Below are 114,839 nucleotides of genomic sequence, written 5' to 3' on the forward strand. Positions count from 1 at the left end.
ACGAAGAAAGGTTTGGGAAAAGCTTCAACCTTTTCGATAATCTCCTAAAAAAACAGTTTTTAGAGGATAACAGGCCTTCTCGGACAGGTACCAAATTAAAGCCCATTCAAAACCCTACATTTTGGACTACATGGACGACCCTCTACTCCCAATAGAAGCGGAGATATCGACGGATGAAGGCTGGATATCGACGGAGAAATGTTCGAAAACTTTAACCTTCGATATCTCCTAAACGGTTAGAGATACAGGCCTGGTTCTGGCACCAAATTAAAGTGCTCTCAAAACCCTACATTTTGCCGTAAGTGGCGACTCTCTGCTCCCAGTAGAAGCGGAGATATCAAAGGAGAAATCTTGGAAAACTTTAACCTTCGATATCTCCTAAACGGTTAGAGATACAGGCCTGGTTCTGGCACCAAATTAAAGTGCTCTCAAAACCCTACATTTTGCCGTAAGTGGCGACTCTCTACTCCCAGTAGAAGCGGAGATATCAAAGGAGAAAGCTTGGAAAACTTTAACCTTCGATATCTCCTAAACGGTTAGAGATACAGGCCTGGTTCTGGCACCAAATTAAAGTGCTCTCAAAACCCTACATTTTGCCGTAAGTGGCGACTCTCTACTCCCAGTAGAAGCGGAGATATCAAAGGAGAAAGCTTGGAAAACTTTAACCTTCGATATCTCCTAAACGGTTAGAGATACAGGCCTGGTTCTGGCACCAAATTAAAGTGCTCTCAAAACCCTACATTTTGCCGTAAGTGGCGACTCTCTGCTCCCAGTAGAAGCGGAGATATCAAAGGAGAAAGCTTGGAAAACTTTAACCTTCGATATCTCCTAAACGGTTAGAGATACAGGCCTGGTTCTGGCACCAAATTAAAGTGCTCTCAAAACCCTACATTTTGCCGTAAGTGGCGACTCTCTACTCCCAGTAGAAGCGGAGATACCAAAGGAGAAAGCTTGGAAAACTTTAACCTTCGATATCTCCTAAACGGTTAGAGATACAGGCCTGGTTCTGGCACCAAATTAAAGTGCTCTCAAAACCCTACATTTTGCCGTAAGTGGCGACTCTCTACTCCCAGTAGAAGCGGAGATATCAAAGGAGAAAGCTTGGAAAACTTTAACCTTCGATATCTCCTAAACGGTTAGAGATACAGGCCTGGTTCTGGCACCAAATTAAAGTGCTCTCAAAACCCTACATTTTGCCGTAAGTGGCGACTCTCTACTCCCAGTAGAAGCGGAGATATCAAAGGAGAAAGCTTGGAAAACTTTAACCTTCGATATCTCCTAAACGGTTAGAGATACAGGCCTGGTTCTGGCACCAAATTAAAGTCCTCTCAAAACCCTACATTTTGCCGTAAGTGACGACTCTCTACTCCCAGTAGAAGCGGAGATATCAATGCAGAAATCTTGGAAAACTTTAACCTTCGATATCTCCTAAACGGTTAGAGATACAGGCCTGGTTCTGGCACCAAATTAAAGTCCTCTCAAAAGCCTACATTTTGCCGTAAGTGACGACTCTCTACTCCCAGTAGAAGCGGGGATATCAAAGGAGAAAGCTTGGAAAACTTTAACCTTCGATATTTCCTAAACGGTTAGAGATACAGGCCTGGTTCTGGTACCAAATTAAAGTCCTTTCAAAACCCTACATTTTCCGCTACATGGACGACTCTCTACTCCCAGTAGAAGCGGAGATATCAACGGAGAAAGGTTGGAAAACTTTAATCTTCGATATCTCCTAAACGGTTAGAGATACAGGCCTGGTTCTGGTACCAAATTAAAGTCCTCTCAAAACCCTATATTTTCGACTACATGGACGACTCTCTACTCCCAGTAGAAGCGGAGATATCGACGGAGGAAGGCTGGATATCGACGGAGAATGACTGGAAAACTTTAACCTTCGATATCTCCTAAACGGTTAGAGACACAGGGCTGGCTCTGGTACCAAATTAAAGTCCTTTCAAAACCCTACATTTTCCACTACATGGACGACTCTCTACTCCCAGTAGAAGCGGAGATATCGACGGAGGAATGCTGGATATCGACGGAGAATGGCTGGAAAACTTTAACCTTCGATATCTCCTAAACGGTTAGAGATACAGGCCTGGCTCTGGTACCAAATTAAAGCCCTTTCAAAACCCTACATTTTGGACTACAATGACGACCCTCTACTCCCAATAGAAGCGGAGATATCGACGGATGAAGGCTGGATATCGACGGAGAAAGGTTAGAAAACTTTAACCTTCGATATCTCCTAAACGGTTAGAGATACAGGCTTCGGACAGGTACCAAATTAAAGCCCTTTCAAAACCCTACATTTTGGACTACATGTACGACCCTCTACTCCCAATAGAAGCGGAGATATCGACGAATGAAGGCTGGATATCGACGGAGAAAGGTTAGAAAACTTTAACCTTCGATATCTCCTAAACGGTTAGAGATACAGGCTTCGGACAGGTACCAAATTAAAGCCCTTTCAAAACCCTACATTTTGGACTACAATGACGACACTCTACTCCCAATAGAAGCGGAGATATCGACGGATGAAGGCTGGATATCGACGGAGATAGGTTAGAAAACTTTAACCTTCGATATCTCCTAAACGGTTAGAGATACAGGCTTCGGACAGGTACCAAATTAAAGCCCTTTCAAAACCCTACATTTTGGACTACAATGACGACCCTCTACTCCCAATAGAAGCGGAGATATCGACGGATGAAGGCTGGATATCGACGGAGAAATATTAGAAAACTTTAACCTTCGATATCTCCTAAACGGTTAGAGATACAGGCTTCGGACAGGTACCAAATTAAAGCCCTTTCAAAACCCTACATTTTGGACTACATGGACGACCCTCTACTCCCAATAGAAGCGGAGATATCGACGGATGAAGGCTGGATATCGACGGAGAAAGGTTGGAAAACTTTAACCTTCGATATCTCCTAAACGGTTAGAGATACAGGCTTCGGACAGGTACCAAATTAAAGCCCTTTCAAAACCCTACATTTTGGACTACATGGACGACCCTCTACTCCCAGTAGAAGCGGAGATATCGACGGATGAAGGCTGGATATCGACGGAGAAAGGTTGGAAAACTTTAACCTTCGATATCTCCTAAACGGTTAGAGATACAGGCTTCGGACAGGTGCCAAATTAAAGCCCTTTCAAAACCCTACATTTTGGACTACATGGACGACTCTCTACTCCCAGTAGAAGCGGAGATATTGACGGAGAAAGATTGGAAAACTTTAACCTTCGATATCTCCTAAACGGTTAGAGATACAGGCTTCGGACAGGTACCAAATTAAAGCCCTTTCAAAACCCTACATTTTGGACTACATGGACGACCCTCTACTCCCAATAGAAGCGGAGATATCGACGGATGAAGGCTGGATATCGACGGAGAAAGGTTGGAAAACTTTAACCTTCGATATCTCCTAAACGGTTAGAGATACAGGCTTCGGACAGGTACCAAATTAATGCCCTTTCAAAACCCTACATTTTGGACTACACGGACGACTCTCTACTCCCAGTGGAAGCGGAGATATCGACGGAGAAATGTTGGAAAACCTTAACCTTCGATATCTCCTAAACGGTTAGAGATACAGGCTTCGGACAGGTACCAAATTAAAGCCCTTTCAAAACCCTACATTTTGGACTACATGGACGACCCTCTACTCCCAATAGAAGCGGAGATATCGACGGATGAAGGCTGGATATCGACGGAGAAAGGTTGGAAAACTTTAACCTTCGATATCTTCTAAACGGTTAGAGATACAGGCTTCGGACAGGTACCAAATTAAAGCCCTTTCAAAACCCTACATTTTGGACTACATGGACGACCCTCTACTCCCAATAGAAGCGGAGATATCGACGGATGAAGGCTGGATATCGACGGAGAAAGGTTGGAAAACTTTAACCTTCGATATCTCCTAAACGGTTAGAGATACAGGCTTCGGACAGGTACCAAATTAAAGCCCTTTCAAAACCCTACATTTTGGACTACATGGACGACCCTCTACTCCCAGTAGAAGCGGAGATATCGACGGATGAAGGCTGGATATCGACGGAGAAAGGTTGGAAAACTTTAACCTTCGATATCTTCTAAACGGTTAGAGATACAGGCTTCGGACAGGTACCAAATTAAAGCCCTTTCAAAACCCTACATTTTGGACTACATGGACGATTCTCTACTCCCAGTAGAAGCGGAGATATCGACGGAGAAAGGTTGGAAAAGCTTAACCTTCGATATCTCCTAAACAGTTAGAGATACAGGCTTCGGACAGGTACCAAATTAAAGCCCATTCAAAACCCTACATTTTGGACTACATGGACGACCCTCTACTCCCAATAGAAGCGGAGATATCGACGGATGAAGGCTGGATATCGACGGAGAAATGTTCGAAAACTTTAACCTTCGATATCTCCTAAACGGTTAGAGATACAGGCCTGGTTCTGGCACCAAATTAAAGTGCTCTCAAAACCCTACATTTTGCCGTAAGTGGCGACTCTCTGCTCCCAGTAGAAGCGGAGATATCAAAGGAGAAATCTTGGAAAACTTTAACCTTCGATATCTCCTAAACGGTTAGAGATACAGGCCTGGTTCTGGCACCAAATTAAAGTGCTCTCAAAACCCTACATTTTGCCGTAAGTGGCGACTCTCTACTCCCAGTAGAAGCGGAGATATCAAAGGAGAAAGCTTGGAAAACTTTAACCTTCGATATCTCCTAAACGGTTAGAGATACAGGCCTGGTTCTGGCACCAAATTAAAGTGCTCTCAAAACCCTACATTTTGCCGTAAGTGGCGACTCTCTACTCCCAGTAGAAGCGGAGATATCAAAGGAGAAAGCTTGGAAAACTTTAACCTTCGATATCTCCTAAACGGTTAGAGATACAGGCCTGGTTCTGGCACCAAATTAAAGTGCTCTCAAAACCCTACATTTTGCCGTAAGTGGCGACTCTCTGCTCCCAGTAGAAGCGGAGATATCAAAGGAGAAAGCTTGGAAAACTTTAACCTTCGATATCTCCTAAACGGTTAGAGATACAGGCCTGGTTCTGGCACCAAATTAAAGTGCTCTCAAAACCCTACATTTTGCCGTAAGTGGCGACTCTCTACTCCCAGTAGAAGCGGAGATACCAAAGGAGAAAGCTTGGAAAACTTTAACCTTCGATATCTCCTAAACGGTTAGAGATACAGGCCTGGTTCTGGCACCAAATTAAAGTGCTCTCAAAACCCTACATTTTGCCGTAAGTGGCGACTCTCTACTCCCAGTAGAAGCGGAGATATCAAAGGAGAAAGCTTGGAAAACTTTAACCTTCGATATCTCCTAAACGGTTAGAGATACAGGCCTGGTTCTGGCACCAAATTAAAGTGCTCTCAAAACCCTACATTTTGCCGTAAGTGGCGACTCTCTACTCCCAGTAGAAGCGGAGATATCAAAGGAGAAAGCTTGGAAAACTTTAACCTTCGATATCTCCTAAACGGTTAGAGATACAGGCCTGGTTCTGGCACCAAATTAAAGTGCTCTCAAAACCCTACATTTTGCCGTAAGTGGCGACTCTCTACTCCCAGTAGAAGCGGAGATATCAAAGCAGAAATCTTGGAAAACTTTAACCTTCGATATCTCCTAAACGGTTAGAGATACAGGCCTGGTTCTGGCACCAAATTAAAGTGCTCTCAAAAGCCTACATTTTGCCGTAAGTGGCGACTCTCTACTCCCAGTAGAAGCGGGGATATCAAAGGAGAAAGCTTGGAAAACTTTAACCTTCGATATTTCCTAAACGGTTAGAGATACAGGCCTGGTTCTGGTACCAAATTAAAGTCCTTTCAAAACCCTACATTTTCCGCTACATGGACGACTCTCTACTCCCAGTAGAAGCGGAGATATCGACGGAGGAAGGCTGGATATCGGCGGAGAATAGCTGGAAAACTTTAACCTTCGATATCTCCTAAACGGTTAGAGATACAGGCCTGGCTCTGGTTCCAAATTAAAGTCCTTTCAAAACCCTACATTTTGCCGTAAATGGCGACTCTCTACTCCCAGTAGAAGCGGAGATATCAACGGAGAAAGGTTGGAAAACTTTAATCTTCGATATCTCCTAAACGGTTAGAGATACAGGCCTGGTTCTGGTACCAAATTAAAGTCCTCTCAAAACCCTATATTTTCGACTACATGGACGACTCTCTACTCCCAGTAGAAGCGGAGATATCGACGGAGGAAGGCTGGATATCGACGGAGAATGACTGGAAAACTTTAACCTTCGATATCTCCTAAACGGTTAGAGACACAGGGCTGGCTCTGGTACCAAATTAAAGTCCTTTCAAAACCCTACATTTTCCACTACATGGACGACTCTCTACTCCCAGTAGAAGCGGAGATATCGACGGAGGAATGCTGGATATCGACGGAGAATGGCTGGAAAACTTTAACCTTCGATATCTCCTAAACGGTTAGAGATACAGGCGTGGCTCTGGTACCAAATTAAAGTCCTTTCAAAACCCTACATTTTGCCGTAAATGGCGACTCTCTACTCCCAGTAGAAGCGGAGATATCGACGGAGGAAAGTTGGAAATCTTTAATCTTCGATATCTCCTAAACGGTTAGAGATACAGGCCTGGCTCTGGTACCAAATTAAAGTCCTCTCAAAACCCTACATTTTCGACTACATGGTCGACTCTCTACTCCCAGTAGAAGCGGAGATACGCAAATGCAAGGTCAACTTGCGGAGGCATTAAATATGGCTCGCCAAGGTATTTCCAAACGTTTACATGCCATGGGAAAAATTCAAAGGGATGGAAAATGAGTGCCGCATGAGTTGACTGAGAGACAGATGGAAAATCGAAGAGCCACTTCCGAAATTTTGGAAGAGAGAAAGAAAGAGTGAAGGAAAAAGAAACAGTAAGGCCCGGTTCCAGAACTTACTGTAAACGAAGTTTAACTCGTTAACCCTAGTTTAGACGAAAAATTGCGTTCCACAACTGCCTTAAACCATGGTTAGCGTTGATTTCTCACAGTTAAAGTTAAACCCAAAACTTTGGGCGTTTAATGAATTTAAACGAAGTTTAACACTGCAATACCATCAATTTGAGAAAAAAATTTATGACAATCCCGGTTTGGAGTTCAGTTGACAAATATTTTGAACGTTTGAACACCAAAGAGATATGGCTTTAAAATACATATTATCTTCATCTAAAGATGAAGATTTTGAAAACCTAATTTATCGACGGACAAGAAATATAAGAATAAGACGACCATCATATTTGAAAGAATTTAATAATGTCGATTTTCATGCACGATTTAGATTATTAAAAGAATCTGTTATTATAGTTCTAGCAGAAATCGAGCATGAAATTTCTCATAAAACAGAACAGTAAATATATAAATTTAATTTAAAATATTGGGTTTTTTGCTTCGATAGATTATATTCTAAAACAGAGTATAAAACTATATATAAAAGTCAATTATTATATGATAAATGCAATCAAATCAATAATATAAACTAATTGATTATTATTAACACTGGACTTCTACCTTTTAATAAATTAATACTTATATATAAATACAGCAAATGTTAATGTTGGTTAGTGTTTACTTCATACGAAACAGATATATTATTCTCTACTAGATGTCATAGCATCCAACTTATTTCAATTTTTCCTCTTTTCACTATTAGCAACAACCAATCATACTCTATGTTTGAAAAGAAAGAGAAATCTTTGACAGTTTCTTCATACAGACTATAGGTTTAAGTAAACTACAGTTAAAAACATGATGTGGAACGCGATATAAGTTTAACCATGCCGTTAAATGTAACGTCAGTTCAGATAATCACGGTTTAAACTTGATTTTGTGGAACTGGGCCTAAGGGAAAGTGATAGAGTGATGGAGTGAGGGAGGGTGGGAGAGTGATAGAAAGAGAGGAGTGTGGGGAGAGGGGGGTGGAGTTAGGAGGAGAGAGAGGAGAGTCAGCTTCTATATTCAGGATTGTCTTGAATTCATCTTCAAATGCTTTTTAGCCAATAGAACGATGCATATAGCATCTAAAGATGAACTTAAGATGGTCTGGAATAGAAATGTTAAACGTCGAAATTCATTGGTTATATGGTTACGCGTTACTATGCAGAAAATATGTCATAGAATTTCAAACTGTATGCGCCTAATATATCGTATGTTGGAGTCGGATATTATTAAATTTTTATTACACTACAGGGATTATTTTTGTGATTTATAAAATTTATTCTAAGCTTTAATATGAATAAACTAAAATGGCACGCGCGTAGCACGCGCTTATAGTGTTCTAGTATTATATAAACGCATAACAATGTGTGGTACCGTGCTTGTCAAGTACGCTATTATGATTATAACACAGACATAAACCGCCTAAAAGTGGATGTAGCACAGACTGCCACCATATGTAGGTTTTACCGCCGAAACCTGAAAGTGAATGTAGTATCGTAGTTCCCCTTTCAAAATGGATGCAGATGGCGCTTTTTGCCAGTGCGGAAAGTCGGTGTTGTCGAAAACGCCGTGTTGACCGCTCTCACGTTCATCTCTGGTAAAAGCAGGTTATGTTCCATCGATGAATCGATGTTCGATTCCTTTCTTCTTAAAATATCGATTATCTTCTTGATATCTCGAAGTCCTTCTTTGTTAAGCCAGCGGCACACGATGCTTGTTTTCGTGCTGGATTGCTTGCTGGATGAAAATACGACGTTCTGATTGGTGCATTTCCGAAGATGGATGGAAATCAACCAATCAGAGTTCTTCATTTCTGTCCTGAGGAGGGAAATGAAGAAAAATTGGTTTATTCTCTTATGTGTTATGTATTATATGTTATGCAAAAGCCTGTGCTCTTGCCCTTAGTATTTCCACCGACGAGGTAATATCAGAGAGGAACCTGAGAGCAGAGAGAAACCTGAGAGCGGTCAACACGGCATTTTCCGCGACACCGACTTTCTGCATTGGATGAGGACGCCAACTGCATCCATTATGCAGCTAAGAGGGGAACTACGATGTTACATTCACTTTCAGGTCTCGGTGGTAAAATCTGCATGTACTGCAACTACAGCTGCCATCTCTATGCCAGACTATGCCCGAAGTTCTAAAAAGGGCGGGGCGGGAAAAATAAAAGTACGTATTAAATATTAAATCTTCGAATGTTGCTGTATCAAAGTCTCCTGTATAATAAACGATTTGACACATCTGGAGACGCATAATGTATCGTTTCCCGCGTCCCGTTCCCTTCGTCCTGCTTCTCTCAATTCAGCATCCCGTCCGCTCAGGACATTCGCTCTTGGCACTAACAATGGCCATCGGTGGGCACGCTTGTTTGATCCGCTCGGAGGAGCACGCGTTAACGTGACGAGACTCCGGTTATAAATATCTCGCGAGTCGACAAAATATCTGAACTTTAAAAAAAAGCATTAAAGAAAATCACGTTGATGTTGTCATGGGTGAAATCTCACCCTGATATATTTTTTATTTTCGAAATAAAAAAAAGCCAAACGAGTGCAATTAAATGTTATTTATCATCATTGAATATTAGATGAAAAGTAGAAGAGTTATTGTCCGCAGCGGATAACCTAACATTTAATAAGAACATAACTAAATTAGAAATTTAGAAATTTTTGCTTATTCCCGGGAAATAAACTGTTGTGCAAAGCGCGACAATTTCAGTCTTCAAATATGTGGAATTCCGCAGCGAGTACAGACACTATATATTTTTCTCACCTTTACTCGCTATATTCCACATTTTGAATACATCGAAATTTGTATAAACACAATGCTATAAATTAAATGTGAAAAGTTGTGATTAGACTGGTCTCCTGCGTTCCATTAGTCGTCTTCCTCGGGAGCACCTCCTGGTGGCGCCTTCGGACCGCCGGCCCGCTTTGCCAGAATGATTTGATCCACTTTGAGGACCGTGCATGCCGCACCTACTGCATACTTCATCGCCCATTGTTTCGTCAGATACAAATCCAAGATACCCGCTTCGACGGTATCAATCAAGGCTGCTCCAATGCCCTGTGAGAAAAAAAGCATACGATTCCATATCATCTTTGTTGACATTGACATTCTAAAATTTCTCTAAAAATATCGCAAATGAGTTAGTCATTTTTGATTGAGCGAGTTTAGCAAGCGATTAACGAATGATGAGACACGACTAAAAAGACAGGCAAAAGTGCAAGGAGTCAATACATCGATGTTATAACCGCAGTTCTTCTTTCCCTCCTTATGCGCTGCATATAACTTGGACAGAAGCTCGGACGCGTGAGTACCGCTGCTCTCGGCCAACGTCTTAGGGAATATCTCCAGTGCAGTGGCAAAATTCCGCGCAGCGTACTGCTGCAAACCGGACAAAGTATCCGCATAGGACGCAAGTTGCGCGGCCAGCTCGATCTCTGTGGCGCCCGCACCCGGGACAAATCTACCGTCCCTCGTAATGCCCTTGAATGTGTTGATGCCGTCGTCGATCGCGCGTTCGATGTCGTCCATGTAGTTCTCGGTAGAACCACGCACGAGTACTGTGCTGATGCGGCTCTCTTTACCGTCGAGCTTGAATACTACAACTATGGTGTCTCCTAACTCCTCTATATACACCTTATCGGCGTATCCTAATTCTTCCGACGACGGAGGTACCTTCACAGGAAAACATCCATTATCATTATGGTTTAATGATATTAATGTCATGTATAAAGTTAAATGTATGTCGTAAAAATAAAAATTAGGTGCTTGCAGAAGTTCGTAGAATTGCAATTCAAAAAGTAATTTTAGAACAGTGAAATTGAACACTTACCTGAAAGTAATATATAAAAATGGCAGATACTTTGAACATATGTACTATTGATTATTATTAAAAAGAAAAATTAAAAAATCCAATGATATTAGCAAGCCTCTGATATTTGCACGCACTTGATCTCAAAGGAGACGCGCGATTAGGATAAATAAAATTACCAGTTTCGAAAGTGCAGTGGCGCCGACGGTTTTGCACAGTCGTCTGAGGTCGAATTTGCTTGGTATGCGAACAGCCATCAGGTTGTGCTTGTTCATATAGTGTAAAGCCATGTCACCAAACTTTCCACCGGCGACCACCACCGAGGCGCCGCTCTCAGCGATTGACTTGATCTGGTTTTCCAGTAACGATTCTTCGCCGCGCGAGAACTTCATCAATTCGTCCGCAGTCTTTATCAGTACAGTACCCTTGGTCTCAGTCTGTGTGATATCTACAGCACCCGTGTAAACTGCAATCTTGGCGCTGGTCTTAGTCGTGACGTCTCCTTCAACCTGACGCTTGAACACCATGCCTTGCACCACCTGGGAGTTGCTCAAACCACCGCCAAGTATCTTGCAAACTCGCACATTGTCCACATTGAATGTCGTTTTCTCAGGCAAAATGGAAATGCAAGCCTGACTGACGAGAGATGCAAGAAGATCCTCATTTCCATACTGTTTGCTCATGATAGTGGTCCTGATTCCTTTCTTTACTTGTTCTTCATTGCGTACATCCGTCACCTCTTGTACAACCAATGTCTGTAAAATTTCCAGTGCCTTCTCCAGAGCATTTTCATAACCTTCTACTATTTCAGAAGTTGTAATTCCCTGTAATCAAAATTATTACGTGAACCATCTATTCAATTGCATAGATACCCTTCTTGTGTTAGATATTTATTAAGATAAATATAATCTTAAAGCAATTAATTTTCAAGAATAAAAATAAATATTACTTTAGATTAGAAAATAATATACCAAACGAAGCAGCTCTTCTGCATTATGAAGTAATGCTCCAGCGAAGATAATGACAAAATTTGTTCCATCTCCTACTTCTGCTTCTTGCATCTTTGATGCTAGAACTAATAATCTTGCAGCTGGATGTTCTACTTCCAGCTCACTGATAATCGTTGCTGCATCATTGGTCACAAAGAGCTTCTCAATATGATTGATGACCATCTTATTCATACCATTAGGACCATATGCACTTCTCACTGTATCTGCCAATTGTTTGCAGGCTGTGATGTTTCTATAAACAGCTTCCTCAAGACCTGAAAAATACTAAGAATACAAAATAACAAATTATTCATCAAAGGAGATTTTTCTTTACACCACAAATAAGTGTTCAAATTTGGTTCAAATAAAACATAATCCCAAATCTATTTTATTTTATTACATTCCTATCTTATTATTCAATAATTAAATTGAATTTTATTTACAGGCAAGGAATGACCAGGGTGAATGAATACCACACATATCTTATGGTACATTAATAAACTCAATCGAAATCTTTTTAATCAGAAATTTATTAGTACGCTGATATTCTTAAATGCCTATAAAAGGTAAGAACAAGCCGATCCCTCCTTCGTATAGCCTTTGCAGGATCAGGCATCATTAGTCAGCGGAACTGTATGACAATTTATGATTATTGCAACAAAATTGCACTTACGCGGGCTCCTTCCTTGAGCATCTGCGCTACGCCAGGAGCTTTCGGTACGTGCATAGCCATTTTCGTCGGAAATTTCGGAAATTTTCAGTTCTTCACATGAGACACGCGACAACGCGCCTTCGTTTTGTTCTTGAGCGATACGATCGAGATTTTTCTCTTGGAAGACTCCTATCATCTAGGAATATTTGTTCCGTTGAAGAGACTTGCAGGTGTGTTTACAACGACGCTATTTGAAACGCGCTGATAGGCTGTGACGTAATAGGAAATTACCTAGAATCCAATATAGACTTTACGCCCAATCAGCCGTTTTTTACACAAATACTTACACAATACTTATTATTTGCAATATTTTGTTTGCAAAGAAATTTTATTTTACATACTTGTTTCTTTCTCTCTCCTGTTTATTTATCTACCAAAAGTCAGCCGACCTAAACATCGACGATTTAGTTGTAATAAACTACATATGCCGATCATAAAAAAAGAATTATTTATATGAAACAAATGTTATATGTCAGCAATCGTAAGTTTGCAATATTAACTCCGCAATAATGTATCTTAGCGTTTGGGAAAATATAACAGATCGGTTTAGAAAGAAAAATTTTTTAACCTGACATCGCGAATGTTATGTCAAGTGTGAGGACGCCTTAAGGGATTGGCACAGGAAGGAAGGAAAGAAGGATAAAGTGTACCGTGGATAAGAGAATTCGCGAACGAAGCACGTGAAATCGGATTCAGCTGACGAGTCTCGCAGCTTTTACGGGCGGTGGTCCAAACTTCGAACGTCCAGGGTCCAAGGTAGCCTCGATTTTGCGATACAATTATCGGCTGTGCTCTCTTGCTTCTTTACTGCTTACTTCTCCATCATTCTTCTGTTATGTGAACGGAAACTGCAATTGGTGTTATTTTCTAATGTCTGTCGTACACATACACAGCTGTTATGGACATGGTGATCTCGAATTTACAACAGCAGCGTCAAGTGACGGAACAGCTGCGCCGTGAGGCCGCTCTCAAACGGATCACTGTGAGCAAGGCTGTGGAGGATATGATGAAGTACATTACTGAACATGAACAGGAAGACTGCCTGCTCGTAGGCTTCTCATCGCAGAAGTCCAATCCCTTTCGTGAGAAAAGCACGTGCGTTGTCCTTTAAACCCACGTGCTTGCAATGAAAAAGGTCCTGGCTTGACACGCGAGAATGTTTTGAACTTTCATTTCACTTTTAATTGCGTGTCAGTTCTATGTAACGATAAGCGTATTTGCTAATGTATTTCTTTTTTATTAAGTAGGATATAAGTAATTTTCTTATTAAATTATTCTATAATTATGAGCAAAGGACAAAAAAGTAAGGATATTTGTCACTTTCTGCTGGTTTTATGTCCTGAAACTTGCTAACAAGAGGAATGTGCATTTTATGTTTCCTAAATTTACAAAGCTTCTAAAGTCATTATTGGAAGTTATAGAGAATCTTGCATAAGTTATGAAGTTTATACATCTATCTAGCTAATATGATCATATTCAGTCTGGTTAAAACTATTACAATTTTAACATATATTCAAATGGAGTAATGTATTTTTATATACATATATATACATATGAAGGAAGCTACTTTATTTATTTTATATATTCATGTGCCTAATTGTCAAAATAGTGTCTGGTTGCCAAAAATAGACTCCATATCCAAATTAATATTATTATTTATTAAACATGATGAAAAATGGTTTATAATAATAATATGAAATATTTTGATACTAGATTTAAATAAAAATATATGGGACAGGTGAAAAAATCGACACCAGCTCATAATTTCCATGCTTTAAATGAATTTTTATATCATATATTGTAAATTATCCTAATGCCTTGATGAAGTGCCTACATTAAAGTTTAAGACTGATAACAGCAAAGTAATGGTCATATAATGTATCAATATATCTATTTTAAAGAAAAATATATTTAATACAAATAGATATATATTATTTCCTGGACAAAAATACTTCCTGTTAAATAAAATAAAATATATTTAAATATAAATACATCTTGCAATCATTTACCACACAATGTGTATACTTATCTCTTTTTTCACAATACTTAGTATAAAATAGTGCTTGTAAAAATACAACTCAATATTTTTTATTGTTATTAAGATTGTTTTCCCAAACATAATTGTATAATGCAATTGTACAATGTACAAAAACTTGTATGCTATATAAGAGCAATGTACAATGATTGGATCAACCAAAATCAAATTGTGGTTGCTAGTAATTTATCAAATTATAAATTACGTATCGATATCGGCAGTTTTGCTCAGATTGTGTAAATATAATTGCAAAATTATGATGCTTTAGTCTTTCTAGCTCTCTTCGCTTTTGGCGATTCATTGGCTTTGTCCAAGTCAGGATACATGTTTTTAAATTCAGGGATAAATTCTGCCACTTTCTCCTGAGTTTTCAAATCTGGAAACAAAATTACCAGTTGTTGTTACGTAATTATATATACATTTACTTTCGTGACAAAATTATTTTTTTTGGTTTCATCTATTCATCTTTCTCGATTTATTCGTATTCTACTGTGTTTTTCGTAACGTTAAAATTACCCACATGACTGCTTGATGCTGTCGTCCGGCAGAGGACCGGGCTTCTTATCCAGAGCTAATTTTTCCACCATTTGTATCTGACATTCCAATTTATAACATTTGTACATATACGGATCATAGTTCATGCTTAGCCGATCAATAGTTCTTTTCCACAGTTCAGTCTCCCTATTGGTTACTTGATTCTGCGTTTTATAATGATGTAATACTTCACTCTTATCGCCTATACTTCCTGGAGAGTACCATTTATTTTCATCGAATGTGAAATACTTTTATCAAAGATTGTATAAAATAAAGAGATATGCAATCTATACCTTGATAGTAAACAGTTGATAAATAAAAGCCGCCCAACTCTATATTCGGAATCATATAACAAAGAGTAGTTTGAGTGTCCATCCGTAACGTGAACGCGCAAACTATCATCTTGCCCTTATTGGCGCATTTGTCCAACAAAGCGCTGAAGAATAATAGATTATCTGCGAAAAAACGAGACACTTAACATTTTATTGTCACATTAACGATATCACGAACTAGATGTACATGAAATGTACGTATTAAATTTATTTGAGAGTTACGTTATGTTACCTCTACGAGTGCTGTTGTAGTCTGGTCTGACAAAGTACTGTCGTTTCACGTGGTACCGAAAGAGATCGTTTGGTATAGGCTTCACGCCAATTAACTTGATGCTTGGCGGATGTATATGCTTCACATTAGAAATTTCCTTTGGCGTGAACTCCAGCTCTTCACCACCAATTAGCTCTTTGGTTTTCTTGATGACTTCCTCTGGTATCATATAGCTTAACTCATTTTCGTTGTCACTGTCCTCCTATGTAAAAAATAAATAAATTACTGACGTTTTAAGATGATAAATATTTAAAGTCCAAGATATGTGCAATGTGTAGACATAAGGAAAACTTTGATTTTATGTGTTACGCAAGTAAAATGTACCTCATCGTTAGAATCATCACCTTGGAGATACGTCGATCTTAATAAAACCTGACCTGATCTTTTGCTCAGTGACTTTTTTTTCAAACACCTACATTTCCTGAAGAAACGCATTTACAATTTTATTCCACGAAATTATGTAATATGGGATTATATTTGAGAAGAGAGTTAAATATCTCACAACGTTTAATATTTTAAAGTCTTACTTGCCCAGAGTACGCACGACTATATTGATTTCTAAATCATCGCTCATTTTGAAGGATAATCGTGCGATGTTCTTGGATGGTGCTTTAATCTGTTGCACCAAGTCCACCAGAGATGTCATCTTGTAAATACTTCTGTCCGTCTTTCTCGAAAGCATCTCTAAATCTTTGTAGAAATGATCATGCACCCAATTCTTGCCCCAACCGATCACATGCAATTTGATATCCAGATCTTTCAAAGATGCTGCTTTTGATCTAATTTTGTGCTTCTCAGCTTCTTCTAATACAGGATTATGACAAATAATTAAAACTATTCTGCGTATAGTGAGTACAGTTTTTATCTTCAAAAATTTATCCACTGCATACGATAGTACATTAAAAAGTGGATAAGTATTTTCAGGCGGCATACTTTGGTAACCTTTTACGTTACTTTTTGCTGTGAAAAACATTAAGACAATTTTAGAAAATATAGCAGATAAAATAAGTACATAAAATAATTACATATTGTATTTTTGCTATATTTATCATTAATTATGCTTGATTTTAATTTACATAATTTTCTGATACACTGTAGATCATCCAAGGTAACAACTCCTAGTTGTTGCAAAGTTTGAATATGTTCCCAATATGAATCTGCATCCTTCTGATCTGTGCCAAATAATATTACACCCATCCAATCTTGCATACTCCATGCTAGCTTTTGTCGAAGAATTTGCTTGTATAACTGAAAGGACAATGTTAATGACGATTAATTATTCATATACAATTTATTAGCCAGTCTATTATCAATATAAAATAATACTGAAAGAAAGTTTACAAAAACTGTAATATATCTGCATAAAGATGTAACTTGCAACGTTACTAACTTTAAAAAATTTATGGATATAGCTGAGTTTAGTTTCAGGATCTTCCTTAAACATTTGTTGTGTTGCGTCAACTGCAAATAATGTAGCTTCCCTTACTCCGTACCATTGGCTGATTTGAGAATCTTCCTCGTTTATATTGGAATCTTGCATGTTGAATGCTATCTCTACCATCATTACAATTTTTTACTTTAATAAGTATTACATAAATTTTTGGGAAAAGTACATATATCGAGCAAAATAGAGAAAGAGATCTTATATGACTCAGATATAAAATATATAAGAAATAACAAATTTAATATTATCTTGGGTAAGAATTATTTTAGATTACTGTAGTTAAATAAAAAAATGTGATAACGATTAAAGCAACAATGATTCTAAACTGAGATAACAATATAACGATAAGAATTAGATATATAGAAACGGACTTACTTGTATTTACGAAAGCAATTATAAAAGTTTACGAAAAACGCTTGATTTAGGCTGCGTTCCGATATTCACTGTCAGCACTAAAAATCTATAGTATACGTGACGCAAACTATGTATTTTCAGTACTGGCAGTGAATATCGGAACGCAGCCTTAGTCTCGTATCATAGATATAGTATAATAATTCTTAGGGCCGTATTCATAGTCCGGTCTTATATTTAAGATCGTTTTAAGTTCATCTTCAGATACTGTATAGATCATTTCATTGGCTACAGAATATCTGAACTGAATCGTGAACTCAAGACGGGCTTAAATATAAGATCCGACTGAATACGGCCCTTAAACCTATTTTAAGAGACAATAAGGAAGGGAATGACTATAAAGGCTCGTCTACAATAGCTGTAAGAGTAAGGCTGTAAGGCTGTAACGTAAGCTGTCAGCGAATGAAAATATTTCATTTCGTGTCTGCAACCTTACAGCCTTAAGCTAAGACTCCATGCATGCGGTGAGCTGCGGCAAACGGTTGCGGTGACCAATCAGGAGACAGACGCATGCCGGAGCTTGCCGCAACCGGACTTGCGCCTCCCTCCTGATTGGTCACCGCAACCGTTTGCCGCAGTTCACCGCATGCATGGAGTCTTAGCTTTACTCTTACAGCTAATGTAGACGAGCCTTCAGACCCGTTATTTTCCTATATTAGTTTCTGAGTTGTCGCTACGAGTCGCCACCATACACATCGAGAAACTGAGGTAATAGGTAGTACAACTCAATAATGAGGTCAACCGTATAGCTTTATTTTTCAAGCAATCTAATCAAACAGCAAGTCTGAGGACCTTTACGACAAATTCAATGGGCTGTAACTTAGATAAAAATAACGATAGCGAGATAGTACAAAAAGCATTTTGAAGTCTCCACTTTTCGCTTATCAAATTCATAATGTTGCTATTGTTTGTTACTACGATACTTTTAATTAAATAAAAAATGGCGATTATCAAATTTCATTTTCAATTCCATTTTTTGTTTTTATATTCAAAATTTATTTTTATTAAGTACATACTTATGATCAATTTTATGTATAAATGGAATTTAATGCAATTATTTAAATATAACAGAGATAATAGAGATAAAACATAGAGATTACATTTTATTTCTTCAAATATAGTTCACTATTCTGAGGAGAAATAGACAAAAAAAATGAAAAAGAATACAAATCCTATTTTTTATCTTATAACATGAAGTTATCAGGATGTTTATTAAAATTATAATGTTCCATAAAGTAAAAATACATTTTAATATATATAATTAATGTGTATATATATAAGCATTATATGAATGCTTTGATGAGAAGGCTTTGATATTTGAACTTTGATATAGGCATTATTTGAAAAGGAAAAAGAAAATTCAATTTTTAATATAAAGTATGTACATTTCTCTTCAAATTCAGATGCTTGAGAGGAGAAATGTGTGATGCTCAACAATGTTCAAACTTCTATTTCATTATAGTTGTACATTAGTTATAAGAATAAATATAATCACTAATGTATTTTCTAAGCTGTTTCAGGAAAATGATGTGTCTTTATATAATTAACATAAAAATAAATATTGAAATAAATATTGTTTATACTTATATGTATATTTAAATTGTCAAAATGATTAATAACTAATTGTTAAAGTACACTCCATATTTAAACTAGTATTATTACTTGTTAGTTATAATCAAAAGTTTTATAACAATAATAACCCAGCAAACATCAATTGTATAATTGTTAGTTATAATTTCTCTCAACAACGTAACTTTTACATAACATATGTATCGTATTTACATTATTCAATGAGAAATTATAATTAACATTTATATTATTGTTATTTGGTGTTTGCTAAGATCTTGGCAATAGATCAAAATAAAAATATATGGAACATGTGAAGAAATTAGTATTAGCTTGTAATCTAACTTAATTTTTATGCTTTAGAAAAATCTTTGAAATAAGTAGAGATATCACATAATCACACAATCTTATGTGATAAGATTGTATAATTATACTGCATAATACTCAACTTTTGATCAAACTCAGAAAGAGAAAAGAACAATGAAACCAACTTCCACTTAATGTTAATATATGCAATGAAACTTTATGTCAAATTGTCAGCTAGTATCAATTTCTAAAGATAATCATTCCATTTGTTTTTATCTAATGACTATTGCCAAAACAAAAAATAATATTATCCAGATGTTATAACCTTGAGTATTTATGTATATACGATAATATTGCATCTCATAGATAAATAAACATTCAATCCTGCTGCTATAAATATAGTATAGTTTTGTTCAAACTATAAACCAAGATTTATACGTGTATATATATAACACATAATAATAAAATATACTAAATATATCCAATAAAATATATCCTTAACTGGATATATATCACCATAAGTCTAAATAAATTTCTTTTTTTGATCATTTTTAACTTATATATATATAAACTTTTGAAGAAAACTGAGAAGAAAAATATTATTGTTGGCTTTACAGCTCTGTGAGCATAAAGTCATAGCTTCTACAACGTGGGCATTGCTCATGATCATGTAGAAAAACTATCTGTAATATGAAGTAAATAATAATTGTAGTTGTAATATTTAATGATACCACTTGTCAACAAATTAGAAACATTGTCAAAGATTCCAGAGATAATAAACAACATGTTAAAACAAATTTATTATATAGTACCTTAGGATGCTCTGGACAGTAATAACGTACTCTCCCCTTTGTCCAAAAACCACATCCATTACAAATAATATTGGAATGTGGTCTGTAACAAATACATTCTGACGATGCATTTGGATTATTCTTTTGCTTCTTCACATAACTTTTTATAAAATATTCGGAATTCATTTTGCTTGTAGACTGAAATCTGAAAGTACTGTGACAAATGGTTAATGTTAAATGTCAGTTTACATACATAGAACAAAGTCATTCTTCATCCTGTCGATCAAATGACAAGATTGCTACACAAACAAATGAAGCAATTAATTACAACTCTGTATTGTCGACTATATATAAAATTAACGGTATTTTGCCCAGTATAACTATATATATAATATAAGTAACTGAATATTTTATAATTTAGGAGATCTAAATATTGATAAGATAATAGACACGTGTCGATTATATGTAAATCAAATCTAATTTTATCGTTCGACAAACTATCATAACACAGTCCGTAAAAGAAATAATACATTAGCTCACCTGAACACACAAGACGTAATATGACGTGACACGTAATTAATCGTCGAATATATGTATGTGTACTAAAATTTTCAAGCTGTGTCCTCAAAATGATACGGACACGACGAAAACAAACAGCCGAGTGAAGTGTGCTCTGAAACACGACGATGATGATTGTCTTCTGCTAACATCACATTAGACGTTGGACTTTGAAATTATGAAATCTGTCGCGCACTAACGTTCACTTAATAACATATATCGCGAAAGTATAATTAATAATTCCTGCAAGTTTGGTAAAGTTTGAAGAAAATTGACAAGGTGATTGAATTCGCGTTAGTTATCCGTTACATGAAAAATTTCACGCATGTGCGTGAAATTTTTCATGTACACGAAAGAACGCGGAAAGAATAGACTTACGCGTTATATATAATAATTAAACTTTTTTGTAATATTGTAAGATTTTTGCTTGTCAATTGAAACTTTTCGCTACCGTTGTTCAATAAAAGAGTATAATTATTTTATTTCTTCAAAAAACGAAGTAAACTCGATGAATTGTACGTTGTAAGATCTTGTGAATGCGAGTGCGACGTTGTTAATGTATTTTCGCAGAATCAAAATCAAGATTGAAGTCGGTATAATTTGACTAATTTTGATAAATTCAATAAAATCGAATGTAAATAAAAAGATTGACAGAAAATTGTCATCGCGATAAACAATTACATATGTTTGTTACAAATTGAGGCATTTCCTTTTTACGTTATTGAAACGTTATCACGCAAGTTGGGAGAATCATAAAAATCATCATATCTGGATCTAATTAATGTATTGTATTTTTTCGTATATACAAAAACATATACGTGATTGAATAATTACAGTGCTCGGATGTAATTTCTCTTGTCATACTTTCGATCCAACGTTGCATTCTTCTCGATGCGATTTATATGTAAAAATATTGAGAAATGATTTATGTGTAATCGACACTGAAAAATGAGGCAATATTGATCGTCACTTTTCAACTTTTCATTGAATCTTCATCACGTGGCTCGAGCTCTCTAGAAAATTTGTTAGCGAGTCAAAATTAGTACGACATACCAAAGGAATTCCCCATGTCGCAAATATTACGTCTACTCCCACTTAAAATTTTCTCTCTTACGTTCTACGCAACAGACTTACAACACGTACTTATCATTTTCGTCCCAATTTGTTGTCCCTTAAACGGATAAAAGACTATCTAATGTAGATCGGAAGTTTTCTCTTTAACCAGTAAATTTTTCCATTCGTTCTGCTCCAATCAATATTTCCTTGTCGTTTCGCGCTCGCCTCGTAACGCTGCTGATTACGATACGATGGGAAACGATAACTTGAAAATTATACTCGCGTATAATGTGTCGAAGAAAGAGTACATGCGTTTCGACCCTAGTTCGATCGATTGTCGAACGTGAGTCGAGACTTTGTTCTCACACTTAACATCTATAAACAACAGTAAAGATATTTCATAAAAATATATCAGTGCCTGTCTCACTTTCGTGAATACCGGAGCTTTATCCTTACAGAGCTTGTATTACAACGGTGTCCCGTGAAGAAATAAATCAAATTGTAATGCTGCGATAAATCTCCCTCTGTGCCTCGTCGCAACATAGCGCTGTGAGGTATATATCTGAAAATATTTCGCGAAAAAACGTCATTTCCTAGAATTCGACGACGAAAAATTCCTCTTCACAATTGACACTTGAAGTACGTTTTACACATTCAAAGACTGCGTTGAGTATAGAACAAAAAAAAAGTATTCATCGGTAGCACTTGTCGCTACGTTATCGCAAGGCACAGCAGAACCAGAAAGAAATATCACGGCTCTCTGGTACCGGATTCTGCGTCTATTTAAAACTTGCACGGCATGGAAGACAAATCGCAAGATCAGTCGACGTTGAAGGCGAGGAAAAAATAAACGTCTTCTTTTTCAGCTGCCTGCACTCGCTCAGAAATTTGTTGATGCGCCTCGTAAAGTTCCTCGACGCATGCCTCGGCTATTAAATCGCTATTAATCTTCGCATACGGAGACACCGTAGTTTAGGTACATGGAGTATGTAGGAAACTTTGTTTTGAAAAATGTATGTAAGTACGCGATAAAAATAATTTACATTTACATGTGATTTCTCTTTCTTTCTTCTTTCTCTCTCTCTCTCTCTCTCTCTCTTTTTCTCTCGCTTTCTTCCTTCCTTTCTTTCGCGATTATCTTATGTATAAAAGTATTTCGGTATGTGTAATTGGCATTCATTTGTGAGGATCGGACGCGATTTCCATCTCGCGCGTCTCGTAGATTATACTCTCGAATTTCGTTCGAGCTAGTAAAGCGATTTTTACAGCGATGTAATACAAAAGTTAGAGATCTTCACGGAGATGCTCGCGGAAAAACCGTCATGTCAATATATATATTTATAATAATTACGTACGGTGTTGTGAAACGTTACGACGAAGTGTAATGCTGCGTTCACACGATAAATAACACACGATAGTTTCCGAAATCGCTCCGTAGAACAAGTGTTTGTTTGATGTTATTTTGCCCTTCGAAATTCATATTTGCTTTATTTCTTTTTGGTCCTTCTACCGTTCGTGATAATTGTATATATATATACATATATACATATATATATATATATATATATTCGCCAGAGTGTGATCCCTCGACATTCTCAATGTTGTCTCGCGCGCAATTTCGTTCAGTACGTAACAAAACGTTATTCCGCGGATTCACGTTACTGTCAACGAATATCTCCGAAAGTAACTTTTCAATTAAAAATAAAAAAATATCCCTAATACGTATACAAATTAGTCTCTTATTATTATTATTATTCCGGTTGACGATCGTGGCGAATCTCGTTGGAGCGTCGGATAGTTTAACAACAAATTCGCGTTTATGATCGACATGTTCGCTTATTACTAAGGTATTTAGGTCAGAGGAAACTCGCGCGCGAAATGAAGAAGGCAAAATAAAACGAAAAAGTTTTGCCATCTCAGACTACACTCGTGTTGGCTGCGCAAAGCTGTCACTTCGTCCACGATTATGCCGAGAAGTCTTAGTCGCCTAAGTACCACGCGCTCGTTAACTTCGCCGGAGAGAATAGTCTTTGATAATAAATATTTCGCGATATATATATTTATATATATATAATATTTATATATATATAATATATATATATATATATATCACACGATCTCTCCTAGTCAACAAATATATCATCTTTCATCAGGTACACAAGCGATAACAAGTTACAAGCTTGAGTCGAACGGCTGCTGCGAAAACTCGGGATTTGATATAGTACGCTTGGCACGGTTCTGATTCACAGAACGTCTGAGTAATCAGCCGATCATTCGCGGATCGGTTCGCAGAATATAAACGTCATCGCACGTCACAGGCAATATTTTGGACCGCACAGAGAGAACTTCTCTTTTTATCTCGATACGACGTGTATGTATACATATATATATATTAATTCACGTTTGAGACGGAATATTATTCGCGCGTAGCGCCGACTCAGTTGATCTATCGGGTCAACCGATGAACGCTCGGATTATTAAATATATAGTTGACTCCCAGCTAAAACGGCGATTTGTCCACAACGGATTAACCGTCGTGTCGCTCCTGTAAATCGAATTAGCCTAACTCGAACAGCTATCGAAATAGCGACGCTAGAGTCTCTTCTTTTTCTCGTTACTGTTAATGATCTTGTGATTTCTTACGAAAATACGCACCATCACAGTCCAATTTCAAGTACATCGACTATCCAAAAATTCCACGCATTTGTTACAACATCCAAGTCCCTTTTTTATATATCTAGCACCATGTTTCTCACAAGATCGCTCAGTGAAACCGTCTCAACTCGAAAGCACCGAGCTTCGTTTCTGACGCGACTGATGGCTTGACCGATGTTTCGAGAATAAAAATCGAAGATAAAAATTCCCTGATGCGAGAAATGACGATGCGAACGGATCAAACAGCGCAGCATAATAACAGAAGAACGCAAAGCTGCAAATAAAAAGACGTCGCCGCGTCCGGAAAATTCCGAAATGAATGTTGCCGAAACGGAAGCGTCAATGTGGAACGTGGAGATAACTTGAACGTTAAGTATTAAAAATGACTAGTTGACGGAACAGGATACAGAGGCCTCTGGTTTCCATCGGCGAGGCGTAGTCGCACCTGAGGTTCCTCACGAATGGGATTTTGCGACCGGCAAACATTCGTTTCCGAGAAATCAGCTATGAGAGACTCGCGGATCTCTTCCTTCGATCCACCCCAACGATTCACACGCGAACGCCAACACCTTTGTCGCCCTTGATCTCCGTCGACACAACGTCGAACGTGGGAGTGCAGATGTCGGTGGGTGTGGGGATGGCGAGGGGCGCCAATCGCGGGTTCCTTTTGGCCGGCGGGTCCTTCAGGATGTAACTCGTGCAAGGCCTGACCCTCAGCCTGCTGGAATGTACGGACGGTTCCAGCCTGAGAATCGCACAGGATCGCGTCGACGGGTGCCTCACGCGGTGCACCGATTCCGTGGACCGGCTCTGCATCGCTGCCTCGATAACGCACCTCTTCAGGTTTATCGTCGAGACCGAGTTGTACGGCGGGGCGTCCCGCTCAGAGTCTGGTGTGAATTCGGGCGTGAGACCGGGATCGTCGCTCTCCTCGAAGGACGTGAAGATATCGGAGTCGGGCACCGACGGCGCGCTGAAGAAGGACTCGCGCAAGGACGACGTGAGAGCGTCCGGGCACATGAAAGGATCCAAGGACGTGAGGTCGTTGAGGTCGCTGCCGCTGTTGCAGCACGTCTGGAAGTTGTTGACCGAGTAAGACGACGGGAAAGTTGTCTGATGCTCAGTCACGCTCGACAGGACCTCTTGGCTCCTGGACGACTCCGACCACTTGGAGTCTGAAGGTCGTCTCGAGCTGAACCTCGTGGAGTCGTGCTCGGCGAAGATAGGCTCCGGCAGTCTCGCGTCCTTGCATTTGTCCGAGTTCCGCAGCAGCGCCTCGAACAGATCGATCGGCTCCAACGTCGGCGTGGTGCCGGACAACAGATCGTTCCCCGAGCCGTTTCTGCAGTCGTCGTGCCTGTCGTTTACGGACGGCTCGCTGAAGTCCTCGATGTTCAGCAACACGGTTGGAATCACCGGATCTGAGTACCGCACCGGGCTGCTTCGTTTGCTCAACGGTGACTTGTTGCGTTGCGTCACGTCGACGATGGGCATCGAGATCTCGAGGCTTTGCGCTTCCTCGCCCTGAAGTGGTGCCGAGGGCAAAGGATCTATGGGACTCGGCGGTTCCGAGTGTATCGTCGGCACGATCAACGAGTCCATCAGGTTCGATGGCTCCAACAACGTCACGCGCGTCATCGGGTCGATTGTGTTGATCGATTCGGATCGATTCAGTATGTCCAAGTTCCTTCGTGCTTGCGTCAGAGCTCTGGCAGTAAGGTCTACTCGGCTGTGTGCGCTTCTCGATGACGGTGGGTCCAGGTTAATCAGATTCGCCAACTTGTTCGGCGTGATCGTTAGTTGTCCAGGCGACGCACTTCGCCTCGGACTGTTCGCGTAGCTCGGTTTGACGCTGTCGGGCGCCGACGAGGACGGTGTGGGATCACCGCGCAGCCTGAGATTCAAGTTCGGACTGGCGCGCCCGAAGTAGCGGCGGAATCTCCGTCGCGGATGTGGCGAGATTTTGGCTCTACGTTGATCCTCAATCTGCTGGCACAGCATCATCGTGTGTCTAGCTAACGCGCCCTCGTATCTGCTGTGGTTGAGGTCGAGATTCTGCACGGAGTAGCCGTAGCTCTCAGCGTCGTTGCCGCTCACCGGGAAGAGCTTCGAGCTGATTTGAGAGGCGCGTCTCGTGGCCGCCTTGATGTTCGAGTCCGACATGGATGAAAGATGTGCGTTCCACTTGTTACAAGCGTCGTTATTGCGACAGAGTACTTCGTTGAAGTCCTTGGCGTCCATCACGGGACTGTCAGTGTTCAGCATCGGGTCGGAGAGCGCGTTCAGCTGGAGATATTTGCGGCTGCTGTGCGCTCCGTCGGCGCTCTTCAGATTCTGGTAGGATGTGAACTTGGGTTCGCTAATAAGCGGGAAGTTCTTATGACTTATTCGCTTGCGATTCAGCCGTCTGAGATGCCGTATCTTGCTGAAGGTCGGGTCCAACAGGTACTTGAGGTTTTTGATTTTGTCGATGTTGTGATTCGTGTCGATCACGTGGCTTCGGTCGATGATGTACTTCGGGTCGAGCATCTTCGTGAGATCGTGGATGTTCTCCTCGACGATGTCGCCATGCCGGCTGCTGGACGAAGCGGCGAGCTCGATATCATTCTTCTCGGGGGAGATGTTGGTATGCCTGCCCGACACCTCCAAGCATCTCCTGCTGGAGTAGAGCACGCCGTGATGCTTCGCTGCGAAGCAATCCTCCACCGGGTGTCGTCTGCTCTCGTTGCTGTTGTTGATCTCGGCGAGCTCGAGGTTCGTGTTGGTGCCGCGTCTCGTCGGCGAGCAGCCGTAGCGGCTCGGCATCAGGCAGACCAAGGCGATCAGGTCGCCGGCGATCTTGCCCGCAGCCACGCGCATCTCGCCGTGGTGGAACGCATAGATCCAGGGATTCGCGCCGCTATGCGCCAAGATCGGCAGGCCCAGCCACACCACCGCCCAGTCCGACAAGATGTTGGTGCCGCAGAAGATGTCCACCAGCATGCAGGTCTGGAAAAAAAAGACGAGCGTCTGTCGAACGTACATGAGAGGAAAAAGTTCAAGCCTCATATTGGGAAAATATTCGCGGCTGACTAAAGGTGAAAAAAGTTTGTAACAATTTCACCTAAAAGGGCTGAAGTAGCTCTCTCTCTCTCTCTCTCTCTCCTCCAACAAGAGAAGAATTTCTACTTTCATCGGCTTTTATGGTACACAGACCACTGCTCGTTGAAGTACCATCTCTCCGTAAAATTGGTTGAAATGAAGCGGAAGAGACGGCAAGATATGTATTGGGCGAGTGGAAAAGTTTCGACGGATTTCACGACAGAAGAAGGACTGCGTGTGTGGACTAAATAATATTATAAAAACGACTATCAAATTACCGCCATTTTTCTTTTCATTATCTTTGATATATTTTATACATCTACATATTTGTGGGTGTTGCCATGAAAATGGATCAACTACGTTTCTGAGAGACTCATCTAAACTTTTGCACTCGTCCGATATCATGTGATTGCATCGCTACCTGTCATCGTAGCTCTCAATATCTCTGAGGGAGACGACTACCATCATCTTGAAGTTTTTCAATATCCATTGCCATTTGCGTAGCCATTTGCAACTCTAAGTGAGAGAATACAATAAATCTCTGGATATAGGTAGCGATGCTTCTACAGACGAATATCGTTTTACAATAACTCCTTCTATGATGATGATGATGATGATGATGATGATGATGATGGCGACACATCGGACATTGTGCTCAACGATGCGCTCGGGCGACGACATTGTCCAAAAAGATATCGATTGCCGAAGAGACGCTGCGCACAAATGCTGCAAAACCGATATGAGGAGCGCGCCCTTTGAGGTTCCCGCCGTTGGCTCGTCGCGTGTATCGAAAAATTATTTCACGATGCAGCGCTCGCGTGCGTTTTTCCGCACGGACCGCGGGGACAAAGGCGCCGATGAAGTTTGTTTTCCCGGTGCAGCCCGCGAAAAGGCGTTTACTCCGCGAGACGCGACCGAGCTCGAGAAGACGGCTGTGGGGCACTGCACTTTCAATGAAATCGCGCCAATTTGCATTAATAACGTTTCTCTCGTGCCACGAGGGGTCGCGGAAATGTTTGTTCAGTTGTTTCGCCGGCTCTTTTACACCGCGAGGCATTCCGCGGCAAAGAACAAAAGGAACGCGGTCAAAGTGCCACGGGGTAACTGCGCAGTTCTCTCCCTATTCCGTCGCCCGTAACTACCGTTTCCGCCACATCCACGTTCTTGTAATTTCGTAAATTACGACGTCGCCCTTTCTCTCTCTCTCTCTCTCTCTCTCTCTCTCTCTCTCTCTCTCTCTCTCTCTCTCTCTCTCTCTCTCTCTCTCTCTCTCTCTCTCTCTCGCTCGTCGTTCGACGGGCGGACGTACTTCCGCTCGCTAAGGACAAACCAAGATCGAGAGGAGCTCCCTTCTTTTCGTTCCGTTCCAGCTATAATCGATCTCCTTCGACCATGCCACGAATCGACATTCAAGTTTCTTCAAACTACCCTCGTTACGTCCTTACGTTGCGTAATGAATATTTTTCGCTCGAAATACCAGCCGGCGATTCACCAGGTGTATTTCTTCCCGCTCTTTTCCATCCTCCGTAGCGACGAGAGTGTTCACGGGCACGTTCGCGATATCTCGCGCATATTGGCTGACCTTTCGTCTTAATTTAAGTTTTCCATTCTTGATAAAAGCGAGAGAGAAAGAGAGAGAGAGAGAGAGAGGCGACTTCGGCGAGGCGGATATATCGCGGTTCTGCACTATTTCGCGAAGGGAAATTTCGTACTTGCGAAAGAGACGATAAACGCGTTTTACCACCCGCTCATAATGAACGCCCGAGCCTGCAGGCGTCCTCTCGGCCGCCGTGCGCGCCGAGGCTCGACTCAGCCGACGACGATAACGCGGCAGGTAAAAAATACACGTATTATGGTGCGGCGCGGGTCGTGCCGAGGAGTAAACAAGTCATTACCTGCTGTGTCCCGGGGTAATCGTCTGTTAGAACGGGATGAACGTCAGCGACTTCGGCCGGGAAGCGTTGTACAATAAACGGTTTTTAGGTTGACGGGGTTAAGGAGGCGAACGAGATAAGCGAGAGCATAAATTGTGAGCGAACACAGTATCAGAAGGAAAATACATCGTCGTATCTGTTTTCTCCGTCGCGATTCGAATCGACGTGGAAAGCGGCGGAAAGTTTGCCAGACCTCTCCCTCTCCGAAAGTCTCGCGTCACATTCGTCCATCCATTAGGAGAATTTGTTTCCCGGTAATCCCCGGAAGAGAAATTTACCCATCAGATTCTAAAGTTCTAAGGTTCATCGAGGTCCAAGTAATGCGATCTTTATACCGCTGATCGTATCCGCATGTGTCTATAAAGCACGTGTGAGGAGCGTTAGGAGATCGGCCGACGATTAAATTACACGCGAGTTTAATTCGCGCGGCGATTTAATTACACACGAAAAAACTCGCGTCGCGTCTTAATAAACGTTCGCGCGCGTTCTCCGCTCCGCCCTCTCCCTTTTTCTCGCGGCTTTCCCGCCGCGGCGCGATGTTATTGCCTCCACCGTGACAGGTACATCGAATATACAAGCTGCGAGTCGCGCGAGCCCGACCTGGATCCCACCTTATAAGCACTATATCAGACTTAAATCTCATTCCCAGGCACGTAGCGCGCGGCAGCGGCGAAATGAAATTGATGTCATGACGCGCCCGACGCGGTCCAAGTGGCGACAGAGCTTTAGCGGTCAGAGCCGGAGCGCTACGCGCCGCGGAAACGCGCGCGGCTGTTCGGAATAAACGAGCCCGGAGACGGGAGGATTGTAAATCTTTCATGACTACGGGAATTTGTTTACGAGCACATCGCTACTCACTTGGAATGGAAGCCACAGGATGAGAAATGCGCCGACCGTGACAGCCAGCGTCTGCCCGTAACGAGGCAGCGCCAAGGTCTGCGTTTGATGTCTGAACGACAGCTCCACCGTGTAAATCGCCCGTGCGTGTGCACGCGCCACGAGGTAGACGTACATGTAGCAACCGAGCAGCACGAGGGCGCTCGGCGCCCACACCGCCACGACCAGGAACACCCTGACCGGCGGCAGCACCGCCGCGTCGAATCTGCAGTGCGCGCTGCGGCAAGAAATTCTCGTTATTATATTGTCATCAGCGTAATTGCTAAATACGCTGATATTATTAAATACATCGAATAATTATTAAATACATTAAATTATGGGGGAAATTGTACATATTCGTATTTTCATAACTTTAATGAGAGATATCTCGGTTTGCATAAATTATATGTACGTAAGTGTATAAGTACGTAAGTGTATAAGTATAAACAAACATATATAATTTAGCGAAATATGTATCGTTTTTTCTCCGTCTCACTTGCTCTCGTAAGTAAACGACTCTGAGCAGATCGCGAGCGATCAAGTCTCACCCGGCGTATTTGACCGCTCGGGCTGCTTCCGCTTCCTTACAGATGCGTGTCTTTCTGCATCTTCCAGAACACCTCTACAGTTCTGACTCAGCGTGTACTTTCCTACGGACGTGAAGCTCGCACGTGATGGTTGCAGTGTGTAGAGTGAGCGCCAATAAAAATTTATATGTCGTCGGTGCAGTATGTGTGTGTGTGTGTGTGTGTGTGTGTGCCGAATATATAATACACGAGGGCTGGACCGTGCGGCGTATCGCGGACAGGAGATCGATGGCAGCTTTCCCTCCCCTTAGATCGCTCCTTTGATTGCGCGAAGGTATGCGTCACAGGGTAAAGAACCTACTTGTCACCCTTTGTAGTGTACGTTTTAGCGCGTTACTTGATCGGTCGTGTGCAAGCTGCGGCACGAGCTCCGAGCTCACGAGAGACGACGAGCTAGCCTCTCTCTCTCTCTCTCTCTCTCTCTCTCTCTCTCTCTCTCTCTCTCTCTCTCTCTCTCTCTCTCGCCGTGGCGGTGCAGGTAATATACCGCAAAGTTAATACCCGCCGTAAGTCCTGGGGACGTTGTAATTCGACACACTTCGTGCGTTTTTACGGCGCGTCGATTGCGCTGCGCGCAGCGTGACGCAGCCCGGTTGCAAAATTACCCCATATTTACGCCGGCTTAGTGTTGGCTCAGAAAGGCAGTCGCGGTAAATGGCGAGTTAACAGCGAGGAATCAGCCGCGAAGTCGTGGGCTAACGAAGTAATGAGCAACCTTTGAGTAGAGAAATCTGCGCGATAATATCTCGGCCGCCGTCGAATCTCGCGCATATTTCCGAAGTTTATTTCCGAACTTGCCGACGGAGGAGACGGGAATATAACGACGTGATATCTCGCCGTGAGTCACGGATAACGAGAAGTCCGACGTTTTTCTTCGCACGGAAATAATCGACGAGGAGCGGAGCCGAGAGGAGCCGAGGAGAGGAAGAACTTTCGAAGAACGCGCTCTGAAATGAAATGCCAATTAAAAGATATTCTCGCAGGCGTCGTACGATATTAGCTTCGTTCCCCTCTGCGGAGAAAGAACTGCGCGGCGTTACACCGTCGTAATTGAAGCTACGTTACCGTCGCAAGCGAGGCGGCTCTAAGCTCTTTGATGCAGCTCCGCTTTCTTTATATCAGGGCGCCGAGGAAAGCGGGATTTAGATAACGGAGCGTTCGAAAGATATAGCCGAGCCTCGAGTTAAGTTTAAATCGCGTCGTCCGCGACGCGCGTCGCGAGCCCGTAACTTGCGATTCCGCGCTTGCACTTCGCCGCTCGCGAATGCACTTAGCCGGCCTCTCAGTTATTATGTCGTTCGCATGACGCATGACAAACACTCGACTCAGGACGACACATGTCGCGGCATGATGCGCGCGCGATATGCATCTGAATCGCATACAACTTTTCAGATGGAACTTCAATGCAATCTCTCCCTCGTAATTCCGCTCGCGGAACTGCAAAGCCGCGTCGCGGCCGTTGAAACGGCCGTCCGAGCTGACCGCAACCGAGTGAGCAACCGTTACACGAGCCGTCGTCGCTTGGCTAACCGCCTGCCAATTGACGAAACGTTAATTCGACCTGACGTTATTCGCGCGAGTCTCGGCCGATTCGCGTTCGCCGTGATCGGCAGATTTGACCGATTTCGTTTTTTTCTCTTTCTTTTTTTTTATTGTGCGTCAGCGTCGCGGAGTTGGGCAGCGCCTGCGATCGTTCCCACGTGCGCGGTAACAATGTCGCACGTGGCGCTCGTCCTTGCTAATCGTGAGGAGAGTTCTCTCTCTCTCTCTCTCTCTCTCTCACGTTTGTCCTTGCTCCTTCACAGACACGCAAATAAGGGCTGATTCAGCGGCGCGCGTGTCATTTCTTCCCCCGACGCTTGTTTCTCTGGGATATCTTAACACTGCACCTGCGCGCGATTTCTTGGCTTCGTTATTTCCGTTCACTCTCGTTCGCCCGTGATGTTGTAATTGACGTTTGAAAGACGCGTTTCATAGAGAAAGAGGAGGGGGAGAGAGAGGAAGAGACGGCGATAATAAGCGAGTTCAACAGAACACGCGGCTATTTTAACGGCAATTTAAGAAGCGCAGCGTCGTCACTCGACGTTGACATGGTTACCGATGGTGCAGACCGATCGATATGAGGCGAATTGAAAAAGAGAGAAGAAAAGAAAAAGAGAGGTCTAGAATGGAAAAATGAAATACTCGCTCGTGCGTCCCGTTAATGTACTTTTGATTAAGCGGTTCGTACGCGCGCCGCTTGAATCCGGCCGAAATTAACCCCTTCCGTGGCAGAGCAAAATTCAGTAAAATGCACTGAAACCGCCCCAAAGAAATGACGGGGCGGATTTTTTCAATAATTTGTATACTTCAGTTTTTTTTGGTCGCTGAAGCCGAACTTGAGGTCAAAATATAGAAATTCAAAATGGCGGATCGAATATGGCGACTAAAATGTTTAGAAATGCTTAATATTATAAATAAAAGTAATTGGTAATTTCTCAAGTCACTAAATTAACAATTTTTATATAAAATCGCTCTTAACGCTCTTGCTGCTCGCTGCGAACTGACTCGTTCGCTGCTCGCTCTTCGTCGTACATCCTCTGTTTTTTGGTACTACCGAACACTCGGATTCCTCTAGGCGCTGCGGTCAAACGCCGAACGTCGCGCGAAATCCATTGATGACGCCGATCCCTCCATCGGACGCCGCGGTCTCTCCTCAGTTTCTCCCTCTCACCCTTTCTCACTCTCACACATCCCGTGTGTGAGAAAAAAAATTTACAATTTTCCGACATTTTAATTTGATTATAGTTTTTTTTTATTAACAAATTATAAAAAACTAAGTTGAAATTCGTAATCAGCGACCCCAAAAAATACTTGATAAAAATTCTACAACAATAGTTATTACACTTAAAATTCTACAACAATAGTTATTACACTTAAAATTCAATACAACACGAAAATGATCTGGACGCACCGGTACGTCCGTGCCACGGAAGGGATTAAGGATATTTCTATCGGGCTCGGTAATCCCGTTAAAACGACAGTTCCCCGCAAACAGTAGCAGCAGTAACAGCGGTTACTGCCCCCAGTATCCCCCAGTCCCCAGATCTATTATTTAGAGCGATCCTTACGCCCCATGCAGAGAGAAAATTGCTGCTCATTTATTGAACAAATCTCCCTCGACCGGTGCGATCCCCGCGATCCTTCCGATAATCGTTAGAGAGGATCTCCCATGAACCGAGCGGACGGTAAACTGTAAGTGTGCGACGAGGAGACTCGCGCCGCCCTGACAGAGCGCTCTCACCTGTTCGACTGCATCCCGCCGATGATTTGAGCGTAGATGAGGGGCGAGAGGCCGACCGCGATCGCGTATATCCAGAATACCGCGATGTACTTCTCTATGCTGCTGTGGGTGATGATGTTCTTGTAACGTAACGGCTGCGCCAACGACGTCAGCCGGTCGACCGCGATCGCCACGGTCACCAGGACACTCACGCTGCAGAGCGCGATCACAATGCAATACGGCACGATGCAGAGCGTGGTGACGCGGCCGTTCTCCGGCAGACCGGACAGCTCCAGCTGCATCCCGAAGGGCATAAACAAGCCGACCTGCACCGCGGAAGCACCACGATGGAGGGTTAGTGCGAGCGCCGAGCGAGGATTACGCGCGCTGGCTCTCTCGTGAGCCTGTCCACAAACCGAGTCCTGGAAAGGACGCGGAGCGAGCGCGAGATTGATACCGCCAGCCAACGCGCTCCGGGCTGTGATCGTCGAGTTTACGTCTGCGACTTACGGACGCATGAACGTGCGAATTTTGTCGACACGTAGCACGACAAAGCTATCGCGATCCGGACGACGAACGGCGACGAGAGTCTCTTCTCCTTTGGCGTAATTTATGCGTCAATTATTGACTCTGTCTGTTGCTTCTAGTGCGTCTCTGGTATGAGATAGAAGGCGAAGAAGCACTCACCCCGAAGTCGCTGATGGCCAAGGAGACCAGCAGGCAGTTGGAGGCGGTCCTGAGCCTCTTGTATCTGTAAAAGGCGGCCAGGATGATGGAGTTGCCCGTGACCGTGATGGGCGACAGTATGCACACTATGGAGACCGCGAGGAACACCGAGACGGGACTGACGTCCAGCTGCGTGTCGATCCTGGTGACGGTGGGTATGAGTGTGGTCGTCAGTTCCCCGGCAACGGTGGTCGGCAACGTGTCGCTGGCGAGCGCTGACATTGTCGCTCTCGCAACGGCCGCACTTTTCTCGCCTACGCCACCACGGCCTTCCTTAGGTCAAGTTCCGCTCGTAGACGCGTCCTCCACCGCGCGACGACATGACGCGAAGTCTTCCAGGCTGCCACGTCGCGTCGGCGACACACGCCTAGGATTGACGGCGCGAGTCACTCGTGTCTAACGGCGTCCGTGTCGCGCGGACGCTCGACGAGCTTGGCGCCGCCGTTCGACGCTGTAAATAAGCGAGAACGACGTGTGTTGCTCTGTCCTGGGGATACGCTGATAATTGGATTGGTAATTGCGAGCTCGAGAGAGGCCGGATTGAAAGCTGTTGAATCCTGTATTATTATTATTATTATTATTATTATTACTTTGCGCGCGAGCATTTCTTCTCCTCCTTTTTCCTTCTCGCGTATCATGTCGATATTCGCGCGTTGTGCCGATATCACACACAGGGTGAGAGGTGACGACTGCGCGAAATTATATTCTAGGCTCTCATGACCTATAATCGAACGCGAATTGATCAAAGTGCCCGTAAGAGGCGGTTATTAATTATCTCGTCGGCGGTATCTCTCTCTCTCTCTCTCTCTTCGCGCGACTGTTACAAGTCCTTTAATTAGCACGTGAGGCAATATGAGCAATTGCCACTTTACATTTCATTGCATTTCACGAAAACGAGAGTGATCTTCGGCGTCTTCGAAGTTTAGAAACGACGATTTTCTCTCTCTTGCTCTCATATCTCAAGGATATACGAGAGTTCGTAAAAGTTATCGCTGCACTTTGTGATTATTCGGTAATATCCTCAATGTAACATTTCAAGCGTGATTATGTTTCTGAAAACATTCGCTCAGAGAGTAGCGAACTCTTCTAATGATCGTTTAAACAAACTATTATTTTTATATTACGGTATCTTTATGAAAGAGATTATTATTACTCCTCCACGAGAACTTAATTACTTCCTGTAATTTTAGAACGCAGTCCGGCCACGTTCGTTCGTTCGCTCGCTAGTTCGTTTTCGGTGGCTGGTCGGGTTGGCTGATATGGAAAATGCAATTTTTGCTCGTAATAGCACCGCGGCAAGGTTTGGTTCTACTGACCTTCCCTGACGCGGCATATTCCCCGCGGCAACATCGTGGTTTCCCATGTTTGGCAGTCTGAAGTTTTCTCACTTTATTAGCAGCATTTCCTCGAGACTCTTGTGATGGAGGCGCTTGTACTTTATGTCGAAGCGCGCGATCAATTTGTCGAAAAATTGCGCCGGACAACGTCGAGCTCCGTGAGTTCCCTCAGGAAACCGCCGGCAAACGGAAATATCTCGATACGCCACGACGTGTCGTCCTTGACCCTTCTCTCGCGTTTATTCCACTCAACTCTTCATTTCCTCGCCGACTCTGCCGACTTCTTCGTACCCTTTCGCTCCCTGAAATGAAAGTGCGCCTTTAGTTATTCTTTCTTTCATAATGAAAGAGAGAGAGAGAGAGAGAGAGAGAAAGAGAGGAGAGAGAGAGAGGAGAGAGAGAGAGAGAGAGAGAGAGAGAGAGAGAGAGAGAGAGAGAGAGAGAGAGAGAGAGAGAGAGAGAGAGAGAGAGAGAGAGAGAGAGAGAGAGAGAGCGAGAACACAGCTATTGTACAAAATTTTCTTGCAAAGCAACGCGCGCGTAAAACATTGCGCGCGCGAAATATCCCGGCGCTGATTTCAGCGCGTGTGTAGCTAAAAAGGAACTTGAGTAGCGTATTTCTTTTATTAAAAACGACACAAGCACAATATTCCCGCTCTCTCATATCTTCCCGACATGTTCATCACGCGCTTTCGCGGTGTATGGAAAAAAGAAAAAAACAAGAAAAAAAAAAAGAAAAACATTGTATCGCACGTCCAGCCGAGTCTCTCGCGCGCCGACGAATTAGCCGACCGACCGGCCGGGGATGCAAGAAAGCGATCGCTCGTAAAGCGCAATCTGCAGTAGCGATGACTCCTCCTCCAGCGACGCTCTCAAACACTCTCATCAAGCCGCAAACGCGCGAGCGGAGGGAGCAAACGGAGGAGCTAATTCGCATCGGGTAAGACGGGGTTGTCGCCGAGTGGTGCTCACGTTAATAATATAAGAGAGCGGCGCTCTCTCGTGTCCGCGCGAGTGAGGCGCGCGAATCTTGCGTCGATGTGCCTGGACGCGCCGTTGAACCCGCTTAAGCTCGCCTACGGCATCACCCGGCTGCATTTGCAATTCGAATGAAGCGGAACGCAACGTTAATGCCCGCACGGACAGACCGGCGACCAACGACGTCTGGATATCTTCGGGGCGGTGGGTGGGTGGGTCTTAACGCCGCGCCGTCGGAATCAAGCCGGGGCGGCAGTTTGCCGAACGCATTCACGTGACGGATCCCGCGGCGTTGGAACGTTTAATTAATTTCGAGCTGTCAAGACATATCTCACCGCTTTCCTCCGCCTAGCGCGCGGTGAGCGCGCGATTCACGGAAACGGCCGCTCGATCTTCTCGCGCTCCTCGACGCACTTAACCGTCGCGAATCCGAAACGGAGCGGCCGAGCTGCGATTCAGATCGGCGGATTCACTCACGGTCATCTCCCCGTTTCATCCGAAATTACGTCACGCTGCACGTGATAAAACGCGGACCTGCAGCGGTCGGACGGCAACTTGGCGGCCGGTCGTGCTTTTGACGGGCAGTCGAGAACTCCGATGGAAATCAGGCCGTGTCGATGATATTATTACACAGGATAATCAGGTCGTGAATAGACCGTCTCTTTGTCATCCGGTATTCGAACATTATGCCCCACTTCCGAGCCCGTAATAATTATCGATAGGACAGCGTCGCGCGCTGTGCGTTAGGCCGGAGGAATGCAATTCCAGCGGGACGGAGAAAAGGTGACGGATTTCACGACGATATGCAACCCATTGAAGTTAAAGTCCGTTGAACGCGGTGGATATCGAAAATATTCACTTTTTGTTGCTCTCCCACTCTCCCAGCCCGTTTACCAGCGTCGGAATTGTGCGGAATAAAATCGCGTGGGCGTGCCGCGCAGCTTCGCGCCGTGTAGCTTTACGGCTTTGGCGCTAAAGAGACAGATTTGTATTGACGGTAAACACGATGTAAATACGACTCGAGAGACGTCTCGCCCTCCTTCGCTTTATTGTTCTGCCTTCACTCGCAGCGGAGGAAAAAAGCCATCTCCGCGCGACAGAGAGAGGTTGGCAATTTTGCGGAGCGCGCGAGATTATCAAAATTGCGTTATCCGCGCGTTGCATGCGGTGCCGCGTGGGATAAATTAAAATCTTCCCGTCTGACTTGCGCGTGGGAGGAGTGAACGTTTTATAATTTTGCCGGGGATTGCAAAACTTGCGCGCGAGTTCGTGCAGCTAGCAGTCCCGAGCGTTTGATCCTATTCGATAACCGCGCACTGAGAGATAGAGAGAGAGAGAGAGCGCTTCGGTGTTCTTTCTCGGCGATGCGTTACAAGTTTCGTCAAGAAATTCTATAAATGTTAATACTTTCGCCGACCGTGCCGACGACCACGAGAGGCCTATTTAAATATGTACCATCTTAGCACGAGTGATTCCCCCGGAGACTACGACGAGACGCGCGATGCCAAAAAGAGAGAGAGAGAGAGAGAGAGAAACAGAGACACAGACAGAGACAGAGATAGGGACAGAGAGAGAGACAGAGACAGAGACAGAGACAGAGACAGAGACAGAGACAGAGACAGAGACAGAGACAGAGAGAGAGAGAGAGAGAGAGAGAGAGAGAGAGAGAGAGAGAGAGAGAGAGAGAGAGAGAGAGAGAGAGAGAGAGAGCGAGGAAGAAAAGCTCGTAACTTCTTGAACCGATCTCAAGAGAGAAGGGTAAGCTTGTAAACTTGAGTAAGCTAGTGTAATCTTTCGAGTGAAGGCTTGAAGTAGCGGCATGCTGCCACCAAGTTGGCTATTGCTGCAACATTTTCGACTGGTTGCGCGCAGTCGATCCTATTACGCGCACTGATAATCCAGCGATATTCGCAGTTGCTTTTCACCCCGCGATTTCGGCAGTTGTGCCGCGTCGGAGCTCGCGTGTCCGCGTGTAGTAAATCTGGCCGAGCCAATAGAGGGAAATAGGTAAATCCGTCGTAACTGTTGCTAAACGCTCGATCGGTCCCCCAGCATTGCGTCGAGCGGTAAGCAGCGAGGAAGTAACCAAGCCGCGAAAGTTGGTTGACCGGAAAACTGATGACTCGCTTGGATTATGTTACGTCACTCGTAATCGGGATACGTAACATAAAAGCGCGATCTCTGTGGAGGACAGGGAATGCCGTGTGCGAATAGCAGAACAGGGACAGTGTGTCTATTATTACGAGCTAAGAAGTCTTGGGAAAAATAAAAACGACCGGCTCTCTTTATCTTCAGAGAAAGCTCTGCTCCGTCGGCACTATTGCATCTTCCGCCGAGAAATGTATAATCAGCGCTTTATAATTAGCGCCAGCTAATTTCGATATATTTTGTGGAACAGCGCGCGTGACGCAGTCTCTACACGTGATACTTTGGTAAAGTTACAGCTCCCGGCAATTTATAAACAAGACTCTTCGCGGAACATTGTTATGCAGGAGAAGCGAGTGTTTTCGCGACGTTCCGCTCGTAAAATTCATTACAGGAATCGCGATTGGAAATATCGACGACTCGCCAGCGATGCATATTTTCGCCGCCTACTTATCGCTCACCTTCATTACTCGCGACCGCGTTAGACGCGAAGAGTGTCCACCCCCGCATTTCCGCTTTCATTGCCAGCGCGATCGACGCAATCGATTATCCGAACGAGTGAGTCGCGCGAAGGGTGAGTAAATCGCGGGAAAGCAAATTTCCATCTCGGGTGAAACCCCCGCGGATGTTGGGTAATAAAGATAGTGGCGACCGGAGCAGCGCGAGCGCGAGTCCACGGCAAGCAATAAATCTCGGGTTTCGGGTCTTTCTAATTCACCCGTTTTATTTATGCGCCACCGGGGACTCGCAAATATCATTACTTTTGATATTTGTCGTTTTAATTCGCGGTATTAATACGTCGGTATTAATAATCCGGGATATACGCGTGAGAATCGCGAAAACACGCACGAACTAAAAAGTCGCGGAGACTTTCCGTCCCCTTTTTTCTTTCAGACGGCAAGATTCCTTTCTTTCGGTGACTTTCTTCCCTCGAGCCTCAAGGATTTCTATTAAGGAAGTAGGTTGCACAGTGGATGAAAGGAAGCGTTGGCACTTCATCCTTTCTGAAATAGATTTACTTCAAAGGGAAAGAGAGAGAGAGAGAGAGAGAGAGAGAAAATGAGGATAATAATGTTCCAAAATGTTTCCGTCGGAATATAAATGATTAAAACGCGCTACCTGGGAGGCTAAAAAATTCCTGAATCGAGGACGCTTAAAAAAACTGTTCAATGTTATTTTTATTTTAGATATTGTTATCGTACAAAAAAAAGCTGCCACGACAGGCGAGTCGACCGGATATTGGTGCGTATCGAAGGCTGAAACATGTGTTTCACGGACCGTGATATAATCCATCGCTATCAAAAATTAAAAAAAGAAAAAAAAAACATTGCGTTTGAAAGAAAAGTTACGTACATGGCGCATACGGGCGTTCCGACGCAAACGACCCTTTCCCGCCGTTGTTAATCCGGGGAACACGTCGAAACAATGCCGATACGCTTTTCAGCCGGCGCACTCTGCGCACCGAGGCGCAACACGAGGCTGCAGTCAATCGTCGGGATGGAAAACAAATTGTATTACAACGTTTCAACGTATTGATACGGAGATACGTCAGATTTCGGGCCGTCGCACGTGCGGCCGCACCGTTACGTCGCGAGTCGGCCCGTCACGAGTAGGTGTTTCGATTTCCGATAGGAGCTGGCAGTCCTCCGATAATCAACTCAAGAATTGGACGTCCAATTGCGGTCGACGCGACGAAGACTGCGCTTCTTTCGTTTACGTGACAGCCGCCTCTTACGCCGTGATTTAATTGGAGTTTACGGAACGTCGCGCGTCGGAACGAGGAATGCCTCTCCTTCCTGCTCCGTTCTCTTTCTCTCTCTCTCTTTCTCGTCCTTGGCAGCAGACTCGCCTCCGCACTTCTGGGAAATAGTGATCGGCCGAGCCGCTATGCTCGCGGTAAAACATGAGGAAAATCGGCGCGACATGAACGCACGCGGTGCCAGCGTGTCACTTTCCGCGTCGTTTCGGACGCGATGCGACTTCGCCGCAACACGTCTCGCGGTCAGCTTTGGCTGGTTTACGTTAGCCATGCGAAACGCGCACGCGTTCGTGTGCATTCGTACGCTCTCAGATTTTTACACGCCGTACCGTGAGCGATGGGAATTTCGCGATATCCCGTATCGTTCCCGGCGACAAAGGGAGGAGCTCTGCTTGTGCGTCGAAATCTCCGCGAGTCGAAATTCGCAGGTCGCTACTCGTGCTGCACCACTATTGCTGGAAAAAACATGCGAGCGTACTTTTCCTCGCACTCTCTCTCTCTCTCTCTCTCTCTCCTTCTCATTCATTCCCACGCGACGAGCACACGCGCTTGCGACATCATTTGTGATTTTCCCTGATGAGCGATTATCCGCTAAAGTGCGAAGCACGTGAATCTCATTTAATGTATACATGAGTTTTTTAATGGTGATACGACGGTATAAGCGCAAAGGCGCGGGATGTTTATTCCGAGCATAACTCGCCGGTCGCGCAGCTCGCTACTCCGTTCATTGGCGGCATGAATATTCAGATTTAGGTGACTCCCATCGAGTCATGCATTGCTAATCGTCTCGTCCTTGCGATGTAAATATCTCAGTGACAAATCTCCAACAATCCCTCCTCTCTGCCCTCCACGCTCTCGCGAGGGGAGACGAAACCGGGAGACACGCGATGTTTACTGTGACGTGGCAGCCGCGGGGGCACCCGTCACGAGGAGGCGAGACTTCGGTTGCGACGCGTGGGGGGGGGGGGGCAGAATTTCTCGCGCGCGGTACATGGGGAGTTCGAATTGACTCCCCGAAAAATCATAATAATCGGAGCAAAATCAATTAGTGTTAATTAGTGTTAAGAACGTGCAGGTGAGTCGGTCTCGCGTCCCACGATTTTGTGCCCCTGGACCTCCCGAGCCGACCAGCAGGAGGCGCAAGAAGGATGCGGAGAACGTCGCTCATCGACCGGCACGGCACGATCAGGTGATTGCTTTCGATTATCGTCTCTTAAAGGGTGTCCCAAAATTCACGCAAGAAGTAATTTTGATAGAAAACACAGGTTTATAATTAAAAATTGTAAATTTTTTATTGATTTATAAAGTATACAGTATAGGGTTATGTATGTAAAGGTATACAGTATAGGGTTATATGTGGAATAGCATATCGGGTAAATGGCCTCCGCGGCTTTGCTGGCACATATGCACTCTTTTGTTGAAATTTTCCATGACCGTTTTGCATAAATGTGGCTGAATTTCGTTGATACAGCGCTCAATTTCCTCCTTCAAGGCGTGGGTGGTTCAAGGGGTGGTCGTGAGCTTGTTGGCATAAACCTTAGACTTCAAAAAACCCCAAAGAAAAAAAAAGTTCAACGGCGTTAAATCGCATGATCTGATCATCAAAACGGGAAATTACACGACCAGGAAATGACTCATGCAGTAATTGAATTGTTTCTCGGGTTGTATGGCATGTGGCACCGTCTTGTTGAAACCACATGTCGTCCACATCCATATCTTGCAATTTAGGCACAAAAAACTGGATTATCATCGCGATAGCGAGCACCATTAACTGTTATTGCCTGACCAGCCGCATTTTCGAAGAAGAATGGTCCGATGATGCCTCCAGCCGCCAAAATCCGCACCAAACAGTGACACCAAACAGTGAGTTGTGGATGCATTTATTTCTCAACAATCACTCGTGGATTTTCTGAACCCCAAATGCGACAATTTTGTCGATTAACCAAACCATCAAGATGAAAATGAGCCTCATCGCTGAAGATGATTTTGTTCGAAAAATCAGCATCCACTTGTTGTTGTTCCATAATCCATTCAACGAACTCTCTTCGCTGTGCGTGGTCAGTTTAAAAACCCTAAACTGTCGCCTGTCTTTTTTTTCTCGTTGGCAACACTTTACCGCACAAATGGCGCAAAATTCAAATCTTGCGTGAATTTTGGGACACCCTTTATTAGAAAATTATACGTCGTCCCGAAAGAGATTATCGCTGCCGTGTTTGTTGCTAGACAAAGCCTAGACGACGACACGGAAGGAGCGAGGCGTGATACCGTCGACCACGACTACGGCGCGTGGCCTGCTCGCTGAAGAAAAACAACGGCGAGATGGACCAGAAGATAATGCTCGCGGAACAAAGAGGGGGGAGAGAGAGGGGGCAGAGGGGAGGGAGAGGGAGAGAGAGGGGGAGGGAGAGGGAGGGGAGGGCATCGAGGGGCAGAGGGGGAGGGGAGGGGAGGAGAGAGGGGGAGGGAGGGAGGGAGAGGGAGAGGGAGAGAGAGAGAGAGCATACGTTACGCGGATCGACAACAGCGATTCGCGAAAGGATTTCCGAGTTGGACGAAAGGGGAACGGAGAGAGAGAGGAACCCCTTCCGAGAAGACAAGAGAAGAACCAAAATGAAGATTAGATTCCATTTTTGGTGCTCGAAAGAAGCAGATTCGTTTTTCGTCCAGACAGTAGAGACTTTGGGGGTCGCTCTTTAGAAGCGAATCGTTTCGGCGCTCTAACGAGAGGATTTGTCGTTTTCCGCTAGCAAAGGAGACGGCGTATATTATTTTCTTTTCGTGTACCGCCCTCTCGCTCATTAGAAAAGTATCCCAGTGAGTCATCTTCGACGGATTAGTTTGGTGTGTGTACCGGCCGGATCCGACAACCCTGAAAAGCGGATACCACGGAAAGGGAGCGTACCGGCGATCGACGGACCACGAGGAGAGGAGGCGCAGTACCAGCTGCCCCCCCCGCCGCCGACACGCGAAAGGCGAGAGCGACCCGTTCAGCGACCCGCAGGATCACGCCGCCGGGAGGTTCCCGTATTTGTAAAATAAGACCGATCACCTGCTATTATTTTCGGTGTCCCGTTTGCGTGTCTCGTCGGAAAGTGAATTGTGTTGCGCAGAGCGATACCGATCTCGCGAGTACGCGCGTGGGGTAAAATTTGTATCGTCCCGCAGAGACTCGGAGTCTACCGACTCCCGAGAATTAAATAAAGAAAATTATCGCCGGAATCGCGCCGTTCTGTTTCTTTTTGGTCTTCTCGTTTTCCCGAATTCCCGGCCTAACCTATCCCGACTTTAAATCTCACGGAGCTACCGGTCCCGTCGGCATCCCGCGTTGCGCTCGCAGATTTCGCGGTTGGCGTTGGTGAGCGCGGTACGGCTGTTCGCACCTGGCGCCCAACCTTGGCTTTCGTCGTGTCAGAGACCGCGACGGCAATTTGCAGGCGTTAGAAAATAACAGGTCGCAATACAGGGAGGAAACAAAGAGGGGAAGGACGAGTTTTAGTACTTTTTTTAAGAGATTATTTTTATCACACTCGCAACGGTCAACAGCAAGCGGCGTGAAATCCGACGGGTTAATCAGAGCGCACCGACTCTGTGAGCATTTCGAGTTTAATCAACGTTTCGTTTTTCGCTCGCATAGAAAAACTCGTGGGAATTTTCTCGGCCCCTCTGAATTATTTGTCTTGCAAAAACGTGACTGACTCGGCTCTCGTTCGAACCTTTTCCCGCTGATCTCCGATGAGAGGCGCGCGAAACGGTATCGCGCACCTTCCTTCCCAACATCGGTCTCGTTGTTTATGCTTCGGTGAGTAATGGCGAGTCCGTCCTGCAGGATCGCGCTGCTCACGTTCCTGGGACGCACGTTCCGGAGGGGGGGGAGCAAACGGGAAAGAGGATGGAACGTAAAAGCGCCTCACTCCGTGTACGTGTGACGTTCGACAAGACACCGTGCGCGCGGATAATCACGAGGAACGCCGGGAACGCCACGAATTTGGCCGTGACACAGTGCTAAATAACGGCCTTGATATCGCCGCCCATGATGGGGAGAAAGCCGCGAATTGCGGGTACGATAGGGATGCTATCGAAGGTCACGCTAATTGGCATAAGTTACGGCAGCTGGCACGCGGAAAGCTCTCGCAGCATCGAAACGCGCGCCGACATGGGAATCCATTGCGTCGTGCGCATGAAAACGCCAATAAACATAAACCTTCCGGCGCGTGAATGCGCATAAATAACTGGAATTTTCGTCGGAGAGAGAGAGAGAGAGCACCGAGTTGTTCTTTCGTCGCCGGGACAGATTTCCCGCGCTATCAACGCGGGACAAAGGCAATGACGTAACCTTCTTCGCTACGACGTTTGCCTTTTCCTTTGCCACGTTTCCGCAAATGAGCGCGGAAGGATGAATGTCGCGCTCGAAAAATATGGCCGCGCTGTCGCCTGTCTCACTTTCTTTTCTCCCTTTTCGCACGAACGACAAGAATTTGATCACACGCTTCGAGAATTCGAGAAACTCGCGCGTGTTTCCAATTTCTTTCACCGCGATATGTGCATATAATTCCCACCGAGACGTGTAATTTTCTTATCATACAGAGAAACAAATTTATATTTTTAAGAGACTAGAAAAAAAAGAAATGTCCAGATCCAACTCGGCGAAATCCTTCGATGCGCAAATACACACTTCAACGTCACTAAATCGATTTTTACCCCGTCGATCAAAGTAATGAAGAACGCAAATACGCTTGACCTGTTTATTGTTCTATTTGATGCTTCCACCTCGTTTAACTGAACATCCGCGATATCCGGAGTTCGTAGGCGCTTTCGTGATTTCGCGACGTAATTTCTGCGAGTCGCCGTATTGACCGAAAGTCAACTTCCCGTGTTAATATCCGGCCGGAAAGCGAGCGAGTCCAAGTACTACGTGCTGGAACGCCGCGTTCCTTTGCAATGGGAACAGGAAGCCGGGCGCGACTCTCTCCGAGAAGCGATACAGCAGAGTGTGGAATTTAAATAATCAATATCAGCGGCGGGAGAGAGCGGCGAAAAATTTAAGAAAACACGCTCCCACTCGCGGGTCCGTCACGGATCGACGGTTCAGCTGGAGAATGCAGCGAAAAGGAGACGCGCGGCGCGATCGATATCGAGACATAAATAGCGCAATTCATGCATTAATGCTAATGCAACGTCGTTCCGATGAATAATTTCGCATCCAGACGTATGAATATTTTTCGAAAGTTCGAATCGGGAGTCGACTCGCGGAGACAGACTCTTCGACGTCGATTTTCCGCTAAATTAAGGGTCCTCGCAAATTCCAAAGGACCTGGTCTTCCGGGCCAGAAGGACGAGACGCGTCTGGCCGGTTGAAAATCTCAGCTGCAAATCAGCTGCAAGCTGATCCTAATTAGTGACACCGAAATTAAGCTCATTGTTACCGCGGCGCCCGAAATGTGCACCGGGGACGGCTTACGTAATATTCAGCAGCAGCAGAATCCATTAAAGCAGAATCCTAAGTGTCTTACTCTTCCGTATGTATGCTGCTGCTCGGCAAATAACGGCGTTACGTGTTCAGCGAGACAAGCCGTATTCCGCGTATTTACTATCGTTATCGTTAGCCTGGCAATTGTTGGCAACTTCCGCGAATATTCAACGCGCAAATCGAAGTTGCAACAATTTGCGTGGAGCAAGAGTCGTTGCGTAAAATTGCTTTCGTACTTTACACTTTAAACGGCGTCCTGACGGCGCGGCGCGGCGTAACAACCACCGGCGGCTCTTCGTCGTCGCGTACACACGTTACGTGTGAGCGCAGTTTCTTTCACAGCGATACGGTAATACGCGAAATTCGGCCGACACTCGAGCGCTGAATGACGCTGGTGTGTCTCGAAAATTCACATCCGAGAGGAATCGAGACAACACACCGGCGTTATGAGCAGATTTTCGTACTTTCGCGATGATTACTCTTGCCGTTCGGCAAGCGAGCTGGAGAAAGGGATTATTAATGCCGCGGTTGCTGCGTTTCGAGTACAATCTTGCGGTCGACACGCACATCCACGCGTTTGTAAGCTGCCGAGTACGAGTGAGCTGCGCGAAAGCGAGCGAGCGGATAGTCGAGTACACGTGAGAAGCCAAAAGGGCAATTAATAGAACACCGATGAAAAGCGATCGAATCCTTGCGGCGATATACTCACCCGGAGGGCAGGTAGGTATTCGTGATTAAACATTTCCGCACAAACGCCGCGTTGTAGAACGCGATCGTGTTACTCGCTGTTGTGTAACGCCGCCGCGATTCGAAATCGAACGGAACGGAGAGCTGAGGCATTTTTACGCTTCGCGCCGCTATGTCGCTTCATGATGCGAACTATAAATTTTTAACTGCCATTAAAATCCGATAATAATCCCCGCCGCACGCTCTTTCGTCCGAATCATTCGTTTCATCAATATATAATAAAGCCCGGATCGTTCGTTATAACAGTAATAGCAGATCAGGCGGGATGAAATCGAGATGAGCTCATCTCCGCAGCGGCGAACAACGAAGGGTTGATTAAAAAAAAAAAGAGAGAGAAAGAGAGAGAGAGAGGAAACGGATTACCATCCAGTATAATAAAACAGAAACGAAAAATTAATCGCGTCGGTATTTTGCCGTTTGAAAATTGGTTTCACTTGGGAGGAAAATTTATTGGATTAAAATCCAAACAAACACACACACACACACACGTACGTATGTACGCGGCCAAGACAAAAGAGTCGGGATAAATTTAAAATAAATTTTTTGCCGCGTAAAATGCGTTTTTGCCTCGCGTGCCAGCGTGGAGAAAAAAAAGTACATAAATATGCATATCTTTCGCCGGATGACGTTACGCTCCGGCCGCATGCCGAGCATTTCGTACTCGCAAAACGCAACAATACGAAATTGCTGGAGAGCGTGCTTTATCGCGCGTCTCTCTCGAAGAAATTTCAGCTTGCATACCGGACGCTCGCGCTACTCAGCGGGCAAAACGATCGCCTGAAATAACTGTTTGCCCATTAACTGACGCCCACCGCGTCCGCACCGCGTGCTGCTTTTAAAGAAGCGTGCCGTGCCTAAAAAGACGCGGCGGTGGCTTGAAACGGCAGATCGGTAGTTTACCTGTTTCGCAATTTAGCCCGCTCGGTATTTTGAAATCATTATCCCGGCGAGCGAAGGAATATTCTATGCTGTTTCAACTTTTTCTTCGTCGCTCTAGCCCGAAGGCGTGCTGAAGGGAGCTTGCTGCTCTTGTCGCGACTGCGAGCGTGCTGGGGCTCGCAAGGAAAATATTTGCTTGTTCTCCATGACGCGAAAATACGGGAAGATCTTTTATCGCGTCTTTCGCACGTTTACCTGCGAACTCTATCTTTGAACCCGGGGGAGGGGGGGGGGTACGCTTCGAAACGAGACGCGCCAACTGCGAGTCCACATTGTTGTGGGGGGAACAATTGATTACTGCGAGTTGACTGCGAGTTTGCTGCATACAACGCGCGGGACATCAAATCGTCGTGTCTGTCCCGGAGAAACCACCGCAAACGCAACCGAGAGATTTCGTCTTTGCCTCCCGTTTTTCCGCTCGTGTGAGATTTGTAAGCCTTGGAACTTGCGAAGTGAAACGTTACAGTCGCGTCTGCGACTGTTCGAACAGTAACACGACTTCGAACTGTAACATATTTATTCGGGTGCGGAAACTTCGATAAAATGTACGTAACTTGATTACAAAAAGAAAATAAATAAATATAGGATAGCAGAAAATGCATATCAGAGCATGTCACAACCGTGCGACACCGAACTGCGTTGTCTCGAGTTGTCCGCAATTGCGTAAATGCGCTTTGCAACTTTCGTAAGCATCGGGACCTTTATATCGGGTTTTGCACTTTCAGAGACCGAGCCCGAGAATTCAGCCGTAATTACCGTAATTTTGAACTTCTATCCCGAGACACGTCTCGGTAAATCTTCGTCGGCTAGTTACGGGGGGAAAGTTACGTATTTCGCCACGCTCGAGGAAACTTCGATGGACTTCAATTAACTTATGCATACTGCAAGGCTGGTAGCACGGGCTAATAATGCGCTATTAATTCATCTTCGTGCTGACTTTGCGAAAGTCCCGCGAAACCATACAACGTTAGCGGCACGACGCGACACGATGTGACGTGACGGATGGCGTTAAGATGGTTTTCCCGCGAATGATCAAATCGTTAATATCACACCGCCGAGAGAGAGAGCATTCATCATCCTCGGGAAACGGTCAAACGGGAAATGAAAGGCGGAGTGCTTCTACGTTGCTTCGCTTTGCTGATTATATATATAGAGAATGGCAAAAGTGCTGGAAGGAAAAGGGAGAAAGCTAATTTGAAGCACGGAGCGTTCTGAACAGCGCACCGTCGCTACGTTGCTTCTGTGGTAGGTAATTGCTAATTAGTGCCACAACAAAGAGTCCGTACAATCGTCATGCTGAATCTACACAGCGCTGTAAATGCTCGCAATGAAGATAAGGAGATAAAAGCGCACGAAAACTTTGCCTAACGCCAAAGATACGCGAGCACTGACGTTACCATGACGATTCGGTACAATTCGAGCGAAAGCAATTTTTTCGCTCTTTGATGTTATGCGTGATGTCACACCCGGATCCGAGCGAAAACGCTCTTTTTTGCGCTTGTTGCCATCATTCATCATCAACGATTCTCGATCGTTCTCGCTGGATTGCGTACGAAAAATTTCCTAACAAAAATGTGTCGTGTCGTCGTACGTGACGAGGGTAGGGAAATCGAATTACAAGTGATTTATCCTCGATCGCTATCTCGCGTCCGTCGTGCCTGACACATCTATCACGTCAAGGAATGCCGGGCATTCGAGTCTATTAATTCGAAAATACAATTTGCGAGATTAGATCCGGCTTGCGATAGTTGCCGGCTTCGTCATCGTGCTTCGAATCTGCGACAAAGGGGAAAGAGAGAGAGAAAGAGAGAGAGAGAGAGAGAGAGAGGGGGAGAGAGAGAGAGAGAGAGAGAGGGAGGGAGAAAAAGGAAAGAAGTTAAAGGTACTTATCAGGCAAACAATATTTTTCACTAGTCGCTCGCACGCGAGCGTTTAACGTAATTCGCTTCACTTCGCACATCATGGCATACGCCGTACGAAAAGGATGAGAAATGATGTAAAAGTCGTTAAACGACATGCGAGCGCGTCGTGCATCTTGCAAGATACACGGTCGCCCGTGAGAGCCGATCGGCTGGAAAGTCAACGTCACTTTATGAGCGCATCCCGCGCATTAATTAATCCGCCATCGACGCTATCGATCCTATATCCGGAATCTCACGCAGCATTCCCGACTCCTCCGGCCGGTCGTGTGTCTATCGACGTTTCGAATTTGCCACATGTTTGATCACCCCGCGGCGCAAGTATGGCGGGTTCTACTCGGGGGAGATTAATTGGACTGCGCAGCGTATTTCCCAAGCGTACCCTCGTCGAGATTATCGCTTATAAATCGTGCCGAAGCGAGCCCACGTACCAAATTTCACTTGATACCGTCTAGTTGCCGCTTCGGTATCGCGTTCGCTCGTTATGCGAGTCGACGAGACAAGAATGTCCGTCGATCGCATCTGCGCATCGTTTCGCCACTTGCACTCGCCGAGTCCCACAATTGTCCCTCCAGTGGCCTTTTTCTTCGCGAAACGTTACGAGACCGAAGGCTGCTATTCGTGAAAACCGATCGACTGTGCCTCGAAACTAAATTACATCGCGGAAATTAATTCGTCAGATGGAATAATATTAAATGCTTATGAATACAACATCAAGTACAGAGAGCGAACTCGACGAAGGTATCAGCTCAATTCAGCAACTCGTGTAGAGAGAGAGAGAGAGAGAGAGAGAGAGAGAGAGAGAGAGAGAGGCTGTGGGCGTTAATATTCAGTCAAGTAAAACACGACACGGTGAATGAAGTTTAATTATTACCGCAAGACTTAGCGGCGCTATGGACCGTGCTCTGACCGCACATTTAGCGTTAAATGTAGTCGTCTGAATCTGTGCTTTGCTCGTCTCGCGCGAAGGTCACATGGGATGTCATCCCGACGTGAGCATGTATCAATCGGCGTGAAATGCGCGCGATCGAGATATACACGTGTGTCGAAAAATCGATCGAGATCACAATGACGACGACGACGACGACGACGACGAAGGACGACGTGTGCGCCGTCATGCTATGTCGCGTAATGCCGCGCTATGCGCCGCGATGCGATCTGATGTGATGAGATGCACGTGTGCCTGTTTCCCCAAAGGTCCTCTGGTCGGGACAAAAATGGATTGTCAGAAATAACACGGATTAACTGCGGTGGAATTTGAATAATAAATGTATCGCATTTAAAATCACCGCCGCCAGCAAGCGGCGACCTGCTAAAGAAGCTTTTCCGACCATTTCCTCCTCCCCCCCCTCTCTCTCTCTCTCTCTCTCTCTCTCTTCCTCGCGACGATAAAATCCCCGGCACGGCGAAAAATCACGTCGCGACGAGGGCGTGAATCGCTCGGATCTCTCGGCGTGATCTCTGAGCGTCGAGTGTAATAATAAACGACGTGACGAATCCGTAACTTCCCGACAATCGCTCGACTAATTGCCCGATTACAGAGTCTCGATCTGCATTATTCAGCCGCGACTGGGGCGTCACCTCGTAACGGCGCGCGATTCAATCTGCACCGGCACCTATCGCCGTGTGGGCGATAGGTCTCTCCCCCGCCTTTTCAGTCGAACGACATCGCCGAATCATACCGGACGCCATCGCACGACCCTGTGCGAACGTGTCCCCGAACGACATTGTTCACGCGACTCGACGCGTTGGGACACTTGCGTCACCACCATCACGGCGCCGCGCGGAACACCCACACCCTCCGACGTGCATCCGCATCCCTGTCGTCGTGTTGCACCCCTGAGGACACCCGTGCGCGTATACGCATGGCACGGTACAATACAACGCGGCGCGGGAACGACGACAACAGCGGGACTCGCGAATAATCGCCGGTCGAAAATTCATGGCGCAATCAGGACACGCGAGCGTGCTCGCCGCTAAATATAGAACGGCGCAATCGCGCGGTGAATCCTGCAAGCCGACGTCTGTCGCGCCGATAGCATCTTCGGGAGAAGCGGACTCTCGCGCGCGCGCGCGACGACGACTTGTTAGTCACACGTAAAGAATCAAAGGCGACGATTATACCGGCCGACAGATCGATACGCCCGCATAAATCGTATTTTTGTCCGATATAATCGCGTCGTTTCGATCGAACGGACACTCTCGGGGTTTGTACGCATTCTCTCGCGTCTCTTCATATGGATACGGTGGATAATATTATCCGCCCGGGATCTCGCTGTCTTCGTTGTACGCTGAAGTGATTTAACGCGTGTCCGCGTGTGTAAACTTTAAATCGTGACCGTGTGACGATTTCTTCTTCTGTCTCTTCGTTTCCTCGACGATTAACACGATGTCTCTGAAATCGTCACGCTTCGATCTCCTGTGTAAAACTGCTGCGTCGAGTTCTCGCGAAAGATTAATCGTCGTCCTATTGGAAGAACCTCTCTCTTTCATGCCGAGCTCGAGATTCGGCGAATCTGCTCTGTTATCTCAGCGCGATAACCGGAAAAAGACACGAAGCGATATCTTAAGAAAATATCGTAATGCGCGGTGCGATGTAGAAGAGTAATTTCCAGAGGCGCAATTATAGAGAGCAATTCCGAGGCGAATGTTGTGCCGTTATGAATGTCACTGTGGCGTCGTTGCTTGCGGCGCCGTTAATATGCGCGATACATGCGACGCGTAATTATTAAATGATTACTAAATAATCAAGAGCGCGTGTTATTGAAACAGCAGACACAACATTATCCGCCGTTATAACTTCATTGTTGCCGCTGGCGTGGCCGATTAATTCGGTAGCTGATGTGCGGATAATACTTGTCAGGCGGCTCCTTTCATCCCCGATATTTCGTTTCGACGTCGAAATTCGCGGTCAAAGTGATGATCTCCCGCGCGATCATCAACGACGACGCGACGTCGTGCTCGACGACGAGACTGAAAGATAAGAAAGAATAAAAAAGAAAAAAGCAGAGAAAAACTAGGGGAAAAAGGGACGAGCGTGAGATCCAAGGGAGATGACGTGATTTTCAATTTCGCAAGTTCAGCTTCCCGACGGAAATGCGGCGCGACGCATACGCGATACGCGATGCGTCGTTAAACGAGAGTTCGAACACCGTCATGCTCGTAAATAGATCGATACAGCGCTAAACGCGACACACTCGCACGACGATGTAATCCTAGTGAGACTGCACTCGTGCGCGCGCCGAAGGGAAGCATCCCTCGCGAGTCATGCTCGGAGACAAAGGCGAGCGAAAACAATTATTCGGGATCAATCAGGCTGCGAGCCATCATCCGTGCCACATTGCTCGTTCGCGCACGTAGTCGTGCGATGCTTCTAGGTCGCCGCGGGCCGCCCGTATCGACGGTACCTTGAGGACGACACCCAAGGACTCGCGGCAAGAACATTGAACCTCGAGCTCGGCCACGCAGGATATCGATTCGCACCGCGTGCGCGCCGTATCTGTCGGGTGACGAGTGAGCGCTGTCCGCCGTTGGAGCCGGTGCTTGCTGACGCGAGAAAGGCGATGGCAGGCAGGCAGGCAGGTGCGCGTGTTTCGATATTTTGCGATCTGATTTCGCTCGGACGTTTAAAGGTCCGTGTCGTGAGGCGGCGGCGTAAGGACGACGCTGCGTCAATTTGCCGGCCACATCGGCGTAATTGCGAATGATAACGAGGCCCGATGCCGCGTCTCACAGGTCGGCGCGCTCGTCGGCGTGCCCATCGCGTTCGCGTGTTGTTATTTAGCTGTTATTTGCTCAAACGCACGCGTCACAATTGACGCAACAATCTGTATGTCGCCGGCGCGCGGCAGCTTGAGCTTTGACACGCTGCGATATACACACACGAACGGTGGTACACACGGCAACTCAGCGGTCGCGTTCGCGGCTGAATTTGCGGTGCGCTCGCTCGTGACTGCGGCGGGACGCACACACGTCGCACATGTGTCGCGTTCAGTTGCGCAAACGAGGTGGGGGAGGGGCGGGCGATCAAAGGGGATCTCTCGGTGGTGAAAAATCGCGGGTTTTGCTCGCGAGTGACCGGGCGAAATTAAAATCGTATATTATTGATATCTCGTTAATGCGCGGCGCTGATAATAATCGTAATTGCACTCATCTCGGCGTTCTGTGCATTCAACTGATAACAGCCGCGCTGTTTTATGAGCGACCGTCTCGAAATAGAGACTGATCGCGCAGAAACGGCACGCGGTTTCGCGGGCTGATTGCCCGCCGCACAAATGCATTAAATTATCGTCGGGCGCGGTATCTTACGGGCAATTTTCGACTTATTTATCCGTTGTTTACGCCCGCGGCGGATAATGCACTCCTTCGACCGTGCGACAATTTGTTTGCGTCCGCGGCGTTGGCGGTGAGCCATTGTAGCGCGTAGGATTGAACACGGCGAACATCCGAGCTTTGACAAATTGACCGGTTTTTCCGCGAAAGAAACTGCGCGCTTTCGCGTGAAAATTGAAGAACAATGCGTCTTTCTCTCTGTCTCTCTCTCTCTCTCTCTCTCTTCCTTACAGAAAAGAACGTACGGTTATTGTTCGTTCAAAGCTTTGTTCAAAGCCCAGTTGAATTTTGTGAAGTCTCCATTTCATCGCCGAGGCATTTATGAAAGACGCGTATTGAACATTGCTGAAAGGAACGCCGGCTCTTTGCGATTTTTCGCAGAAGGAAGATCGCGGCGATGTACGAGAATGTACGAGAAAGTTTATCGCGTTAAAGTTAAAATTGCGAGTACTTTCTCTCTCTCTCTCTCTCTTTCTCTCTCTCTCTCTCTCTCTCTCTCTCTCTCTCTCTCTCTCGGATGTAAAAAGTTATCCAATCGTTGCTCGCGTTGCACGTATCGCCAACTGCAACCAGCCGGAATGAAACTTGCGCGTTATCACACGTGGAGACAGAGTGACGCCCCGCATCGTGTCGCGACGCGTCGCGTCGCGTCGCGTCGCGCCGCGTCTCCGGCCTTGAACCCATAAGCTTTCTCCCTAGCTGCTTCCTATATTTCCCACAAGGCCACGAGGTCGCTAACGCTCTCTTCAACTTCGATCGTCGATTCCGCGAATTCGGAGAAAAGCCGGATTGTTCCTCGCGAGCGGCGGCGCCGTCGCCGTCACGCTCTCGTGGAGCGAGAAAAATAGCGATCCCGTGCGTCCTCGTCTATTTTCCCTTCGTCTCTTTATTGTCGCCGTCGTCGCCGCTGCTCAACTCGAACACGTTGCGCAAGAGCCAACGCAGCGGAGCCGGCGAATCATGTTCCCCGCTAGATATACGTCAGCTCTCATAAAATCTGCTTCATAATTGATTAACGGAGCTTCGATCGCGTCGATATTTGGCCTTTGTATGCTGAAATTCGCCTGCGAGACTGCCTCTGAGGCGCGACGCGCGACCGTCGCTTTCGTATTTTCGTGCTTTCCGATTTGCGTCGGGATAATTCCGATGTTCTCCCATTAATTACAGATGAGGATAGCAATCGCGCTCGTGCGACGTCGCATTAGCGCTGCGACGCTGTTATCGTGGCGATGTAGCGGATTCATGACTAATCACGAAATTGAGCGACTGGAATTGATCGATCGATCGATTCGCTCGGAGGACCTGCCGTCGCGTCGCGTCGGTCCGTGGGGAATTACATCCGCGGGTAGACACGTCGATGTGAACTATCCGGCCTAAAATAGTTTTCAACGCGATCGCGATTACATTATCCGTCTGAAAAGCCCGGCGGAACGCAATTTCCGTTAGCCTCGCGCTAATGCACCTGGCGCGGTAATGATCCCGCTACACCAGACATTACTCTCATGCACGTGTCGCGCCTAACGTTATTTCCGATACGCTATATCTTGCGTACACGCAGGATATTCATTTCCACATTCGGCCGGCCGGGTTTCGTCGAAACGGACGTGCGAGCACTTGGCGCCGTGCCTGCTGCACTTGACCCTGCAATGGATCACACACAGGCTCAACGTGGGCGTCACGGTCACGGCCGATCTTTACTGCCAACGCGCTCTCATCTCGACGAGGAGCGATCATCCCCATAAAGCAGTACGCGCAGAAGAGCATGGAAGAAAAATATGTTAACGCGCATGCATTTGCGCATGTAAAGTGTGCAAGCGTGCGTCTGTGACTTGACGAGAAAGCTGAGACTTCTTCTATCGAAGTGTCGCTGGCACACCACTCTCTCTCTCTCAAGGCGAATTTTAAAGCGGTTATTTGTAAAAATTGTGATACGAATGTGACGATGAATTACGATGGCGCAATCGCACGCCAAATATCTGACGAAAATGAATGGCGATGCCGTTATTATATATTTTATTATATAATGTTATTATTATATAATGAGGGGATTATAATGAGAGCGATTTGGAGCAATTTCTACGATGTATGTACGACGAAGGATTTCCTCGTTTGGTACCAAATATCCTCGATTCGATCAAGATGTAAAGAGAGTCAGCGTCTATGCGTTAGGAACGGCGGCGGGTATGTAGTAGTGAGAGGATTGATTAAACATATTAGGGACGACAGAGTTTCGAGAGCTCTCCGACCGCAAGATTGGACCTTCCTAAGGTCTCCGTCCGTCAAGCGTACGTCATGTTATCTTTCTGCTTGCTCATCAGCGTCACTGCCGGAGCGATTTAACTGTCGTGCTACTGAGAGTCCCCTTGCAATTAATCTTGAGTTACGATTGCGCTCCATCTGCTGGAGAACGATTATATGTCGGCGTATATCAGCGGTATGTTTGCAAGAACGAGAACCACGCTATTGTGCTATTATGTTTGCGAAAGTCGTTTCTCCAAAATGATTGCTATTAGTCTCGGTCGCTCTCTGATACGGGCTATAATTACACGCTGTCGGGGGGAGGGGGGAACGTCACGAGCAATTTAATTCGTCGCGTATGGATAAATGCGCGTATGAATGTGCAGTGCTGTATGGATTAAGCGGCCAGACACTTCTATAAATCCTCGCCCAACCTGAACGTTTATATTATGATTAAAAGTGATTACGAATCGGAAAACACGAACGGGAAGACTCGATCTCGACAGCGAGTCGAGCAAAGACCTCGTTTGTTGCGATCATTCAAACATTCTAACGTTACTTATCGTTAAAGAGTTGAGAGAGATAATTATTCCGATAAATATGAAAGCTAAAATTAAAAATACGATATTCACCGGCAATAAACGTCTCTCCTTATTTCAAGTTGTTTCTGCAGCAATACTGTTCTCCCGATCAATTTTCCTCAATCTCCTCTTCTCTTAACACATAATTTTCCCTCTTCTTGCGATCTTCCCAAGTTATAGATATGAATTTTAAATCCAATTTAACGACAGCCGCCGGAAGCGTTACGAGACGCATTACGAGTTATTTGGACAGCACGAGCTCCGCCCAAGGCTCGAGCGCACATCTCTGTTCGCTTATCTGCAACGCCGCAATCTTTATCGACCTTCCGTCGGCTTATTTGTCACGTCTCTTTCGCTCTCGTCACTACACCGCCATCGGATCATTTCAGACACGCGATTACCATAATCCCGGAGAAGGCAGGAGAGGCTTATGCGCCTCACTCGCAGGTTTATTCGTACGTATGAGCGCGCGCATATAATTTCCCGCCGATAAACGATCCACCGTGTCTCGCAATTTTATTTTACGACGGAAGCTTCCGCGAAGCGGCGCGCGCTTTCGTCCCTTCGCTCCCGACACCAGAAATCAGATGTTATCCCGTCGAGTATATATCACGCCGAGAGACGCTGTTTCAGAACACTTGCCGCGCCGTGAGCGCGAGGTTGCATACATATACACGCTTAAACACACGCTCCCATGCTGCGAGAACCTCCGAGGGAAGGATACATGTCGCGACTTCTCCTTTACGTATTCCTCGTCCGCCTCCTCGTTTTCGCCGCCGCCGCCACCGCCGCCGCCGCCGCCGCCGCCGCCAAGGACTACCAGCGTAAATTATTTATTCAAGACGTGACGGCGGAGATGATGTTTTCTTGCGTCAACTACACGGCGTTGCGTCTGTTCAACGACGGGAATCGCGTCGGCCTAATGTGCTACCAATGCGATCAGCTCGAGAACGAGATCATACGGCGGTTCATGAGGCAGCGTGCGATAGTCGTGAGCAACCGGCCGTTGTCGAGGAGGAATCTACGCGCGGTCAGCTACGTGGTGTTCGCCAGCGAGATGTTCACGGAGTCGCGGCGGCAGCTGCTGGTGAAGGAAGACACGCTGTACTTGCACAGGATGGAGTATCTGTTTGTGAGCGCGGCCACGCAAGAAACGGTGCTCGCCTTCGCCGCTGATCTGTGGCGCGCGGGCTTCCGCGACATTGCGTTCCTCACGTTCGACCGTTCGGGCCGTGGGACGGTCCAAGTGCCTAGGATGAAGGACACCGTGTTCCTCAAGTCCGTCGGCTATTGTTCACCGGCCGGCAACGATCTGGGCCGGATCGCGCCGTACTCGTCCGATTTCTATCGATTCTGCGCGAAGAAGACGTGCACGCTGCTGTACGGGGCCGTGGCCGACGACACCGTGCGATTCTGGCGCGGCGAGGATCAGTTGAAGATGTCGGGTAAGTTGAACGGGGAGACTATTCGAAATAAAGCGCGCGCGCGCGTCGCACGTCCGACTCGAGTCTCCCAGGTGAGACGGTTGTCTTGCTTTCAGAAACCGAAGGCTACGAGTCCATGGGGATGATGCTGATCAAACGATTCACGTCTTTCTTCGGCATCAGGGCGTATTACAAGAACGCTTACCTCACTTGGCCGGAAGCCGCCAGGAAACTGCTCAGTGGTGAGCTCGATATAGTGATCGGCTTGATGCCCGAGGATCTGAAGATTCTCGAGGGTCTGCAGATCATCTGCTGGTACAAAGACCGTGCGTTGACGTTCGCCGCCAAGGTACATCGTCGGCCTCGCGACCTCCCGATGCTACAGCTGTTGACGCCGTTTCATTATTCCGTCTGGGTGTGCGCGATCGTCATGTTGCTGCTGTACATTTTGCTATTGTATGCGCTCAGGAAGTTGGCCGGCATGGGGCTGATTAAGGAGCGGCTGAAGCTCATGCAGATCTACGAGATCATGCTGGGCCAAGGCGTCGACTTTCCGAGGAGGACGTCGCTGCGCGCGGTCTTGGCGCTGTGGATGATCTTCTCTCTGAACCTGAGCATCGTCTATAACAGCACCTTCACGAGTTCCTTGGCCGACATGGACACGGAGGATTTATTGAAGAATCTGGAGGAGCTGCGGGACTCGGACATGCCTCTCTGCGGACCTCCCATCGTGAAGGAAATCCTGAATGATTCCAACGACCCGGTCGTCATTGATTTGAGAGAAAGGTGATATCTGTCGCGCCAGCGCGGAGAGATTTCCCATTGGTCAGTTCAAGGGAGCCAGTTCAGGGAGATGGACGATGAAAGATTAATCGCGAAATATCGCGAACCATCTCATGAATAACATAGTTCGATTATAAATAATATAATCGAGCGCTGGGCTGACTCTCGATTTTAAAATGAAAACGAGGAAATATATTCGAGTTTATATTCCGAAGTGTACGCACACTGTCTGAGTTGACAGCGTCTCTCGCCGTCTTACACAACCGAGACCCTTCAATATCGCACATATGAAACTCTGGGTATAACTCAAAATTTACTCTAATCACCATATTCGCGACTACTTGCGTAGGATAACCAATAAATATTTATCGCGGCGTCCCGTGGTAGCCCCAAAGTTCGCATGAAGTTTTATTTCAAAGTCAATAACGATGTCTCAAACTTTCACGACGGTAGATAGAGACGGTAGATAGAGGGGGGGGGGGGGGGGGAGAGAGAGAGAGAGGTAATCACTATTTTAGGTTCACGTATAGGTTTCACACGGATTACGAAGATCTGAGGGTTTAGTCGAATTTCAGTCGCGCAGGTTGGATAACCAGATACTATTCCTGTCCGACAGGTATAGGGTCGTGAAGCGAGCGGAGGAAGTGCTTGATGCGATAATGTTGAACAATACCATGGGAGTGATCCAGCACGTGACCGTCGACAGGATGAATTGGGCCACGAGGACGGACCGAAATCTACGTATTTACGTCCTGCCGAAGCTCGTATTGAAGTTTCCTGTATTATTTTACACGAGAGCGCAACATCCGTACCGCGTGCCCTTTGAGCGTATTGTCACCGAGTATCGCGAGTCAGGATTGCTTTATGTGTGGGTCAAGTATTACGTAATCGACGAAGACAAGCAGATCGCTAGTTCGAACGAGAAAAACGACGACGACGACGACGAAGGGATATTGAACGTGCAACACCTCAGGCCCGTCTTCAACTTCTTCTTCGTGTGTCAGGCGGTCAGCGTGTTGTTGTTATTCGTCGAATTATTCAAGTTTCACGTTCTCAAGAGTACTAAACGAAGTAGCGTCAAGGTGCAGCGGCTGAAAATCTCTTCGGATAATTAGACACGACCTTTTGAGATCGCGGCTGAATGTCGTCCACTTTAAAGGTCAATTGAGCGAGAAGTAAAACGTTATTCGCGCTCCGAGTATTTTACGCAGTTGCGAAGCTTCCGAATGAATGATGCGATTTCGATATTTTCGATATTAACGCGACGTTAATCGAAATCCGTATTTCGCGTACCATCGCGAGATTCGAAGCGCGAAAAGCGCGGAAGAAAAAGAAAAGAGAGCAAACCTGTCACAGGTCCGAATCTGAAGTGCGATTTTACGGTGACGTACGCGTGACATCGTTCTATTTTCAACGCACAACGCGCGTATCGTGTACGCGCACACCGTCATGAAGCGTACATGTCTCATTGAACTTTACGTCCGCTTTTACGGGTCTACACAAGGCCGTAGACTTGCGGCATTGCTGCCCGCTGCACGAAAAGGGAGCGACGTTCCGCGCCGGGTATCCGCTTCTAGCCTTATAAATTTCAGCGATGGCTCACGTCGTCGTAATCCGCCGCTTTGAAGCTACAATTCCGCTCGCTTAGCCCGATCGTTTCCACTCACGTGATCTATTTACGTCGTAATAACGTAACGATGTGCGCGCTATTTTACTTCGATGCCAACCTCGCCAAATGCTCCGTCGAAAATTGATCTTGCGTTACCGTCGAGATGTTTAACGTCGGGTGTAATCGCGCTCAGAAACGCACGAACATTCCGGGAGAATGGGAAACGAAATGCCCGGGGAAAGAGATCGCGCGTTCGGAAAATCCTGCGAAAGATGATTCGGGATACCCGGAAGCGTCGTTCGATTCAGTTTACGTAGCCTCATTGCCGTGGGATAAGGATTCTCTTTACCGCGGGGGAACGCATTCGATTCTATTTAGGATCTCATTGGCTTCTCAAATATGAACACGGTATATTCACGAGCTCCTCGAATCTCTCTCTGTGTCCGCGCGAAACCTAATCTCTGCGCGTAATCCATACGCGCCATGTTATCGTAAACGTTTCGCACGACGCGAGATACGACATGATATATTAAGTATCTATTGTCACGTGTACATAATGTGCAATAATATCGAATATTACCTTACTATGTAATACAGCGGCATGACATATAACAAACTTTGGCGTGTCCCGAGGAGAGCTCTCGTTCGCGTGCGCGTTATTACCGTCTACATCGTTTGATTTACGCGTTTTAATAAATGTCCGCTACCTGTCCGAGCAATCGCGCACTCGACTTTACGACGCTGAAACAACTCAGACGGACCGTGCACAGCACGGACAGGCAATATTCCATAGACCTCGGCATACCACGGTTGTCGAGTGTTTATTTATCGCGCATATTTCGCATACCACGCGTGTGCAACATACCGCTGCACGAAGCGAATCAGCAATCTAGTACGCCCGCATATACTCGAGATCGAGTTACGAGTGTAACTGCGAGTTGATGGATAGTCGCGATTGGCTGCGCTATATCCGCCGTTATTTCGCCGCCGTCACCGTCTCCGCCGCGTTGTTATCGCAAGCGCCGTCCAAGGAGAAAGTTCGCTCGTGCGCGCGACGCGACCTGCTCGCTCGCCGCTCGATTAAAAGAATACGCCATCAACGTAATTTCATATCACGCGACGTCCTTCGACAAGAATATCGCGTACGCGAGCGGCGGACAATCTCCCGAGGACAGTGCCCGCCGGAGAGTTTTTCTACCCGCGTAAAAAGAGATCGCGCAGCAGCGAGAGCGACGAGCGGCCGAATGGCGGCAATGAATGTATCAAATCTCGGTGGGTCGGTCCACTTTTTATTTCGCACATAGATCTTCTAGCGAACGTTGATCCCGTGAAATCCACCCTCACCGGAGCTCCTCCTTTCAGAGACACCGAACTAGCTCGCTCGTGTGCGTGTGAGTGATGGAACCGGATGGTGATGACGCCGGAACGTCGGCGATTTGCAAGAAGAGATGCAAGAACGCGGACGCGAAGGATCGATTACCCGGTTTCTCTTTTTTTTTCTCTCTCCCTCTCCCCCCCCTCTCTCTCTCTCTCTCTCTCTCTCTCTCTCTCTCTCTCGGTATGTACCCCGCATCGATTGCCAACTCGTCACAGGAGCGGTAGCAATTTCTTATCTCCTTCCGCGAGTTTGAGAAATGCGGCGTTACATTAGTTCCAACGGTGCCACGCGGTTCCAACTTGTCGCTCGGCAAATCGACATTGGCATGTAAAATATTCGAGTTGTCTCCCTCTCTCTCTCTCTCTCTCTCTCTCTCTCTCTCTCTCTCTCTCTTCTCTCTCTCTCTCTCTCTCTCTCGGTTTCTTTTTCTTATCGCGCACCACGTGGATTCACAGCGGACTCGCGTTCCACTCAAGAGACTCTCGTCTCGATTCTGTAATTTGGAATAAGCAAAGAGCTCGAGTATAAATCTCAGCCGAATCGGTCGGTATTGAAAGGATCTTTCATTAACTTTCCGAGCAAGAATTTTACGGTCTACATTAAATATCGATGTTCCAAGTTGATAATTGAATTTGATAAGTTGCAACATAGTAGCGAGAGAAAGGGAAGAAGCGGGAGCGAGAGAGAGAGAGAGAGAGAGAGAGAGGAGGAGGACGGGGAAGAAACCCTAAATGTTTGAATAAACGAGGCGGCGATGATCTGCACACGACGTAGTCTAATTAGAATTCTCCGTCCCTATTCGATCGTCCGCCGGCAAAGAGTTCTCTCGGCGAGAGCATGAATACAGGCATGATACCTACACCGCCTACATCGACCGACGCGACTGGTAATAGAGCCCACGTTGGTACGTATATCGTCGCAAATAATTACTCGCGATTAACTCGTGCATGGTCGTACGGTTGACATCGGCGCGCGCATCTCGCTTGATTTTCGGGCTTTCCTAATTTCACGCGAGCGTATCGCGCGGTAATTGCGCCGACCCCCGTCCCGTGAAATTGCCCTCATCGTAGTAAATTCGGAGAGTCAATTAATTCCTGATGCGCCGCAATTGATTTTCACTCATGTTCCTCGAAGGTCGCGGACGGAAGTGATAATCTAAACGAACACGCGAACGCACAAGCGAATACGCGCGGGGTAATCACATTTGTGACAACACTGTGACGACGAGGAAAACAGAAAGGCGGGGGAGATGCGCGCGCGATAAAAACGACGAATGAAAAGTAATTGAACCCGATAGCTCGTGCATCGGCGCGACACGAGCGAATTCGAAGAAATTCTCTTGATTTATCATACATCCGCTCGATTCGATCCCGACTGACGGAACGTCTCGCGGCGCGACGGAAAGTCCGGCAGCGGCAAAAGATGCTATCGCCGCGGCATAATCCTTGAAGATTAGCAAACAATGGGAGCTTTTTGTCGCACGCACCGACTCTCAATCTACTAACACGGCAACGCGGTGACGTCGGTGTTTTTTCTTCAGCATCGCGATCTCTCGAGCACGAGAGATCAGATTCTGCTGGCCTCGCGACCAGCGATCTGAAATAGTCCATCAACGGCGCTGTTGGCGCGGGCTTAAGAGCGAGGCAAACAGGGCGTATACGTGAGCAACAACGAGGAACTCTCTCTCTCTCTCTCTCTCTCTCTCTCTCTCTCGCCTACGATATTGAATCTTTATGCAGGATGTATACTTCATTTCGCGCCGGTATGACACCGTATGCGTATGTTTGCCACGCGCCATGCGACGCGCCGCGTCGCGTCGCGTCGCGTCGCGACGACGCAACCGGCACAATTTCGCCCCGTTCGTTTCCGCGATCCCGATGGAACGTGACTCTCATGTGCAAACGGAGATCTACAAAGCCTCTCCCGCGAGCAATAAAGATCCACACACGTGTCCGCCGTGATTTATGCGCGCGAGCCCAACGAGGCAGCCGCCCTCGCGTGACGTCACCTCGGCGACACTTTGGCTAAGTGGAAAGTTCGCACTGTTGAGAATCAGTCGAATCTCGACGGAGACGGATTAATCAGTTCAATAGGAAATTAATGTGGGAGAGTACGGGAGACGCGCGCCCGTGTCGGCGGGTGATTTAATTACAAACGAGTATTTAATTCTTCGCAATCGCATCGGTAGCCGGCTCACGTGGTATCAACTGAGATTTGAGAGAATACGACGCTGTTGTCCGGCGCCGATCAACAGCCTGCCTTGCTCACGGAAGAAGGACAACGTAGACCGCCGAGACGATCGCGATTCGAGGAAGTTCGCGAGGCGAGGAGCCACGATGATGGACTCGGATTTCTTACGGTAAAGTGCAACCAAGCTGTGAAAAATTGCCCCTCCTCCCGTGTCAAGCGAATATTCCATTCATACGTGTAAATGTTAAGAGTAAAACTCTCACGTCTCTCTTTACAAGCGTCCGATAATCAGAGGAAACGATTTGCGATAAATTTGATGAATTCGCCATTTCGAGCGGCGTAAGCCGGCTCTTGTTTTTCGGGCGGCAACACACACACACACACACACAGCGCGTTGCTGTTATTATAATTAGCGGATAATAATTTATTCGCTAAATCTCTCTGGCGACTGTTTGCAGCAGTTACGAAATAATAAATTTTCCGCGAAACCTGGTTGTACCGCCCACTTTCCCCTTTCCGCTTTCTGCCTCTCGCATTCTGCTGCAATAATGGAAACGAATGTACAATCGCTACATGCGACGCCTCCGCATCGCCAGCGCAAGGGCGCAATGTATTTTTTAGTCGGGCATTCGCGCAGTTTTTTCGGGAAAATTCGCAGAATGAAACAAAGCGCGCGATGATCTCTCTTACGAATTCGCGCTCGTTCTCTGTCTCTCTGCGTCTGCCGAAGGGAGATTTCGACTTCACACTTAAAAGCTTTCATAGAACTCGGAGAATCAATAGGCGAGATTTACATTAGATCGTAAAGCCGCCATTGTTATGTCGCGTGTTAACAATGTTTCTTCTACGAAATCAGTACAGGTACAGGTTAAGCGCGAATGCCGGTCTCGATTTCAACTCGAGTCCCTATTTTCTCGGCAAGTTCGCCATGCACGTCCGTTCAAATGGAAAATATCACGCGTAAGAGTTGCTTCCACGCACACCTGGAGATACATGATGCTTCGTTTCCCGTGTTTCAGCGTCCTGGCTTCTCCTGGATCCGACGTCCTGCTCCCGGCTTCTTTGTCGTGGCGTCCCGGTCATATTCCTTCGTGGCACTGATCTCACACTGATTAACGGATACGATTCGATCGGAGAAATGTACGTGAACGCACGCGAGCGCGGTTGTGAATATTTCAAGAGCTAACGAAATATTTTGGTCACTCTGCTAAACGCGGCAATTACTACACGCGACTAACCTGCAGGGGGCGCTTCGTTCGCCGTGACGTATGTCCGCTCGGTTCACGGTGCGCTGCGCGCCAAAAGTGCGAAATCTATGTGGACGAAAATTCTAGGGTCCCGTCGTGAGCGCCAACGGTCGCCATCCGCTTGCAAAAATGGCCGCGCGAGAACGACAATGAACGCTTAGCTGAAATGTTCCGAAACACTTCACATCCTTGGAGGGCTTTTCCTATCGAGACGACGACGAGCGACACGAGTGGAACGCGCGCGTCGGTACGTGAGTTATCATTCGCCCGATTCCCTATTCGAGTCAGGTGACTCGAATATTTCGTCGGCCTTGTCATATTCAAGCGGACTCTCGTCGGCCTTACGGTAATTAACACGACGCGTTTCTCCGATCGAATCATCATATTTACGTGAGTGCCAGTGTCAGTGTCAGGTCAGTGCTATGATGGAGTACCCGGAGCAGCCGGCAGCTGAATCCTGAATTGGAAAGCCAAGATGAAGGACGTAGAACTCCGGGACGTAAACAATAACACATCATTTCCAGGTATGTCGAACCGTTTATCACACGGATTTTAACGGATCTTCCAGGAACGTACCGAAAATAAGCGGATACCCGAGTCGAAGTTTAGGCACGCCGTGATCTCTCATTGTTTGTCAAATAATAGCTTCATGAATCTCTGATTGCTCGTTAATCCGCACTCCTCCATTCATGTCGTACAGCAAGAAATATTAATTCCAACCTCGAATAACGGTTCCTACAAATCTGTAATAAATTATGGTCTCAATCAAAGACCTGAAATAATTCACAACTGTGAATAATGGTCTTAAAATTTAATATGAATTTTGCAATCATGCTGATCTTTGCATTTGATCATGTCCTTCAGGCATTTTACGTTTAATAATTTTTGCGTGAACGTGCCATAAGATTAACAGCACTACACACATTCTCATTATTACAAATTGACTATCTAGCGCGGCCCCAAATTGCATCTCTCGTCCTTGCTGTCTCGTTTCGGTTCTTTTATTTTTTACTTTCTTACTGATAATATCTGACGATCGACAAATTATAGTTCCGTCTTCGTATGAAACGAAGACGTTCGCGGATCTTACGTCACAGCGTCAAATGCGTCGCGCGCGCTTTTTCAATGCCTCGTTTTTTTTTTTCGAGGTTATACAATCGGGTGTAACGAGGGTTACGTAGGCAATTATAATCGTTTTGGGACGACGCGAGTCGAGGTCAGCGACGAAATCATTAATCCCACGGCTTTTCATGTCACCGTCCGACGATCACGGCAGCTGTTATGCTCGCTCGTTAAAGACGGGGATTGTTGAATTTTTGCCGGTCAGCTGAAGCGTCATCTACAATGGCAGAAAGCAGTAAGACGTAAGCGTAAGGGGTAAGAAATAAACCAATCACAGTCGATTATGACAAAAATAATCAACTGTGGTTGGTCCATTTCTTACTATTCACGCTTATTTCTTGCTGCTTACTGCTTACATTGTAGACGACGCTTTAAACAATCTGTCGCTGCTTCGGGACAATACGACGGTACGAAAACAGGAGCAGCTGAAACGCATCGCGCGTTTCGCACGGCAAGCACACGAGGGATCGCGAAAATTATGTTGCTCGACGGCGAGCGGATAATCCACGAACGTTCGCCGCGACGCGACGTATCGATCTCGAGTTCTTGGCAACATAATACGCATGAAAGAATTATTCAAACGGCATACACGCACGCGCGCGCTTATTTCCGCCCGAGCAGAAATCGAAGATTCGGGAAGATCTCGTAGAATATTAGTAAGCTCGTTGCGCCTTCACGAAGATGATCCTTATGAGATCACGTTGGGATTGAAAGAGCATCGGCGGTAGAGAGGCTTATTTGTTCTGTAAATAGTTGAAGAGCTTCGCAGGGTCTGCCTCGCGATGAGCCAAGTCGACATTTTGCTCTGTCCCCCGTAGTCGTATTTCAATCCGGTGGAGAGCCTCACCGTTAAACACAGACGTATTCTCAATGATAAATTAGCTGAACACTGAGACGTTGGTGGAAATTTATTTCGCGCCTGTGACCTTGACCGCGCGGAATACTTTGCACCGGCCGGCGTTTATTTTCAGTTCGGGAGAATCCTCAATGCCTGGTCGTCTCGCCGTCGCAAATAAGTTTTCACACCGTCACGGCCGATAATGAGACGCACAAATGAGGCGCGTTGCGCGCGAGACCTTGCGATTAACTCGTAAGGTGGAATGTAGCCCATGGTCATGGTTCGCGCTGCACCGTTTCGCGATATTGGCAAAATAAAGCGATCGATTGTCAATAGCCGCAATGCGCCGTAGAGGCAATTCAAGGTTAGCCTCGAGGACGATTTTCTTAGAATTTAAGAGTTGAGATTTTGCGGGAAAACTCCCGAAATTTCAATTTTATAATTGAAGAATGCATCTGCGTACATCTACATTATTTTCATTATTTTAAATATATCGTCTATTAGTTTCGTTAGAGTGAAAAAGTTACCGTTTAAACGTGTCTTAAGCAGACAAAAGCCTGCAATAGCAACACACACGGTCGCAGGCTTGAAAGGCTCTGTTGAATCTCAGCGCGACGTTAGAATTGGCTTTTAAAGAACTCAGATAGCTCGAGACAGTCTCGAGCGTAATATTGTCAAACCGGGCGAAACCGGGGATTCGCGGCTCTCGCATGCTCGCGATGACTTTGACGTCGTTCATACGGCTATAATCTATAAGCGCACTCTTCGTAAACGTCGGTGAAATGTAGTTCAGGGGTAAAACAATACCCGCGTAACGCGCTCGAGAGATAGATAACAGCGACGCTGCTTGAGATAACTTCTGTTTATTGCTGAAATCTATACCGGCCGCCGAGTAAGCAGCAGCAAGGTCGCGTGTCTCTCTAGTCTAGAACATTCGAAAGAAGAAGGATATAAGTTATAACTTTAATTCTATGCAGATACTCTCGTTCTCTCTCAAACGGAGTCCGCGCGTTTGCACAAAGGATTGAACGCGAAATTCGGGCTAATCTCGCAGTTCGAATGCACATCCGCCGCCGGGTTACATCTTCGACTGATTGGCAGTCGTTTGATATTCCGGCGCGAATACGAGACTGTCCTCTGCTGGTATCGTCCCCGAGTATTGTATATTGCAAATCTTGTCGAAATGCAAGAAATTCTCACCTACCTCTCTCTCTCTCTCTCTCTCTCTCTCGTTGCGATTGCTGTTCGGTGCACTCATGCGCGATCCCGTCTCATGTAAAACGTGATAAAGTTGGAAAAATACATTGTATATAGACGGTTTTTTGTAACACGGGAGATTGTGAAATATTCAATTCTAGGGGCAATTCATTAGGGGCAATTCAAAGCAACGGTCCAACGCGACCTCTCTGCCGTGTACCTGATCACGAAATCTGAAACGTTTAAGAGGAACCGTAGTGACAGATTGCGACGGAGAGACGGAATTTCTCACCGCGGCCCGAAGTGGTGGATGCTAATTAAACTTCAACTGCCAATTAAACTTTCGGCCTCGCTCCGACTGCAATTATCCACTTCTGACCGTTGCACAGGAATAAGAATATTTCATGTGCACGGCACACACGGGAGTCGCGGATGGTCGCCTTTTGCAGCGCGGTAAGGATTAGTTAGTCGCGTGGCGAGAGAGAAAGATTAACGTCTCCGAAACGGAATTGTGTTTCCCGCATTTGCGAAAGCGCTTGAGATGAGGGTACCGCATGGCCAACGATTTTTGCGCGTCGAGCTCCGAGCCGTACACGAGCGAGCGAATTCAAATTATAAATTAAGGACGAGGTTGACCTCTTTAGAATCGTATTCGTTCACAAAGGATTTCGGCCGGGAATCGCTGGATCACGGAAGTGCTTCGATTGCTGCGAATACGCTCGCGAGCGATGTCTGTTGAATTATTCAGAGATCTTAAGTGTACACTGGCAGTGCTCTTTCTCCGTTAAAAACAGAAGAATGGAGTCTCGATGGAGTCACATAAAATATAACGTTGTATATTAGCAGAGAGTGTGCTTCATTATCGTCGAACGGGACGCCAGTCGTTGTGCGATTGGCGACGAATTTACCTCGAAAGCTGGGAAATGTTTTCTTCTCGCTAAAATATAATATTAATTTTTCAACACAATTTTCCGATATAGTTTTCAATGCATCGCGACTGATATATCGAGAGCCCGCGCGCCTTCTGTCACCTGATTTATATACACCATACAATCGAGGAGTGGTTGATTAATCACCCGGCTCGTAGAATCGTAATTAGTTTCCCGTATTTAACGAACTGTTTCAATTTCCTGAAAGTTAAAATGAAGTTGATCTAGTTTTTCGCGTCGTTTTGCGTTCCTGCTTTATATAACCGGTAACCGAAGCAATCTCTCTCTCTCTCTCTCTCTCTCTCTCTTCTCTCTCTCTCTCTTTCTTCTTTCTTTCTCTTCTTTTTTTTTTTTTTCTCTCTCTCTTTTCTTTTCTTTTCTCTTCTCTCTCTCTCTCTCTCTCTCTCTCTCTCTCTCTCTCTCTCTCTCTCTCTCTTCGAGGAGCGCCAGCCGTTGGATGAAATAACCGTATCGTAAATAAATCGTGCAACAAATATCTCTCCTCCTATTTTTTCCCGCGAGAAGGAATGTCCAGTGTAAATATTTCGATATTTCGCGTTATTTTGCAACAACACAGCCGAGAGCGCCAGGCATCACGCGTCGTGAACGTGCGACAATGCAAACAAATATCACATTCATTACGGCGGATCAATATTAATCGTCGTACGAACTTTTGATCCCCGCCCGCATCCGCAGCCTGCTAATCCCAAAAGTGGGATTCCCGGATTAAAGGTGCAGGGACCGCGAACGCAGTTGTGCGTGCGTCACTGCGTGCGGCAGACAGCGGCCGCACGTACGTGTGTTTTAGCCCTGACACACATGCCGAGCGCAGAAAAGGCTGCTTTGTCCTGGAAAAGTTAGATTTAGACCGCCGAGCGCGCACGTATGTCGATATTTGTTTAATTGACCCGGATGCGGAGCCGTAAATACTCTCTCTTTCTCTCACTCTCTCTCTCTCTCTCTCTCTCTCTCTCTCTCTCTCTCTCTCTCTCTCTCTCTCTCTCTCTCTCTATCTCTCTCTCGATCTAGCTAGCGACGATCCTTCACTGGAGGAGTGAATCGTTCCGCCCCTGATGTCCCGTTCTCGCATGACAGGCAAGACAGACGAAAAAGTGGGATCCTTTTGGAATGCCGATGTGGGAGATTAAAAATTGACACGGTGCTTTGCAGTGCGTGTCCGCCGCACCGCACGCGTCGCGTTTATTCTTCGTTGCAGTTCAACAGTGTCACCGATCGATCTCGAGCCTATCGCGAGAAACAACATTAATCCCCGCCGACGGGCACCGTTGGTTGGATATTTATAGCGAAAACGAACAGGAGACGATTCTCCTTTCGTATGTCCCATTTCGGATCATTCGTCATTTATCCTCCGTCACGCGAACGCAATTAGACGAGTTATCGATGATACGTCGCGGGTAATGGCGGCCGTTCTGCGTTTGCTTCTCGCGCGACATGTCCCCGCGATTATGCTCGTGAAACGGAACGTACACGTTGTTAGATTCGATGTCTCGCCGGTCGGTTTATTGCGACTCGATAAAACCCGACGGGGGCCTCACCACCTCCGCTCACTGCGGGATTCGCGGTGACGCACGTGGTCGACGTTCCGTCGCGATAAAGCTGCATCTCTCGATACAACGAAATGCAGTTGAACGCTCGTAAAGGCGGGAAAATGTTCCGCGGAATGGTCGCGCTTTTTATCGCCGAGATCGTTAAGATCGTTCCCCATTTACGCTCAAATTCACTTTCAGCCTCCAGATAATGAACCCCGCCCGGCGCGCGGCGGGTTTACCTTTCGCGCGCGCTTGTTTTTTTTTATTCGCGGCAACTTTTCGACTTTTCTTTCAGCAGAGGCTCTCGCGAGAGAGAGCGGATACGGGCCAAGGTCGCTGAACCCGTGGAAAGTTTCTAAATCCTCGCGACTTTCCGCGACGTCTCGGCCGACATCGCGTTTCTTATAGCTGACAAATTGCCAGCAAGTTCTTTCCGGCATTAATTAACCGTCGAGCCCCACGATCGTCGCGCGGAAGGGGGCTTTACGGAATTTCAACAGCGCTACGGAAATTAATCAGGAAGCGATACTTCGGAAGAGAGAGAGAGAGAGAGAGAGAGAGAGAGAGAGAGAGAGAGAGAGAGAGAGAGAGAGAGAGAGAGAGAGAGAGAGAGAGAGAAGGGAGAGAGGCACGCCTAAAATTCGCATGACATCAGATATTCGCTTGAGAATCCTCCGAGTTATCAACCGTTATCAATCGCGATTAAAATGACCCATCTGATCGGCACAACCGCGTCACTCTCGTCCGCTCGTGACATCATTCCTTCCTCGGGTCGTGAGGACACTCGAAACTTCGACGAGTACAACGGTGGCGTGGAGACTGACATGATATAATTAAAAGGAACCCACACAATTGCCTCGACGTTTACATTATTAACCGCGGCCATCAGGCCATTTCGATCGTCTTCCTTCTGTGTGTTGGTTTTTGAACTCTTTATCCACTTACTCATGTACGCTATTTGTTCATTTTAATCTTTCCCTAACTTGCTCTGCTTTCGCCTGCTTATTCATCTATTCGTCCGCCATTTTTATCCTTGTACGTGATATTCTGTTTTACACTCGTCTATCTATTTACTTTTATCCTCGCGTTGTTTTGTCTCGTATAAGCTTTTGTGTGCGAACTGTGTAGAAGTTCCCGTGTCTCCTTGATAAATTTACCTAATTATTTGTTCGCATTATGCCGGTGTCTACGTCTCCTTTTTGCGCTAGAAGTTCGTCGCGGTCCTTTCGCGCTCGACCCGAAGCTAATTCCAAGGATCTATTGTAACTGCAATTTGCCAAGTGCGCGCACTTGGCATGGTATTCGCCTCTCACCCGGTTTCGGGTTGTTGGCGGCTGCGCGAGTCCAATTTACTGGGGCTTATGTTGCTAAGTGTTCGATGCCGACGAATTTACCTTCGCGTAACCTGCGTCAATTAACGCGAAATATCAGCAGCGGATCCGAAACGAGACGCGAGCGCGGCCAAAGTTCGTTAGCTCGCTTTGCGGCGAGAATTCGCAACCGGAGAAGTTCCAGCGTAAACTGCACTCCATTATGTCCCCTTTCGCTCGCGTAGGGGAGGGGGAGGGGAAGGGGGGAACGAACGCCGCGCGAGCACGAACGAAATAAATGTGCCGGGGCGATGTGCCGTACGTAACGGCGCGTAGCTACGAGGGGATCAGCGAAAATGAAATGGGACCGTCGACCCGGGCGGATTTGCTTATCGACGGGAGGGATCGCCCCGAAGTGGTCGAAGAACTTGACGGGACACCTCCCCGAGGAGGAAGACAGAAACAAAGGACGATATCGGGGCCGATGACCCCCTGTAATCCCGCGACCTTCGCTCGCTCCTCCATCCTCTCTGAAGGAAAGGTCGATCCTCCTTGACGGCTGGACCGTAAATCAAACTACGGACGGAAAGAGAAGAATAAGGATAAGAAGAACGATTCTCACTGGCCGTAGACGATCTCGCCGTCTTAAAGTCGTACGCGTGGCGCGTAAGCGATAAGGGGAAATACCCTCTCTCGACTCACCCACCGTCTCTGCGGATATATATTTCATCGTGAAGAGGAGCAGGCTGCCGTGTTAAATTGACACGCGCAGACATCGTTCAACAAGAGAGAAAGAAAATCTCGGGAACTGTCTGCGGATAAGCGTGACTGCGAGGATTCGCCGTGACGCGGTAATGTAGTTGCGGTCATAAACGGCAGAGATTAGCGATGATAACTGTTGTTTGCGACGCAAATCACGAGTATTTCATACGATAATCACGCCCTCACAGTTTTTCCACGAGACGGTTCCGTCCTGGATTGATCGTCGTCCTTTTCCCTGTCGGATTTGATTTACGCATTGTCACCGGCTGGCGGGAGAGGAGATGAGACCGTCACGGTTGATGCTTACGTTCCCTTTGTGTCACACTGATACACATGATCTCGTATGATAAATAAAAATATGAAGAAGCGACGGGAAAAGCAATGAGCGACAAAAAGCAGCTTACGCCGTTCTGCTTCTCGCTCGCTTGCGTGACTTCGCTCGAATGCGAGGGATAAGTCCCCAGCGGGGAATATTTAACTGATTTTTCTGATTAAACAAGAGACGAGAAAAAATAAAAGGAAAAGGAGAAACGAGTAAGTTTGGTATAGATTTACGTTGAGGGTTGAGGGGAAGAACGCGACTGTGTGAACGAGATTCTTGCGCGAACGAGTGAGTCGAGCCGAGTCGGACGAATTATGTAATTACCGTAACGAGATATTGATCGATTCATCACATTGACGAACGGACGAGCTGCGACGGAATGCGTTTTATCGCCGCACCGATACGTAATTTGTTCAATTGATGCGATACTTGTACGAACGAGCGTGACCGCTGTGTGATCTTGTTCATCCGATCGCTCTGTTGACTTATATACTCTGCATCAGTGTATACATCGACCGCTGTGCGACTGAAAATTCAATATAAAATCGAATTCCTGTTTAATGGGGAAAACTCGTAGAATAAATTTTAAAGAACGTTCGCGTTTATTACCTTTCCTTCGTGTAAAATTTCACGTTTTCGTTTGACATCTAATATTTTCGTTTAATATATTTTCTACACGTTAAAGCGACACGAGCTTTCGGAAGCAAGCTCGTAAACGCGCGCTGAAAAAACAGACCCGCGATAAAAATCGCGTAAGTCTTCCGCGCATTCCGCGTTGTTATCCGCTACTTTGCCCGTTGTTACCTTTTCCCGCTGAGCGCCGTATCTCGTCGTCGCGAACGAGCGCGAATCTCGACGTCGCGGCCGACTCGCGCGCTTGTTGAACGAAGAAGCACGAAACGAAGAAGTTATCTTCGATACTTGCTGGAGCGGTGCTTTTGTTAGACTTCGCTATCGCCGATAGCTGAAGCTCAAGTTGAGCGCATATTTTTAAGCTCATTACCCGTACTGCAACACTCATAGCATCTCGTTCGCAGCAGCAGCGACCCGGCAATTACGCGTGTTCTCAGGGAGTGAGAGAGAGAGAGAGAGAGAGAGAGAGAGAGAGAGAGAGAGAGAGAGAGAGAGAGAGAGAGAGAATGAAGAAAAAGAGAGCAACGTTCACGCGGTTAAAACTTCGTCGCGACTCGAAACGAGCGTATTGCACTCGAGAAGAATGCAGTTATCTCGCAAGGAGAGCATCTCGCGCGAAGCAGCAGCACCCTCGAGCTCGCTCTTGCCGCCTTTCGACGTTGCTCGATGTCGGTAAGGTTGAGGACGAAACGACGATTGCGACGAATTTCGTATTCAATTTTCTCGCCCCGACTTGTATAATCCCGACTTTTATACGTACACACACACTCTCCCTTACACCGCGTCTCCGTCGCACATACACGCGTACGCTGCAAATCGCGAGCACGAATTGATCGTGAAGCTGCTGTCCTATCTTGTCCTGAAGTTCGCCGCTTCATGAGCAGCTTTCTCTCTTTCTCGCTCTCTGTCTCTCGTTTTCTCCATCCATATCCAGAGTAACACACATAAACTATTTAAATATGCTGCCACGTTTCGTAAATATTTACGAAAATCGCACGCTGCGTATAATGCAATATGTCATGAGTCAGCAGAGACCGTCGTGTATAAACGCACGCAGATTGCGAACTAGCGGTCGCGTTCTTCCGGCTCTCGATTTTCGCGGCTCGTGCTTGCCGTACGACGAACGTACAGTGAACGTCAAAGGGGGATGGCGACGTGCATCTCCAGCGGATTTAATATGCGGTCGATGCGCTCCGCAGTCGCTCGAATTTCAATTAGCTCGACGGCCATCCACGGAGCGCATGAACGCAAGCGCGACGCCCACGCAGGTCGACAACCTCCCGCGGGCTGGTGCGCCCGGTTGTATCCTGCAACCTACGGCAGCAACAAATACGGGTCATGTTATTCAGGTCAGCGGGCATCGTCCTTGCATCACTCCCCCTTCGTTTCCTGCCCGTTTGCCTGCCTCTCTGCCTGCCTTCTCTATCCTTGCTTTCTGCCTGCCTGCCTGCCTGCCTGCCTGTGCTTTCCTTCCCGACTCGCTCTCGTCTCTCCCGGTTTTTCCCCTTTCCCCCCTCCCCTTCTCTCTTTCTCTCGCCTTCGTGTATTCCCATGACGCTCATAGTTATCTCCACCCACCGTGCCGTGTTGCACCTTCAGCTCGCGAGACTCGTTACACACCGTCGCGATACACCTGCCGCTGCGTCTCTATTTCTAGAGATGCGCCTCGCGAGATACACAACTCGGCCGAGACATCAGCGGTTAAAAGTCTCGGCCGACTTGGCACGTGGAAATCGCACGTGGATTCTCGTGATCAAGCTCGTTTGGCTCTAATACACATCAAGCAGATTGATGATATTGTTATTGGTAGATGTCTGGTGACCTCAAAATTTTTCCTCGGTTTTCTACTCGATTATTGTCATTGCGCAGCTGCGCGGAATTAAAATAGAAGCTAGACTCGAGTCGACACGGAGAGAAAAATGCGAGAGAGTCAAACTACGAGTCTCTATACTCGCTGTAAACTCCCAAAACGAAATTCTCTCGTTTTTCGAACTTTCACAAAGTGGCAGTGACACTAAAAGGGCGATGATATTCCCTGCGCTCTCTTTCTCTCTCTCTCTCTCTCTCTCTCTCCCTCCCTCTCTCTCTCTCTCTCTCGAAGTGGTACTTTTACCAGGGGAAATAGACCATACTTTTTTTTTCGCGGACCGATTAAAATTCAAAGCTATCATTCGAACGGAGTTAGTGCAGCGAGTTCTCTTTTTATTTTCCCATTATAACATAGCGAATTATAAATTGCTTTTAATTGCGACGATTTCCTTTGTGTCGGCGCGAGAACGAATCGATAGGTCGACGCGAGGCGCGGTATATACTTTTGCAGTGTTAGATAATAAAGAACGCGAGTGGCAAAGGAGTGGCGGTACAGCAGGTGTCGCCTGATTTTGAGGTCACGGTTGTTTTCGATATTGTTTCGTTAATAGGTTTTCATCGATTCGTCCATGACGACGCGTGCGTGCGCGTACAATTGCACCTGCACGAAGGAGACGCGAACATCCGGAACGGTCGGCGCGTTTGTTGCGGGCGCTCCGCTTGAAGCAGCCGAAGCAGAAGTTGCCGAGCTCGACGCGATGATCTTGTTAAGACTAGCGGAATAGCGACAGCAAAATACCGACCGCTTCGCGCACGATGCCGTAATTAAAGGGAATAGCGGCGGCAATTACGCGATCCTTCACGTCGCGTTCGGTCGAAACTAAGCGTTCGTTGTCCGTCGATCGTTGCATTCCGCAAAAACGCTCCCCCGCCGACGGGCGATTATTCGCAGGCATCCCGGCATATCCGGTGATATAATCTCGTAACACGGGCGCGAACATACAGTCTGTAAAGTAAGAGCGTGCACGGGTTAATGTGTAGAAAAATTTATTTTTAATGATTTTTAAGTACATGGATTTGTTGTACTCCATGAGAAGAAAAATGCTATACCATTAATAATGAGTCCAGTCACACCACCGGCATTGATAATTGCCTGGCATCTCCGAGGCATACTTTCCACTAAGTTGACTGCGTATTCGTTCGGTAAAGACCTCCAAATGAGACGAATTTGTCGTGTCAGCTGCTCCAAAGTGCACACTCTTTTTCCTCGAAGCTTGTGCTTGAGATATGCCCACACATTTTCAATGGGATTTGCATCTGGCGACTGCGATGGCCAATCAAGTGTGACGATGCCAGACTGCTCTTTCCACTCGGTGCAAAGCTTGCTCCGGTGATTTGGGTCGTTGTCTTCCTGTAAGATCTAGTCCTCGTTTTTTTTTACGAAGCATCGTTCAGCAGTCGGCAACAAACACTTCTCATAAATTTTAAGCATTTTCACAATTTTTTTTTCCACATTCGGCGTCACTTTGCCTATCGAGCGCCACGTGGCTTCTGGCAAGTCATCGACATTTTTGATCTTCTTATATTGCTGAACCCACTTAGCGACGAACGATTTTGACTTTCCCATGTATTTAGCAGCCACTGCGTATAACATTTTTGGTCCTTTGGGGTGGGAACAAAGGAACACAGCCTCGTAGCGCGATGCGTATGCGACACTCATGGCGGTTAACGTGTTTCTCAGGTTAGAGTCCGACGCCAACTGAATCTTTTGTGACAAAGCATTCACGACAAAGATTTCATTTATCGGCTCACAAAAAAACTAGGACGATATTTGAAGCCAACTGCCATTTATGCCGTGCACGCTCTTACTTTACAGACTGTAAGCGCGACAAATCCATCCGCGAAACGTAATATCTCGGAGAGCGGAGTGAGAGGGGAGAGCTTTTTTTAATCCGCACAGCACGAGATATTTGCAGGATCTTTCTTGTGTCTCGCGCTGCGCGGTGCATTCTCTTTTAGCGTGAGATATACGAGCCCTTAACACCAACGCGTGTAAGACTCGTTATCGTAAAAAATGTAGATGCAAGGTATGCATTACGCTGCGTTGGCGCAGCGGGTATTACCTGAATATCGAGTCGGCGAGTATCGTGTCGGAGGAGATATAAAGCGACGCTCGTTAGAAACGAGGCGTCCACGGAATGCGTTAGTAAAAAATTGACACCGAAGAAAATAACAATAGCCCGAGCCGAGGAACGTTATGTGAGAACTTGTTAAGTTGGTGATTCGATTTCGTTAATGGCTCGTGTCAGATTTCGACCGTACGAGGCGACCTACTTTCCGACCGGGAGGCGAAAGGAGGCGGCTTCTCCCGTAGGAAAAAAAGGACGTACATTTTCGCCCTGAGGCCGACTGCCGAATTCGCGCGAAAGCCTCGTCGCGCTATAACTATACGATGATTGTCACTCCCCCGTTCGTCGATCTGGAAAATTACCATCTCGGGGACTATCATTTCCATTCGGTGGAAAATCAATATTTTTACGTCAGACGTATATTTCTCTCACGACTCGGGGGGGGGGGGGGTGAGAGGATCGCCGTTTAGGCAAACCTGAAGCGCGCGCGACTCGCGGTCAAATTTATCAACGATGATACCCAAGTCAGCAACTAATAACGAAGAAGAGAGCGCAAATAAGAGGGCGTACGATGGAAAAAAAACAGGGTTTACAAGTCGACCCCATTCTAGCGGATCTTGAGCAGCGAGGAATTTAATCAAGCGACAGAATGACACTCTCGCGCATTTGCTCGCACGAATGAAAATGCATCGCAAATCGATTCGCTCTTGACGCAGCGGCGCTGCCGCGTCGCGTAAGTATGCATCGCAAACTATCGGAAGTCGTTGCTTTATTCAGGCGATGTAATGGACGCAGGTACGGATGGTTGCTGCTATAAGAGCGCTCCGCTACGAAACGGCACGGAGCGCGTTACTTTTGCACGTGCGATAAATAAACGCGCGTGTGTCGCGAGGTGTGTCATGCGAGAGACTACCTAACTGGACAGTCGATAGTGACTTGAACCTGACTCGTCGATCTATTTCCATCGGCGAGATCGTGACATTTTACGCGGCGATATCTCGTTTGTTCAGATTAGATATTAATAACAAAGCGTCGCATGTGTGTCGCGTTACATCGTTTCGCACGACGACGCCTGCGAGCAATCGCGAACGATGGGTCTTTAAGAGGTCGTCCGAGGGACGAGAACGAGCGTCGCCGTCGGCCAAAGTGTCGTTTGTACGCGTCAGACTCGAAGTTTATCCCTCGGATGTGACTGTTCCCACTCTCTCCCTCCGTCGTTTCTCTGAAAGTTCGCCGGCCATTCATTTCGAATTAGCGTCCGGAAGATAAGACCTGGGATGAGACGCGTATCTCGCGCATAGTTGTCACGTAGTTGCGCCTCGCGAGCGAGATAAATGAACAGGAGACGCGTTTCGCGCGTATCCTGCAATCCTCCGCCCTTCAGCCCCGACTTTCCGTGCACAAAGTACTGCGCTCTTCCGACAAGAAGAACGCCTCTCGTCCTCGCGAAACGGACGGAAATTCGCGTACGCGCAGTACTCTCTTGAAGCGGCGGTACAACGGGACGCGCAGAGAAGTCAATTCATTCGACGACGTCTACGTCGCGCGAATGCTTCGTCCCGCGGCGATCCTGGTCTCCGACGACGCCGTCGGTCCCGCAGCAGTCACGCGGAACGTGCTATTATCATTACCGCGCTTTTCAAGCCGCAAGTCAAAGGTCCCCCGCGTCAACATAGAAACTCTCGCAGCCGAGGCTTTTTTTGGTTTCGACGACACCGCTGTGACGTCTAACGCGATATAAATTTCCAGCCCGTGCTCGCTCGGTCAGGTTCGTTCGCGCATGGTAAGCGCGGCGCGCCGGCTCCTGATAATTTCATTTCGCCGCCGTGAAAGCCACTATCGGCAATTTCTTGGACTTTTCGCGCGAAACCGCAACGTCAAAAGGTAAGCTCGTTAAAGCGCAGGCGATGACGACGCCTGGTCCGCCCGCCGCCTCTGCCGCTCGCGTTCTTTGCAGCAGGAAATTTCGCGAGATTATTGTAACCAGCGGCGCTCCGTAGAATTGGACTCTCGGCCTCCTCGTTGTTCTCGGCAGAAAAAGTGGTTTGCTCCTGATAAATCCGATTTGCTTCCGCTGAAGCATCGAGAGAAGCGCGCAGGATGTCGCGACTCGGCACAGACGTCCCGCGGCGCACTGTCGGCGAAAAGACTCTCGGTAGAAGGAAACAACGAACTTACACATTATAGCCGTCAGACTTTGTTCGTCAACCGTTCGCGAGAGAGCGACGAGTGATAATTAAATGTTAAATAAGCCGCGCACGAGGAAAAACCACGACGACGTGCCGTTACGCGGTCGCGCTTCAAACAGCGTGCTTGCTTGCACCCTGTTGTGTGTGAGGCACTTCTGCCACCGCAAGCAATTCTCGCCGCATAAATTAGCCTCATTGTGCCACGTTCGCGTGGCAGCTTGAGATCAGCCAGTGGTTTAATACTTTTAAGCCAGACGATAGCAACGTAAACTCCCTGTAATATTTGTGAGATGTAGTCGCTGCCTCCCCCTTCCTCTCTCTTTCTCGTTCTCTCTCTCTCTCTCTCTCTCTCTCTCTCTCTCTCTCTCTCTCTTTCTCTCTCTCTCCCTCTCTCTCCCTGCGGTTTGTACGGTTTCATGCACGCGAATTTCACCGCTACTCATATGTGAGATTAGGTCCCTGGGGTAATTTAAATTTTGGATCTGACCTGGTTCATTCGGAGCGAGGAAGACCACGACGGCATGAAAATTTCCTCAGTTCTCTGTCGGCGACTGGAACGGTTTTCAACGGGAGAAGAGTGGACGATCCCGAAACGAGTTCGCTCGAAATTATCGCTCGGGTTATTTGCGCGTGCAGCCCCCCTGCCCCCGTATTTCCGAAGCGATTTGATCACGCTGAAAGCTTACAAAAGATTGTCTCGGCTGCAAAAGTGCAATGATTTTTTTTCTCGAAGAGAAAGGGAGAGAGGGGGCGACCGGTGTAATCCGTTATTATTCATGCTAATACGCTCAGCTGCACTCTGATTATTCCATCCGCCGCTCTGATTGGAGTAACATCGTGTGCTCTCCGCATTAAATATCCCAAAATATTATTATAATCCAGCTGCTCACACACATACATACGCGAACTTATTTATTTAGAAAAGAGAAATATTTTTCTTTCTTTTAAATACGTTGCACACGTCACACTGTTAGCGTCACGCGTGGGCGGCAACTTTCAGTTTCCGAACGATAATAATGAGACATGCGAAATACACCTTTACGGTAATAGCAAGCTCGCGGCCTCGTGCCTCGTAAGATGTTCAATTAAGATATCGCGGTGGGCTAATCCGCTGGAACATGTCGCAAGCTGTGCGCTGCGACGATACAGTAACCTACACTGCGTCTGTATATGTTTAATCTCTGAACTCTTCTCTAATCTCGCCGACTCTATCGTTTGTTAATTGAAAAATATAAGAGAAAAAAAGCGTTAGGATTTACACGTATTTATTTATCCGTATTATCTGTATAATGTTGCACTCTTGTAAACATCATAACCGCGGCTTAACGTAGTTGTGCAGCGTATTTCTTCTCAAGAAGCAGCGCGTCGTAAATTCTTGAATCGAAATTTGTTCACATTATTTAGTTTCACACTAACTCTGCGAGTTACGTTCAATAGATCAGATCCGGAAACCTCATTACTCGAGTGCCATAATGGGAATATCTGATCGTGAATAAATTCGAGCGCGGCGTGGATGAAGGTCCGATAGCTCCAAGGTAAGACAGACAAATAGCGCGTAATGCAAGGTTAAACAGCGCCATAGTGCTGGCATTTATTAGCGTAACGAGGTTGACCTTGGTTAGGGAAATCATATCGGATAGAATCGATCGCTACGATGCTGTTATTAACGATGAGTCCCGACGTGCTGCAGCCTCGTTCACGGGCACTCACGTAATTTCATTGAATATTCCTAAATGTTATTTATACAACACCACACCCACCCACCCACACACACACACACACACACAAAAAACACGAAGTCTATTTGAACGGACACGCTGAGCGCGCTCGCATAAGGGACGCAAACCTCATCAGACTAAATCACGTTACACACGTTCTACACATATCCTCCCAACCGAGGAAATTTCCCTGCACGTTTGAGTCCGAAGTTTCAAGAGAGGAAAACGAGGCAGAAAAATGCAAAGCGTATCGAGTTTCGAAAGAAACCGCGATACATTAGGGATTTCCAGCTCGGTCGAGACGGGAGAGACGGGAGTAACGCGAGCTCCCTCTCAGTTTCAATCCTAAAAATACGCGCTTACTTTCACTCAGCTTAATTCGCTCAATCGGCTTCTTGTACGCGGACCGTGGCGTGAGATCAGATGGAAGATCAGTGGGAAAACTGCGAGGGAAGACGAGCGCTTCTTCTCGGAGAGAACACCTGCATTGCGTCTATTTGAACGCTACCGCCTTGCGTAACCGATGGTCTCCGCCTTCTCGTCGCGGGGATGTTACGCTCTCCTGCGTACGTGAACTTCTCGCCGCCTTCACATGACGTAAGGCCGATAATGAGCTTCCTTATTTAGCGGCAAATCACGCAACCGGTATTCCGTCAATGCTAATTAGCGATAGTGAGATTGATCGCCCATCGTTGCCGCCGTCGCGGCGCGAGAAGCGGGATGTTTTAATTGACGCGTTCGCGACGTGCTGGATGGGCACTCGAAGGCAAAAATACGTCATAGCGGGAGAAAGGAAGGGGGGTAGAAATCGGTGAACTCAGCCGCGCACGACGTGAGAACCGAGAAAAATTATGATCGTTGCGCGTCGTGACAGATGAGCGAATAATTCGATGTACGAGACGCGGTTACGTGCGATCGTCCGCAAGGCATAAATAAAGTTATTTTCTCTCTCGCGCCAAGTATTTTTCATTTCTTCTTCTTCTTTTCTCTCTTTTATTTCTCCAAGCTTTCGTCGACGTGCCACCGGTGCAAGCTGCTTCCTTCAAATAAAATAACAGACATAACATCTCGCGTGTCTAAAAGCTCGATTCGATGGAGTTTACTCGCGCGACTTGCACTCGTTCCTTTTCCTTTCCTGTTTCCTTCTCTTCTTTTTTTATTTTTTTAATTTCATTTCCGCCAATTCGTTTCCCCGTCGCGAGAAGTCCGTCTCGCGACTCAAGCAAGAGTTGGCGAGTTCTCGAAGGGAGGCCACTTTACCGTCGATCGTGCAATTAAGTTACAAAGTTGCGCAGTCCCTTTGTGAATAAGTGTCGTAGCACATAAAACGGCAGCTCGCAGACGAGTGAGCGAGCTGCGAAAGCATCGAAAAACTCACAAATTGACGCGAGGGACCCGGCGTGTTTTAATCTCTCGTTTTAATTACCGGCACGTTCCTTCTTTTTCCTCTCTCTATATTTCCATTTGCGGAGCGTATCGGGCAACATTCGATTGGAAGCTCCGGCTGGGAACATCCTGTGTATTTCTTTACACATCTGGTCACATATGGCGGTTATTAGTTGTTGTTATTAATAAACACGAAATATAGCTCTCTCATCATCGGCTTTATTAAAATCGTCCGGCAAGAAAACTCTCGCGCAATGATCGATACGATGGAAAACGATGCGGGATGAGCGTGGGAGAGGCATGAAAACGGATTAGCAGCATTAATACCCCCATCGAGGTACGGGAGAAAAATGATTTACGGTAGAAAAAACACTGTTTTAAACAGCACCTCTTCTCTATTTATCCATTTTTCTCTCTCTCTTTTTTTTTTTTTTTTTTTTTTAGGCGGAGTGCTTCTCGCTCCTCATAGCAGCGGTCGATTAATCGTTTTCGGTGGGCGTGAGTGGATGTAGGTACTCATCCGATTTAAGTATCGCTGTTATCACGCGACACGATCGCGCCGCGCGCGATAAGCATGACTCGTTGCGTAACGCGTATATTTTCATACGGCCGCGGTGGTTTGGTCGCTTATATTTCTCCCTCTGCCCCGCTCTCGTTATTTTCGCAGCATTCGTCAGGATTACGCGTTATAGGATCACCCGCTCTCGGAGCCGTTTTATCAAACGTGTTAAACCGATTTCCATTGATATCTCGCGCAACGCAGCACGTTCTTCACGTGCAGATCTTTGCCGCCGCGCGATCGCCCGACCGGGATTATAATTAGCAGCTAGTCGACTGGAGAGCACGCGCGCGCGCGCGTCTGTTTCCGTCTGTCGCACAGCCGTTGAACGCGCGAATCCGGACGAGTCGCGTACGGCCCGTTGCTGTTCTCGCACGCTGCGATTTTCGTCGCGTATTTGTCGCACGCGAGAAATTACTCGTCGCTCCGCGACGAAATACGGAACATTTAACTGTCCGAAACACATCCGGCCGTCCGACGTCTCGGTGTCTCGTGCGTTTCAGCCGAGACGTATTTTCGCGGAATCGAGAATAAAAAGTCAGACGTTGGATGCAGGTCACAGAATATGCGGAGATTTAAAAAAACTTTCTCTCTCTCTCTCTCTCTCTCTCTCTCTCTCTCTCTCATCAACGTATTCTTCTCACCAACATCACCACTAATCACCATCGACCATCAGAGGCATAGTCATGCTTAAACCTTGCCACAGGAAAGGAGAAAGCAGTGATTATTACGTTGATGAGAAGAGTACGATTAACAACTATTTTTAGCTATGATGTATTTTGACCCGGTGCCATCGACGTATCGTTACCGGCACGATACGGCGAGATAAAGCGATTTGCGTGACGCCGGATCGCGGAGTTATCGCGAATCAATATCAACACGCCCCTTCACGGTGAGAGGGGCGACGAGGAGTCGAATGTCAATTCGTCACTGCAAAGTGTTACGAACGCGCGTTGGACGATGTTTGGCTCTCGCCGGCCGAGAGAAATTCAATTTTCCCTAATTCAGCCGGATAGGGCTCTTTCTCTCTCTCTCTCTCTCTCTCTCTCTCTCGTTCGCATTCGCACTCGCAATTTGGAATAATTCCCCATCATGAAATTAGTCGCCGGAACGTCCCGCCACTCGACAGCGGAACGGAGGATAAAAGCGACTGTGTCGTTTCTCGCGTCAGTCGCGAGTTCTCAACAAGGGGGGGGGGGAATCATCCGTGCATGTAACGGGGAGCGCGAAGACACGGCGGCTTCGTTCCGTTGTAAAATCGACGGCAATGCTGAAGCTGGCGATAAAAGCCAGCGGCGAACCACATTTTTCTCGCAGCGCGGCCCGCCGTTGGCCGCGCGTCGATCAATTCGATCCGGCGAAAGAGGGCTTTTTTTCTTTTTATATCCAACCGTCTTTACGAGCGGACTGAATTTCGCGATATAAAACGCACGCGTGTCTTTCTCTCTTTCTTTCTTTCTCTTTCTTTTTATCTCTCTCTCTCTCTCTCTCTCTCTCTCTCTCTCTCTCTCTCTGCTCCTCCTGTCACTCCCTTTCTCACTCTCTCTCTTTCTCTCCGCTATTGTGCCTCGCCTCGCCGAGTGCTCTCGAGTCCGAGAACTGCCGGAGGAGCGATGGTGATTCCGCGCGACGTGATTTATGGATCGCCTATCACGCTTTTTTTATGAACTGCTCGTAAGAGGAGGACCCGGTCGCGAGATATTTCCCGATGAAATTTATGCACGCCGGGCACGGCTAATTTCTTCCACGAGGAAGATCGATCGGTAATTCACGTCGCTTGACACGTTATTTCGTTACGAAGCCGTATAGCACCTTTCTGAAGTCTGTTACGTGAAATAACGCTGGAGAAGAGAAGAACGGCGAGAATAATTGCGTAGCGTATAGTCGACGCAATCTGTCGATTATTTAATTTTGTTCTATTTCTCTCTCTCTCTCTCTCTCTCTCTCTCTCTCTCTCTCTCTCTTTTTTTCGCATATACGAATAACGCGAGTGGCGGGTAAAGCTGAACCGCATGCTATTCATTTATATTCTGCGCGGCTGATGGCTTTTACAGCTTTTTAGGGTACTTTCAACCAGAGCAAACTATATAACGGCAAGTGCGCTATTGTCGGCGGCGATAGTCTTTGTCGTGCTGCGCCGTCACTTACGGTAGCCTACAGGCGCATTGTTAATGCTAATAGTTGCTGCAACTTACGGTTATAAAGCTGTAGGTCGCTCGGGCAAATACGCGAAGTGTCGTCATTAGTTTCTTATGGACTATTTATTATTATCATAAAATTAACGGCGCGCTCCAAATACGTGGTGGAACTATTTATGGATAAAGTTGAACGCGCTATACACACACACACACACACACACACACACACACACATGCTCGTCGTTGTATCGCGTCTGAGGTTAAACCTTCGTTATACTTCGCGCGAGTGACATTGTTCCTCGCAACTTTACACGGCGACAGCTGGTTGCGCGTTAACGAAATAAAAATTTCATTTTATCCGATTAAATATTATTCGTCGCCACGAGTACACATTTACGTCGCAATATCCGCAGGGAACGAGCGTAAGTGCAATTTCACAATATATCATATTTTTACGACATAAACAAATATGACAGCAATATCCAAATAAAAAGACATTGTGCAATATGACAAATGTATATGCAATTTGAAACTTTCGAGTGGAGGTGGGAAACAATATACGTTCATTTCGTCACGTTTCGGAGAATCGTTTTCATCGACGTACTTTTACGCGGTATTAAAGTAGACCGAGCGGAAGCCGCACCGTGGCAAGAAATTTTTCTTCATCCTGCAGGATTAAAAAAGATGATACGTGCAAATGTCTTTTTTTAGCCATATAATCTATATATAAATATAGACGCGTGTGTGTATATACACCGCGTGTGAAGGAGCTGCACGTTCTTTACTTTGCGTTGTTGCGCCTACTTGGTCCGGTTATTCCAGGCGATCTAAAACGAAAGACTGCCGTTGAGGATCGCAGCAAGATATTAACGCGCTTGACGCGGGAACGCGACGAAAGTCCACGAGTGCTTGACACAGGATCACAGCAGAATCCGGGTAGTCAGATATCGACTACTTGATATGATCCGCCTTGTAACGAGCGATAAACGAGATTCAATGTCTCGATGTGTGTCTTCCCGTGACAATCGCGCGACTTAGATCGTCGGCGACAACGGAGCGATGTAGGCGTAACAGAGTGAACCGCGAGGAAAGCTTCCTCTTTAGCTCATCCGTGCTGGCTCGTCGCGCGCGGTGGAACGATAGAATAGCCGAGTGAGAAAGGCCGCGAGCGATCGCACGGTAATCAACGATCGAGAATAGACGATCGAAAGCCGGAAAACGAATGTGCGGCGCACGTGCAGCCGCGCCGCGCTGCGCCGCGCGAATGGTACGGTACAGTACAGTCTACGGCCTGGACTGCGTGCCAAAAATAGAATCTGGGTTTATAGTGAAGCAATACCCCCTTCAAGTATCGAACATAGACACTGTCACCCTCCGCGAAATACTCGACGCGTCGGCATGAATACTACGCGCCGAGTCCTGCACGTTCGCCTCTCGTGTGACTTTCCCATTTTCCTCCGACTCGTTTTCACACGCTCGAGATCCGCACACGGTGGATCTTGTGAATCGGGCCAGCGATGAGCGTCCTTTCGAGTAACTCCCGGCTCGCCGTGCTCGCTCTTGCTGCGCGAGTCATTATGCGTCGCGATCGATACAATGTGTCGCTTTAAAAGCTCGTCCCTCGATAAAACCCCGGATCGCATTGGGAATAAATCTCGATTCGCTTTCGCGAATCCTTTTTCTCCCCCTTTAATTCGGCTTTGCGCCGCAAGAGAGACAACTTGTAAAGCGCGAGGAAGAGAGAGAGAGAGAGAGAGAGAGAGAGAGAGAGAGAGAGAGAGAACGCGCCGGACGGGTCCATTTTATCGCACCTTTCAGGCCGCCGCGCCCACCGTTCTTAATTTTTAAACATAATTGCACCGAGAATTAATCCGCTGAATGAAATTCCGTTTAACTTCTTTAATGGCAGCCGGGCGTTTCGCCAAGAGAGTAACTCGAACGACAATTGTACCGAGGGGGCGGGGCGCGAGGCGCGTTTCCGCCATTCTTTTGAAAGCACGGTAACCAGAGGCTGTGCGCAGCACTCGGGGGTGAAGCGAGGAATCGAATTTCATCTGTCGATCCGGAGATTTACACACAAATACACGTACACACACGTATCGAGATATATCGGGCACAGGGGCGGCACAGCTACCTACCATTTCCGATTCCTCTCCGTGAGCGATCATTGCGTTCGTGTTGTATAATGGAGGATGTTAACGTAAGCCCCGTTAAAATAGTCCATGTGATTAAACGTCAATATTATTTGCCGACCGTATCGCGCGCGACATAGTTCCTCTCCCTTAATTCAAAAAGATCTAATTGACAATACGGTGCTTCCACGTGAGTTACACGCGGATAGACAGGATGGCCTTTCCGTTTACGTCAATATTTAGCACGTATGCACGCGCGAAAACACGGACATTAATGCGCCTCGGCTCGGCCGCGTCTCTCTCTCTCTCTCTCTCTCGCTTTCGCTATTTGTTTGCCATACCGACGATAAAAGTCGAGCCCGACCACCACCGGGTTCTTTTCAATTACGAGACGCGACATGAGAAATTTCACTCGCGCTTGCACTACACGCATAACAATGCTCAATCCGGACGTACCAACTCGCCTGGACTCGCCTGGACTCGCCTGATCCCGCCCCGTTATCTCTTCACAACTTTATTCTTTTAAAAAAATGCCCGGTTTCCTGTCAGGAAATTCTTGTACAGACTGTTCGAGTCCGAACTATTCGAAGATTTCAAACTTATTCCTACGCAGAGATTCCAATGCATTTTGTTTTTACGCTATTTTTTTTGCAAAGGAAAAGATTCTATTCAAAAGAATGTCGACTAATAACGCGAAATTAATAATTAGAAAGTAGTGGAGTTTTAACAATAACAATTATAATTCATGATAGTTCTTCTTTGACGTGAGAAGTTAATTCACGGTTAGGTGAGGTTAGGTCATTCGTTCGGCCATTTTTATTCTTCGGTGGCTTAAGATTACTCGCGATTACATCCAGCGACCGACTCCCGTAGGCCATGTTGTCAATTAAGTTGTTAATTAAAAGTTAACTTTCAACGATTCAATTCGATTCGGCTCGGTTCAAATGGAATTCGCGTACTCGATCCGACTCAACTCGACACGGAAAAATCCCGCTCACAATTTTCAGCGGCGTGCGGGATCCTGAATCGCAGAGGCGGTTTAAAATCGCGCGCGCGAATAAACGGCGCTAAAACCGTATTGCGACTGAAGAAAAGAACAGCCTGCAATATATTGCGATATACCTCGCGAAATCGCACACTTCTACCTTCGGCGTCGATTTCTCCTTTCCTTTTCGAATTGATCCACCCGATCAGCCCCTCGTATCCCCACGGACTCAAATCTACGCGTGAGAAGAAGGCGACAGGTTTGCTACGCGAAACGCGACACACGGAGTGTCGCACCCCCGAGATGCACGATTGATGACACAATGGAGCGACGCGACCCTCCGGTATGCGTAATACGCGTGTCCCGGCTGCACGCTAATGCGTACGGTCGTCCCATTGTCAATCTCACACGACCTTGGTGGTGCATCACCACCTCGGCGCGAGGACGGAGTCCTTGGAATCGGGAGATGCGCTGCTTCAAATCGTCGCCGCTCGCTCTCTCGCGTCCGGCTTCTTTCGATCCCTCTCACGGACACACACTGCGCGTATCTCCGTAACGTCGAGACCATTGTACGTCGTCGAGTGCACCGTCGAGTGCGCAGCACGAGATTTCCGCGCTCATAGATCGCAACGTAGATATCTCATTTCACCCCCCGCGTCGACGACAAATAGCTCGGCCTTTCGGGGCGAGATAAGCCGGACTTTTCGACGATGTCTTCTCACAGCACGTGTGACGGATAACACTCCGAGCGACGGCGATGTGCTCGTTGAGTCGTGACGCGGGGGGACGCGGGGATGCTCGACGATGCTTACTCGACGGTGTCAACTTGGGTGAAGTCACCCGGAAGAACAACGCGGAGTGTGGAAACCGCGCCGTGTTCGCGACGCTTAACACTTTGCCGGCCGCTTACTTCTCGCATCGCCTTTACGCTGCCGCCGGCGCGGGTTCTACTGCTCGCCGACGGTGATATTAAAGAATGTCAAGAAAAGACAATCGGGATAGTTAAAACAGAAGCATAGTGGAAACATTGTTGCCGCGCTGAACCGAAGTCACGCGTACATGACAGCGGCCGGTAACCGTCGGCGAGCAAAAGTCACGCGTACGTGACAGCGGCCGGCAAAGTGTTAATCTCTCGGCTCGCACACCGTATTCTCGCAGCCTAGTTATTTCGAACGTAATTTCGTTCGTTTGAAGTTCGGAAACGCTTCCCTAAGGTCGATTTATCGCGCCCACAGCTGCACATTCCGGCGGTGTGCGAAACTTCATCCATTTCGCGCGGAACGCGGCGGTTAAAGCGGCGGACAAAGTTGGCGATCCGTCGAATCTCACGCGTCTTATTCGTGCGCGAAATCTGCTGCGGGTAGCTCCTTGAAGTCAATCGCGGCTGATAACAAGATTTGACCGAGAGAAAATTATTTGTTTAATTACTCATGAAGATAATTACTTATTTATTTATTCATTATTATTGTTAGAGATTATTGTTAGAGAATGAAAAGTTCTCCATAGATGCAGTCCTTAAAAACCGATTTCATGGGTCTTCACTATTCGTATCGTTCTGTTATTCTTTTTTCTCTTTAAATATAATTATCTCAAAACCGTTCATTATATTTTGCTAATAATCTTCCACATTCTTTTTTGTCTGCCCTTTTCTACGACATTTCTCTTTTGTATTGAAAAGTATAAATAAAGATTGTTATCATCATCTTTGATTAGCTTAATCGCCTAATTATCGCCGTTGAAACGGAACTGCATTCCCGTCATTAAGCGGAAATGACCAGAATTGATTGCTCACGGTTGACATTTAATTGCTGACAATAAAACTCATCGAAAGTGGTGGAATTGGCTCTAAATTGGCGCTGTTCAAAGATACTCTCTGAAACGTTAAAGAAACGTAGTAATTGGTATCTTTTTATTCAATCTCTCGACGTCCAAGGCGCCTCCCCGTGGTGACGGGGTTGCAAAAGCGAATGCAGAACTCCGTGTAATAACTGCGCGCTGCGGTTGATCAGGTTACCGGGCTGGTGTCGCGTTCATTCTGGGTCTGTTTCCGACGTTTCGTGAACATTCCAACTCGCTCGTTCATGGGGAAGAACAACGCTGAAACTTTCAGTTTCAGGCGAAGATATGAAGCGGGACGTTCACGAAACATCAGAAACAGATACACGATAGACCAACCCGGAAACCATTTCTCTGCACCGCGAAAGGCTAAAGGATCAGATCAAGTACTGGTACACGAGGATACGCGAGAAACCTCCGCCGAGGTACTTGAGGATCCGCAAAAAGGAGCAGATCAGATTGTTCGTTTTGTTAGAATCGTCCGACGAGGAAATTCAGCTTCTTAGACGACTTGCCAATTTTGGCGTCCTCAGCAACGAATTTCGATAGTCTACCATTCTGTCAATCGCGAGAGACTGAAAATAGACAAGGTCCTCCTCACGTCGCGTTCCTTTTTTTTTTTTCAATCCGAACCGTGGAATTCCCTGATGTGCCGCCGGATAGAATCGATCGACGGATTTCCTTTCGACGTGGACGGCGTGGACGTGCGCGTACTGACCTCTCACTTCGTTTGCCCTGCTTTCCACTCACGGGCGAGTTTAACCCTCTCCGGGTTTTGCTTTCGTCGCAGGGCGAATTCCGCCGTACTGGCACTGAATGACACGGTTGCCCGTAACGGCGATTTGTTCCTTTTCTCTCATTCTCTTCGGACACGCTTGATTCGAGAAGGACGCGACCGCGAATTATCAACACGGCGGTCCAGGTCCCCCGACGCGGCTGTCGGCCGAGCGGCGAACGAGTATGCAGATGTACGCGGACATATTGTTTAAAAAAACATACGATCCGGTCGCGCGCGCTGATTCGGAGCGTTCGATGAAGCGCGAATTGCGACAGTCTGATTCTCGCGCCGCGCGGCGGCCGCGCGTGCGGAATGAATTGGAGAGGAACGACGTAACGACGGATTGATTCAGAGCTAAAAGAGTCAAGAGAAAAGGTTGAGCTCACGCGGGAAACGTGAGCGGCAGGCTGGGATGAAAAAATATATAAAAAACACTCTACAACACCCCAGTCGCCGCACGATTTGATTTTTTCGCCTGCCGCAGTGTAATTCTTCTCTTAAAACATGTCTCTCGTCTGGACACCCGCGCTCGCACTTCAAACTTTGCTTATCGTTCATCTCGGAATATTTCCGCGAAAAATTGCCCGGGAAATTTCCGGGGTTAAACCGGATCGACGCGGCCAACGCGGCAGTCAAAAGTGCCAAAGTTGAGATTTATCGTTTAAGCTGTCCGTGTGCCTATCGGCCACGGCCATCAATCTTACTTGGTCGTTTCGTTGTCTCGCCGCCGTTTCTCCAGTCGCGTTTTCTCGGCCTGGACTTACATAAATAGGATTACTGTTCGAATACTCTCGCGCGCGCGCGCGTGATTTTCTTATCGTCCGTCCGTCTCGGCCTCGCAAAAACCTTGAGATTCCGCGGAAGTAGAACGGAAATAGGAAGAATTAAAATCGCAAAGTGGCTCTCTCTCTCTCTCTCTCTCTCTCTCTTTCTCCCTCTCTCCCTCCTTACTCGATATGCAGTCGAATACGCGTATCGCTGCGGATATCGTGACAGCTCAGTATCTCTTCTTTTCCTCTTGACATTACCGTTTCCTGACATTATCCACGAGATATCTTCTTTCTCATGTAACTTTCCAGCAACGACCTCTCCTCCTCATTTTCGACGGTAAACACAACAGAGCGCGGCGCGCGACAGCAACGCAATTCTACCTGCTGGTGTGTACGAGGTGACCTTGCGAGCGGAGGTACAGATAACTCGGAATAATTAGAGTAGAGAGAGGAGGAAGGCTGCGTCGAGAGAGAGAGAGAGAGAGAGAGAGAGAGAGAGAGAAAACATTTCTTCCTCTGATGACATTTTACGCGACACCGTCAATAATGTATCGCCCGTGCGGCCGGTCCAATTATACGCCCTCCGCGCGCGCGCGCGCGCGCACTCGCATGTTCCATCGTTCTCGCGTCTCGTCTCGGCGTGGAAATTACTTTCGCGGCTATCGCGGAACGATTGATTCGATTAGCGTATGCAAATTCTCCGGTCGGAGACGTGTCATGCGAGATCGCTCCCTTCGACACGCCTCGCCTCGCACCGCACTCGCAAGCGACATGCAAGAGCGAAATGCGTCTTCGCGGTGTGGGTGGCAGGCAGGTGTTACGTTATCGCGTGTCTCGTTGTGCACGAACGAAATTCAATGCTATTGCCACCGGCAGTGGGAACGGCGGCTGCTCTACGTGGTGCGTGTAATTGGCGAGGCCGACTACGGCCTAAATTAACAATGCATAATGCATATCTCTCTCCTTTAGCGCCGCCTCCACCGCCGCTGCCGCCGGTTCGTTCGTAATATGCATACGAGAGTAATTGCCATGGCGAATCGATCCGTTCGTTTGTATGCGAAGCCCTTCGGATGATTCTGTGTGTCTGCCGAAAAAGCCATCGAAAAAGCCCCGCCGCCGGCGCACTCATCTCGTGCATCGCGCGCGCGACGTGAGGTGTGAAATGCACGCTTTTCGAAAAGGGAAAAAAGGCCCGCACGTGAGATCCAATTCCGCTCTCTTTCTCTCACGCGAGAACGATAATGACGCGAGCATGACAATGATGATATCGAGCAGGATGATCGCTTCAATATTCTTTAGTCGCGAGAGCACCCCTGCGAATTACATTATATCGGTACTTTGAACTTGAAGGGGAACTTTCGTACAAGTTCTCCTCCGTTCGCACACGAAGGGTCTCGTGTTTACGCTCGTGTACACTGGCGGCAACGTAAGCAGCGCCGAGAGTTGCTCGCGAACGTACGTACAATCGCAATTTCGTACACGCGTCGTCAAACTTCTCGAAGAGCAATTCATAAAGCAGGGCTGGTTCTACACGCGATACGGTGTGTCAATCGCAAATTCAAAAAACCAAATTTCCGTCCGCGTAATTCCTCTTCATCACACCCCTTTTCCTCCCCCGTCCTCGCTCTGTGCCCCCCTACCATACGGCGTGTGCCGCAAGCGCGCGAGGTTCACTCGGTTCACGATGAAACGTTCAAACGGGAATGGAAAACAACCAAGTTGATTTACAGAGCAACGCCAGTTTATACAGCACTGAAGCAGCGGAATTAACCGGTTAATGCGACAACTCAAGCGAGTTTAATGAAAGGCAAACAGCTGCCGTCTTTACACGTCCCGATGCACGCGCTCCGCAGGCGGGGCGGAGACGTCGGTTTAACGAATCGAATGACCGATCGGATCGAACGAGAGCGGTAAGAGGACAAGGGGCCGCGGTTAAATTTAATTGGCAATTAATGAAGTCGCGAGCGCGATCCTTTAATTATACCACGCGGCGGCTTTCCCGATGTGACAAAATTATTCCCTTTGACGCTCGCGGCGCGTTAATTACGCTCAAACTCCTGCTCTCTTTGCGCGTACGAGTGGTGGCGAGTTGACCCCACGCATATATGGGCGCACCCATTGCGAGCGCAGCCTGCAGCTTCAGAAAGCTCGCTCGCGATACAACAGTATCTCCAAGTTCCGACTAGACGCGCAAACTCTCTCGAGCCGGGCGACTCGTTCGATCGGCGCGTCCGACCGGCCGCGTGCGCGAGATCGCAAATCCCGTTCGATGCATTCGTCTCGAGGGAGGAAACACACACCCGCGAGAAACTTGAGAGCGCACCGCGTCGCGGAAGTCGCGAAGGGAGAGCGTGCGTTAGAAACGCGAGGACCGCGAAGCGACAAGAATCGCCGGCCCGATCGTCCGGATCGCGCGATTGAAGTCCGTGAGCGGCTGCTGCATTCTTCTTGACTTACCTGACGGCGAAGGGATCAGGTCGACGACGTAACACGACCGAGACACGCTGCAGTGCACCGTAGCATGCGTAGTGTCCTCCGTCCTCTCCGTCTTCGCGCACCCTTTGATCACTCGACAATCGACCGAAGGATCCACCCGCCGGGCTGGTCTGTGTCGGGAAAGGTCGACGGTCTCATTGAATTATGAGACCTGAGAGACATAGAAAAAAAGAGGGAGGGAGAGGGAGAGAGAGAGAGAGAGAGAGAGAGAGAGAGAGAGAGAGAGAGAGAGAGAGAGAGAGAGAGAGAGAAACAGGACACACACACAGATGCACGCGTCCGGCACGATGCACGCGTGTCTGATTACGTCGCGACGCCGCGTGCCGACTGAAACCGCCGCCGCCGTCGCCGTCGTTCTTCTGCCGTTCTCCGGCGGCGCCGAGGGAGAGAAGGGCGCAGAGTCGGATGCGTGTTCGGCCGCGCCTGCCAACATCGGTATGCCCGCCGCCGCCGCTGCCGCCGCCGCCGCCGCCGCCGCCGCCGCCGCCGCCGTCGTTCCCACCACCGCCGTTGATACCGCCGTCGCCGCGTTCAACCCCCTCGACGCGCCGCGTCGCGTCGCGTCGCGTCACGACATCGACGCCGACGGCCGCGAACGGTTCGCCAGAGGACTCTCGCGCGGACTCCCGTCCACGTGGTGCGCAACCGTCGGCCGACCGACGACGCCAGGCGTCGTCGAAGCGGGAAACCGTCCCGTTGCGCGTCGCGCCGACAAAGAGACGCGATGCAGCTCCGCGATCGATCCGCTTCCCCCTTTGTGCACCGCGCGGCACTCCAGAGCGAAGGGGGTGCGAGCGAGCAGGGCGAGCGCAACGCTCGGGATAATGCGCGCGACGGGGAGGGGCAGGGGCGGCGGAATCGACGCCGGGAAGATGCGAGGAGAGCGAGGAAAAAGGATGAGCGCCCCGCGCGCTTGCTCGTAAATTTCGGCGCGGAGTTCACGGGCTAGTCAAGGTCACCCGCGATGCTATCCTTCGTTCGTAATTGCAGTTCGCCGCAGAACGAGAGGAAAAAAAGAGAAGGAAAAGGACGCGCGTGGGGAAGCGCGGTGATCGTGGACGTAGGGATGACATCGACGTCGTGGAAGATCCCGAACCCTCGCGAGAAACGGGGAAAGCGGTGAAGAGAGCGTTAACGCCGGTCTTATCGAGATGTATTATAGCTTCCTGTGTCGTTTCTTCCCTTAATCTTCCCGCCGTATTGACAAGACTCGTTACGGGGGACGAGGGGAAGCCGACGGCGCGCATGTACGCGTATGCGAGCGTCTGGATGATCCTTGATACGTTGAGCAGATGATGCGCTGTAGTTTGGGTACTCCGTGGAGTTACGCGAAACAAAGTGTCCGTAGTAAATGAGATTTACGGCACGTTTTCGCCATAGCCCCGCCGCTCGCGTATGTACTTCAATCTAACTTGGAGAATCTTCTGTAGCTCGTACGCGATATAGGCGGCGGGGCGGGGAGAAGGGCAGGGAAGGCGGAGGCAGGATTGTAGGCTAACGTAGGAGCGTAATCTTGTGAATCAGAGTCTAATGGCACAAGGACACCACTCACACACCTCAGCGCAGACTCCTCTCCCCGTTATCTCCTTCGTCGCAGTGCTCGCTAAGAGAGACAGTTTTTACGACCCTTACTTCGTTAAAAGGGAATAAAGCCGCGCTGGTAAATAGGAAGCGAAACGCGACGTGAATGCTTGCAGGCGCGACAATAGTGGATGGACGGAGAAAGAGAGAGGGGGGAGAAAGAGAGAGATAGAGAGAGAGAGAGAGAGAGAGAGAGAGAGAGAGAGAGAGAGAGAGTCGAATGGAAAAAATGGCGAGGAGAGGATAGAGAGGATACTCGAGTGATAGGATTTCGTAGCGTAGGAATTAGTCAAGGTCGCGCGATTGTTCAGCCCGCACAAGCGCACCGGAAGCACCCTGAGAATGGGAGTTTCCGGATGCAATCGAATGAAAGTGGTGTCGTAACTTGGAAGCCGGACTTACTCAAAGTTTTCTAGCACCGGCGATAAATTCTATGGCATATCGCGCGTGGGCTTCGCGCTGTATAATAGTCGCCGACCGACCAGCACGAGGATGGTGATGTAACGGCAACGACGTATTTCATCAATTGTTCGATGACGCACAGCGCAAGTGAGTGCGTCTCTCGTCCGGAAGCTTGATCGATCTATAAACATGTTGCGAACACCGGTGAAGGGAATATTTGTTTGAGAAACACAATCCCGCGTGCGTTCATTCTGCCGAGAGGATTATGTAATACAGATAATCGAAGAAGAGACTCGATTAATGATTATCAATAACCGCAGAGACTCTGAAGCGGCAGAACTGCCGATACAGAATTTAATTGATTACGATTGATGAAACGTCAGATTGCTCGAACGCATCCTATCTACGTTGGCAGCCAAGCACGTTCGCTCACAAGGCGATTGGAAAATCCAAGAGTGCGAAATCCTTCGTCCTTTCTCAAGCGTCGCGCGGGTGGGTAACCTGCAGATTCACCTTGCAGCCTCGCCGAAACGCTCGCAAGTGCGATCACGCGAAACGCGCTTCGCGATCAAGCCGTGCCGCGCGAATACTCTCGCGCGCGCGCGCGCGCGCGCGCGATCCGCTCGAGTCGAAAATTCCTCCGCCGGAATTGGAAGTCCCGGCATTATTGACGCCTGCTGCGTCGCGTGGCAGAAATGCCGGATACGCAGAGGATTCCGGATACGCGTGTTCGTATTTCCTGCGGCTGTCGCGTGGCTGACTGCCCCCTCCCCCCCCCTCGATTGGCTCCGTCGTTTCCGTTCACCTAATCTTGTTCGCCCCATTAATAAAATTCGGCCCTTGCGACTGAGAAGATCCGACTCTCGATAGGCTACCTCGTATTCTCTCTCTCTCCGTCCTCCTCCTCCTCCTCCTCCTCTCTTTCAGTCTCTATCTGCTGCTTTATTCGTCAGACGCGGGGACCCCGGAGATACCGTGTCCCGTTTGGTCACGCGTGGCACGTGCACGCGCCGGGGAGTGAGGTCTCCTCGGGGATCCTCGCGTGTTTTGACTAATGGCCAATTTTGTCCCATTGCTGGCGGTATGCTCTCTCGTCAGGACCACTCATAGTCATCCGCTCGGAGGAGCACCTCGTTCTCGTGCTGTTTCAACCCTTGGCTGCCTTTTTATTTCCTCCTTGCTCGTATTGCGCCGCATTAAGGACGCCGCATTAAGGACGAATAAATCTGCTCGAGAGGAAATGTAATTCCGCACGTACGCTCCTTTTTTTAAAAGAGACTACAGCCTCGTGTGTGTGTGTGTGTGTGTATACGAGCGGGCATCTTCTCCTACGAGAGAAACCCTCCGATGATCGCGGGGCAAATGATGTTGTGAAAGGAATCCTACGCACTCAATAATAGAAAAAACGCTGACGCGAAGGTCTCGGCCACCGTCACGCGTGTCAATATTTTCACCTACATCTCCGCGGACGTCTTCAAACCGATCACGTCCCACGAATTTACGAGCGCGACCGCGGATCTTCGATAAATTATTATTTTATTACGTGCGTGTGCGCGCGCGCGCGCGCATCGGAGCGTTCATCCATCTCCGTCCCCGTGCGACCTCCACCTTTCCGCTGGACGGAAAGGGTCTCCGTAAGGGCGGCCGTATCTGTCCGTTCAGAGCCGAAGCCTCACCTGCGCGGGATTTACGGCAGCATACGCGCCACGTCCATTTGTCCCGGCGGGATCAGTCCTGACTGGATTGATCCCGATTCGCGCACTGGATGCGAAAGGGGAAAGCAGCGGTGCGCGAAACTCCGCTTTCGCCCGGAGGATTTTCGGATTTCGTCACAGTGTAACGCGGATTGTCCGCGGCTTGTGTGCGACCCGGCACGCGGCTGCTAAGCCGCCAACAGCTCAGTCGGTCAACGGCCCGTTTCGTTTACCGGAAGCGGGCCGCGTGGGCTGCGGAATAATCGATGGCCGCGATAAGACGACAAGGAGCCGGGAGGACTTTCCGCCGGGAGCCGGGGACCCTCTTTCTCTCGTTTTTCATCTTTTTCTTCTCGTTATCATTATCATCGTCATCAATATGGACCCTCGCGATTTACCGCGGCGCACCGTGCCCCGACCTTGTCGGCGAGATTTCTCCGATCGACGTCATAAATCCGCAAGAGAAAATTGATTCCAGAGCAGTCGAATAAATTCGCGGAGTCGCGGGAAACGCGCTTTCGGTCTCGGCAGTGCTTTTGGACAAGGGGTCGCGCAGGCAAGCGAAAAGCAATCCCCATATCACTTTCTTCCGATCGGTGGTCTATTTTCGACGTAAGAACTGTAAGGAAATGTTTGCTGACGCGCGCGTGGCTCTCTTCAAGAAGGGTGATGAGTGATGGTTGCGCCCCAAGGGCCGTTTCACGCAGCACTTTTATATTGTCAAATTGCGTATACATTCGTGAGGTGAACACGGTGACTGGCCATGATCGTACCTGTCGCATCGTACGCGTGCGCGGGAGTTTCCGGCAGGTGAAAGACCGACGTTTCGAAAAATAGAAAGACTTGTAAACGAATCGGCGAGGATTCTACACAAAGCGAGTCTTCCGAAGAAGACGCTCGCTGTTAAATCGTAATATCAAATGGAGAGAGGGAGGATCTGGTTGCGCTGGTCACAGGGGATTTTAGTAGATTGCAATGGACCGTAATGGTATTTGTGCGAAGCTACGAATTCGTCGCGCTGGCCACCTTCTTGTCGTTCTCCTCGTCGTCGGTCTCCTCCTCGTCCTCGTCGGCGGATAAATCCGAGGTATTCCCTTCGGCTTTCTTCGTCGACTGTTTCTCGTCAGGCGAGTTCGATCGCGCGCTCTTCGGCTCCCTTTCCACGTCGCCGCTGTGAATGTTACTCTTTGGGTCGTTCTTATCTATCTCGTAATCGTCCACCTCATCCTCGGCGGCCTCTTCGGGATTCTGCGGGCTGGAAATTCCTTTGAGCGTTTTATCGCGCCTCTAGACTCTCTGCTAGCTCGCAGCGTTTATGGCGCTAGACTCTAATTATTTTGCCCAACGAAGAGGGACACACACACACATATATATATATATATATATATGCATGATTATATGCACGTGTAAAAATAATTCGATCGATCGTACGCGTCGAGACGTGCGCACGACGGGGCGAGCGCGATCGCAAAGGCGGGCTGTTTCGCAGCTGAGGATATTTCTTCCCTCTTGATTTTTAATTTAGCTATTTAGCGGGATCCGACGAACCTCCGATAGATAGAACACGTTACACGCGTTAAGACGCGCGAGTTATTCTCTCCGCGAAGCAAACTCTTTATGCCAAGTCTCAACGCAGCTACGTTGTTTCGCGCGTGAAGGCCATCGCGTTCGCAAATTATGTCGCTCCCATGCCGGCGACCGTTTCGCGATCTCCTTCGAGCGACACTCGAGTCGTGATTCGAGGACTGAAAGTAATCCCGAGCTCGCCGTCGGCCTCTCAGTTACCGTCGCTCCGCTCGAATTTGCAATTCATACACGAGCCCTCGCGCGAGCGCGTCCATGTTTCCCTCTTTTTTCGCTCTTACAGTCGCATTGCCTGCCGGACGTTTACCTGCTGTTCCTCCTGCGCGACCTGCTCCTGCTTCTGCTCCTACTCCTGCTCCTGCTCTTCCTCCTCCTCCTCCTCCTCCTCCTCCTGCCCCTCCTGCCCCTCCCGCGACGCGAGTCACTTCTCGACCTCCGTCCTCGCCCTCGTCCCCTGCGTCCCCTCCTCCGTTGCTCCTGCACCTGCAGGTCGTCGAGCTTGCTCGGGCTGCTGCGCAGGTTCTTGTCCTGCTCCTGAGAGACGGTCCTGTCGCATGTGCTTATCCTGCTCCTCCGTGAATCGCTTCTCATCAGGTCCGAGGACACGCGCAGGACTTTGTACGTGGGGTCAGAGGGAATAAGGTAGCCAGACTCAACGCCGAAGTCTAACGCCTTCTTTATGTAACTTCTCGCTTTTCTCGTCCCTGTCGGAGGAGACTCGCGTTATTTAAGATACGAGGCGTCAGGGGGGGGGGGGCCGGGAGAAATTTCGCTGCAGTATATATACCATTGTTATCCTCCCCGTCTCCTTGGAAAGGGACGGTTATTCGGAAAATTTACGTTCCAAGGATCGCGATATTTTCGTTTTTCTTTTTAACAGAATTCTATTAAATCTATTAGCTCGACGTAACTCCGATCACCGGCCGGACGTTCGAACTGCACCGACATGGCTATTACTTTATTCGATTCGACTTGTACACGCCCGGATGAAAGCTGCGATTGAATTCTCAGCGACGGGCGAATTCTGGACAAAATCTACGCGCCGATGCAACGCTATTGAATTTCGTTTCGAGAGCTATGCAGCGTGTTCGAGATCGTCCGGATATTTATAGGAGGCGGCAGAGAAACAAGGTTCCTCCTCGCCTTCTGCGATCGTCGTCGTCGTCGTCGTCAAAGCGACCTCGAGCGCGATCTAAGATCGCACGGTCAATTAATAATTCCGTACCCTCGGCGCCCACGCATTTTTGCAGGTACATGGCCGGCAGGTCCCTCGACGCGGGACGTCGTGTGATGACGCGGCGCTTGGAGACCTTGCCGGTGGTGCTCTTACGGGGCTTGTAACCCATACTTCTGCCGGCGGTTCGCGGAATATCCGCGGAATCTACGACTTCCTCGTGGTCGCGACGCCTTCGGCCGCAGCAACGGCACTCCGTGCTCGCAAAAGCGCGTTCCGAGTCGCGAGCAGCCCCCTCCGCGACGAGAAACTTGAAGACCAACTCGGGAATGCTCGGCTTGCGAGAACGGCGCTCTGTAGATTACGGGCGGGAAGGAAAGGGGTGGGTTAGACTGGAGAGACGATTTGCGTCTACGGGGGAGCCTCGGATCGACGAGCGGTACTCGACGAATCGTGGAGATATCGGGAACGCGCGGCAAATACATGGATTAATCTATTCAACGATGATCTAAGCTACGGGAGAGGAGTTCTCCTCCTCCTCCTCCTCCTCCTCCTCCTCCTCCTTCCCCTCAGCCCTCGCCGATGTCGTTAAATAAGCCAGGTTGATCTGTATGCATTTACGGTTCCGATTTCATTCGGGCGAAATGGGATCGCAGATAATGCCGGTATTATACATAATAAAGTGGATTATTGGTTTCGCATAATTAACGCGATATCTATCGCGTCGGCCGATAGTCGTTAATGCAATTTACCATGAGCGCCGCAATTATTTATGCGCATTCACCGACGCGCGTTGACATTTAGACAGAATCTGCAGGCGAGCGCGACCTCCCATTACGTTTAATTTTCTAAACACACACGGACGCGTGATGAGAGACGCGGACGACACCGACGTGGTTTCTTTTTTTTTTTTTTTTTTCTCTCTCTCTCTTTCTGTTCTGTAGCGCGTTGAGACGATCACTCACTTATCACACCTCGGCGACTTCTCGCGTTTCGCTGTCTCGTTATGCGAGCCATTTTGTGCTTACTGTTGGTTCCGATATCTCCTGGCAGAATCAAGTGGGAAATTTGTTCTTTGGCTGTCGGACACGCCTGCTGAGATTTTTCGGACTTGCCAGATAATCGGTCGTCGGTCGTGGCGCGGAATTTTGTCGAGGAATTTCCAGAATATTGAAGATTAGAAGAGACGCGCAACCGGCGGCTTCTTCGCTCGCCGCTTTCCCTCTCGGTTCTCTTGTCTTTTATTTAACAACGCAAAGTCGCGTCCGCTCATCATTTTTATATATCGCTCGTTCGAGCGATCGACGCTTGTCGTCGACGTGAACCTCACCGACAAACCGCGATGAACGACGCGTTCGCAGGCGTTGATTTCCGCGACTTTTCTCTCTGTGTGCTGAATTTTCTCATCGCGCGTGCGACGATGTTTGCGATTCAATCGCGAGGTAGACTCGATAGCGACAATTCCGCTGTCTGTTGATACCGCGGCACGCGTGAGATCTGACATGTAGCGTACGTATTTAATCGCGGAGTGGAATTGAAACGCTCGCGGCAGCGGCGGTCCGTCGCGTTCGATCGAAACGGCAACGGTTTGGTTTGGTTTCGAGCTAACGATCATTCGAGCATATCCCCGATCGTGGGTGTTTTCTATTCAACAAACACCCTACATGGCTCCGTGTTTTTAACGCGAACGAATGGAAGTTGAAAAACCTTTGCGTTTAATGCCAAAGAGACCTTTTTGCGATACTCAACATTTGTTCACATTTGTTCAACACATTTGTTCATAGTGCTTTGCATTTCTGTCCCCACGCCTTCTCTGGCTATTTATTTATTCATTTTTATCGCAAGCACAATATAGGATATTATCGTATTCTCTCTCTCCCTCTCTCTCTCTCTCTCTCTCTCTCTCTCTCATTTTATGCAACTTGACGCTAACAGAAAATCCTGTCACGAATAAGACTCTTAAGAAATTTTTAGTTAAAAAATTACGTATATATTTTTTACATAAGTCTTTTCCTCTCCAAAATCAAGGAGACCGTGAAACACGGAAAGAATTACGTGCTTACGGTACAAAAGTGTGATTTAAAAAACGGATGTATAAAGTGCATATAACAAATACATTCTACAAGCAATAGTCAAGACGGTACAAACACGAGGAGCTCCTCGCTCCCGAGGAAGACACCGGGGGGAGTGCAATCCGGATGGGCGATCAATTCCTTAAACACCCGTTTCGCCGGTGGTGCCATCCGCGTCGCGCTCGACACTCGTGTCTTCGGACTTTTCGTTATTGTCATCGTCGTCGTTGTCGCCGTCGTCGTTATCGTTGTCGTTGTTACGCTCGACATCGCGATCGTCGTCGACATTCATCCGGGTCTTTTGCATCTCCATCCTCGAGTCGTTCTCCCGACGCGGCGGCGTCGTCGTCTTCCGCCTTCCGTTTATTGCCCTGTAATGATCTTCGTCGCTTTCACGCCGAACGCGATCCCGGACGTCTGCGTTCTCGTAACTCTCCACGGCCGACGGCTGGTGATTATCCGCGGCTTGTCGCGGAGACAAAGTCGTGCGACGTCGTTTGACTGGCTTTCTGACGTCCTCGTTGTCGCCCCGTCTTCGCTGTCGTCCTCGCTTATTGTCGGCCCTCTCGTTGGTTTTGCTAAGCAAACCACGGCCCGAATAAGTGAAATTTCGCTCGCGCCAGCGGACACACAAGGAGAACACAGAGCACGAAAAAGTTCAAAACAATATAGGTCGCGGACGTTGCGTCAGCACCGCTAGAGAATGCAGCGCGAGGGAACGAAAAATTCGATTTCGTCGTGACGTACATTTTTATCCTATCAAGGTACTCCTGATGCGTTTAAGTCTGTTAAGACATCCATGTTGCGAGCTGAAGTCTATTAAGACTCCTGAAATAAGATCCAACTCTCCTCGAGGCGCATCACTTGTGGGATAAAAATGGAAAAAGAGCCGGGTGTTCACAACGGCATGAATTCACAAAAGAAGGCACAAGAGGAAGAGCTTGAATTCGACGGTGCTTTCGACCGAGCTTCGCGCGGAAATGCTGAAACCGTAAAGCCGATCCGCGGCAATTAATTCTTCACGAGACGCACGCTGAAAAAATAACTATGATGCAGCGACGAATACGATTCGCGCGAGATTAGAATGCAGCGTAGGCGGATAGCACGAAGTTAATGAAATTGCCGTTTCACGACGGAGAAAGAGAGAGAGAGAGAGAGAGAGAGAGAGAGAGAGAGAGAGAGAGAGAGAGAGAGAGAGAGAGGGGAGGAGAAGGCGACCCACCTATTTTTACGCGCGTCTTCGCCGCTCCTCGAATTGTTTTTCTCGCGCTCGGGTCTCGATCGTCCGGGCGATTTTCTCAGGCTGTCGTTTTTCGCGTTCAAGCTCCTGTCGCGACTCGCGGTGGGGTGTCTCCTTCTGCTCGATGCCGTCGCGTCGTCCACGGGGATGTCGCCGCGACGCGACGTCTTGCCGATCGGCGCTCGCCGACGCATCGCTCTCCGTTCGCCCGTCGTCGTCGGTCGCGGCTCGCCGCGCCGGGCGATGCGCCGTTTCCGCCGAGACTCCGCGTCGTTGATCTCGCTGTTCATCAGGGTCGGGCGTACGCGCAGCACGTTGCCCTGCGCGTCGGCCGGAATCAGGTAACCCGATCTCATGCCGAACGACAGCGCCTTGCGAATGTACTTCTTCGCCTGCCGCTTCCCTGCAACCGAGCGCGTCTTCGTCGTCACTCGAGAACTTTGACCTCGCGGTCAAAAGCACTTTTATGTACAGCGACGTGGAATGATAGGTCCCACGGTGCAGATGCACCGAACGAGCTCCGGCACCGTCGTGCGATTCATCGAGTCGCACACAACACACACACACATACTCGTTCGATGCACCCACCCGGGGAATTGTCGCCGCTTGCTCATGTGAAGGCTGTTGTGCCGCGAAGTGTCACCTTTTTCTACTTTTCATTCCCTTTTCAAGTTCCGTAATCGAGCATTCCGTGAATAAGCGTCGGACGATATAAAGTACATGGAAACGACTGGATGAGTCATTTCACGTTCGTGAGAACATAATTTGCAAAGATCTTTAAAGGTCTCCGCGTTCCTTTTTCGTGGGATGCTGCAGCGTAGATTTCTTTATGATTCAATTGTGTTACCGCAAAAGCTCGGCGCGTTCTTCGAAAAGAAAGATCCGAGGAGCCTCGTTACGCAATGAACGTCAAAGGCTGAGGCTGCCTACATTTATTTGGCTACATTTATTAATCCTCAATGAAAGGCCAATTTAACGATGCGCTGATACGATGTGACTGAAAGGTTCTTCTTGGAAACGCACCTTCCTCGATGCCCGCTTTGATGTAACTGTTAATGAGCTGCACTAAGGACTTCTTCTTGAGGAGCGCTCTGGCGCTGTTGAGCGAGTTTACCAGCTTGATCGGTTCCATCGAGATATTCGATACGCTGCTGTTGGCGGAACTCGTGGACGCCGAGCTATTTGCAGCATCCGTCACCTCCGTCAGGCTCTCGACAGACGTGGGCCTAGAATCCGCCATGTATTCGGGCACTCGGATGGATTCCGCGCTATTGTGGCGCTCGAGCGGCTCGCACGAAAGCCTTTGCTGCTCGCGACATCCCCGCATTCTTCGCGGAAGTGTGTCGAAGCGTTCCGGAGATCTCCTCGCGTCTGCGAAAAACAAGGCCCACGACGTCATCCTCACCTCCGTCCTTTCAAAACACACTTTGAAATTTCTCAAAACTCAATTACCGTGATTACAGCTGTATTATGTTGCGTGTGATTGCAACAAGTCAAATTCGACATTCTCATTACTCATCTCGTACTACGCTTAGCTCCTCGAAGAGAAATCAAAGCGGGTGTTGCTAATCCCTGAATTCTTACAATATCACAAGGCGACCGACTCTTTGGAAATTTTAGACGTCGACGACTCACACAAGAGCATCGATTACGTTCGCATACAGCGCACATAGAACGACCGGCCTTCCCCATCTCCGAGAATCCGATCTCACCGATTCATTCTAACTTCATCGTCGCGACGCTCAGAAGTGGAGATACCGGCCGTTGCGTCGGCTGGCTCGGCGCTGCCGAAGCAGAGCGGCACGTGCCGCGTTCCGCACGTGGCCGGAAGAGGCCCGCAAGGCTCCTCAGAAGCGTTACCGCGCACAGGTTACTCCGGCGCATTCCACTGTCCCCCAGGAAGCGCGCGGCCTTGCCCCCACCATTGTTTACGTCCGCGTGGCCTCGACGCACGCGGTGATTCGTTCACCCCACTCATCGACGAGAGCGGTCAGTGCACCGCGCGTTTCATAATACACAGAGAGAGACGCAACAAAAATATTTTCTTACAGCTTAGTTCCAACGAAATGTTTTTGTTGCGTCAAACAAAACTTTGTTCGATCAATCAAAAAATTTATTTGGACTATTCCAAATAAGCATTTGTTAGACTCAACTAAATCGTTCTCTCTGTGTAGTTTCTACAAGAGGGGATGTTGACTGACGTCGACTCGATGGACCGAAGGTTCCGCGGGGGCCTTGGCTCGCGGACGGGCCGACGTGGCGACGCGAGACGAGAAAAGCGATCTTCTTGGTGTGTTCCGCCGCTTTTCCCATCGTCGGCTCGGAAAATCACCGCGGCGGAACGTCGCGACGGATAGAGAGAAGCGAGTTGGGGAGACCTCCGTACTTGAAGCGCTCTCTCCCTTCTTGTTCACCGTCATTACACTTTGTAGGTCGCTCACGGAAAGTGTGTGACGGAAAGTTGAAATCGCGGTTACGGAGTTAAGGTTAGACGCTGCCTCGCGACGTGGACTTGAGATAATGTGAGCGATGCCGCGGCGGTAATCCACGGCCGGCGTGCGACGCCGCTGAGGTCGCGTACCTCGGTTGTATTTGTCGACGGTGAGCAGCTCGTAGACCAGCCGAGGTATATCGACGGACTCGTACGGTTGTCTTCTCCGGTACGGAGTGCTCGCGCGTTTACGGCCCGTCGTCGTCGCCGGTCTCCCTCGAGAGCGAACCGCCGGCCGCGTCACTGTGCGTTCCGCTGTCCGTTTCTTCGCGGCTCGGCCCTTCGCTCTTCCCTTTGACGACGCCATTGCTTGATATACTGCGAGTCCTCCTTCGCGGTGAGCCTCCGTATCGCGAAGCGGAGAGAGAAAGAGCGCGCGATCGCGCTCACGATTGGACGACGCGCTTTTGTCGTTCCGCTCTTCTCGCCGAGAAAACCCCGGCAATCGGCGATTACTTCGATCGTTCTGCGTTCGATCGGCATGCGATTTCGGCACAAAGTTACGGCCGCTGAAACTTTGCAGCTTACAATTGCGTTAAATCGCTCGGGGCGATTAATCGTGCGCGTTGGGAAATCTCTTTTCAGAAGGTAGCTTGCGATGAAACGTAAAAGAGGTGTAACGATATCAAGTAAGAACTATCTCGCTATATCTTCCGCTTAAGAGCGACTGGCCCATTTCTCACGTTTAATCATGCACGTTATACGGCGCGTTATTCTTCATCGCGGAGGATCTAACGCGATGGATCTGCACAAAAGCCCGAAGCCGCTCTCTCGAATCACGCTCGCGTGATGCTTTATTACCCTGTACAGCGTCCGTGAGTTGTTCCCGGAACAATAGCGCGTTATTAAAGCTCGCTTTCGGGCTAGCGTTGACGAGAGAGAGAGAGAGAGAGAGAGAGGCGAACGAAAAGTTCCCAGCGTGGCGTCGCCAACGTCGTCGCTCGATCTATCGCACTTTGATTGTTCTCCGCGCGAACTTTGGCAGCAGATTCCGCGGTCAGCTGGCTGAAGATATTACGCGCCGTGCAGGTTTTTCGGCCATCCGACTATCGATCATCGCGCGATAACGCGTCGCCTCGTCGGCATCTGCTAATATTCAGCGCTGCCTTTCAGCTCGATTTGGATAATTTCAACAGTGCTTTCCACTCGGCCAATCTCGCAGATTGGCCATCTAGTTCCTGCTTCACGCCACTGTGAGGCTCCGGCCGCAATATGCACAAGTAGATCTCGAAACGAAATTGTCTGAGACCGAGATCGCACAGGCCGTAAGAGCGCGATCTCGGTCTTGAGCTGAAGCGGGAGCAATTTTCGAGCGCTTTTCGAGAAAGCGTATGCAACACTCGAGACGCAGACTGCAATTCTAGATATTTCGCGTGTTCACGCTCACGCGCGCTCGTCGAGCCGCAAGGAACTTATCGGTGGGACCTAGCACCGTGTATCTCATTAGCGAGCATAAATTGTCGTATTACGTTACAGATGATTATGCGAGTCGCGGATGAACGCTGCAACCTTGGATCCTCCCGCAGCCCGAAGCTATCGTCGTTTATACACCCGGGACCGTGGATTTAGTAAACTCCGGCAGCCGTTCGCTTTCTCGGAAACGAACGCGTGTCTGCAAACGCCGGGGAACTATTTGTGTAAATCTCGGAGGATGAATGTCTCGGGAGATGCGAATTTACAATGCGCGGCCACTTTTATCGTGCGATGAATATCTGACACACGGACGAGATGAGAGGAAAAACGAGAAGAAGTAAAAAAAGAAAAGCGGGACCGATAGGGAAATCATAAATTGTCGATAGAGAGGAAAACATCGCCGCGGGGGCTCACGTGGACCGACGTGGAGCGTCTTACGTAATTTCTTTTAAGCTCGCTCAGAAATACACGTGCCAATTTATGTAGCGAGCTATGAAGAAGGAAGCACGACGGCGAAGCGCAGCGCTCGCTCGAGCACTCTCAAAACGTGCGCGACCGACGCGACGCTTTGTCCCGCGCGGTCTTTCGTAATAATCCTCCGCGGAACGCGAAACGGGATCGCGAGTCGTTGGCTTTGTTTTTTACACAATATTTTCCACCCGAGAGAATCGACTTTGGGAGAGTGGCGGCGAGAGAGAAGAGCGAACGTCGGCGACACCGATACCGATCGGGACTGTTCCTTCCGATCGGCGATACCGATGATTCGATTTCGAGGAGTTGCCTCTCGCGAGTTATGCAAGAGAGGAGAGTCCTGAGATGAAATAAGAAACTAATCCGATACTTCATCGTCCGTTATCATCCGATTATAAGTTGGTAAGGATTACATAATACTGCTGCTTCCTGTTCTTGGTACCGGTTGCATTCTCCGCTCGCGAGAAAACGATCCAAATTATCTCGAGAGCCAGATGAATCCAACCGGAGAGCCTGACGCGGATGAAAGTCAGAACTTGACAATTGGGATAATAACATGCTATAAGTTATTAGCTATAGCTTAGCTATAAGCTAAGATTAAGAGGAAAATATTATACACATATTATTCTGAAGGTTAGAGGAATTATATGTTGTATGTATAATGCAAATCTGATTGATTTTAATATAAATTTCCTCTTATATACACATTATTTAATCTTTCTTTAAGAAGATTATTACTTGTTCTTACTGTACTTTATTTTTACTGGTTATATTAGTTAATTTGAAGGAATTATTATAATGTATAGCGAAAAGTAATATATATATAGATATACTTCTGGCTCCAGTTCTACAATGAATAATTAATAATAAATAATTGATATAAGAGAGAAACAACTGGAATGTTGTCTGATAAATTTTAGATGAACGGTTTACTTTAATCGGTTTACCGAGAGAGGAATTCTTTTTCTGTAAAAGCCTTCGCTTAGAATATGATGAGACTATGGCAAAAATCACTTTACACGAATAGAATACTTTTTTCTGGATGTATCCCAGATTTATGTTCAAATCTTTTTTTATTCTGACTTTGAAACTTTTATATACTTTCTTTCAATTTCTCGCGAGGTACGTGAGAGATTTACGAACATCGTTCCGCCTCTTCTGGAAAAGATTAAACGTAAACATTTGTTCGAAATTGCCAATCGCGACATGTGAGTGATAATTTCAATGCGACGCGGAGAGCGTATTGCTATATTCTGTATTTATGCGGCATTATGAGATGAAAATGAGGAGAGAAAAGGGAAGTGTGACAAGCACGCCCGCGAGAGAGACCATTTTTCTACCTTTGTCGCAACGTAACGAACTTAACCCGATCGAGCTTGCGAAATAACTACCGCGTCCGCCATAGCGATACTCATGTCCTGAACGTGAGGACGCTTTTTATCGGCTACGTTTTTTTTTTAAATCTCGCCACTTTTCGGCTAATACGATTGAACGCGATCGGTTCTACCGGCCGAATGCTGACCAGAGTTCCATGAGGGCGCACACACGTACGCACGCACCTGTCGTTCGCGTGTGTGCGTTCATGCACACGAGAAGCGGCTAAGTCGGTTAGCATCGATCAAACGAGATAGAATTCTCTAGCTTGACACATTGCTTTGCGTTCTACGTCTCTCTCTCTCCAATTACTATTGGGATACTGTGTATACACGTAACAGCGAGGTCCTCCAGATTACCCGAATCCTTTCGACCTCAGATTAGATTTGCGGGTTCCCCCAATGGAATCGATCTTCTCCTCCAGTCGGATTGGATTTTTGCCTACCTCCCGAGTTTACAAATTCCCAGCTTTCAAAAGTGAGAAAATTAAAGCCCGTTAATTTAAGCAAGAACCAACAGCGCTTGTGTTGCCGACTTGTCGTCTGCGACATAAAAACTCACTGATTTATCTAGCGGACGAGAGATATTTTTGTTCGAACACTGCCGTGCGATTCTCATATTCCACATGACTCGAAAGCTCGTCTGAAGGCGCGCCTTTAAGCTCCGCTCGCGTGGAACGGTTGCGTGGTATCGCAGCAACGTTCCTCGGCACGAAGTAATCGCGTTACGCCCGACACGTGTCTGGCCTAACTTCGATGCCAGACTCAAGGTCACCGGACGATCGGCCTGTCGGCGATCCGTCCGCAGGTATCCATCAAGCCCCCTGATTTATTGGACACTTGTGGCGCAAACTTGCCCCGAGATTCAAGGACGTAGCGCGAGCGCGAGCGCACGGGACAAAGATCAATTACTCGTCGCGCGGCCAGCGGCCGCGGGCGTCATCGGCGAGGGCGCGGGAAAAAGCGGAAGAACGCAGGACACGTCGGCGACAAGTTTGAGAGTGCTCGCACGTCGAGGTAGGCACGGCCGGTAGTTTCCGCTCGCCGACGTTCGGGCTTTAACGGGAGGAACGCGCGAGCCGGCAGCCGCGGGAAACCGCAAAGTCGCCCCGGGCTCGCCGCTCACGTTGGCGGTTGAATCAGCGAATTATATCGAAGCGAGTGATCGAACGCCTCCGTACGACGCTCGTGGAAGGCCGACTTCCATCGTAGGCGAGCGGATGAACGGCCTACAGCGGCGATAAAGCGCGCTAGCTCGAGGGCCGGGGAAGATGCAGCTCTCGCCGACCTTCGGCGACGGACAGAGCGGGATTAATTTCGCAGCGTAGGAGTCACATCTCGTGCTCGACTTTAACGAGTCCAGCGGACGAGGAGATTTCTCTGTCTCAGCCGACGTAGAACGGCGGGAGAAGCTATCGTCGTCGTGACGGTGCGCAGGCTCATCGATTGCGTCGGCCAAGAGCGTGCGTCGCACGCGCAACTTTCTCCCTGATCCTCGAGCAGACGAGCGAAACAAAGTAGACGTAATGACTTTGGCCGAGACCAGTGGACTAGCCAGTTCGTTAGCCGATGTCGCGGCAATTAAAATTAGAGCGTTTAATCATCGGTGCGCGGGGCGCGTCGCTCGGCTTCGCGGCGACAACTTGCCCACCGGGCTGTCTCTCTTTCTCGCTCCCTCTTTCTCTCTCTCTCTCTCTCTCTCTCTCTCTCTCTCTCTCTCTCTCTCTCTCTCTCTCTCTCTCTCTCTCTCTCTCTCTGTCTCTCTCTGTGTCTCGATGGCGCGACGCGAAATTACATGGAAAATCTGGTTACGGTTCGTCGGCCGTGATGAAAGGCACTTAAGAACGACGCCTAGCGGCCGTCACTAGTTACAAGTCTCCCATCGCGCGAGGACACGTCTCGAGTCGCCGAAATAACCGAGCGGGAGTACGTAGGTTGTGAGTCTCCCTCCCCACCGTCTGAACTTATGTAGGCATTTTCGACAGGATGGTGGTTTAGGAAAGAGAATAGGGGACTAGTGCTTCCGGCCGCCACTCGCTACCCCTGAAGGTAGGGAACCTCCCGGTGTTTCAGTCGGTGCGAGTCCGACATAACCCACGGCCCCCCCCCAGGGTACCCCGTGGGTACCCATAAGGGGTTTCATCAGGGTCACCAAAAAAAAAAAAAAAGGCATTTTCGACAATGACAGCATCGCGCGATAAGGTCACGTGATAGCACGACCGCGAGACGCGAGTGATCTTGTCGACGTGCGACGAAGAGAAAGCGCGGACACCGAGGCACCTGAGGTCCGCCTCGCGACGCGATGAAAATACATCAAGGTCGAGATTCCCCGAAGAGAAGCTCACGGTAGTCGCCCGCCGCCGCCGCCGCCGGGCTCGAGCGGTCTCCCGAGGTGTCTGAGGGATGCAGCGGCCTTTTTTCCGCCTGTCGCGCACCGACCTCATAAATTTCTGCTGTAAATTATTTTACATCGCGCGAGCGCGAGCGACTTTGCTCGCGCGCAACTCTCATTCTCTTCGCAGTCTCGTACGTTTTACGAGGGTAGTACCAGAAGTACCTGACCTAACAAAGAAAACGCAAAAACTTTGGGAAAAAGTATCTTTATTTCTCTATATAGTCTCCTTTTAGGTCGATACACTTTTTCCAGCGATGTTCAATAGCTTCGATACCCTGTTTAGTCAGTGGGAATCGTCGAGCTCCTCAAAATAGCCATCAAGCCACCTCGGTCCATTGTTTTGACTGTTCCTTCGTCTCAGGTGTGAAGTGATGGACCCATGTTTCATCCATGGTTATGAATCGACGCAAAAACTCGGCTTTATTGCTGCGAAACTTCGCCAAACACTCGATTGAAACGTCCTCACGATGTTGTTTTTGTTCCAATCGCGGCACCCATCTTGCGCACAGCTTTCTCATGTCCAAATTCTCAGTCAATATGCGATGTACAGCACTTTTTGAAATGCTTACCATGTCTGGCTAACTCGCGCACTTTCAGTCGACGGTCATCCAATACCATTTTGTGGATTTTCTTCACCATTTCTGGCGTGGTCACCTCATCTGGTCGACCACTGCGATGTTCGTCTTGGCAGCTCTCGTACGGCCTCGTTTAAACTCTGCCACCCAATATTTTACTGTGGTAAACGAAGGAGCGGACTCCCCCAGAGTAGAATCTAGCTCCGCTTTCATATTGCTTGGACTGAGGCCTTTCAAATGAAAGTATCGTATCTCACGTAACGATGACCAATTTTTTTCATGTTTACAAATTCACCGAGAGCGTTCACTATTGATGGCTGCCAAATAAATACTAAACAACGTAGCGTCGTCCAACTTCAAACTTAAGCTTTATAAGCTTGGTACTTTCTACCATAGTCATTCTTTTCAAACAACAACCGCTATCTATAACGTCAGGTCGGGTACTTCTGGGACTACTCTCGTATCTTGTCGGAGCAACCCTCTCCTTCCTCCCCAGCGGAGGAGAGTTTAAAGCTGCATAAGAAACAAATGCGTTGCCTCGACGGGCGCTTCGGAAAAATTAGTCTCGCAGGCTGTAAAGCTTACAGCAGCCCCGGCATGAGAACGAACACAGACGCAGACGCAGCTTCGGCCGCGATTAGATCGCGTTGTGCTCGGAATATTTGCACGATCAACAGCGGGAATGTGTTTACGAAGGGATGATAAAGGTACGCAGCTATCGCAGCGGCACTTTCGCCCGGGATGAAGCAGCGCAGAGCAGAGCGTTCGGATATCCGCACGCTTGACCCAATTTGCCGGGGAAATCGAGCTCGCGATTTTA

The 114,839-nt window shown here is 47.7% G+C and overlaps 7 protein-coding genes across 10 annotated transcripts; 1 reads left to right on the top strand and 6 right to left on the bottom strand.

The window, feature by feature from the left end:
* Positions 1 to 9,708: 9,708 nt before the first annotated feature.
* On the bottom strand, positions 9,709 to 12,611 carry CCT8 (chaperonin containing TCP1 subunit 8). Its single transcript, XM_011140732.3, has 5 exons — positions 12,430 to 12,611; positions 11,739 to 12,041; positions 10,947 to 11,591; positions 10,191 to 10,631; positions 9,709 to 10,016 (listed from the first exon to the last, which is right to left on the bottom strand). Exons 1-5 carry the CDS (start codon positions 12,487 to 12,489, stop codon positions 9,828 to 9,830), a joined length of 1,638 nt encoding a protein of 545 aa, XP_011139034.1. The 5' UTR covers positions 12,490 to 12,611; the 3' UTR covers positions 9,709 to 9,827.
* A 151-nt stretch (positions 12,612 to 12,762) lies between these two features.
* On the top strand, positions 12,763 to 14,143 carry Ggamma1 (guanine nucleotide-binding protein subunit gamma-1). Of its 2 annotated transcripts, XM_011140733.3 has the most exons (3): positions 12,763 to 12,949; positions 13,062 to 13,224; positions 13,362 to 14,143. In XM_011140733.3, the coding sequence occupies exon 3, from the start codon at positions 13,367 to 13,369 to the stop codon at positions 13,577 to 13,579; it is 213 nt and encodes a 70-aa protein (XP_011139035.1). In that variant the 5' UTR covers positions 12,763 to 12,949; positions 13,062 to 13,224; positions 13,362 to 13,366; the 3' UTR covers positions 13,580 to 14,143. The 2 variants fall into 2 exon arrangements, with proteins under 2 accessions (XP_011139035.1, XP_019696890.1); XM_019841331.2 differs by lacking the exon at positions 12,763 to 12,949 and having other exon boundaries at positions 13,006 to 13,224.
* A 328-nt stretch (positions 14,144 to 14,471) lies between these two features.
* Positions 14,472 to 17,536, bottom strand: LOC105182930 (ATP-dependent DNA helicase 2 subunit 1). Its single transcript, XM_011140734.3, has 9 exons — positions 17,460 to 17,536; positions 17,031 to 17,194; positions 16,717 to 16,888; positions 16,168 to 16,600; positions 15,965 to 16,061; positions 15,602 to 15,842; positions 15,331 to 15,492; positions 15,024 to 15,248; positions 14,472 to 14,879 (listed from the first exon to the last, which is right to left on the bottom strand). The coding sequence occupies exons 2-9, from the start codon at positions 17,178 to 17,180 to the stop codon at positions 14,758 to 14,760; spliced, it is 1,602 nt and encodes a 533-aa protein (XP_011139036.1). The 5' UTR covers positions 17,181 to 17,194; positions 17,460 to 17,536; the 3' UTR covers positions 14,472 to 14,757.
* A 2,403-nt stretch (positions 17,537 to 19,939) lies between these two features.
* Positions 19,940 to 21,113, bottom strand: LOC105182931 (uncharacterized). The gene is made up of 3 exons (XM_011140736.3): positions 20,699 to 21,113; positions 20,180 to 20,372; positions 19,940 to 20,050 (listed from the first exon to the last, which is right to left on the bottom strand). Exons 2-3 carry the CDS (start codon positions 20,342 to 20,344, stop codon positions 19,979 to 19,981), a joined length of 237 nt encoding a protein of 78 aa, XP_011139038.1. The 5' UTR covers positions 20,345 to 20,372; positions 20,699 to 21,113; the 3' UTR covers positions 19,940 to 19,978.
* A 2,750-nt stretch (positions 21,114 to 23,863) lies between these two features.
* LOC105182932 (uncharacterized) lies at positions 23,864 to 95,743 on the bottom strand. Of its 2 annotated transcripts, XM_025304419.1 has the most exons (6): positions 95,516 to 95,743; positions 36,210 to 36,532; positions 34,855 to 35,344; positions 34,189 to 34,493; positions 30,301 to 30,556; positions 23,864 to 27,415 (listed from the first exon to the last, which is right to left on the bottom strand). In XM_025304419.1, exons 3-6 carry the CDS (start codon positions 35,113 to 35,115, stop codon positions 24,977 to 24,979), a joined length of 3,261 nt encoding a protein of 1,086 aa, XP_025160204.1. In that variant the 5' UTR covers positions 35,116 to 35,344; positions 36,210 to 36,532; positions 95,516 to 95,743; the 3' UTR covers positions 23,864 to 24,976. The 2 variants fall into 2 exon arrangements, with proteins under 2 accessions (XP_025160204.1, XP_011139039.1); XM_011140737.3 differs by lacking the exons at positions 36,210 to 36,532; positions 95,516 to 95,743 and having other exon boundaries at positions 34,855 to 35,984.
* Positions 95,744 to 99,696: 3,953 nt separating this feature from the next.
* Positions 99,697 to 103,270, bottom strand: LOC112589803 (luc7-like protein 3). Of its 2 annotated transcripts, none has more exons than XM_025304424.1 (4): positions 103,018 to 103,270; positions 102,041 to 102,343; positions 101,123 to 101,519; positions 99,697 to 100,486 (listed from the first exon to the last, which is right to left on the bottom strand). In XM_025304424.1, exons 2-4 carry the CDS (start codon positions 102,159 to 102,161, stop codon positions 100,234 to 100,236), a joined length of 771 nt encoding a protein of 256 aa, XP_025160209.1. In that variant the 5' UTR covers positions 102,162 to 102,343; positions 103,018 to 103,270; the 3' UTR covers positions 99,697 to 100,233. The 2 variants fall into 2 exon arrangements, with proteins under 2 accessions (XP_025160209.1, XP_025160208.1); XM_025304423.1 differs by having other exon boundaries at positions 102,955 to 103,270.
* Positions 103,271 to 104,052: 782 nt separating this feature from the next.
* LOC112589804 (probable ATP-dependent RNA helicase DDX46) lies at positions 104,053 to 106,942 on the bottom strand. The gene is made up of 3 exons (XM_025304425.1): positions 106,325 to 106,942; positions 105,284 to 105,704; positions 104,053 to 104,639 (listed from the first exon to the last, which is right to left on the bottom strand). Exons 1-3 carry the CDS (start codon positions 106,698 to 106,700, stop codon positions 104,204 to 104,206), a joined length of 1,233 nt encoding a protein of 410 aa, XP_025160210.1. The 5' UTR covers positions 106,701 to 106,942; the 3' UTR covers positions 104,053 to 104,203.
* Between the last annotated feature and the right edge of the window lie 7,897 nt (positions 106,943 to 114,839).

The sequence above is a fragment of the Harpegnathos saltator genome, unplaced genomic scaffold (genome assembly GCF_003227715.2).
Source record: "Harpegnathos saltator strain DR-91 unplaced genomic scaffold, Hsal_v8.6 scaffold608, whole genome shotgun sequence".
Taxonomy (NCBI): domain Eukaryota; kingdom Metazoa; phylum Arthropoda; class Insecta; order Hymenoptera; family Formicidae; genus Harpegnathos; species Harpegnathos saltator.

Coding starts and splice junctions, on each gene's coding strand:
- Ggamma1 (XM_011140733.3), top strand. CDS start 13,367: ATGGACATGGTGATCTCGAATTTACAACAGCAGCGTCAAGTGACGGAA.
- LOC112589804 (XM_025304425.1), bottom strand. CDS start 106,700: ATGACGTCGTGGGCCTTGTTTTTCGCAGACGCGAGGAGATCTCCGGAA. Junction 105,705..106,324: donor CAAAGCGGGCATCGAGGAAG/GTGCGTTTCCAA, acceptor GCTCGGTTGCAG/GGAAGCGGCAGGCGAAGAAG. Junction 104,640..105,283: donor GAAGACGCGCGTAAAAATAG/GTGGGTCGCCTT, acceptor TGGTTTGCTTAG/CAAAACCAACGAGAGGGCCG.
- LOC105182930 (XM_011140734.3), bottom strand. CDS start 17,180: ATGCAAGATTCCAATATAAACGAGGAAGATTCTCAAATCAGCCAATGG. Junction 16,062..16,167: donor GTCGTGCGTACTCTGGGCAA/GTAAGACTTTAA, acceptor GCGTTTCTTCAG/GAAATGTAGGTGTTTGAAAA. Junction 15,493..15,601: donor CTACAACAGCACTCGTAGAG/GTAACATAACGT, acceptor GTTTTTTCGCAG/ATAATCTATTATTCTTCAGC.
- LOC105182932 (XM_025304419.1), bottom strand. CDS start 35,115: ATGTCAGCGCTCGCCAGCGACACGTTGCCGACCACCGTTGCCGGGGAA. Junction 34,494..34,854: donor TGGCCATCAGCGACTTCGGG/GTGAGTGCTTCT, acceptor TCCGCGGTGCAG/GTCGGCTTGTTTATGCCCTT. Junction 27,416..30,300: donor TCCTGTGGCTTCCATTCCAA/GTGAGTAGCGAT, acceptor TTTTTTTTCCAG/ACCTGCATGCTGGTGGACAT.
- LOC105182931 (XM_011140736.3), bottom strand. CDS start 20,344: ATGAATTCCGAATATTTTATAAAAAGTTATGTGAAGAAGCAAAAGAAT. Junction 20,051..20,179: donor ACTGTCCAGAGCATCCTAAG/GTACTATATAAT, acceptor TTCATATTACAG/ATAGTTTTTCTACATGATCA.
- LOC112589803 (XM_025304423.1), bottom strand. CDS start 103,006: ATGGCTCGCATAACGAGACAGCGAAACGCGAGAAGTCGCCGAGGTGTG. Junction 101,520..102,040: donor AAAATGCGTGGGCGCCGAGG/GTACGGAATTAT, acceptor CTCCTCCGACAG/GGACGAGAAAAGCGAGAAGT. Junction 100,487..101,122: donor TCGCGCAGGAGGAACAGCAG/GTAAACGTCCGG, acceptor AGGAATTTCCAG/CCCGCAGAATCCCGAAGAGG.
- CCT8 (XM_011140732.3), bottom strand. CDS start 12,489: ATGGCTATGCACGTACCGAAAGCTCCTGGCGTAGCGCAGATGCTCAAG. Junction 11,592..11,738: donor CAGAAGAGCTGCTTCGTTTG/GTATATTATTTT, acceptor TTTTGATTACAG/GGAATTACAACTTCTGAAAT. Junction 10,632..10,946: donor CCACTGCACTTTCGAAACTG/GTAATTTTATTT, acceptor TTTCCTGTGAAG/GTACCTCCGTCGTCGGAAGA.